At 44.2% G+C, this 135,126-nt stretch overlaps 2 protein-coding genes across 6 annotated transcripts in view; one reads left to right on the top strand and one right to left on the bottom strand.

The window, feature by feature from the left end:
• Window positions 1–637, top strand: part of LOC139242732 (actin-like protein 7B) — a 1,242-nt gene extending 605 nt beyond the window's left edge. Inside the window, exon 1 of the mRNA XM_070870502.1 lies at window positions 1–637. This exon is cut by the window's left edge and continues 605 nt beyond it. Within this exon, the coding sequence (XP_070726603.1) occupies window positions 1–637 (637 nt within the window).
• A 26,602-nt stretch (window positions 638–27,239) lies between these two features.
• elp1 (elongator acetyltransferase complex subunit 1) lies at window positions 27,240–133,733 on the bottom strand. Of its 5 annotated transcripts, none has more exons than XM_070887616.1 (38): window positions 133,701–133,733; window positions 123,286–123,397; window positions 109,379–109,545; window positions 108,047–108,199; window positions 107,156–107,237; window positions 102,158–102,238; window positions 100,842–100,927; window positions 95,878–95,977; window positions 94,029–94,119; window positions 91,521–91,644; window positions 87,097–87,202; window positions 85,950–86,180; window positions 84,872–85,042; window positions 83,451–83,550; window positions 78,838–79,014; window positions 77,528–77,634; window positions 72,251–72,360; window positions 71,305–71,358; window positions 71,102–71,210; window positions 68,264–68,379; window positions 66,435–66,508; window positions 64,912–64,990; window positions 62,786–62,865; window positions 61,693–61,824; window positions 60,815–60,900; window positions 59,184–59,332; window positions 57,758–57,881; window positions 56,667–56,764; window positions 52,847–53,048; window positions 52,076–52,137; window positions 50,826–50,888; window positions 45,280–45,340; window positions 44,869–44,982; window positions 44,645–44,756; window positions 44,116–44,243; window positions 33,576–33,730; window positions 28,756–28,834; window positions 27,240–27,635 (listed from the first exon to the last, which is right to left on the bottom strand). In XM_070887616.1, the coding sequence occupies exons 1-38, from the start codon at window positions 133,731–133,733 to the stop codon at window positions 27,571–27,573; spliced, it is 4,173 nt and encodes a 1,390-aa protein (XP_070743717.1). In that variant the 3' UTR covers window positions 27,240–27,570. The 5 variants fall into 5 exon arrangements, with proteins under 5 accessions (XP_070743717.1, XP_070743725.1, XP_070743744.1 ...); XM_070887624.1 differs by having other exon boundaries at window positions 71,102–71,207; window positions 133,701–133,732; XM_070887643.1 differs by lacking the exon at window positions 133,701–133,733 and having other exon boundaries at window positions 123,293–123,374.
• Window positions 133,734–135,126: the final 1,393 nt, after the last annotated feature.

Genomic DNA, 135,126 nt, shown 5'->3' with positions numbered 1-135,126 from the left:
TCATGTGGTGCCGATCCACGAGGGCTACAACATGCCACACATAACTGGCCGGGCTGACTATGGAGGCTCGGACCTCAATGACTATCTGCTCAAACTCCTCAACGAAGCGGGCAACAGATTCGCGGAGAAAGGTCTCCACATTGTGGAGGACATCAAGAAGAAGTGCTGCTACACGGCCGTCAACTTCGAGCAAGACATGAACCTTGATGTCAACGAGTACTTGGTGGAGTACGAGCTACCGGATGGCCATGTCATCGCCATTGGGAAGGAGAGGTTCAGGTGCCCCGAGGCTCTCTTCAACCCATCTTTGATCGGCTCTAAGGAGCCTGGGATCCATTCCTTGGCTTTGCACAGTCTGGACATGTGCGACAGTAACCTGAAGTATGCCATGTACAGCAATATCCTCCTGTGTGGAGGCTCCTCCATGTTCGATGGGTTCTCTGACCGCCTGCAGAAAGAAATGAACAAGATGGAACGAGGTATGAACCCCACCGTTCACTCCATACCCGAAAGGAAGTATTCCGTTTGGCTTGGAGGCTCCATCATGGCTTCTCTCAAATCCTTCCAGCAACTCTGGGTTCGCAAGAGCGATTATGATGAGCGAGGACCGTTTGTCATTTATCGCAAGTGCTTTTGAATTGAAGCTGGCCATTCGTGGCTTCCTTTTCGTTGCATATTTTAGTTTTTGGCCCGTTTCCGACTTTTAAGTACATCGTCTCATCTAATTTATTAGACCAAACCTCGCCATTACTGTTTTAACATAATAAAGCATGTGCAAACTAAATATTTTGTCTGTTTCCTTAAATCTCAATCACTTCACCTGCATGAGTAGGAAAGATCTTGCAAGTAAGCAGTTATCTTTATAGACTCTTGCTGTGCATTCAGATACACTTTTCATTCGACCAGAGTAGCGACTTGGCAAAGGATTACTTCATCTGCACTGTTGTGGAGTAAGTGCCTCTGTAAGATCTATGGCTTAACCATGTTACAAAACATCTGGAACCATTGGGCTCATCCTTTTAGACAACATTTCAGGTGGCTTGTCTGCCTGTATCTTTCTGTAATTCTACCAGGAATAAGCAATGTCATGTAGAAGATTCAAACTGATTTCAAATTGGACGATTTTTAAAAACCAGATCATTGCCTAACTATCCTAGGATACTTAGTTCTGGCTACAAGTTGAATTATTATCCAGCTGTTCTTTTGTCAGTAATTATAGCACAGAATCTTGTGCTACAAAATATTTTACCAATTAGATGTTGGTGATACTGCCAGAAAATAGAAACACTATCCAGACACATGTATAATTACTGCACAAATATGCACCACTTTTCAGCAGTGCACTGTAATAACTGCATCAATGTGAACCAGTGTACAATTGTTCTCTTAATTGTTTTTGTACTTTGCTAAATCTGTGATTGCTTTCCTGTTTTAATTTACAATGGTTTGCTCAAAGAATAATTCATTAAAAATGCCAGTTATAATTATGATCTGAGTTAATATGTCACTAGTATTACTTTCATATCATAAAATAATATTGTATCTTGGGTCACATATGTAATATTAGGGAATATCAGTAGCAATCGGGTTGAGCTTCCAATAGAGCTTTTCTTGACTGACGCCAGTTTGGCATAGAGGGATTTGGGTGTCCTTGTACATGAATCACAGAAAGTTAACAGCAAGCAATTAGGAAGGCACATTGTATGTTGGCCTTTATTGCAAGGGGGTTGTAGTACAAGAGTAAGGAAGTCTCACTGCAATTATATAGGGCCTTGGTGAGACCACACATGGAGTACCATATATAGTTTTGATCTCCTTACCCAAGGAAGGATATACTTGCCTTAGAGGGGGTGCAATGAAGGTTTAATCAATTGATTCCTGGGATTAGAGGGTTGTCCTATGAGGAGAGATTGAGTAGAATGGATCTATATTTTGCAAAGTTAAGGAGTGATTTGGTCACAGTGGACTGGAAGCAGCTACTTGTGGATAAATCAGTGCCGGAACCAGTGGGAGACATTCAAAGAGCAGATCAGGAAGGCTCAGGGAAAACATGTGCCCTTAAAGAAAAAGGCTGGGAAAAATAATTCTAGAGCCCCCTGGATGTCCTGGGACGTGCAGGGGAGGATTAAGAAAAAAGAACATAAGAACATAAGAATTAGGAACAGGAGTAGGCCATCTAGCCCCTCAAGCCTGCTCCGCCAGTCAACAAGATCATGGCTGATCTGGCCGTGGACTCAGCTCCACTTACCAGCCCACTCCCCGTAACCCTTAATTCCCTTATTGGTTAAAAATCTATCTATCTGTGATTTGAATACATTCAATGAGCTAGCCTCAACTCCTTCCCTGGGCAGAGAATTCCACAGATTCACAACCCTCTGGGAGAAGAAATTCCTTCTCAACTCGGTTTTAAATTGGCACCCCGTATTTTGAGGCTGTGCCCCCTAGTTCTAGTCTCCCCGACCAGTGGAAACAACCTCTCTGCCTCTATCTTGTCTATCCCTTTCATTATTTTAAATGTTTCTATAAGATCACCCTCATCCTTCTGAACTCCAACGAGTAAAGACCCAGTCTACTCAATCTATCATCATAAGGTAACCCCCTCATCTCCGGAATCAGCCTAGTGAATCGTCTCTGTACCCCCTCCAAAGCTTGTATATCCTTCCTTAAGTAAGGTGACCAAAACTGCACGCAGTACTCCAGGTGCGGCCTCACCAATACCCTGTACAGTTGCAGCAGGACGTCCCTGCTTTTGTACTCCATCCCTCTCACAATGAAGGCCAACATTCCATTTGCCTTCCTGATTACCTGCTGCACCTGCAAACTAACTTTTTGGGAAGACCCCCAGGTCCCTCTGCACCGCAGCATGTTGTAATTTCTCCCCATTCAAATAATATTCCCTTTTACTGTTTTTTTTCCCAAGGTGGATGACCTCACATTTTCCGACATTGTATTCCATCTGCCAAACCTTAGCCCATTCGCTTAACCTATCTAAATCTCTTTGCAGCCTCTCTGTGTCCTCTACACAACCCGCTTTCCCACTAATCTTTGTGTCATCTGCAAATTTTGTTACACTACACTCTGTCCCCTCTTCCAGGTCATCTATGTATATTGTAAACAGTTGTGGTCCCAGCACCGATCCCTGTGGCACACCACTAACCACCGATTTCCAACCGGAAAAGGACCCATTTATCCCGACTCTCTGCTTTCTGTTAGCCAGCCAATTCTCTATCCATGCTAATACATTTCCTCTGACTCCGCGTACCTTTATCTTCTGCAGTAACCTTTTGTGTGGCACCTTATCGAATGCCTTTTGAAAATCTAAATACACCACATCCATCGGTACACCTCTATCCACCATGCTCATTATATCCTCAAAGAATTCCAGTAAATTAGTTAAACATGATTTCCCCTTCATGAATCCATGTTGCGTCTGCTTGATTGCACTATTCCTATCTAGATGTCCCGCTATTTCTTCCTTAATGATAGCTTCAAGCATTTTCCCCACCACAGATTTTAAACTAACCAGCCTATAGTTACCTGCCTTTTGTCTGCCCCCTTTTTTTAACCGAGGCGTTACATTAGCTGCTTTCCAATCCGATGGTACATAGAAACATAGAAACATAGAAAATAGGTGCAGGAGTAGACCATTCAGCCCTTCGAGCCTGGACCGCCATTCAACAAGATCATGGCTGATCACCCACCCCAGCACCTCCCCCCCAAGCCCCCTCCACACCTCCCCGACCCCCCCAGCCACAAGGACCCCATCCAACTTCCTCCTGAACACGTCCAATGAACTGGCATCAACAGCTCTCCGCGGCAGGGAACCCCACAGGCCAACAACTCCCCGAGTGAAGAAGTCTCTGCCAATCCCAGCCCCAAACAGCCCACCCCCCATCCCAAGAGCGTGCCACCCCCCGGCTTCGGACCCACCCAACACCGGGAACACTCCCCCCGCACCCAACCTGCCACGTCCCGACAGAATCCTTCGCAAATGCTGAACACCCCCGGATGTCGAGCCCCCAGCCCCGGCCACCACGGAGCCACGTCCCCGCGACACCAACCACACCACATCCACCAACCGCCATCTGCGCAGTCAACCCGTCCACCCCACTCTGAACACTCCCCGCACCGAGGCACAGAGCCCTCAGGCCCACCCCTCCAACATACTTCGCCCCCCCCAGATCCTCGCTGCAATGTGGCCCCTCCTGTCCCCCGCCCTGGGTTTCTCCACCCCCCCACCTCCACCACTCTCCCCTCCATCCCCCGCCCCCGTCTCCCCTCATCTTCCCTCTGCCTCCCCGCACAGGCTCCCATCTTGGGGGCGGTAACCTTCTGGGGCAGGGAATTTTAGCCCCCAGCGTGGAAGTCCTGCTCCCGCCGCAGAATTGGCCTTACCACCCCTCAATGGAAGCGGAGTACAATTTCCCACACTCCACTTCCTTTGGGGGCAGTTACCGGGGTACGACTGGATGCTCCTGTGACAGTTTGAACTGGTGCTCTCTACTCTCTCATCCTGGTACCTCCCCAGAATCCAGAGAATTTTGGTAGATTATAACGAATGCATCAGCTATAACTTCCGCCATCTCTTTTAATACCCTGGGATGCATTTCATCAGGACGAGGGGACTTGTCTACCTTGTGATCTATTAGCCTATCCAGCACTACCCCCCTAGTGACATTGATTGTCTCAAGGTCCTCCCTTCCCACATTTCCGTGACCAGCAGTTTTTGGCATGGTTTTTGTGTCTTCCACTGTGAAGACCGAAGCAAAATAATTGTTTAAGGTCTCAGCCATTTCCACATTTCCCATTATTAAATCCCCCTTCTCATCTTCGAAGGGACCAACATTTACTTTAGTCACTCACTCTTTTCCATTTTATATATCGGTAAAAGCTTTTACGATCTGTTTTTATGTTTTGCGCAAGTTTACTTTTGTAATCTATCTTTCCTTTCTTTATTGCTTTCTTAGTCATTCTTTGCTGTCGTTTAAAATTTTCCCAATCTTCTAATTTCCCACTAACCTTGGCCACCTTATACGCATTGGTTTTTAATTTGATACTCTCCTTTATTTTCTTGGTTATCCACAGCTGGTTATCCCTTCTCTTACCGCCCTACTTTTTCACTGGAATATATTTTTGTCGAACACTATGAAAGATCTCCTTAAAAGTTTTCCACTCCAAAAAAGGAAGTTTATGTCATATACCAATGGCTAAATACTTTAGAATCTTTAGAGCAATAAAGAAAGTTAAGAGGCAAAATTAAGAAGGATATTAGGAATGCTTCGAGAGAGCACGAGAAATTCTTGGCCAATAAAATTAAGGAAAACCGTAAGATGTTCTATAAATATATTAAGAGTAAGAGGGTAACTAAAGAAAGAGTAGGGCCTATTAGAGACCATGAGGGTAATCTTTGTGTGGAGGCGGAAGATGTTGGTAAGGTTCTTAACGAATACTTTGCATCTGTTTTCACAAAGGAAAGGGGTAATGCAGATACTGCTATTGAGGAGGAGTGTGATATTCTGGATGAAATAAATATAGTGAGAGAGGAAGTATTAAGGGTTTTAACAGCTTTGAAAGTAGGTAAGTCCCCAGACCCAGATGAAGTGCATCCCAGGCAGTTGAGCGAAGTAAAGGAGGAAATAGCAGAGGCCTTGACAATCATTTTCCAGTCCTCTTTGGATCTGGGCATGGCGCCAGAGGATTGGAAAACTGCTAATGTAGTACCCTTGTTTAAGAAGGGAAAAAGAGATAGGCCGAGTAATTACACGCCTGTCAACCTAACCTCAGTGGTGGGAAAATTATTGGAAAAAATCCTGAAAGACACGATAAATCTGCATTTGGAAGGGAAGGATTAATTAGGGGCAGTCAGTACGGATTTGTTAAGGGAAGGTTGTGTTTGACTAACCTGATTGAATTTTTTGAGGAGTTAACTAAGAGGGTTGATGAGGGTAGTGCATACGATGTAGTATATATGGACTTTAGCAAGGCTTTTGATAAGGTCCCACATGAAGGTTAAAGCCCATGGGATACAGCGCAAAGTGGCAAGTTGGATCCAAATTGGCTTGTTTTTTGACTGGAAGGATGTTTCCAGTGGGGTTCTGCAGGGCTCAGTACTGGGTCCCTTGCTTTTTGTGGTATATATCAACGATTTAGATTTGAATAGAGGGAGTATGATTAAGAAGTTTGCAGACAACACTAAAATTGGCTGTGTGGTTGATAATGAAGAGGAAAGTCATGGGCTACAGGAGGATATCAATCTATTGGTCAGGTGGGCAGAGCAGTGGCAAATGGAATTTAATTCAGGGAAGTATGAGGTGATGCATTTTGGGAGGGCTAATAAGGAAAGGGTATAAACATTAAATGGTAGGTCACTTAATAGTGTAGATGAACAAAGGGACCTTGGAGTGCTTGTCCACAGATCCCTGAAAGTAGCAGGCCAAGTGGATAAGGTGGTTAAGAAGGCATACGGAATGCTTGCCTTTATTGGCCGAGGCATAGAATATAAGAGCAGGGAGATTATGCTTAAATTATATAATACTTTGGTTACTTCTGTTCGCCGTATTATACGAAGGACATGCTTGCACTAGAGAGGGTGCAGAGGAGATATACTAGGATGCTGCCTGGAATGGAGAATCTTAGTTATGAGGACAGATTGGATAGGCTGGGTTTGTTCTCATTGGAACAGAGGAGGTTGAGAGGAGACCTCATCGAGGTGTACAAAATATTGAAGGGCCTGGACATAATGGATAGTAAGGGTCTATTTCCATTGGTGGAGGGGTCTATTACGAGGGGGCATAGTTTTAAGGTGGTTGGTGGAAAGTTTAGAGGGGATTTGAGGGGGGGCTTCTTTACGCAGAGGATTGTGGGGATCTGGAACTTGCTGTCTGGTTTAAGAGATGGTTGGATAGGTACTTGAAGTGTCATAACCTGCAGGGTTACGGACCTAGAGCTGGTAATTGGGATTAGACTGGATGACCTTTTGTTGGACGGCGCAGGATAATGGTAAGTACTGCAGAGAATAGAATACGGCCAGGGTTATCTCCTGGACTAGTGTCGATCGCCTGGATGGGTCGAAGAGGAATTTTCCCAGATTTTTTCTCTCTAAATTGGCCGGGGTTTTTATCTGGTTTTTGCCTCTCCCAGGAGATCACATGGCACCCAGTTGGGGTGGAGTAAAGGGGTTTTCAATATAAGGGGTGTCGCAGTTGTGTGAGGCGGACTGGTTGGGCTGGGTGCTCTTTGCCTTTCCGTCATTGTTCATAGGTTAATATGTAACCTTTAGGGCTGCTGACCAAGGGCCGTGCGGCTCTTTGTCGGCCAGCGCGGACACGATGGGCCGAAATGTTCTCCTACTGTGCTGTAAATTTCTATGTTTCTATATTCTCTGGACTTTAGAAGAATGAGAGGTGATCTCATTGAAATGTATACGATTCTTAGAGGGCTTGAGAGGGTAGACGCTGAGAGGCTGTTTCCCCTGGCTGGAGAGTCGAGAATGAGGGGGCGTAGTCTCAGAATAAAGGATCAGCCATTTAGGACTGAGATGAGGAGAAATTTCTTCACTCAAAGGGTAACTAATCTTTGGAATTATCTACCTCAGAGGGCTGTGGATGCTCAGTCGTTGAATATATTCAAAACGGAGATCGCTAGATTTTTGGACACTAAGGGAATCGAGGGATACTGCAGGAAAGGGATATTGTAGGAAGGTGGAGATGAGGTCGTAGATTGGCCATGATCTTGTTGAATGGTGAAGCAGGGTCGAAGGGTTGTATGGCCTACTCCTGCTCCTATTTCTTATGTTCTTATAAGTTAACTATTTCTGTTTTGTGTAGGCAAGGGTGGAGGTGGAGGGAAGAAACAATAAGCACGTTTGACAAAGTTTCACCTCTGGAGCTTTCTAAACTCATGGCAAATTACCTACCTCAATTGAAAGTTCAGTTACCAATAAAAAACAGAAGAACTTACCTTCATAAAGTGCCACCAGCAGAGAAAAGAAAATACCAAGGTACTTCACAGGTGTAATCAGACAAAAATGGATGCCAAGCCAAAGAGTTATTAATATGGGGTAGCCAAAAGCTTGGTCGAAGAAGTGGGTTTTAAGGAGAGTTTTAAGGGAGGAGAGGGACGGATCAGTTTAGGAGTGAATTCAGAGCCTAGATGGCTGAAGACATGGTCGCCAATAGTGGGTGAAAGGAGTGTGGTAATGCACAAGAGGCCAAAGTCGGAGGAACAGGGTGGGTTGTAGGGCTGGAGGAAGTTAGAGAGTTCGGGCGGGGCGAGGTGAGGTCATAATGGGTTTAGACACAAAAGATGAGAATTTTAAATTGGAGGCAATGGTGGACCAGGAGCCAATGTGGTCAATAAGGACAGGAGTGTTGGGTGAGCAAGATGTAGTGTAAAATAGGATATGGGTAACAGTTTTGGATGACTTGAAGTTTACAGAGCATCGAAGATGGGAGGCCGACCAGGGGAGAATTGTAGTAGTCGAGTCTGGAGCTGCCACAGGCATCGATGAGAGTTTCAGCAGTAGATGGGTTGAATCATAGGCTGAGCTGGGAGATATTATGGGGACGGAAGAACCCTGGTCTTTGTGAAGAGCAGAATATTGAGTTGGAAGCTCAGCTTGGGGTAGAATATGACACCGAGGTTACCAACAAACAGTCTGATTCAACCTGAAACAGTGGCCAGCGAGGAGGATGGAATTGGTGGCAAGAGTTTTGGCGGGGGGCACAGAACAATGGCTTTGATCTTCAATAGCACTGCTTAACTGGAGGAAATTGCCGCTCATCCAAGCAGTTTGACAACTCCGAGGCAGTGGAGGAGTTGAGAAATTGCAAAGAGGTAGAGCTGGGTGTGGTCAGCGTACATGTTGAAACTGACCCCATGTCTTCGAATGAATTTGTCAAGGGGACAGCATGTAAATGAAGAGGAGGGGGCTAAGGATATACACTTGATAAATGAGCAGGACTCTGTAGGGCAATGACTAGGAGAGTTACACAAGGATCTGTTCTTCAACCATTTCTAAATGGAGAGGGTGTGATAATTGCAGTTAGTGCTCAGTTATCAAGCAGTTAATGGGCTCAATTTTCCCCAAGCCCATTTTCTGGCATATTGCCAGAGTTACGCCTGTTTTTCTAGGCCAGAAATGCGTCAGAAATATTTTGCCAAAGTTTCCCCGATGTATAATTCGAATTTTGGCGCCGCGTGTCCAGTCACCTCGTGGGATGGTGGTTGGGGGGTGGGGGGGGGGGGGTGGGGGGTGGAGGAGCCTGCTCTCTGTGCCAAAAAATGAAGCCGCACTTTCTGCGCATACGCGAAAAAAAAGTTACGTTTTTGATGTCGTTCCAATGGACGAGTATGCTCAGTACAGCTCGGATTTGGCATTTGGCCATTTTTAAAGAGCCAGTTGTGTGTGAGAAGGAGTACTGTGTGAGAGCATTGGAAAAATCGCAACTGCAGCAATACAAGATGTAACGTGGTGCAAGGACCAAGAATTTCTTACAGGATGAAGTGGAGACACTAGTTACTGTGATTGAGAATAGATGGCAGGAGCTGCACACCAGCAGAGGTCACATAAAAGTTCCACCCAAAGAAATTAAGAAATGCTGGAACCAAGTTGCAAAAGATTACTGCGCAGTGGTGAACACCACGAGATCTGGAGGCCAGTATAAAAAGTGGCAGGACCTTGGTCAAGTAGTTAGTACAAGTAATATTTTCATTTATTCAATGGAATTGCAATTGTAAATGTGACTAGCTGTATATGTCCCATCCAGCAGAATGACACCCTCTCTAAAAAGTTAGGTTTTCATCTTTGCAGAGGAAAGTGGCACATAATAAAAGGAAAAGAACTCGAACAGGAGGAGGCCCGGAAAATCTGCACCCACTGACACTCTTGGAAGAGAGGGTCGCTACTTTGATGGGTCCTGCCTGGAAAAAAGCAACCAGCACTGCACAAGCTGGGCCCACATTTGAGGGAGCGGGCAAGTCTTGTAAATTCATCGTGGTCCTTCAAATCAGCTTGCTGCCTGGCCTGTGCTGTGTGAGTCTACTCAATCCCCCTCCTCTGCTGCTAACCATTTGACTGTTCTATTATCTTCTGCAAAACTTGAGGCCAACCCTGATGATGCAGAAGAAGATTCAGACGTGGACGAGCCCGAAGAGGAGAACATCTTCTAATCCAACCCTCCAGACCAAGAACGTGGGGGGGAGGGGAAGGGGATGAAGCTGGATGAAGCCCCCACTGTTGTACTGACTTTGGAGGAGCTGCCGCTCATGGAGGTAACAGCGCCTTCCGTGACTAGTCGTTTGAGTGTTGGTAGGACATCCCATGGTCTCACACCCTCCGAGGTTGTGGGTCCCAGTGGTGTGGTGCACCGAGGCACACCCAGGGCCCCACCGTCCCAGGCTACGGGTTCCAGTGGTGGGGTGCAGCGAGGCACACCCAGGGCCCCACCGTCCCAGGGTTCCAGTGGTGGGGTGCGACCCACACCCATGGGGAGGAGGGGAAGGATAACTCGACCGTGCTCTCCTGAGGTGCAGGATCTAACAGATGTGGTTCAGATGATGTCATTGAGTGCGGAGAGCATTGACCTTACCCGATCACTCCTGGACGCCATCGGTGGGGTGAGTGATGAGGTAGCGGGACTGTCGGGAGAGGTAACAGCAATGACATGAAAATTGGGAACGATATCCGGGACCATCAGTGAAGGAATAGTGGCCATGAGGGAGGGAATGTCAGAGATAGTGCAAACCACATCACTGACCATGAGGGAGTGAATGTTGCAGGTAGTTCAGACAGTTCTGCTCAACATGAGGGAGGAAATGATGCAGGTCGTTGAGGCACTGTCAGGGCACATGAGGGACGGCATGTTGGAATTAGCTGCTGCAATAAGGGAACACGCCCAGACCCCGCGCCCATTGACAGAATCAACTGTCAGACCCACTCCAATCCCCACACAAACCTCTGAAGAGCCCCAAGCCGGGCCCTCCAACTTGCTGCCTGGGTCCTTCAACTTGCCACCTGATGCCCCACCCCCAACCCCCCCCCCCACCCCCTCATGAGGTGCGCAGTACCCAAGATGTTAGAAAGAATAAACTTGGTACCAAGCCCAGAAACAGTGTGCCATCGCCTGCGGGCAGGGATGGTGGAGTGTCCAAGACCGAGCGCAGCGGGCGATGTTAGACTAAGGTGGAGGAGAGATGGGTGCAGCCTTTCTTTGCTGTTGTTCTTATTATTGTTACTGTTCTCAAATTAAAAGTTTTTTGTAAGTTATGTAAATTTACAAGTTTATAAGTGATCTAAAACAGTGATATTAAAATAAAGTTTGATACAAGAATAATTTTATTAAAGTTAATTTAAGTACATTGTAAACTTTTGAATAAAATATATTTTACATTAAAACTGAATCATGTTCCATTAACACAACACAACATTACGGAACAGCTCCAAACATGTCCATGTGGAATAGTTGTCGCTGAGCTCTCAGGCATCAATAAAGCGTTCACGGATGAGCTGCTGGCGCAAGGCTCAAGCAATCGTTAAAGGGGCACGATGGCCCGCCCTCCTTCGCCGTCGTGCTCCGGCCTCAGGCACTTGCATGGTTTCCTCATCCTCATCATCATTCTCCTCTTCCTCCTCCTCTTCCTCTTCCTCCTCCTGCTCGTCATCTGCATCTTCCACATCATTATCATCAGCTACTCTCACCACAGGTGGGTCTTCCACTACCAGCTGCTGCTGCCTCATGAAGGCTAAGCTATGTATCATCATCATAGGCAGTCCCTCGAAATCGAGGACGACTTGCTTCCACTCTAAAAATGAGTTCTTAGGTGACTAAACAGTCCAATACGGGAGTTACAGGTGGTACAGACAGTCATTGAAGGAAAGGGTGGGTGGGGAGTCTGGTTTGCCGCATTCCACACCATTCTGTACATCTTGGAATCCTTCAAAGGTACTCCTTTTGCTGCCTGCGCTTGGTTTCTGCATGCTCTCGGCGATGAGACTTGAGGTGCTCAGTGCCCTCCCGGATGCACTTCCTCCACTAAGTTATGCAGCGTGCAGCACACAACAGTGAATTGACCGACAATCTCAGAGGAGTACAGCAAGTAGCCTCCAGAATGGTCCAGGCATTGTCAACGCTGTTTCAAGATGCCTATGGTCCGCACTATGATACTGCGCGTTGCAATCTGTGACATGTTTTGACGGTCAGCTTCCATCCGGGTTACGCGGAGGGGCATCATGAGCCAGGTGGCGAGGCCGTACCCTTTGTCTCCCAGTAGCCAGCTCTGCCCTTCTGGCTGCTGCTGCTGAAACATGGCAGATATAATGCTATCACGTAGGATGAACGTATCATGGGTGCTGCCAGGATATCTTGCATCGACTGACATGATATGATGCATGTCGTCAGACACGAGCTGCACATTAATGGGAGTGGAAGCCTTTTCTGTTCCTGTACATCTTGAAATCCTTCAAAGGTGCTCGCAAGACAATCTGGGTACAATCAATGCAGCCCTGCACCTTTGGGAAGCCAGTAATCCTGGAGAAGCCACAGCCTTGTCATGGATTGCTTGGACGGTCATGGGGAACTTTATGAAGTCACTCCTATGCGCGAACAGTGCAGCCGTGACCTGGCGAATGGAGACATGTGTTCCATGTTGAGAGATGGTGCACACATTGCCAGTTGTAGCTTGAAACGATCCGGAGACATAGAATGAAAGTGCAGCTGTAATCTTCACTTCAATTGACAAAGCAGTCCTCCTCATGCTTCTAGGTGGCAGATCTGCTTTGACCAACTCACAGATCTCACTTACAACTTCTTTGCAGAAACGCAGCCTTCTGACACAATCTGCATCACTCAGGTAGAGGTATTGTAAGGATTCGGCGACAACATTTGTCGTGTATTCAACGATCATTGTAATCCATGTATAAGCTGGCCTAAGTTGTACACCTTGAGAACATTGACCACAAGGGGGTGAACTTGTGGGAAACACTCCTAACCTGGAATTTCAGGTATAAAAGGGGAAGCTCCAACCACCTTCATCACTTGAGGTCTTGGTAATAAAGGTAACTGGTCACAGAGTGACCTTCTCTCAAGTATGAACCTCGTGTGCATTTATACTGTATAGTAAGGACATATCATTGGCGATGAGAAACTGGGACTTAAACCACGCGAGCATGGCCACTAGCAGCACAGAAGAGAGGTACTGTGTTGGTGATGATTGGGACGACTTTATTGAGAGACTACAGCAAAGCTTTGTCACTAAGGAATGGTTGGGACAGGATTCGGCCGACAAATGCAGGGCTCATCTCCTGATGGTTTGTGGATCCAGAACGTACTCCCTGATGAAAGACCGTCTAGCCGGCGGACAAGATGTTCGAAGAGCTCAGTAAGTTGATCGGGGAACACCTTAAACCAGCGAGCAGCATGCACATGGCGAGACACTGGTTTTACACGCACCGGCAGCGAGAAGGGCAAAGCGTTCCTGACTTCGTGGCAGATCTCCGGCGACTGGCGAGCCTATGTAAGTTCCCAGATGCATGCAGAGCGGAGATGCTGCGAGACTTTTTTATTGAGGGCATCGGGCACGCTAGGGTTTTCAGGAAACTGATTGAGACCAAAGACTTGACCTTGGAAGCGGTGGCTCTGATAGCCCAGACATTTATCTCAGGGGAGGAAGAGACCAGGATGATGTATGACAAAAATCTTGGCTCAAATGCGGCAAACGACCAGGGAGTCAACATTGTTAACGCGGCACACAGTTCTCTAGGCAGACAAGGGCAATTGGACATGCCCCAACATGTAGTCTAACCCAAAGGGGGCTAGCTGAACGGCGATTCATGCCATCGCAATGGACAATGCGGCCAGTAATGGGGCCATCAACACCTGTTAATGGTGCGCTTAAAGACAGTTACAGAGACAGTCAGAGACGATCGACTGGTAATGGACCTTTTGTTTCCAACAACGGGGTCGCCAGCTCATGCTGGAGGTATGGAGGCAAACACCTAGCCAGAGCTTGCAGGTATCAGCAATATACCTGTAGAAACTGCAATGCCAGTGGTCACTTGGCGTGTATGTGCAGGAAGCCTGCAGCCAGGTTGATGTATGAGGAGGACGGGCCCAATGTAAGCCCTACGAGGCCAAATGAATACTGGGGGAAATCGCTGGAAGCTGAAGTTCAGCGGGTTCATGTGGAACACATATACAGTTCATATACCAGGACGCCACCGATAATGATGGAAGTGCTCCTCAATGACATCCCAGTATTAATGGAGCTAGACACGGTGGCCAGCCAGTCCCTGATGAGTATCAAACAGTTTGAAAGGTTGTGGGTGTCCAAGGCCAGGAGGCCAAAATTATTGCTGATTGACGAACAGCTACGGACATATACAAAGGAGATCATTTCGGTGCTAGGCAGCGCCACGGTAGTTGTAGAAACATAGAAACATAGAAAATAGGTGCAGGAGTAGGCCATTCGGCCTTTCGAGCCTGCACCGCCATTCAATAAGTTCATGGCTGAACATGCAACTTCAGTACCCCATTTCTGCTTTCTCGCCATACCCCTTGATCCCCCTAGTAGTAAGGACTACATCTAACTCCTTTTTGAATATATTTAGTGAATTGGCCTCAACAACTTCCTGTGGTAGAGAATTCCACAGGTTCACCACTTTCTGGGTGAAGAAGTTTCTCCTCATCTCGGTCCTAAATGGCTTACCCATTATCCTTAGACTGTGACCCCTGGTTCTGGACTTCCCCAACATTGGGAACATTCTACCTGCATCTAACCTGTCTAATCCCGTCAGAATTTTAAACGTTTCTATGAGATCCCCTCTCATTCTTCTGAACTCCAGTAAATACAAGCCCAGTTGATCCAGTCTTTCTTGATATGTCAGTCCCGCCATCCCGGGAATCAGTCTGGTGAACCTTCGCTGCACTCCCTCAATAGCAAGAAAGTCCTTCCTCAAGTTAGGAGACCAAAACTGTACACAATACTCCAGGTGTGGCCTCACCAAGGCCCTGTACAACTGTAGCAACACCTCCCTGCCCCTGTACTCAAATCCCCTTGCTGTGAAGGTCGTGACCCATAAAGATTCGGAGAACAGGTTGCCACTCTGGATTGTCCCGGGGGACGGTCCCGCACTACTGGGGAGGAGTTGGCTTACTGTCATGAACTGGAAATGGGGCGATGTCAATGCAATTTCTTCTGTTGAGCGAGTATCATGCTCACAGGTCTTGGACAAATTTGACTCATTATTTCAACCCGGCATCGGCACTTTCATGGGGGCCAAGGTAGTGATTCACATAAACCCGGACGCCAGGCCAGTACACCACAAGGCCAGAGCGGTACTGTACGTGATGCGGGAAAAGATAGAGTGCGAATTGGACCGCCTGCTGAGGGAAGGCATCATCTCGCCAGTCGAATTCAGTGACTGGGCGAGCCCGATCATGCCGGTGCTCAAGGCAGATGGGTCAGTCAGGATATGTGGCGAATACAAGGTCACCATCAATTGGATGTCACTCCAAGACCAGTACCCGCCACCGAGAGCAGAGGACGTCTTTGTGATCCTATCCGGTGGTAAACTTTTTTCAAAATTGGACCTGACCTCAGCTTACATGACCCAGGAGCTGGTGAGTGAGTCGAAGAAGCTGACCACCATCATGACACACACGGGTTGTTTGAGTATAATAGATGTCCATTCGGGATTCGTTCGGCCACCGCGATCTTTCAGCGAAATATGGAAAGCCTTCTCAAGTCGATTCCAAGGACGGTGGTTTTTCAGGACGACATCCTCATCACCGGTCATGATACTGAAAAATACCTCCACAACCTGGAGGAGATGCTAGGCAGACTGGACCGGGTAGGGCTACGACTGAAAAAGGCGAAGTGTGTCTTCTTCGCTCCAGAGGTAGAATTCCTGGGGAGGAGGTAGCAGCAGACGGGATCAGACCCACTGCTTCCAAAACAGAAGCAATCCAGAGAGCACCCAGACTCCGTAACACGACAGAGCTGCATTCTTCCTGGGGCTCCTGAACTATTTTGGTAACTTTCTTCCCAAATTGAGCACGCTGTTAGAGCCGCTACACGTGCTCCTACGCAAAGGTCGCAATTGGGTCTGGGGGGACAGTCAGGAAAGGGCAACTTGTTATGCTCCAACAAACTGTTATTATATGACCCATGTAAGAAACTTGTTCTAACGTGCGATGCGTCGTCCTATGGGGTCGGGTGTGTGTTGCAGCATGTGAATGCCAATGGTCAGTTACAGCCAGTAGCTTATGCCTCCAGAAGTCTGTCCCAGGCAGAAAGGGGCTACGGGATGGTAGAAAAGGAAGTGCTAGCATGTGTATATGCAATAAAAAAAATGCACCAGTACCTGTTTGGCAGGAAATTTGAGCTGGAGACAGATCACAAACCCCTAACGTCCCTTTTGGCCGACAACAAGGCCATAAATGCGAATACATCGGCCCACATACAGAGATGGGCACTTACGTTAGCCGCCTATGACTACACAATTCGGCACAGACCGGGCACTGAAAACTGTGCCAATGCACTCAGCAGGCTCCCACTAGCCACCACTGAGGGGGCAACTGAGCATGATGCTGAGATGGTCATGGCTGTTGAAGCTTTTGGAAGCGAAGGCTCACCTGTGACAGCCCGTCAGATTAAAGTCTGGACAAATAAAGACTCGCTTCTGTCTTTAGTTAAGAAATGTGTCCTGAATGGGGACTGGGCAGCCACATAGGGGGCATGCCCTGAGGAATTTAAACCATTTCATAGGCGCAAGGATGAACGCTCAATTCAGGCCGATTACCTACTGTGGGGAAACCGAGTAGTCATGCCCCAGAGGGGCAGAGAGGTGTTTATCAGAGAACTTCACAATGAGCACCCGGGCATTGTCATGATGAAGGCAATTGCCAGGTCACACATTTGGTGGCCAGGGATAGATGCAGACCTGGAACTTTGTGTTCGCAGGTACAACACGTGTGCTCAGCTGGGCAACGCACCAAGGGAAGCCCCCCTTAGCCCTTGGTCGTGGCCCGCCAAGCCATGGTCACGCATCCCTGTGGACTACGCAGGTCCTTTCATGGGAAAAATGTTTTTGTTGTAGTAGACGCCTACTCCAAATGGATTGAGTGTGCCATTTTAAATTCAAGCACATCCTCTGCCATGGTAGAAAGTCTACGTGCAATGTTCGCCGCCCATGGTCTACCGGATGACTTGGTCAGCGACAATGGCCCGTGCTTCATAAGCACTGAATTCCAGGACTTCATGGCAGGCAATGGAAACAACCATGTCAGACCGGCACCGTTCAAGCCGGCCACCAACGACCAGGTGGAACGAGCAGTGCAGATAATCAAACAGGGGATGCTCAGAATCCAAGAGAGTTCTCTACAAAGCTGCTTATCACACCTCCTGTTGGCCAATAAATCCTGACCACACTCGCTCACAGGGGTTCCACCCGCAGAGCTGCTAATGAAAAGGATGCTCAAAACCAGGTTATCCCTTATACACCCTACGATGAAAGAAATTGTTGAGAGCAGGCGTCAGTCACAATGTGACTACCATGACAGGAAAGCGAGGGCGCGATGTATTGATGTCAATGACCCTTTTTTGTCCTTAATTACGTTGCAGGGCCCAAATGGCTTGCAGGCACTGTGATTGCCAAAGAGGGGAATAGGGTTTTGGTAGTTAAACTTACCAATAGACAAATCTGCCGCAAACACGTGGATTAAACTAAAAGGAGGTTCAGAAACCCCATAGAAGAAGCAGAGGAAGAACACGACGTAGTGTTTACCCCACCACAGGTGAACGAACACCGGAACCAAGTGGAAGAGAGCCCAGTCACTGTGGGCAGTCCGGACAGGCCTGAGGCACCGCATCAGCAGACACTCAGGCCAGCGTCCAACAACCGGAGCCCCAACTCAGGCGCTCTACAAGGGAGCGTAAACCACCAGAGAGACTTAACCTGTGATCCCAATAAGATATTGGGGGGGGGGGGGGAGGTGATGTCATGTATTCAACTATCATTGTAACCCATGTATAAGCTGACCGAAGTCGTACACCTTGAGAACATTGACCACAAGGGGGTGAACTTGTGGGAGACACTTCTAACCTGGACTTTCAGGTATAAAAGGGGAAGTTCCACCCACCTTCATGACTTGAGGTCTTGGTAATAAAGGTAACTGGTCACAGAGTGACCCTCTCTCAAGTATGGGCCTCGTGTGCATTTATACTGTATAGTAAGGACATATCAACATTGACAGCAAAAGCATAAACTTTTGGACATTGCTTTTAACTTGGCTGTTACTGATGATGGGCAGAAAGCATGACGTGGAACAAGTCCAAACATGTTCCACAGGAATACACATCAGGTGGGCAGGAATGGATCAATGGTTGAAATGGCAGGAAGATGGTTGATGGGGGGCCCTTTGTCATTTAATGGGAACCCATCAGTGAGAGATCAAGAAAGTTGGTCGGTACTCAAGACACAAATGAAGCTTTTCGACCACCCAGACTTGTTGGAGCCTTGTTCCCAATAACAGCTACTTAACAAAGACACCGAAGAGATGTTTTCATTTTGCTCAGCCGGGAAGGACTAACCTTTGGCATGAGAAGCAGCATTTTTGCAGGTATGAGAGAGGCAGTTTTGGCTGTCATCTCTCTCTCTCTCTCTCCTCTTCTACGCTTGTTTGCTTTGTTCAATGCACTCAAAGACCTGGCACTCCGTCTGGGACGGAGCGAAGAAACACCATCTATGAGCGAAGAAAGCTTCGCTACTTCGACTGGGAAGCTGACCTTGAGACTGGACTTGAAGACCACAGATTGGTACAGAACCAGAAGATACACCTCATCGGGAGAAGCAGCGAGTAAGCCAGAGGGGTTACTGGTGAGCATTTATCCCAGCCCACATATCTTTAAGACCACCGCATAGTGTGAAGGGGTGTCATGTGTCCCAACCAAGCCTTAGGGGTTTAGTGGGGAGGTTTTCTGCACGGATCATAGGCGTACGCACATTCTGTTGGACAGATTCGGTGGTGCCCTATCGAACCAAGCAGGGATGTTTTAGTCATGGGTACTTCGCATTAGGGGCCTGTTCAGACGGGCCAGGATTGGGTGTTGTACTGTGTTTGTTTGTTTTACACCACCAGGGTGTGTTTTACTGGGTGCAGGTGTGTGGTTTAATTTGAATAAAAGCATTGTGACGGTTGAGACCGAAAGATCTGGCTATAATTGTGTATTTCTGTTCACTACTATAATTCCGGTGTTTAGAACTGTTGTAAGGGAGGTGATTCGAAACCACCAAGGGCAAAACCACTTACAGTATGAATGCCTGTCTCGATATAGCCAAGGTGGGTAATGGCCTCCTGCCCAGTGCCCTACGGGCACTGATGTTCCTGATGCGATGAAGTCGAATCAATTTCTCCTACGTAGCACCATGATGCAGAAGGCTCGCACAAGGTATGGCATTGTCAGTATTGCCCCCATACTTAAATTTAACTTTTGAAGTTAGCTCAAAACGGCAGGAAAGCAGGCAGCACAGGTGTGCAGTTCTCTCTCTCCAGGTTTGAATGGATGGCCCCCACCTAAAGGTCTTGTGACTTCTCTTCCCTTCCCCCCTCCCTTTACTAATTGGGAGTCCTGTGACCTCTCTCTCTCTCTCTCCCCCTCCCCTCCCCTGGCTCCAAGCCTCCCAAATCGGCACCTCTCTCTCTCTCTCTCCCTCCCCGGGCTCCAAACCTTCCGATCAGCACCTCGCTCTCTCTGCTGCCCCTGCCCCAGCTTGTTTTGTAGCCGAGCCCCGAGCTCCTGTGTCCAGGTGTGGGGCAGATTCTGCCGGCCAAACTTACGACCCTCCAGCCCTGGTTTAAGATGTTTGCTGGCGGGTGAGTGAGTAAAAAAAGAGAGCTTCTGAAATCCAACAAATTTACATTTCTACGTTGACAGGTTTTAAAAAAAGTTGAACTTTATTACTGATTTTGAGTGTGTTCTTGACTCCCTCCAAAATCTTCGATTTAAAAACAATGGCGTCTTTCAGCGCAGATTTATGAATTTGCGCTAGTTTTCTTAACTCCTCAGAAGGTTTTTCAGGAGTGGCCAGATATGCCGACTTAAGAGAAAAAGAATGTTGGCCAAACTGCGAACAAATGAAAAAAACATGACGTAAAAAAAACTGGCCTAGAAAAATTGTAACTAAGTCAGTTATGCTGGCGCAGATCGCAGGGGGAAACTTTGAAAAAAATAAATACGCCCAAAAACATGGCGTAAGTGAACGGGGAAAATTGAGCCTAAAGTATGTGACACATTTATGGTCGAAACAGTGGTGGGAGGAGGGTCACGTTGAGTATAAACACTGGCCCGGACCAGTTGGGTCATTTCTACACTGTACATTCCATGTAATTAGGTAGATTATTCTCTTTAGGGTATAAACATCACATGGGGGGACCATACATCGGAAAATTAGGTCTGGATGAACATGCCTGTAGAGATCACCTGACTTTCTGTTCTGTTATCTTAAACATTCATTCCCTCCACCACCACCACACCGTGGCTGCAGTGTGTACCATCTACAAGATGCACTGTAACAACTTCTTCGACAGCACCTCTCAAACCTGCAATCTCCATCACCTAAAAGTACAAAGGCAGCAGGCACATGGGAATACCACTACCTGAAAGTTCCCCTCCAAGTCAAATACTATGCTGACTTGGAAATATATTGCCGTTCCTTCATCATTGCTGGGTCAAAATCTTAGAACTCCTTACTCAACAGCACTGTGGGAGGGCCTGCACCACATGGACAGCAGCGGTTCAAGGCGGCTTCGAGGCAATTAGGAAAAGGCATTAAATGCTGGCCTTGGCAGCGATGCCCACATCCCGTGAATGAATTAAAAAAAAGAAATTCATGATTCTGTCTGGAAAGAGTCCATGTGAAGCTTTGAGGAAACAGGATGGGGTTCAGATGTGATGACTGCTCGTCAAGGCATATCCACAATGCCCACTTGGACAACTAAGTGGGAAAAGTTAAATCTTGAAAATTACAAATGTAGGACATAGGACCACATGTTCAATTTATTAAAAGACAAATTTAGGACTGCTATCAAGAAATCCTTCACACAGAGGACTGCCAAATAGAGTAGTGGAAGTGAAAACCTTGGGATTGTTTAAAAAAATTGGGATGCTGCAATGTGGGGCGGGGCGGAGGGGGGAAAAGAGACCTTGGGGTAATTCCAGATAAAGGAAGATAGATTGAATGGTGTGCCTCGTGCTAGTTATCTCGCGATAGTGAAATCAAAAAGGTTAAGCGAGTCCCAGATGCTAGGTAGGTGAGGGATTAGGTTCAATGGTTAAATGGCATTTTCCCATGCTCGACTTTTTTGTGGTTCCTACTGAGGAAGCTGGAGAGAGCATTAGTTAGCCGGCTTTCTCTTGGGTTGTGTTATTATATCAGTATCTGTTGGAATCATTTGTATGCATGCATGCATGAAAAATAAAAGCTGTGAAAAGTTTAAGTAAATGTGCATGGTATAAACTGAATGCCGATACTGTCATCTGAAGACTTAAAATAATTAAATTTGATGTTAGTGCACCTGCAGGTTTCTTACTGGCCATAAAAAGTTTGACAATGCCTGATATGATTTAGAGTAAACTGTGGCTCCAGTAATTCCACATATGTTGAACATGTACTGCATTTAATTTTCGTTTGCAAATTTAAAAAGGCACTGATTTATAATTATGTGTAAATTATACACACAATTATAAAGTGTTCTAATGGAATCAAACTTCAAAAACATTGATGATGCCTTGCAGAAGGACCCAAAGAGCAGTGCAAAATCTCTTCAAGGAATATTTCTAAGTCCCACATTAGCCATATTTTCAAGTACTTAAAAAAAAATGTTTTCCTTGCAAAAGCTGGCCTTTCAATCCCAGTGACCAGATTTGTATAATGTCCAAGGTAGACATTTCAGCACACAGCCTCCCAGTACAATCTGGTGCTCCACTGAAAACAACGGCATGTTAGAGCTATTAGTGGAGCAACGGCAGATGTTGGGAAGCACAATGCTGAAATGGCACACACCTGGAAACATGTGAAAATGGTGACTTCAAATTGAGTCAACCATAATGAAGTGAAAGTTTTTAATCTAATTTACTTCAGGTTTTATACAAGTATATGGTCTCACCCCCAAAAACTGAAAGACAAGACCACCCCAAGGAGTATTCTTTTACCAGTGATGCATTACATTTCTAAGTGTAAAGGGAAACTGCAACGGCAGCAGCACAACACGTTCCAACGAAGAATAAATAGACAAACTGCAGGCTGGGGATTACATTAGTATCAGCCGTGTCACAGTCAGTAGCACCTTGCCTCTGTCTGAAGGCTGTGGGTTCAAGTCCCACTCCAGACTTGAGCGCAAAAAGCTAGGCTGACACTCCAGTGCAGTACTGAGGGAGTGCTGCACAGTCAGAGGTGGTGTCTTTCAGATGAGATGTTAAATCGTGGCCCCGTCTGCTCTCTCAGCTTGACGTAAAAGATCACATGGTACTAGTTTGAGGAAGAACAGGGGAGTTATCGGCACAAATAGTTACAAATGGGTATGATCCGATAGCTATTACAGAGACGTGGTTGCAAGGTGATCAAGACTGGGAACTAAACTTTCAGGGGTACATGACAATTCGGAAGGACAGACAGAAAGGAAAAGGAGGTGGGGTAGCTCTGTTGATAAAGGATGGAATCACTGCAATAGTGAGAAAAGATATTGGCTCAAATGATCAGGATGTTGAAACAGTTTGGGTGGAGATAAGGAATAATGGGAAAAAGTCACTGGTGGGTGTAGTCTATAGGCCCACCCTAACAGTAGCAACTCTGTTGGTCGGAATATAAACCAATAGTGGGGACTTGTAAAAAGGGAACAGCAATAATCATGGGTGATTTTAACCTCCATATTGATTGGACAAATCAAATTGGTCAGGGTAGCCTTGAGGGAGAGTTCATAAAGTGCATAAGGGACGGGTTCCTTGAGCAGTATGTAATGGAACAAACCAGGGAGAAGGCTATCTTAGATCTGGTCCTGTGTAATGGGACAGGATTAATAAACAATCTCCAATAAAGGATCCCCTTGGAATGAGTGACCAAAGCATGGTTGAATTTCAAATTCAGATGGAGGGTGAAAAAGTTGGATCTCAAACCTGTGTACTAAGCTTAAATAAAAGAGACTACAAAGGTATGAGGGCAGAGTTGGCTAAAGTAGATTGGGAAAATAGATGATTGATTAACAGTGGCTTACATTTAAGGAGATATTTCATAACTCCACAAAAATATATCCCAGCAAAGAATGACTAAAAAAATAATTAAGAAAGGGAAGATTGACAATGGGCTCAATTTTCCCCAAAGCTTTTTTTTTTGTGTACTTGAAGAGTTGCACTCGATTTTTTGGGGCCCAAGTACGGCAAAAAAAAAATTCTAAGTTTCCCCGTAGGATTTTTTCATTTTGGCCTGACGTAACCCGACCTTTAGTTTTGGGGGTGGAGCCATGATCTGTGCCAAAAAGATCGGGATGCCATGGTAACGAGGGACACAATGCGAACTGAGGCTGCAAAGTGAAGCATACAGCCATCTCCCAACACATTAAAAGAATTGAAAAACATATAGCAGCAACTTACCTCCAACCCTGCCCGGTCCCATTCTCGGTCCCTGGTTTGGTTCTCTCTCTCGTGTGTGTGTGTGTGTGTAAGTGTGTGTGAGAGAGAGAACCAGGGACTGAGAATGGGACCGGACAGCCCCTCTCATGTGTGAGAGAACCGAGTACTGAGAATGGGACCAGACAGCCTCTTTCGTGTGTGTGAGTGAACCGGGGACCGAGAATGGGACCGGACAGCCTTCAGGTGGTGTTGGAAGTTAAGTTGCTGCTATATATGTCAAATTTGCTGTGCTGATTTCCTTAACTCTCTGCAAGTTTTTTTCTGGAGAGACCACATACGCTGGCCTAAGCAGAACTAGAGTAACTCTTAGCTGGCCAAACTTCCCTAAATGGTCAGAATTGGCGTAGGTGGCTGGTTACACCCTCTTTGGCTGAAAAAAAAACTGACCAAAAAAAATTGTAACTAACTGAGTTACGCTGGTGCAAATTGATTGGGGAAACTGTGGTTTTTCAACTTAGACCAAAAAGAGCAGCTTGCTCAAAAAAAATGCGCAAATCACTGGGGAAAATTGAGCCCTATGATAGTAAACTAGAATGAAATATAAAAACAGATAGCAAGAGTTTCTACAGGTATATAAAAAGGAAAAGAATGGCTAAAGTAAATGTTGGTCCCTTAGAGGACGAGACTGAGGAATTAGTGATGGGGAACATGGAGATGGCAGAAACTCTGAACATATATTTTGTATCAGTCTTTATGGTAGAGGACACTAAAAATATCCCAACAGTGGATAGTCTAGGGGCTATAGAGGGGGAGGAACTTAACAGAATCACAATCACTAAGGAGGTGGTACTCAGTAAGATAGTGGGACTAAAGACGGATAAATCCCCTGGACCTGATGGCTTGCATCCTAGGGTCTTGAGAAGTAGCGGCAGGGATAGTCAATGCATTGGTTGTAATTTACCAAAATTCCCTGGATTCTGGGGAGGTCCCAGCAGATTGCAAAACTGGAAATGTAACGCCCCTATTTAAAAAAGGAGGCAGACAAAAAGCAGGAAACTATCGACCAGTTAGTCTAACATCTGTGGTTGGGAAAATGTTGGAGTCCATTAATAAAGAAGCAGTAGCAAGATATCTGGAAAAGTGTAATTCAGTCAGGCAGAGTCAGAATGGATTTATGAAGGGGAAGTCATATTTGATAAATTTGCTGGAATTCTTTGAGGATGTAACGAACAGAGTGGATAAAGTGGACGTGGTGTATTTGGACTTCCAGAAGGCATTTGATAAGGTGCCACATAAAAGGTTACTGCACAAGATAAAAGTTCACGGGGTTGGGGGTAATATATTAGCATGGATAGAGGATTGGCTAACTAACAGAAAACAGAGAGTCGGGATAAATGGTTCATTCTCGGGTTGGCAATCAGTAACGAGTGGGGTACTGCAGGGATCAGTGCTGGAACGCCAACTATTTACAATCTATATTAACGACTTGGATGAAGGGACCGAGTGTAATGTAGCCAAGTTTGCTGACGATACAAAGATGGGAGGAAAAGCAATGTGTGAGGAGGACAAAAAACCTGCAAAAGGACAGAGGCAGGCTAAGTGAGTAGGCAAAAATTTGGCAGATGGAGTATAATGTTGGAAAGTGTGAGGTTATGCACTTTGGCAGAAAAAAAAATCGAAGAGCAAGTTATTATTTAAATGGAGAAAATTTGCAAAGTGCTGCAGTTCAGCGGGGCCTGGGGACCCTGGTACATGAAATACAAAAGGCTAGTATGCAAGTGATCAGAAAGGCCAATGGAATCTTGGCCTTTATTGCAAAGGGGATGGAGTATAAAAGCAGGGAAATCTTGCTAGTTTTGCAGGGTATTGGTGAGGCCACACCTGGAATACTGTGTACAGTTTTGGTTTCCATATTTAAGACTGGATATACTTGCTTTGGAGGCAGTTCAGAGAAGGTTCACTAGGTTGATTCCGGAGATGAGGGCATTGACTTATGAGGAAAGGTTGAGTAGGTTGGGCCTCTATTAATTGGAATTCAGACGAATCAGAGGTGATCTTATCGAAACATATAAGATTATGAGGGGGCTTGACAAGGTGGACGCAGAGAGGATGTTTCCACTGATAGGGGAGACTAGAACTAGGGGCCATAATCTTAGAATAAGGGGCCACCCATTTAAAACTGAGATGAGGAGGAATTTCTTCTCTCAGAGGATTGTAAATCTGTGGCATTCGCTGCCTCAGAGAACTGTGGAAGCTGGGACATTGAATAAATTTAAGACAGAGATAGACAGTTTCTTAATCGATAAGGGAATAGGGGGTTATGGGGAGCAGGAGGGAAATGGACCCGAGTCCATGATCGGATCAGCCATGATCGTATTAAATGGCGGAGCAGGCTCGAGTGGCCGTATGGCCTACTCCTGCTCCCATTTCTGATGTATGTTCTTATATTATCGCTGGTGTCCTGGCCAATATTTATCCCTTACTCAACATCACAAAAAACAGATGATCTGGTCAATGTCACATTGCTGTTTGTGGAAGCTTGCTGTGTGCAAATTGGCTGCTGCGTTACCTACTTTGCAGCAGTGACTACGTTTGAAAAGTACTTCATTAGCTATAAAGTGCTTTGAAATGTCCTGAGGTTGTGAAAGGAGCTATAGAAATGTAATTCTTTCTTTCTTCAACACTATACCGCCATTTAAACAATTCTTAAACTTTGATTGACTAATGGTGCTCAAAACATGCACATAAGAACATAAGAACATACATCACTTGGATCAGTTTTTCATCTATTCATACCTGATGGCAAAAGTCAGACAAGTTCTTGGATAGAATCAGCTACATATCAAGAGTTATTCATGGATACATGCTGACAAACGTGTGTAGTGAAATATCATCACCGATATCACAGCAGAAACAGTGTCACAAGACATCATGATCACTACCTACAGACTTTATCTTTACCACCAACGTGGCAACTTCATTTCAGAAGTGGTTCTAAATCAAAAAATAAGAAACATGTCAACCTATAAAGAAATGGGTTGCTTACGATTTATCAGTTAACCCACCAATGGGATATAAATGATGTCACATGGGTCTTCACAAGGTATCGGCTATGTATTCTGTGTAGGCACTTTGTCCACTTAAACCTTTGCAACCAAAGCAGCGCCGTGCAGATCTGCTACACCGTACAGACATCTACTATATACACAATATGATAGACATGTCCGAATTTATGCTAAATTCTTAAAACACATTATAAATTAAAGCACTCATAAGGTAGTTGCATTTTCCATTAGCGAGCTCTCTTGATCCAGCTTCACACCTCGCAGTGGAAACTGGAAGCTCCATATTATCTGCTTCCATCACGAATATTTTTCCCATTCAAGTCAGTATCTAATGCTGACACACTACGCTGTACTGTGGGTGACTATCTTCTGTTACTGCTGCCCTTTTGAATGTGCATCTCTTGGGAGCTGCTGATTCACGAATAATTTTCAGCACTCAAGCTTAGCTTTGCATTCAAAAATCATAACACTGTACTGTGACAGAAGTATTTGTAAAACAGAATCATGTGAAAACAAGGGCATTTTTCCAAGGAAGTAACTGATACTTAATAATCAAGATTTTCAACAGGTTCTTTATATTACAGTTAAATTGGTCAAATCATTTTGCACTTGTTTCATTTTGTAACAAAACTATAGCAGACCAACAGGAGCACCTCCTGGCTTCTGGTTACAAAGTCTGTCAGTCATGATTGTCGAAATGACGCCGTCATGTGATAAGTCATATTCTGCAGCTGGGGGAGGGGGGCTAAACCACATTCCCTGATGTGCATCCACCAATGACTATCCATTTCCACGAACTTGCCGTGTCTCTGGATTGCTGCTCTACATTGACAGTGCAGTAATAGACAACCCAGGGATGGCAATGCTGCTCACTGGAGTTGCTTCACAGAATATTTAGCTTCCACTTCACATTCTTATTGAGTTTAGGAGGGACAAAAATGTCTTCATCTGAAAAGAGAAATAAAAGAAATCAGACATTACTAATTGATCTGTATAATGAAGTGTGATAAATGTGTCACTATTATTCCAGGTAAAAAGCCTCCTAACTTGATATTTAGACTTTTTAAATATATTTCAGCCAACTGTAGTAAGCGAGTGCGACTCTACATTTATTTGATTTCCATCGCTTTTTTTTGATGAACAATGAATGTCGACACCTCAGAGAAACTGGTCAGAGCTGCTGTACTGCATTGGTGTGATGGAGCTACATTAACAGCAATCCGTAGGAATTTCAGTGATTATATTATTTCAACACCGCGCATTAATTTAATCCCCTTACGTGGTCAGGTTCACTAGTTCCTCCAGCCAGCTCCTTCACTGTCAGCACTCACTACTTAACCCCGCCCCCCCCCCCCCATTCTCTTGCAAGAAACACAGAATAATATGGATGTCGAAATAAAACCACAAAGCTTCCTAAATGCTCTGATGTTTAGATCGATACTTACAGAAAATCACTCTCTTTATTAACTTCTAGTTGTGATGTTGTATATAGGTAACTGCATCTTTTGCATTCCAAATGTAAACTGAGTTTTCGACTTCAGCACAAAATCCAGACTGACACTTTAATGAAGTACTGAGTGAGTGCTGCACTATTGGATGAGATGTTAAACCGAGGACCCTGTCTGCTCTCTCAGGGGGATGTTAAAGGTCCGACAGTCACTATTCAAAGAAGAGCAGGGGAGTTCTCCCCAGTGTCCTGGCCAATATTTATCCCTCAATCAACATCACAAACAAATTATCTGCTCATTATCACATTGCTGTTTGTGGGACATTGCTGTGCGCAGATTTGGCTGCTGCCTTTTCAACATTCTGACTGTGACGACATTTCAAAAGTACTTCATTGACTGTAAAGCGCTTTGGGATATCTTCAGATTGTGAAAGATGCTGTATACATGCAAGTTTTTTTTTCTTTTTAATTGCTCTTCAGAGCAAAGTGAAGGGCTGGTTTTAAATAAAAAGTCACCGCCTCTTTAGAGAGGTTACAGTACTTTTATCTGAATAGTTGGATATGGAGCTTTAATCCAAGGCTTCAGTATAAACACCACTGGATGGTATACCTCACACTGACCTTGCTGAGTTGTTATTCCATTCCTTGGTTGTTGCAAGGAAGCGGTAATGCTATTCACAGTAGAATCCGGACCAAGAACCTACAACAAAGGGAGAAAAAAAATAATCATATTTTGATAAAGGTATGGCAATCCTTAATTTTGTTCCAACTTAAGTCGGCCTTTAGATATACTGAATACACAAAACAGTACACCCAATCCAATAAAAGAAAAAAAGTTACTTGTAGACATTATTTCTTCTTCTCCCTTCATTTTAGACAAGAGTTTTCCCCTTTTATAAGAACAGGAGTAGGCCAATCAGCCCCTCGAGCCTGTTCCACCTTTCAATTAGCTCATGGCTGCTCTGCATCCTGGTCTCTTGGACCAGCCTGCGGTATTTGTGCAAGACTGGCTCAGGGTGACTCACTGAATCTTTCTTTCCTTTTCCTCCCTGTGGGAAGACTTCTCCAGCATCAACTCACACCATTCCCTCACCTGCACTATCAAGATTGAAAGTTCAATATACTGAGGATTTTAGTCTTCGGCACATTATTAATATCTGCGCTTAATTTCTCCTCCTCTACACATGAAAAAAAATCACTCCCTTACAAAAAAAATGTTCAGTTTTGACAAGTCTGGTGCAATCAGGTTTTACATTTTAGTAAGGTTTATTGTTTACCTACAATTAACAAAATGTAAGAAAAAAGGATCAGGACCTTAATGTTTGCAAATGATTTAGATGAGGGGATTAAATGTAGTATCTCCAAATTTGCGGATGACACTAAGTTGGGTGGCAGTGTGAGCTGCGAGGAGGATGCTGTGAGGCTGCAGAGCGACTTGGATAGGTTAGGTGAGTGGGCAAATGCATGGCAGATGAAGTATAATGTGGATAAATGTGAGGTTATCCACTTTGGTGGTAAAAACAGAGAGACAGACTATTATCTGAATGGTGACAGATTAGGAAAAGGGGAGGTGCAAAGAGACCTGGGTGTCATGGTACATCAGTCATTGAAGGTTGGCATGCAGGTGCAGCAGGCGGTTAAGAAAGCAAATGGCATGTTGGCCTTCATATCAAGGGGATTTGAGTACAGGGGCAGGGAGGTGTTGCTACAGTTGTACAGGGCATTGGTGAGGCCACACCTGGAATATTGTGTACAGTTTTGGTCTCCTAACCTGAGGAAGGACATTCTTGCTATTGAGGGAGTGCAGCGAAGGTTCACCAGACTGATTCCCGGGATGGCGGGACTGACATATCAAGAAAGACTGGATCAACTGGGCTTGTATTCACTGGAGTTCAGAAGAATGAGAGGGGACCTCATAGAAACATTTAAAATTCTGACGGGGTTAGACAGGTTAGATGCAGGAAGAATGTTCCCAATGTTGGGGAAGTCCAGAACTAGAGGTCACAGTCTAAGGATAAGGGGTAAGCCATTTAGGACCGAGATGCGGAGGAACTTCTTCACCCAGAGAGTGGTGAACCTGTGGAATTCTCTACCACAGAAAGTTGTTGAGGCCAATTCACTAAATATATTCAAAAAGGAGTTAGATGAGGTCCTTACTACTAGGGGGATCAAGGGGTATGGCGAGAAAGCAGGAATGGGGTACTGAAGTTGAATGTTCAGCCATGAACTCATTGAATGGCGGTGCAGGCTAGAAGGGCCGAATGGCCTACTCCTGCACCTATTTTCTATGTTTCTATGTTTCTATAAGGGGTCAAAGTCACAAACTGCAACTTGTTTTACTATCTTCCCTTGAATTAAAAGATTAAGGGATGATCTAATTCAATTGGGAATGAGGTTGGTTAAATGGAGCAAGTGTCAGTAGGGGAATATTTAGGATACAGTGATCATCGTATCAGAAGGTTTAGATTAACGATGGAAAAGGACACGGAGCAACCTAGAGCAAAAATATTTAATTGGAGGAAGACCAATTTCAGTGGGTTGAGAATGGATCTGACCCGGGTCAATTGGAATCAAAGATTGGCAGGCAAAAGTGTAATCGAACAATAGACTGCCTTTAAAGAGATGGTTTGGGTACAGTCAAGGTACATTCCCACGAGGGGGAAGATAGGGCAACCAAAGTCAGAGCTCCCCGGATGACGAAAGAGATAGAGAGTAAGATGAAGTAGCAAAAGGGGGAGGTGACAAATGTCGGTTTGAACATACAAGTGAAAACCAAGCTGAATATAGAGGGGAAGTGAAAAAGGAAATAAGAGGGGCAAAGAGAGAGGATGAGAATAGATTGTCAGCTAACATTAAAGGGAATCCAAGTCTTCTTTAGGCATATAAATAGTAAATGGGCAGTAAGAGGGGGGGTGGGGTCGATTCGGGACTAAAATGGAGACGTTTGCATGGAGGCAGAGGGCATGGCTGAGTTACTAAATGAGTACTTTGCATTTGTCTTTACCAAGGAAGATGCTGCTGCGAAAGTCATAGTGAAAGAGGAGGTGGTTGAGATACTGCATCGGATAAAAATTGATAAAGAGGAGGTACTAGAAAGGCTCGCTGTAATTAAAGTAGATAAGTCACCAGGACAGGATGGAATGCAGCAAAATGTGGAAATTGCAGAGGTACTGACCATGATCTTCCAATCCTCCTTAGATACGGAGGTGGTACCAGTCAACTGGAGAATTGCAAATGTTAAACCCTTGTTCAGAAAAAGGTGCAAGGATAAACTCAGGAACTCCAGGCGAGTTAGTTTTACCTCGGTAGTGGGGAAGCTTTTAGAAACGATAATCCGGGGCAAAATTAACAGTCACTTGGACAAGTGTCGATTAATTAAGGAAAGCTAGCACGAATTTGTTAAAAGGCAAATTGTGTTTAACTAACTTGAGTAAGTTCTTTGAAGAGGTAACAGAGAGGGTTGATGAGGGCAATGTGGTTGATGTGGAGTAAATGGACTACCAAAAGGTGTTTGATAAAGTGCCATATAATAGGCTTGCCAGCAAAATTGAAATCCATGGAATAAAAGGGAAAGTAGCAGCACGGATACAAAATTGGATAAATGACAGGAAACAGAGAATAGTGATGAACTATTGTTTTTCAGACCAGAGGAAGGTACACAGTGGTGTTCCCCAGGGTTCGCTATTAGGACCACTGCTTTTCTTGATGTATATGAATGTTTTGGACTTGTGTGTATAGGGAATAATTTCAAAATTTGCAGATGACACAAAACTTGGAAGTATATTGAACAGTGAGGAGGATAGTAATAGACTTGAAGAGGACATAGACAGGCTGGTGGAATGGACAGACAAGTGGCAGATGAAATTTAACGCAGAAAAGTGTGAAGGGATACATTTTAGTAGAAAGAATGAGGAGAGGCAATATAAACTGAAGGATACAATTCTAAAAGGGTGCATGAACAGAGAGACCTGGGGGTATATGTGCACAAATCATTGAAGGTAGCAGGGCAAGTTAAGGGCTAGAACTTCCCCAAAGCTCACCAGTGCCCGATTGCTGCTCAAAAAAATGCTAAGGCTGGGAAGATTATCGCCGGCGAAAACTTCCCAGGAAAAAAACCCACCCAGCAAAAAATATGGGCCTTGCTTGCACCCTCAATCTGGGCGAACAAATGCAATTTTGGCTAGATTGGGCAGTGCCGAAAGAAAATGGGCGATAAATTTAAAAATCTATAAAAATTTACCCCGAGGCTGCGGGTTGGGCCTAACACAACAAAGAATAAAAATAATTTTTCAAAAAACCTAACTAAAAAATTCAAATAAACATTCCCAACACACTTTTAAATTAAATCACCCCAGCAGATTTTGAAAATAAATAGTAAAAAAAAAAATCACGTAACTTTTTCTTGCAGACCTACTTACCTACCGCCCAGCTCTGCTGATCCTCATGGGCATTTACATTTTTTTTATACTTACCTACGGGTCCCCGCTCAGCCAAAGATCGTGCCAGGGCGATCTGTGGATGTTGCTCGCCAGCGGTCTGCTCCCCAGCAGTATTTCGAAACCGCCGCCGTGCCTCAGCTGAGGAATTTTTCACCGACCCAGTTCTTGCCCAAAATGGTCAATACCGCTAAGAAACCGGGCGGTGAAACAGTGCAAATTCTAGCCCTAAGAAAGTGGTTAAAAAAGCATATGCTTCATAAATAGAGGCATAGAGTTTAAAAGCAAGGAAATTATGAACCACCTTTATAAAACACTGGTCTGACCGTAACTGGAGTACTGTGGCCAATTCTGGGCACCACACTTTAGGGTGCAAAAAAGATTTACAAGAATGGTTAAGTGGATAGACTTGAGAAGCTGGGGTGTTCTCCTTAGAGCAGAGAAGATTGAGAGGAGATTTGATAGAGGTGTTCAAAATCATGAGGGGTCTGGACAGAGTAGATAAAGAAAAACTGTTCTCATTGGCAGAAGGATTGAGAACCAGAGGACACAGATTTAAGGTAATTGGCAGAAGAACCAAAGGCGACATAGAAAAACTTTTTAAGCAACGAGTGGTTAGGATCTGGAATTCACTGCCTAAGAAGGTGGTGGAGGCAGATTCAATCATGGCTTTCAAAAGAGGATTGAATAAGTACCTGCAGGAAACAAATTTGCAGGGCTACTAGGAAAGGGCAGGGGACTAGCATGGGTTTGACAGGCCAAATGGCCTCCTTCTGTGCTGTAACCATTCTATGATTCTAAGTGTTTAAGATGATTAAAGGATTTGATACGGTTGATGGAGAGAAACTATGTCCTCTGGTGGTCGAGTCCAGAACAAGATATTTTACTCTATTTTAAGTAGAATGGTAAATAGCAGAGGGCATTTCAGGTCAAGACAAGATCAAACAAATGGAAGAAAATAAATCAGCTTGTATTATTTATTAATAGCATTATTGCATCACTTACTGGACAGACAGCTGCCTTCTTAAGATCAGCCTGCCAGATATCAGGGATTGATTTCTCCACGAGCTGTAGGGCGCCCTCCAGAACTTGTTGCAGCTCCGAAGCCAGGATGTCAAATCCAAAAAGGACCAAAACTTTCAACAATCTGTGCACTTCACCTGGAGATGGAGGACCATACACAGTGACTTCAAAAAATAGGTCCACAGATGTAACATTCTTGAAAATACATTAATCATACTAAAAAAATAGAAGCATGAAAATGGGGAACATAGGAGAATATGAGCTTTGCATCAAAAATGTTAGCATTACTAAAACTAGTACTAAATACAAATATATGTTTAAAATAGGTACAGAACAAAACTCCAGGAGAACCATAGATAACGAATAGCAGGTATCAGCTGTAGCTCAATGGGTATGACTCTCGGCTCGAAGTCAGACGATTGTGGCTTCAAGCCCCACTGCAGAGACTTGAGCACAAAATCCAGGCTGACAATCCCAGTGCAGTACGGAGGAAGCGCTGCACTGTCGGAGGAGCCGTCTGTCAGATGAGATGTTAAATTGAGGCCCCGCCTGCTTTCAGGTGGACATAAAAGATCCCATGGCACCATTTGAAGAAGAGCAGGGGAGTTCTCCCCAACGTCCTGACCAATATTTATCTCAACTAACATCACTAAATATCTGGTCAATTATTACATTGCTGTTTGTGGGATCTTTCGGTGTACAAATTGGTGACTGGGTTCCCTACATTACATCAGTGACAACACTTCAAAAGTGTAAATTGCTTTGGGACGTCCCGAGGTTGTGAAAGGCGTGAAAAAACATTGCTTTCCTCCTTTGTAAGTACCCACTAAACAAGGGAAAATTGGACAATAGCATAATTAAAATCCAGCAACAGAAGAGGCAAGGAGCAAATTTTATCCTTTTAAAGAAAAAAAGGGGCCATTAAAAGCAATGCTAATAACCAAAGCTACACATCTGCACCCATCCCTTTAAAAGGATTCTGAACAACACATTCCAAATGTCTTTCAAATTTCCATCTTGATCAAAGGCAAGAGAACGTGCTACCCAGAGTGATTCATTCGAACACTTCACTGTCAATCTCTAATTAAGAACATCGTTCCATGGAAAAACAAGTTCAATCTTTTATCAGGAGTGGTCTTCAATATACAAATATAATGCATCACTGCTGACTGGACTTTTTCCTCAGAATCAGCATGCGAGCTGCATTCTATGGAAATTGAACATATAGCTACTGATGACCGTGAATTCCTGCAGTTCTTATGTATTGTGATCATCTCACAAATCAGAAGTGCTTCAAGCTCACAGATTACTGGCCCTCAATTTTCTGGAGTGTAAACTGTTGCTTTTTTCACCATTTATTGTTTTGACAACAAGGATCAGTCTTAAAGCATTGAAGAGCAGGGAGATAAAATTTCATGCCAGCACACCTTGTCTCTAAGAGAAATCTACAGTCTTATTTTTAGATGGAAAAAAATGATCAAAGTGGGAATAGTGGGTCTTAAAAGAAGTAGCTGCAGAGATAGTGGATGCATTGGTTGTAATCTACCAAAATTCCCTGGATTCTGGAGAGGTCCCAGAGGACTGAAAAACCGCAAATGTAATATCCCTATTTAAAAAAGGAGAGACAGAAAGCAGGAAACTGTAGACCAGTTAGCCTAACATCGGTCGTTGGGAAAATGCTGGAGTCCATTATTAAAGAAACAGTAGCAGGACATTTGGAAAAGCATAATGTCGTCAAGCAGAGTCAGCATGGTTTTATGAAAGGGAAATCATGTTTGACAAATTTGGTGGAGTTCTTAAAGGATGTAATGAGCAGAGTGGATAAGGCGGAGCCAGTGGATGTGGTGTGTTTGGATTTCCAGAAGGCATTCGATAAGGTGCCACATAAAAGGTTACTGCACAAGATAAGAGCTCACAGGGTTATGGGTAATATATTTGTGTGGATAGCGGATTGGCTAACTAACAGAAAACAGAGAGTTGGGATAAATGGTTCATTTTCCAGTTGGCAAATGATAATGAGTGGGGTGTCACAGGGATCGGTGCTGGGGCCTCAACTATTTACAATCTATATTAATGACTTGGATGAAGGGACTGAATATAATGTAACCAAGTTTGCTGATGATACAAAGATGGGTGGAAAAGCAAGTTGTGAGGAGGACACAACAAATCTGCAAAGAGTTTTAGACAGGCTAAGTGAGTGGGTAAACATTTGGCAGATGGGAGTAAAATGTGGGAAATGTGGAAAGTATTTTTATCTAAGCTGATACCATACGGTATTTGTGTGCCTTTTGATTAAAATGGAGTCCTGGCCCTTCCAGAACTTTCTGCATTTTAGCAGTCAGCTTGCATAAACAGCTAAACCTGCTGTTAGATGGCTGATGGCCATCAGACAGCTAGGAGACAAGTCATGCTAAGACAAGTAACCCCCCATGGTGCTCTCCTATTGTCTACACTACAGGAGTTCCATGTCACCCCACCCTTATCTTCTAGCCATTATCTCTTTCCGAGACCTCATCCATTTGATGCAAACAGATAAACTGACCAGGAAATTGAAACAATCCTGACACAATACAAGACAGGTGATAGCCCATTACCTATGACTCATGGAGTAATGGCCGTTTGGCTTCCTGATTACCCTGACAAAAGGAAATATCTGTAAACCATGTCAGGACCAGGATATAGTAATTAACTCTTTATCTGTATTCACTGACTGTGAGACAGAGCAGTACACAGGGAGAGGCCAGAACTTTGGTTTTACTGTATAAATATCTTGTTAAACTAACCATTTCGGAGGTGTTCACTTAGCCCTTGACTGAGTGTGACCTACCCCTTGCGAGCAAGTAAATTAAAAAGGAAACTTCTACCGGAGCTGTAAGTGTCGGAGTCATTCTTTTCGGAGGTCGAGATTTCGACACTTATTGGAGGTTCCACCGAGATGCATACTCTCTGTCCTGTGAGTAAAACGGATACGGGCATAGTGCCTCTCCAGTGAAAGGCTTCAGTGGCCAAACAAGGTGAGCCTTTTGCTCACAAGAGGTTTCTTCACTGTTGAATCGCAGATGTAATCTGTTGTCCACAGCGGAGGTACTGCATCTACAAGACTCGGCATTTAAAAGTTAAAGGTATTTTTTTTATAACCATTTCTTTCTCAGCTCGCCAGCAGAAGAGAACAGGTTCTGGAAAAAATCTCAAGACAGCCCGGGGAAGGTTTCAGTAGGTAAGGGAGCGCTAGTCGATCGAAAAGGGTTCCAGGTTCTTATGTGATAAGATTTTTATTGTTTTTAATTCGGAAGGGGTTCTTATGTGATAAGACTATTTAAAAAAAAAGAAAAAAGCGCTAATCGTCGAAGGTTCTTATGTGATAAGATTTTTATTGTTTTTAATTCGGAAGGGGTTCTTATGTGATAAGACTATATAAAAAAAAAAGAAAGCGCAATCGATCAAAGAGTTTGGGTACGGAACCTTAAGTTTTATCAGTTTTTTATTAGGATAAGTTAAGGACTCGGTCTGTAGTGGCGTACAACGCAGACTGAGAATTTGTTTAGAGGTTATGATTTGTGTACTCACGGGAATATTGTTTGTTGTCCTTGTATTACTGTTGTGTGCAATACCTTTGTGAGTCATTGCCATTAGAGAAACGGGAAGAGTCACTCGGGAAAGTTGTGATTCGAAAAAAAAACACAAGGATTGATTAAGAAAAGAAACAGTAACTGATTGATCAACTACGGTTGGTTCGTGCCAACATATCTCACACACCCAGACTGAGCCCGAATTAAGAGCCTTTTCAGGCCACGTAACGGCCAGGAGAAGTGGGCGTAGAGAACTCAGTTGGCCGAAAGGATTGTGAGATCAGAAACTGTGGAAAATCTTAATCATCCAGAATAGGTGCTGGAGCAAGTAAACCACCACCAAAAGGCACACCAGCCTATGTCATGTTCCAGAATTGTGGTCAGTCTTCAATTGACCAAAGAAACAAAAACGGTAAAGTGGACTAAGGGTGAAAACAGGCCATTTCCACCCGATGGTTCATTTAATTTAGAGAGAACAACATGTCTAGAGGAGTGTCTTATAAACAGAGATCCAGGTAAAAAAAAAAAGGAAAGTAATAGAAAAGGCCTGGGTTCCGATTCTTCAAGCCCATGTAAAATTAACAGAGGAAGTAAATCAAATGTAAAAAAAAAAGAGAACCTGATAGTGACTTATGGATTAAAAAAAAATGAAGCTAGCAAAAGAAAAAGCTTTATTGAATGGAGAGAGACTTGTGAATGTCTTGTCTTTGAATGAGAGTGCGTGAATGTCTTGTCTTTGAATGAGAGTGCTTCTGTCTTTTTTTCCTTGTGTCTGGAAACCTGTTTGGAAAGGTTGTGGAGCTGCCTGTTTGTTTTAGCTCCACCCACTTTTTCAAACAAAGTGAAGTTTTTTAACCCTTCATAGTGTTGTCCTGTATGTGGGAAGTTTAAGACATTTTAAGTTAGAAGCGCAGGTGTGGATTTATTCGGATGAGAAGTTACGGAGCTAGGAAATGCACAAAGGATAGGTTTGTTGAGACATGGTCCCGGTGGTTAAAAGTTGTAATGACTTTTTTTTTAAAGCCTTTGTGGGTCTCTCGAGGTGCAGGCTGGGGGAGTACACTTTCATTGTCCTTGGTGGAAAAATTCTTGGTACAAAAGCTTCTAGCTCAGTAAGAGGATTTTTTTTGATAAAGAGTGACAGTATTGGGATTTTGAGATATTTCAGGTGATCTCTTGATCAACATTTTGGGTGTATTGGAAAAATCTTGGGTTTGGAAGCCTTTTAATAAAATTAGAAAACAAGTACTTTACATTCTGTGATCTGGGAATCACTATAAGCATAAATGAGAAGTCCGTGTAACACACAGATTCGTCCAGTTCAGAAGCCCACACAAATGGAGGTGTGTCCAAGACCTATGAGCTGTGAATGAATCTACTATATTCTCACAATGCTTAAAGGATGTGGAATGAAGTATCCCGGAATGCTTTCCAGAGTCTTAAGCAGTCCCTCACTTCAGCACCAGCCTTGGGATTACCAGATTACACTAAGCTATTCAACTTATTTGTGCATCACAAGTCGGGTTTTGCACAATCTGTTTTGACTCAGTTACATGGGGACAGGCAGCGACCGGTAGCATATTTCAGTACCCAACTAGACCCAGTAACACGCGGACTACCAGGATGTCTTCCTTCGTTGGCAGCAGCTTATTATGCTATGCAACAGGCTCAGACAATAACTCTAAATCATCAGACCATTTTGTATATCCCACACTCTGTCGAGATTTTACTTACTAAATGTGCTACCCAACACCTAACCTCCGCAAGAACCACTAAATACGAGGTCGAACTGTTATCAAATCCGAACCTTATCAAAAGATGTACTACCTTAAATCCAGCCACTCTACTCCCCACGGAAGACGACGGCGAACTCCATTCATGTGAAATGGTAACCGAATTAGTGACTAAACCACGTATCAATTTAACAGATGTACCAATGTGTAACCCTGATCTAATGTATTATGTTGACGGATCAGCCTTACGAAATGATAGGGGCCAACCTAGAGCGGCTTATGCAATTGTAACTCAGTTTAATGTTGTCGAAACAGCCTCTCTTCCAGACTCCTTTTCAGCCCAACAAGCCGAATTGTTTGCGTTAACTCGAGCCTGTATTCTGGCTGAAGGACACACAGTTAATATCTACACTGACTCCAGGTATGCTTTTGGGGTATCACATGACTATGGACAAATTTGGAAGATTCGCGGGTACCTAACTTCTTCAGGAACCCCTATCAAAAATGCAGAACAAGTGGAAAATCTCCTGCGAGCCATTCAATGCCCCTTAAAACTTGCCATTATCAAATGCCAAGCACATACAGGCCAGTCGAATGAGGTGGCACTTGGGAATGCCAGAGCTGATAATGCAGCTAAGTCAGCAGCTCTGTCGAAAGGGGGGATGCAGGTGTCATTGTTCCCACTAAGGAAAAATAATTGCTCAGACCCGCCACCCACTATTAATGACGTGCTGGCCTTTCAGACACAGGCCAGTACGGAGGAGATGGTGACCTGGACGAAGGATCAATGTTATAAAAATCCAGAAGGAATATGGGTTCACCATGACGGCCGCGTGGTGGCCCCTAGATCCTTACTTCCATGGATTGCCCGATGTGTTCATACATTCACACATGCAGGCAAAGGGGGACTGGCAGATTATATTTTGGCAACTTGGTATGCACCAGGTATTTCGGCAATTGCAAAACAAATCTGTGAAAATTGTGTTACCTGTCAGACAATGAATCCGGGTAAGACGGAAAAAGTAGAATCTGCCTCCCACCCAAATCCAGTCGGGCCTTTTGTACATTTACAAATGGATTTTATTGAATTACCTATGTGTATGGGATTCAAGTATGTATTAGTTATTGTAGATGTGTTCTCTAGATGGATTGAAGCCTTTCCATGTAAAAAGGCCGATGCCACCACTGTTGTTAAATGTTTGTTAAAATAAATCGTACCGCGCTTCGGAATCCCTGTTAAGCTTTCTAGTGATAACGGGTCACATTTCATGGGAACTGTTATAAGAGAAATGTATAAAGCTTTACAGATTAATCAACGTTTTCATTGCAGTTATCATCCACAATCAGCTGGACTTGTTGAAAGATATAATGGAATGCTTAAAAATAAGCTGGCAAAACTATGCAATGACACTGGACTGAAATGGACAGAACTGCTGCCCTTAGCTTTGATGGTAATGCGATCTGCAACCAACAGAACAACAGGCCTGTCACCGCATGAGATAGTTATGGGACATCCCCAACGACTACCTTTTACAGCACCATTTACTGCAAAACAAATGGACATCCACAAAATGGAGGGAAATATGTTGAATTATTGTATTGTACTAACCAAATGTATTTCCAGCTTTCATTCACAGGTAAAGGAAGCCCAAGTCAAGCCAGCGGAAGGGAAGTGTCATAACCTGGAGCCAGGGGAATTCGTTTACATCAGGATTTTTAAAAGAAAAAGCAGTCTACAGCCAAGATTCGAAGGACCATACCAGGTCTTGCTGGCGACCAATACTGCAATCAAGGTAAAGGAAAGACCAACATGGATCCACGCATCCCATTGCAAACGGGCACCCGACCAGGAGGAAGGGACGAAGGAATCAGAGGAACAGAAAAGGGAAGACTGAATAAGGAACTGTATGGACTATGGGGACTGATGGTGCTGGGCTTGACAAGGTTTTACTTCACATTATTGATTACACCAGGGGTACAGACCCGCCACCGAAGGGAATTGCACGTAAACGTATTTATGGCACTGAGTCATAGGTATGCTCAAGAAAGAAACTTGTCGAGTTGTTGGATATGTTCCCATGTACCTGTCCACTCCAGGGAGGGTATTCCCCTGAGATCTGTCCCCTTTAACGAATCAGAAATGGTGGTAGAATGGTTGACAGTGCAAAACAGGACAAAACTAACTAAGGGGCCAGAAATGAAGGAGCAAACAGAATGGAGGTCGGCAGGGTATAAACTTACAGCCTTCCAGGGATGGTACCAGCCCAATTATGATAATAACCATCAGCCTCCTTTCCTAAGCATTACTCCCAGAATAAGAAATCCTGAAGGTATAATATGCCTAGTGAGTAATGAAACGAAAGGACCAGAAATGGGACGCAGCAAGTGTTCCCAAATGACTAAATGGCAAGCCACAACTAATCCCACTGAGAGAAAGATAGCAACCGTTGGCTGGACAACGGTCCATAACAAAGCCCCGGGTGAAGGGTGGGAAGGTGAGACCACTCGAGTAGGGATAGACTAAAGGACCAGGAGCTGACGCCCTATAATTGCACCTACTTTATTTGTGGCCATAAAGCCTACCCATGGTTACCAGCCAACTGGACAGGGTCCTGTTACTTAGGATATGTGGTACCCCTTATCAGTTCAGTAAGGACTCTAAGGGAGGCCTATGGAAGCCACAGATTTAAACGGGATTTGACGTGGCTAAACGGAATATTCAAGGTAATGGTGCCACCCTATGGAATAGCATCGACCGAATGGCAGTTACGGGAACTGGCTAACTTAGTAGAATCAGTAGCCAACGCAACTTCCAAAGCCTTTGAAGGGATAAATGACGAAATGGTAGCTATTCGAACAGTGGCTCTCCAAAATCGTATGGCCTTAGATTATCTCCTAGCCAAGGAGGGAGGAACATGCGCATTAATAGGTGAAGAATGCTGTACGTATATCCCAGATAAATCAGAAGATATCGGCAGTCTAGCTGAAAACATCGGGATGGTTGTGAGCCCTGGGGAAATCTGTGGTACAGGGTTTGATCATATTCCTGCTGATAGTCTTCGCCCTGTATCTATTATTTGTCATCGTTAAGTGTTGCTGTGCCAGGGTGGGAGAAACTATGTTACCTACCGAGACCACGGCTAGAGTTATGGTAGCAACAACTGCTGAAGGCTCTTGTGTGGAAATGGAAATGGAGAGACTGTACAAGATCAGAATGGATTGAGTTGTCCTTGTGAAGGACAAAATGGGGGAATGTGGAAAGTATTTTTATCTAAGCTGATACCATACGGTATTTGTGTGCCTTTTGATTAAAATGGAGTCCTGGCCCTTCCAGAACTTTCTGCATTTTAGCAGTCAGCTTGCATAAACAGCTAAACCTGCTGTTAGATGGCTGATGGCCATCAGACAGCTAGGAGACAAGTCATGCTGAGACAAGTAACCCCCCATGGTGCTCTCCTATTGTCTACACTACAGGAGTTCCATGTCACCCCACTCTTTCCGAGACCTCATCCATTTGATGCAAACAGATAAACTGACCAGGAAATTGAAACAATCCTGACACAATACAAGACAGGTGATAGCCCATTACCTATGACTCATGGAGTAATGGCCGTTTGGCTTCCTGATTACCCTGACAAAAGGAAATATCTGTAAACCATGTCAGGACCAGGATATAGTAATTAACTCTTTATCTGTATTCACTGACTGTGAGACAGAGCAGTACACAGGGAGAGGCCAGAACTTTGGTTTTACTGTATAAATATCTTGTTAAACTGAACCATTTCGGAGGTGTTCACTTAGCCCTTGACTGAGTGTGACCTACCCCTTGCGAGCAAGTAAATTAAAAAGGAAACTTCTACCGGAGCTGTAAGTGTCGGAGTCATTCTTTTCGGAGGTCGAGATTTCGACAGAAAGGAGGTTATCCACTTTGGCAGGAAATAAAAAAGCAAATTATTATTTAAATGGAGAGGCCACAGCTGGAGTACTGCGTGCAGTTCTGGTCATGCATTACAGGAGGGTCGTGATTGCACTAGAGAGGGTAGAGAGGAGATTTACGAGGAGTGGAGAATCTTAGCTATGAGGACAGATTGGATAGGCTGGATTTGTTTTCGTGGAACAGGAGGCTGAGGGGTCACCTCATTGAGGTGTATAAAATGATGAGGGGCCGAGATATAGTGGATTGAAAGGGGTCAACAACCAGGGGACAAAATTTTGAAGTAATTGGTAGAAGGTTTAGAGGGGATTTGAGGGGAAATTTCTTCGCACAGAGGGTTATGGGGGTCTGGAACACACTACCCAAAAGGGTGGTGGAAGCAGAAACCCTCACCACATTTAAAAAGTACTTGGATGTGCACTTGAAGTGCTGTAACCTGCAGGGTTGCGGACCTAGAGCTGGAAAGTAGCTAGATAGCCTCTTGTTGGCCGACACGGACATGATGGGCCGAAATGGTCTTCTTCCATGCTGTAAACTTCCATGATTCTATGAAAATGCTGCAGTACAGAGGGACCTGGGCGTCTTTGTGCATGAAACACAAAAAGTTAGTATGCAGGTACAGCAAGTAATCAGGAAGGCAAATGGAATGTTGGCCTTTATTGCAAGGGGATGGAATATAAAAGCACGGAAGTCCTGCTGCAACTGTACAGGGTATTGGTGAGGGCACACTTAGAGTAGTGCGTACAGTTTTGGTCTCCTTATTTAAACTTGCATTGGAGGCAGTTCAGAGAAGGTTCACTAGGTTGATTCCTAAGATGAAAGAGTTGACTTATGAAGAAAGGTTGAGCAGGTTGGGCCTATACTCATTGGAGTTTATAAGAATGAGGGGTGATCTTATTGAAACATAAGATAGTGAGGGGGCTCGACAGGATAGATGCAGAGGGGATATTTCCACTCGTGGGGGAATCTAGAACAAGGGGGCATAGTTTAAGAATAAGGGGTCGCCCATTTAGAACTGAGATGAGGAGAAATTTCTTCAGAGGGTCGTAAATCTGTGGAATTCTCTGCCCCAGAGAGCTGTGGAGGCTGGGTCATTGAATATATTTAAGGTGGAGATAGACAGATTTTTGAATGATAGGGAGTGAAAGTTTATGGGGAGTGGGCAGGGAAGTGGAGCTGAGCCCAAGATTAGATCAGCTATGATCTTATTAAATGGTGGAGCAGACTCGAGGGTATGAATGGCCTACTCCTGCTCCTATTTCTTATGTTCTTATGAATAGGAATACCGGTCAATTTGTCCACGGTGCATATAATTTCTCCCAATGCTTCCAACAACGCAATGTCTTCCAATGGACTTCCCTCCTTCAAGCTGTGCCTTTTCCGCTCTGCCTTGCGGCGGTTTTTTGAACTGCGCCTGTGAAATTAACATGCACAAATTGGTTGCACGATAGCTCATAGACTCACATTGTTACTGCTGTGTTAATACGGGCTTACAGTCACAAAGAATCAAAGATTAGTACAGCATAGGAAGCCATTCGGCCCACTGAATCTGTGCTGGCTCTTTCGAAATGCAATCAAGTTAGTCCCACTCCCCCATTCTTTCCCCATATCCCTGGAATTTTTTCAAGTCGGGAGCCATGTTCCCTTTAATCTTTGCATCCATGCAACGCTCTAGACCTCCCACGTACCTGGCTCACTGGTTTTCAATACGGCATGCGCGGTATTTTGAATAGGCCGTGAAGCCCCTTAAAAGGGGCCGCGCACCCAAAAGAAATTAATGGGAGCATTGGTCGGGAATATTAATTTCAAACTTACGCCGAGACCCTGGAGTTACTGTGCGAGTATTTGGAGCTCATTCCACTTGCTGACCGCAAACTGCTAGCTTCTGAATAGAGATCAGTGTCTGGCCCATCAGCCACCTCCTCATCTAAAAAATATTCAAACACAGAAGTCACAATTTCTATCTCTTTTTAAGTTTTTTTTTACTGGATCGTGTTTGCAAGTCGCATACTTAAGTGAGGTATTTTTGCCATAGTTACCTAAAAATCCTTCCTGTGCCTTTTCTTTAATTTCCCGAACAACTGCCAGACGGGATTTATGTCGAATAAATAAGGTTTTCTGAGAATCTAGGAATGTCATGTGGTTACTATGAGCTGGAGGGGAAAAAATTAGACAGAACAAAGCTAAACATTTGTACAATTTTCCCTTTTCCACTAGATGCAGTTTTGCAATATAACCTCGATTTAACAATTAAAACATTGATGTACAAGCGCTTTAGGATCATCTCCACTTCAAATTCCGCAAAGCAATCGACTACCATTGAGAAATAATATTCAGGAAAAATTACATTAATCTGATACGGAAATCACCCGTTAATGCACTTCATTCAGGATTGTACTGCAAGTTCACCAGCGGAGCATTTCGCAAAAGATAGAGAACTCATCACCTACCTTCCAATATGGAAGGCTTCAGGTTAGTTTCCAAAATATCAGTCCTGTTGTACTTGTAAATCTAGGAAAATTAGACAAATTTGTTTCATCAATTTTTTTTTATTACTCGGGATAATATTTATCCCTCAACCAACATCACTAGAACAGATGATCTGGTCATTATCTCATTGGTGTTTGTGGGAGCTTGCTGTGCGCAAATTAGCTGCCGCATTTCCTACATTACAGCAGTGACTACACTTCAAAAGTATTTAATTGGCTGTAAAGCCCTTTGGAACGTCCTGATGTTGTGAAAGGCGCTATAGAAATGCAAGTTCCTTTTCTCTTATATACAATACAGCTAATGCAAGCATTGTCTACCGTATACATCTGTGTCACGCAATGATCTCCTGGCACTGACCACTAAGAATTAAAAAAAAATTATTTTCCTGCAAGTGTCTGTTTCACTCTCCAATTATTTCTGTATCTATTAGTTTGCCACTCTTCCTTTCCGACTTTCACATTCTCTCATTGTCATCTCTGTATTAGTTTATCTCCCACTTTTGTTTCACTTGGTACACTTTTTCCTATTTGTTTGTTACTAATTCTACCCGATTCCTTCAGTGAAAGAAGGACAGAGAGGATGAATGCATGGTTGGAGAGTTGGTGCAGGAGGGAGGGTTTTACATTCTTGAGGCATTGGGACCGCTTCAGGGGGAGATGGGACCTATACAAACCGGACGGGTTGCACCTCAACAGCGCGGGGATCAATATCCTCGTGGGGAGTTTTGCTAGTGCTGTAGGGGAGATTTAAACTAGCTTGGCAGGGGAATAGGAATCTGAGAACAAATTCAATAGTGAAGGAAGTAAAGCAGAAATTGGATAGCAAGAATTTAGAAAGTAAATCTGTAAGACAGAGGAAACAAGGGTTAGTAAGTAGTAATCAAGGAGGTCTTCTTGTGCTAAATGGTATATACTTTAATACAAGGAGTATAGTGAATAAGGCGGATGAGCTAAGAGCACACTTGAGAGTATGACATTATAGCCATTACAGAGACATGGCTGAAAGAGGGGCAGGTTTGGCAGATCAATATTCCTGGTTATAAGATTTTTAAGACAAGGCGGAGGGGCGTCGCGGTATTGATTAAATAAACTATTACAGTGGTGAGGAGGGATGATGTGTTAGGGGGGTCAAATGAGGCCATATGGGTCGAATTGAAAAATAAAAAGGGACGATCACATTGCTGGGCGTGTATTATAGACCCCCAAACAGTGGGAATGAGATAAAGGAGCAAATATGTAGGTAAATTGCTGTGAAGTCCAAAAACCATAGGGCAGTAATAGTAGGGGATTGTAACTACCCTAATATTGATTGGGACAAATATAGCGTGAAGGGTATAGAGGGTGCAGAATTCTTAAAATGCACTCGAGAACTTTTTTAGTCAGTATGTAGCAAGCCCAACATGAGAGGGAGCGGTTTTGGATTTAGTTTTGGGGAATGAAGCTGGGCAGGTTGAAGGGGTATTAGTGGGAGAGCACTTGGGTGCTAGTGATCATTATTCAGTCAGATTCAAGTTAGTTATGGATAAGGACAAGGATAGACGTGGAATAAAAGTCCCAAATTGGGGAAAAGCTAGTTTTGCTAAGTTGAGTGATTTGGCCACAGTGGACTGGAAACAGCTACTTGTGAGTAAATCAGTGTCAGAACAGTAGGAGGCAGTCAAGGAGGATATCTGGAAGGCTCAAGTCAAACCATGTGCCCTTAAAGAAAAAGGGTGGGAATAACAATTCTAGAGCCCCTAGATGTCTAGGGACTTACAGGGGAGGATAAAGAAAAAAAGGGAAGCTTATGTCATGTACCGACAGCTAAATACTATAGAATCTTTAGAGGAATATAGAAAGTTCAGAGGTAAAATTAAAAAGGATATTAGGAATGCTAAGAGAGCATGAAAGATTCTTGGCTAGTAAAATTAAGGAAAACCCAAAGATGTTCTATAAATATATTAAGAGCAAGAAGGTAACTAAAGAAAGGGTATTAGAGATCATGAAGGTAATCTTTGTGTGGAGACGGAAGATGTTGGGATGGTTCTTAATGAATACTTTGTATTTGTTTTCACAAAGGAAAGGGGCAATGCAGATACTGCTATTGAGGAGGAGTGTGATATTCTGGATGAACTAAACATAGAAGAGGAGGTATTAAGGGGTTTAGCAGCTTTGAAAGTAGATAAGTCCCCAGGCCTGGATGAAATGCATCCCAGGCTATTGAATGAAGTAAAAGAGGAAATAGCAGAGGCCTTGACCATCATTTTCCAGTCCTCTTTGGATTTTGGCATGTCGCCAAAGGACTGCTAAGAAGGGAGAAAGGGATAGGCCGAGTAATTACAGGCCTGTCAGCTTAACCTCAGTGGTGGGAAAATTATTGGAAAAAATCCTGCAAGACAGGATAAATCTACATTTGGAAAGGCAAGGATTAATTAGGGACAATCAACATGGATTTGTTATGGGAAGATCGTGTTTGACTAACCTGATTGAATTTTTTGAGGAGGTAACCAGAAGGATCAATTAGGGTAGTGCATATGGACTTTAGCAAAGCTTTTGATAAGGTCCCACATGGTAGACTGGTCACGAAGGTTAAAGCCCAGGGCAAAAGTGGCAAGTTGGATCCAAAATTGGCTTAGAGGTAGGAAGCAAAGGATAATGGTTGATGGATGTTTTTGTGACTGGAAGGATATTTCCAGTGGGGTTCCGCAGGGCTCAGTACTGGGTCCCTTACTTTTTGTGGTATATATCAATGATCTAGATTTGAATACAGGGAGTATGATTAGTAAGTTTGCAGATGATACTAAAATTGGCTTGTGTGATTGATAATGAAGAGGAAAGTCATGGACTGCAGGAGGATATCAATCTACTGGTCACGTGGGCAGAGCAGTGGCAAATGGAATTTAATTCAGAGAAGTGTGAGGTAATGCACTTTGGAGGGGCTAATAAGGAAAGGGTATACACATTAAGCGGTAGGCCATTTAAAAGTGTAGATGAACAAAGGGACCTTGGAGTGCTTATCCACAGATCCCTGAAAGTAGCAGGCCAGGTGGACAAGGTGGTTAAGAAGGCAAACGGAATGCTTGCCTTTATTGGCCGAGGCACAGAATACAAAAGCAGGGAGGTTATGCTTAAATTGTATAATACTCTGGTTAGGCCACAGCTGGAGGAATACTGCATGCAGTTCTGGTCGCTGTATTATAGGAAGGATGTGATCGCACTAGAGAGGGTGCAGAGGAGATTTACTAGGATGCTGCCTGGAATGGAGAATCTTAGCTAGGAGGACAGATTGGATAGGCTGGGTTTGTTCTCATTGGAACAGAGGAGGTTGAGGAGACCTCATTGAGGTAGACAACATTTTGAGGGGCCTGGATATAGTGGATAGTAAGGGCAGGGGTCAATTACAAAGGGGCATAGTTTTAAGGTGGTTGGTGGAAGGTTCAGAAGGAATTTGAGGGGAGGCTTCTTCACACAGAGGGCTGTGGGGGTCTGGAACTCACTGCCTGGAAGGGTGGTGGATGCAGAAACCCTCACCACATTTAAAAGGTGCTTGGAAGGGCACTTAAAGTGCCGAAAGCTGCAGGGTTACAGACCTAAAGCTGATAAATGGGATTAGACTGGATAACCTCTTGTTGGCTGGCGCAGATACGATCGTAAGGACTGTAGGGAACTGAATACGGCCAAGGTGATTTCCTGGACTAGTTTTGATCACCTGGATGGGTCGGAGAGGAATTTTCCCAGATTTTTTCTCCCCAAGTGGCTTGGGTTTTTAAACTGGTTTTTGCCTCTCCCTTGTTGGGGTGGTGTGTAGAATGTTTTGGTGCAAGGGGTGTCGCAGTTGTGTGGGGCGGACTGGTTGGCCTGGGTGCTCTTTACCTTTCCGCCATTGTTCATAGGTTTATATGTAACCTTCAGGGATGCTGACCGAGGGCCGTGTGGCTCTTTGTCAGCCAGCACGGACACGACGGGCCGAAATAGCCTACTTCTGTGCTGTCGATTTCTACATTTCTATTTGTTGAATTTGTATCTTTTACATTTTTTTGTTAAGAGGCATGAGGACCTCAGCAAGATAAACCTGATCAATGGTAGGCATCTGAGCCAGGCAGGCTGAGAGTGATCAGGAGATTCGGTTACATGCTCGAGTGTGAGAAACTGGGGTTGGGCTGGGGGAGGGCATATGCGGATTCAGGCATGTGGTGGAAGGGAATTAGAAATAAAAACAGAAAATGCTGGAAATACTCAGCAGCATCTGTGGAGAGAGAAACAGAGTTAACGTTTCAGGTCAGTGACCTTTCATCAGAACGAGAAGAAGTTAGAGATGTAATAGGTTTTAAGCTAGTACAGAGGCAGGGAAAGGGAGAGGGGGGAGGAACAAAAGGGAAGATCAGTGATAGGGTGGAGGGCAGTGGAGATTCAATGACAAATGCGATGATGGGCAAGGCATAAAGGGGTGGTAATGAGACAAGTATGGGTCTCGAGGAGCCTTAAATGGCAACAGCAGAATCATTACCAACTGTTCAGGATAATATGAGCAGTGGTTATATTCTGAAATTATTGAATTCAATGTTGAGTCCAGAAGGCTGTAAAGGGAATTAGAAGTGACGGAGTTCCAGGGAGGAAAGGGATGCAGGGAGTCAGCCCTGAGAGAGCATTGGCTCTGGAAATGTGCCCTTATCCCCCAGCTTGGATGGTCTTCTTGTTGATGTTCCAGTGCATCTGAAATCACAGCCTTAATTGGTATCCTGCAGACCTACACTAGTTGCTTCAGAGATGCATTTTTAAATTAATGGACAGTCAAAGGGTGCAATAGTCAGGACAGAGTCAAGGTAAACAGTCTTTTAGCCAAGCTGATGTGAGACACACGAGAGATTAGAGTGCTACGCAAACCCCTTATTCTGCAGATGGAATTATAATAATGTTATGTATTTACATCCAGCACAAGTCTGCACCAATGTCTGATTAATCCAATCTTAAAATTCAAACATGTTCAATTATAGCAGTTCTGACTATACATACTGTAAACAATGATTAAAAAATGTTTTTTTGAGTGAGTAGATGTGCATGCTGATGCACGGATGACAACGACCAACAGGTGTACAGTTGTGTGTTCTGCAGGCAGAGATTTTAATGTGTTTATAAAATGTTACAAAGGCCTTGTTCAATGGGGAACAATGGATTACCCAGTTTACTTCACGAGAGTATAACAGTCTTGGATAAACTTGCTGTTCCTGACTGAGGCGTTGGGATGTCAAACAACAAGAGATTCCCGGAGGGTGGGTCACACCAGTGGGATGTATCCCAGCATGATGGGGGTTGGGGGGGTGGGGAACACAAAATTGGAGCAGGGATTTATTTATTTTAAAAAGATACTCCTTGTGTAAACTCTTAACAACTTGTAAATATGCAAATTGTACTTTTTTGCCTTGATATAGTAAAAAAGAACGAAGGAAATAGTAATTGAAAATTACAAATTTGTGAACTCCTCTTTATGAACAAGCCACCTTAAATGATGTGTTATTTAAAAACATTACCAGTCTTAGTGATTCTTCCCAGGCAGCACCTTCCAAAAGTGACGTAATGGCTTCCTCATAGTCCTGTTGCAAAATAAGGACAAAGTTCTCAAAAGAATCCATCGCAATAACCACACACAGCAGTGGACACTTATTGTGCTTTAGTATCCTAAGCTCTGGAATTCCCTCCCGAAACCTCTTTCTCCTTTAAGATGCTCCTTAAAACTTACCTCTATGATCAAGCTTTTTGTCATCTGCCCTAACATCTCCTTTTGTGGCTCGGTGTCAAATTTTGTTTAATAACGTTCTTGTGAAGCACCTTGGGACATTTTATTACGTTAAAGGAACTAAGTAAGTTGTTGGTGCTTAGGCAAGAATGATAAACAGCTGAACTCGAATAGGATATTTCCCAAATGTGTATTACTTTCGAGTGAATATTACATATTTATTCAGGATTAGAGTTAAAGTATACTTTTCTAAAACAGTCACATGAAATGAAAAAAGGGAAGGTTACCTTCACTGTATGGCCTTCCTCATTCTCAGAGAAGGCATTCTCCACACATCACTGGAATTGAGCCAGGTCTGGAACATGTCCCAGGAAAACTAACCAAGGGGTTTCCTCAGGATCTAGACCCGGCCTGACTAAAGTATGAAAATCAGCATAGCATTACTGAATGAACTCCCTGCAAGGCTCGAGGAGAACCAGGTGGAAGTGTATAGAATCTTACAGCACAGAAGGAGGCTATTCAGCCCATCGGGCCTGTGCCAGCTCTTTGTTAGAGCTATCCAATTAGTCCCACTCCTCTGCTCTTTTCCCATAGCGCTGCAAATTTTCCAACTTCCAAGTATTTATCTAATTTCCCGGTAAAAGTTATTATTAAATCTGCTTCCACCACCCTTTCAGGCAGTGCATTCCAAATCATAACTCACTGCGTAATATTTTTGCTCTCATCGCCCCTGTTTGTTTGGCCAACTACCTTAAATCTGTGTCCTCTGGTTGCTGACCCTCTTGCCACTGGAAACAGTTTCTCCTTATTTACTCTATCAAAACCCTTCAAAATGTTATTGCAATGTAACTGCGGAGGCGATGAGCCTTAAATATCGGCCGCCCGCCTATCCTGGAAGAAGTCTTGATAGAAATTTTAATATTTAAGGTTCATCGCCTCCTCAGTTACATTGCAACAACATTTTGAACAGGCTAGTTTGCTGGCGGCTGCTGAAATTGAGGCCACCTCTTTCAATTTGCCAAAGAAACACAGAAGTAAATTTACCTTAGCGTACTGCTCCAGGATCAAGGCAGCCTCAGAATATCTCCGCTGCTCCATCAATCTCCCTGGAAAACAACACAGACACACATCTCATTCACTTCACACAGCTTGTGGATTTCTTTTGTTATTAAAACATTACTTTTGGGCTCATCAAGGTGTTTTTTTTGATGGAATAGTATCCCACTTTTTTAAATAATCACTGCCAGCAATCTTAGTTATGTCAGTCGCAGAATAAAAGTCCCTCATGCAGTCTCAGAACTGACCCAGTGTGACATCTTGCGCTGACCCACATTGTAAAAGGCAGGCAGAATTGGCTGGGTAGTTAGCTGCAGTGATATAACGACTGGGAAGTGACTGATATTTAGGAGCTAGGCTGGTCAGGGGTGATGTCAGGAAGCACTTCTTCAAACAAAGGGTATTGGAAATCTGGAACTCTTTTCTTTTCCTATCTCCCACCTTAAAAAATTCAAAACTATGATTGGTAGATTTTTGTTATGCAAGGGTATTATGGGATATGGAACTAAGGCGGGTAGATGAAGTTAAGGTACAGATCAGCCATAATCTAATTGAATGGCAGAGCAGGCACGAGGGTCGGAATGGCCTCCTTGTTCCTTTGACACTCTCTAAGCTCACTTCACACAAGAAAAACAAGCCAGAGAGGACACCTCCATCCCATCAGTTCAACCCAGGCTCCAAAGACAAAAAGGAAGTATGCAGACCCAATGCACCCTTTAAGACAAGCTTCAGAGTATTTCTACATATCCCAGTCCTTACCAGAGATAGTCCGTGCCATGCTAACCAGTTTGTCCTCAGTGTAATTGAGCCGTGCGATCATACAGAAAGCCTGCTGCCAACTGTTGCATAGCAGGAAGGCTTCCAATGCCTTTTCGCATTCTCCGCATCTTGCAAAGATTAGCCCCGCCTGCTCATAGTACTGCTTCTCACTGAGGTACTCGCCGTATGCAATACTGATGTTCTGCAATGAAAAGGGAACCAAAAGCAGGCTCATAGCTGACACTCTGGATTATTGACTTCCTCACTAAAATTGGAGGCATTTTCTATACCTTCATTAATCGAGTGTTACATAGAATTAACAGCTCAGTCAAACTAACTAGCCTGTGCAGTGTTTATGTTCCACACGTGTCTCCTCCCATTCCACCTACCTCATCTCAGCCTTTCAGCATATCTTTCTATTCCCTTCACTCTCAAGTACTCGTCCAGTATCCTGTTGAAAGCATCTCAGCTATTTGCCTTAACCACTTCTAACCACTCTGAGTAAACAAATTTCTCCTTATTTTCCTTATTAGATTTATTAGTAACTATCTTGTATTTATGGCCCCTAGTTTTGGATTTTCCCACAGGTGGAAACATTCCCTCCACTCTGTCCAACCCTTTCATAATTTGAAAGACCTCCATCGGATCTCCTCTAAGTCTTTTCTTTTCTAAATAAAGCTCCAAGCTGTTCAATCTTTTCCGATAGTTGTAATTTCTCAGTTCTTGTACCATGTTAAAGACTCATAACTGAGCTTTCACAGAAGGTTACTGATAACTGTTAAGTATAGACTTAGAAGACACCATGCTCGCCCATTCTCCATCCGTAAATGTTATTTATTCTTGTATTTGAGAATTGTACTCGCACCACTATATACCACATTACGCACTCAGCAATTTTGCAAATAAGGTTCATCTAAAAAATCGTATTCCTTTTCAGTAACAAATATCATTTACAACCCTTATACAGGATCCATCCACTAACTTTTTTGCCATTACTTTACCACCGAGCTCTGACCACTGTCTCATAATTAACCCGTCGCAGAAAATTCCTAAAGTAGGGGGGGGGGGGGGGGAAGAGAGAGAAAGGGGGGGGGAACAGAGAGAAAGGAGGGGGGGCAGGGGAGAGAGAAAGGGGGGGAGAGAGAGAAAGGGGGGGAGAGAGAGAAAGGGGGGGGGAGAGAGAGAAAGGGGGGGAGAGAGAGAAAGGGGGGGGGAGAGAGAAAGGGGGGGGGGAGAGAGAAAGGGGGGGGGAGAGAGAAAGGGGGGGGAGAGAGAAAGGGGGGGGAGAGAGAAAGGGGGGGAGAGAGAGAAAGGGGGGGAGAGAGAGAAAGGGGGGGAGAGAGAGAAAGGGGGGGGAGAGAGAGAAAGGGGGGAGGGGAAGAGAAAGGGGGGGGAGGGGAAGAGAAAGGGGGGGAGGGGAAGAGAAAGGGGGGGAGGGGAAGAGAAAGGGGGGGAGGGGAAGAGAAAGGGGGGGAGGGGAAGAGAAAGGGGGGGAGGGGAAGAGAAAGGGGGGGAGGGGAAGAGAAAGGGGGGGAGGGGAAGAGAAAGGGGGGGAGGGGAAGAGAAAGGGGGGGAGGGGAAGAGAAAGGGGGGAGGGGAAGAGAAAGGGGGGAGGGGAAGAGAAAGGGGGAGGGAAGAGAAAGGGGGGAGGGGAAGAGAAAGGGGGGGAGGGAAAGAGAAAGGGGGGGAGGGGAAGAGAAAGGGGGGGAGGGGAAGAGAAAGGGGGGAGGGGGAAGAGAAAGGGGGGAGGGGAAGAGAAAGGGGGGGAGGGGAAGAGAAAGGGGGGGAGGGGAAGAGAAAGGGGGGAGGGGAAGAGAAAGGGGGGGAGGGGAAGAGAAAGGGGGAGGGGAAGAGAAAGGGGGGGAGGGGAAGAGAAAGGGGGGGGAGGGGAAGAGAAAGGGGGGAGGGAAGAGAAAGGGGGGAGGGGAAGAGAAGGGGGGGGGAGGGGAAGAGAAAGGGGGGGGAGGGGAAGAGAAAGGGGGGGAGGGGAAGAGAAAGGGGGGGAGGGGAAGAGAAAGGGGGGGAGGGGAAGAGGAAAGGGGGGGAGGGGAAGAGAAAGGGGGGGAGGGGGAAGAGAAAGGGGGGGAGGGGAAGAGAAAGGGGGGGAGGGGAAGAGAAAGGGGGGGAGGGGAAGAGAAAGGGGGGGAGGGGAAAGAGAAAGGGGGGGAGGGGAAGAGAAAGGGGGGAGGGGAAGAGAAAGGGGGGAGGGGAAGAGAAAGGGGGAGGGGAGAGAAAGGGGGAGGGGAAGAGAAAGGGGGAGGGGAAGAGAAAGGGGGAGGGGAAGAGAAAGGGGGAGGGGAAGAGAAAGGGGGAGGGGAAGAGAAAGGGGGAGGGGAAGGAAAGGGGGAGGGGAAGAGAAAGGGGGAGGGGAAGAGGAAAGGGGGAGGGGAAGAGAAAGGGGGAGGGGAAGAGAAAGGGGAGGGGAAGAGAAAGGGGGAGGGGAAGAGAAAGGGGGAGGGGAAGAGAAATGGGGAGGAAAGAGAAAGGGGGGGAAGAGAAAGGGGGGGGAAGAGAAAGGGGGGGGAAGAGAAAGGGGGGGGAAAGAGAAAGGGGGGGGAAGAGAAAGGGGGGGAAGAGAAAGGGGGGGAAGAGGAAAGGGGGGGGAAAGAGAAAGGGGGGGAAGAGAAAGGGGGGGGAAAGAGAGAGAGAAAGAGAGAGAGAGAGGGGGGGGAGAGAGAGAGGGGGGAGAGAGAGAGGGGGGAAGAGAGAGGGGGGAGAGAGAGAGGGGGGGAAGAGAGAGAGGGGGGGGAAGAGAGAGGGGGGGAAAGAGAGAGGGGGGGAAAGAGAGAGGGGGGAAAGAGAGAGGGGGGGGGAAAGAGAGGGGGGGGGAAAGAGAGAGGGGGGAGAGGGGGGGGAAAGAGAGGGGGGGGAGAAAGAGAGGGGGGGGGGGAAAGAGAGGGGCGGGGGGGAGAAAGAGAGGGGGGGGGGAAAGAGAGGGGGGGGGGGAGGGAAGAGAGGGGGGGGAAAGAGAGGGGGGGGAAAGAGAGGGAGGGGGGGAAAGAGAGAGGGGGGGAAGAGAGAGGGGGGGAAAGAGAGAGGGGGGGGGAAAGAGAGAGGGGGGGAAGAGAGAGGGGGGGAAAAAGAGAGAGGGGGGGGAAGAGAGAGAGGGGGGGGAAAGAGAGAGGGGGGGGGAAAGAGAGAGGGGGGGAAAGAGAGAGGGGGGGGGAAAGAGAGAGGGGGGGGAAAGAGAGAGGGGGGGGAAGAGAGAGGGGGGGGGGAAAAGAGAGGGGGGGGGGGGAGAGAGGGGGGGGGGGGGGAAAAGAGAGAGAGGGAGGGAAAGAGAGCGAGCGATTGCACCCAGGAAGGGATTTAAACAGGAGGATGAGAATTTGAAAGCTTTTTTAGCAGTGGGGGACTGGGAGCCAATATAGGTCAGCGAGGATAGGGATGATAGGGGATGATGGATGAGCTGGATAGGATATGGGCAGCAAAGTTTTGAATGTGCTGAAGTTTACAGAGGGTGGAAAATGCGAGGCCGGCGAGCAGATCACTGGAATTGTTGAGTCTGGAACTGGGTGAAAGTTTCAGACATTGAGGTAGGAGCGGAGATAGGCGATGTCATGGAGGTTGAAGTTAACGGTCTTTGTTTTGGAGAGGATACAGGGTTGGAAGCCCAGCTTAAGGCCGATTAGGACGCTGAGGTTATGAACAGTTTTGTTCAGTCTGGCCAGGAAAGGATATGGAATTGGTGCCAAGGGCTGAAGACGACGGCTCCTAAGTAAACTTCGATACAGTTTGGCTAAAGTTGCGTTTGTTTAACAAGTCCCTGAACTTCAATAAACCTCAGTGGTTTCAGTTGGAGACAAATTTTTCATCATACCTTGTATTCTTGACTGTTTACCAGGAATAACTTCAAGGCTTCATTGTACATCTGTTGGTCCTTTACCAAGTTTAGAAGCTCAGTGAAGTGCTGAGGACCTGAAAGAAAACGACACCAGGCTAGTGGAACAATACTGTGCTGCGCAAGCTTATTACAACATGCAAAAGCATACAGATGAGGAATAAATTGTGGGTTATAGTGTTTTTCACAACCTGCGGACGTTCCAAAGCACTTTACAGCCAAATAATTACTTTAGAAGTGTAGACGCTAATGTCGGAAACACGGCAGCCAATTTGCGCACAGTAAAGTCCCTCAAACAGCAATATGATAATGACCAGATAATCTGTTTCAGTGACGTTGATTGGGGCGTAAGTATTGGCCAGGAGATGGAGGATAACTCCTCTGCTCTTCTTCAAAATAGTGCCATGGGATCTATACCTCACCTGAGAGAGCAGGTGGGGCCTTGGTTTAAAGTCTCAACTGAAAAACGGCACCTTTGATGGCGCTAATATCTCTTTATGTGGCTTGGTCTCAAATTTTGTCCGATATCGCTCTTGTGAAGCACCCTGGGATGTTTTACCACGTTAAAAGGCGCTATGTAAATGCAATTTGTTACATTTAGGAATGTAAATCAGTGCCAGGAAGCCATTACTCCATACAACACAATAAAATATATTAACCAGCCTGACAATGATTCATAATATTGGCAACTTGCAGTAGACTTAGATCATGTGGAATTCATGAAGTTAGTTACATAATTCTAGCAAAAACAGGTTTTGATTGATCAAGACTTGATTAATCATGCAAGTCAAGCCCACATACATTCTCATTTCCAAAAAAACAATTGATCTGTTGAACAAAGTTCAAAAGAATTTCCTTGCAATGCCAAACATGGTCACATGTCGAAAAATGGATTTCAAAGCCAATGCTCCCTTCCTCCTACATATACGTTCAAACATGTACTGGGTGACACATTCCTTCAATTAAGTCTGCACACCACTCTCCCTTCACCCTTTGAATATCTTCATTTCTGAATCGAGCAGATTAAACTTCAAATCCTGATGCACTCAATGTTCTGAAGCGGCACTTACCACATTTACTGAGGTGATTGACAGCCGTTGTGTACCGCTTCAAATATTTATCTATGGTGTATCGCTGGTAATTGGTCTCCATTTTCTTCAATTTGTTCAAAAATGGTAGATATTCCTTAGGATCCTAAAACAAGAAAATAGCATTCACGTATATATGAACCAGCTCATGCTCGAGGTCAATTTCAAAGCTTTATTTGATTTGATGCTATTAAAGGTTTTCTTGTTGGTGTCCTGTCCTCCTCCTGCCGAGCCACTGCATTCCCTAATCCTACTAACAGGAATGTCGAGACCCCGGCTTGGAGGTCTCTGCTGCTGGTTCCCATTTCTCTCCCTGCAAGGAAGCGTCTTATCTTTGCTTTGTGCCTCACCAGCTGAGGTCAGGAAATCCATTCCTGGAGAGCAGCAGGCAGGAAACCATGCCTACAATTTTCAGCAATGGAAAAGGGTTTTGACCTAAAATAGTTTAACTATTTTTCATAAGAACACAAGAAATATAGGAGCAGGAGTAGGCCATTTGGTCCTTCAAGCCAATTCAATAAGATCATGGCTGATTTACTTCAACTCTACCTTGCTGCATTATCCCCATATTTCTCAATCGCCTTAGTATCCAAATATCTATCAATCTGTCTTGAATATACTCAACGACAGAGCATCCACCGTCCTCTGAGGTAGAGAACTCCTAAGATTTACCACCCTCGAGTGAAGAAATTTCTCCTCATCTCAGTCCTAAATGACCCCTTATTTGGAGACTGTGAACCCCTGGTTCTCGACTCCCCAAGCCAGGGGAAACATCCAGTATCTACCCTGTCAAGCCCTGTAAGAATTTTATATATTTCAATGAGATCACCTCTCATTCTTCTAAACTCTAGAGAATATTGGCTTAGTCTACTCAATCTCTCCTCATAGGACAATCCCCACCCCTCCAGGAATCAGTCTAGTGAACTTTCGTTGCACTCCCTCTGAGGCAAGTATATCTTTCCTTAGATAAGGAGACTAAAACTGTACACAGTGCTCCAGATGTGGTCTCACCAAAGCCCTATATAATTGCAGTAAGACTTCTTTATTCTTGTACTCCAATAACTTTGTAATAAAAGCTAACATATCATTTGCTTTTCTAATTGCTTGCTGTACCTGCATGTTAACTTTGTGATTTTCAAAGCTGTGATCTCTGCCATGTATTTACAGCTTTCTTCTTACCTCAGATTTGAACATTTGCAGTTATTTTCTTTTCACTTTTAATAGTCTACAACCTTTCCAATTTTAATATTTTAAACTGTGTGTAACCGCTAACATTTTGATTGATTTTGCCGTCTCTCCTATTTTATTCACCGTTGGTGGCATCTGCTCGAGAGATTGGCAAAAGATGACCGACCTTCCCTAAAAAAAAATAAGAGTTTAAAAATAAAATACAAGAAAACACGCCAACCTTTTGCGATTTCTCTGCCACCATCATCACAAGATCAAAGTCATATGTGCCCACTGCATAGTCGTATAGTTCGTTAACATCCACCAGGAAGAGGAGGTGTTTCAGGGCCTCCTCGGCGCTGACTGCCTCAGGGTCAGATGGAGGATTCACTGCAACAGGGAGAGTTATAATAAGAAACGAGGGAGGGAAAAGCATTCTTATTTTAATTTACAAGTGAATCATCCTGTGGCATTTCTCATGGTTAGTCAAGAGGTGTACATATTCATAATCAGCATAGGAGGAGGCCATTTGGCCCATCGTGTTTGTGCTGGCTGCGTTTGTTACAAGAGGCTGAGAAGGGCATCTCTTGAGCAAGAAGAAAAATAAGTTCTTGTCATCTTGTTTTAGGAATACCAGCATCATCAATACAAGATAGTAACTACTAAATCCAATAGTGGATTTAGGAGAAACTTCTTTATCCAGAGAGTGGTGAGAATGTAGAACTCGCTACCACATGGAGTGGCTAATGCGAATAGCATAGATGCATTAGAGAGAAAAGAAGGATATGCAGTTGGGGTCAGATGAAGAGGGGTGGGAGGAGGCTCGTGAACATAAACACCGGTTGGGTTTAGGGGTTACAGTGCCAACTCTGGAGGAGGCAAGAATAGCAGGTGTTCTAATAATGGGCCTGAATTTGCAGCCCCCATGGGCAAGTCCGAACTGTGCACGCGCCTGTAGAGGTTGCACAAGTTCTGGGTTTAGGTGTACGAAGCGCATGCGCCTAAAGCTGGAACTTGTGATCTGTCAAGAATCCTCTTGACAGATCGCACGCATCCAGAGGAAAAGGGCCTTCGTGGGCGAAGAGTTGGACTATTTGCCCAACTTCTGCCCAGCGAAAGTCCTAAGGCCTGCTTTTACTAGCATAAGAGTTTTAAAAAATAGAAAAATAAAATGTTATCATTTATGTATTAAAAACCCTGTCCATTAAGGTATGTTTATTTTTAGCCCTGTTAAAATATATTAAAAACATTTTTTTTGTGTAAAATATTTAATTAAATTGCATTTTAATTAATTTTAAATAGGTAATGTATTTTTTTAAATGTATTTATTTAATGTGTTTGTGTGGGTATTTCCATTCATACTTATAGCAGCTCTGTAGAAACTGAACTTACCATAAGTATGAATGGGAATACCCCCATTTTGATTGGTTGGGCTGGCCTAAGTGATCCCAGGGACGTGTACGAAGCGCATACGCTCCTGGAATACCTGGGTCTCTACACAGGCCTTCATGTAGAGGCCCAGGACCACAAGTCTTCGAACCTCCAGGACCACCAGGTACTTTCGTAGAAATTTTTGCAATCCGAGGCATCTGCCCGTGGGAAATCTCCGAGCGCAAATTCTGGCCGTTATAAGAGGTAACAAAGCCATGCTATGGAGGAAGAGGAACAGGCATTTAGAAACATAGTGACAGGAGTAGGCCATGCAGCCCCTCGAGCCTGTTTCGCCATTAAATATGAGATCGGTATCTTAACTCCTTCTGTTATTGATTTCAATGGACTGGCTCCCTCTGGCGTAATATTATGAACTCGCGATCTGCATTAGAAAAGCACTGGGATAGATCTGAATTTTTGTTTGAATGATTTAAATGTTACCTCTTAGCTCATGGACTTTCTGAAGAGCTGTTTCCAGTTCAGGAATACGTTTTCGCACGTGGCAAGTCAGTATTGACAAACTGTATCTACATAAAATAGGTAAGAGAAGTACATTTTGAAAGGAATGATTTACAGTTTTGAGTGCAGAATGACGAGTAAATGTAATTAAAAAAAAAAATCACAATCCCTTTCGAAGGAATGGCCATTCTAAAGTATGTAAAGTGTGGATAATTGGGTGAATTCAATGACCTTAGGATCTCACTGGGGATCTGTGCTCAAAGGGAGTGCGAGTCAGCAATAGGGCTACAACAATGCAGTGCTGATTTTCCGACTTATGCTCCCTTCAGGTGCAGCACCTTGTTCGGTAGGCGGAATTAAATAATTATCCCAGTTACACCGAACACAACCATTACCATTAGTATCGCCATGGCTCAGTGGGTAGCACCCTCGCCTGAGTCAGAAGGTTGTGGATTGAAGTCCTAAGCCAGAGACTCAAGCACAAAACCTAGGCTGACACCTCAGTGCAGTATTGAGGGAGTGCTGCACTGTCGCAAGTGCCGTCTTTCAGATGAGATGTTAAACCGATGCCCCGTATGTCCTATAATAGATAGACGTAAAAGATCCCATGGCACTATTTTGAAGAACAACAGGGGAGTTCTCACCAGTGTCCTTGACAACATTTATCCCTCAATTACCATCACTAAAAAAAAACAGATGATATGGTCATTATCTCATTGCTGTTTATGAGAGCTTACTGTGTGCAAATTGGCTGCCGCATTTTCTACATTACAACAGTCATTTCACTTCAAAAGTAGTTCATTGGCATTGGGACGTAATGAGGATGTGAAAGGTGCTATATAAATGCAAGTCTTTCTCACTTGTGAGGGTTTATTCTCTCCATAGTATTTCGCAGCGCATCACAGACTATGTCCACTTTATTCCCAATCTCGGGTGCTGAAATTGATGAATTAAGGAGATACGGGTACATTGTTTTCGTGACATCTTCCTCTCTGGAAAAGAACAGAGGTACATGTAGAAGAAATGCTGTCATTAGCATTAAGAATATTTTGTCTTTGATTCATATTTTAAACAAATATTGGGCTAAAAACTAGTCTGCACCCGAATAACACAATGACGGGATGAGTGCCGAAACTAATGCGCAAAGGGACCACGCAAAATTGGTCCTCATGTGTTATCAGGGCACACCTGGCGGCACCCGTCAGGCAGTGTGCCCGTCACGAAGAGAGGAAAGTCGGACGGTAGAGACACCAGCAGTGGAGCAATGCCAAGTTAGGGGGAGGGGAAGGAGGGAGGAAGATGGGGGTGGGAGGATATATTTAGGTAGATTATGAGGGGAGAGGGGTGGGGGTGGGGTGGTGGGAAAAAAAAAAAAGAGATGTTTGGAGTGGGGGTCAAGAGGCAGATCGAGAGGGGGAGGAGCCTGCATTTTCAACGTGCTACTCAGAGCACTCTTGATTCAGTTCAGCCACAATCCTGACAAGGACAAAGTTCAAGTCTCGAATCTGAACGCAATACTTTTGACAGTAACTTCTGACTCCAGAGATTTGAGCACGAAATCTGGGCTGAATCTCCCAGTGCAGTACCAAGGGAACGTTGTACTGTTGGAGGTGCCGTCTTGCAAATGAGACATTAAATCGAGAACTCGTCTGCCCTCTCGGATGGACGTAAAAGATCCCATGGCTAATATTTTGAAGAGCAGGGGAATTCTCGGTGTTCTGGGCCAATATTTATCCCTCAATCAACATAATTAAAACAGATTATCTGGCCATTATCTCATTGCTGTTTGTGGAACCTTGCTGTGTGCAAATTGGTTGCTGTGTTTCCTACATTACAGCAGTGACTACACTTTAAATGTAATGCAAAGTGCTCTGGGATGTCCTGTGGTCGTGAAAGGCATTATATAAATACCATGTTCTTTTTCGATTTATTTCTACTTTTAATACCACTTACTTCAATTCAGTCAGGAACAAGTTGATGTAATTTATGGAATTGATCTGCTTCAAGAAGTTCTCTACATTTTCTAAAAATACCTGAAGACAAACAGATGTATTGGTAAATGTATATTTACACAACAAATAAATGCAACTCTAGCCAACTTCCTGAACAATGTACATCATTTGCATGAATCCATTTTTATCCTTGTGTTAATCAGTCATGGAGCAGTGCAGTGCACTGTGTCAATTTGTGGATCAATTAAACATTTTTCTCCGCCATGAACAGGACTCTTTTCACATTCTGAACATGGCTGATTCTGATTAAAGCCACACTTCATTGGCTGCACAGCGCTTTGGGACATCCTGAGGGTGTGAAAGGAGCTCTATAAATCCAAGTCTTTCATTTTTTCCCTACCCAGTCTATAGCATATTTACAACACTGAAGGATCACAACACTAAAGCCATTAAAAATTGTGATGGAAAAAAAAAGTTACCTCCCCAAAAAAGGGAATCTAAGCAAATATCTCTGGCTGTCTAGAAATTATTTCATTAAAGGTGTGTTCAGCAGGAGAAATTTAAATGTTAAAGACTCCCTTTCCTTATATGTAATGTTACCTCCTTTAATTTTGACATTGAAATAAGGAGTAATCCCACATTATATTGTACCCTCACTCACATCACCACCACTAAAGGAGCAGTGTAACATTTCCAATGTCTTCCCTATTATGAAAATGGTACTGATACTTAAGACTGACTGAAAGGCCAGTCTGACACACTTAGTGCTATCCAATGACAATAACATAAGTGTAGCCAACATCAATGGTGAGGATTTGAGCCGCAGAATACCGAACATCACAGGTTCACGGCAAACATAATATTTCTTTAACATGTACACTGCAGCAAGCACATTCACAATTCAAAGTCTCCCTAAAAATCTTCCCAGACACAATGGAAACGAGAGCGTTAAATGTTGCACTCTCTAATCAGCTTCAAAAAAAATTATTGGTTACTGCACCAATATAAAGGCGGCAAAAGATACATATTCTGCAGGGTAAATCAAACATTAACTGTAGATTGTCACTTCAGTTTCTGGACTTTTCTCTTTTGGTGAGTGGAGACATTGAGAACCACAATGACATGTACTGAAGTTGCTTGGATGGCCCAGATATCTTAATCATGAGTTTCAAGTCTCTCAAAAATGTAATCAGGAGTTTTTTTCCCCCCGAAGTCAGCCAGAAATCTAATGTGCAAAAACTCATCACTTTGTTTTTATTTTAAAAAGTCTTCAAACCACACGATTTAAAATTCTACATTTGTAGAATTTCTCTTTGCCAATATAGGGAACTCTCTCTCCCCATAGGGACACACCCCAATTAACCAAGTCCCAATGGCTGATACATGTGATTGAGTTCATAGAGCACAGAGGGAAGCCATTCAGGCCATCGAGTCTGCACCGGCTCTTTCGAAGACCAATCCATAGTCCCACTGCCTTGCTTTTTCCCCATATCCCTGCAAATTTGTTCTCCTTCTAGTATTTATCCAATTCCCTTTTGAAGGCTACTATTAAATCTGTATCTACTACCCTATCAGGCAATGCATTCCAAATCCACTCGCTGCATAAAAAAGTTTTTTCTCATTTCGCCTCTGGTCCTTTTTCCAATCACCTTAAACCTGTGTCCTCTGGTTAGTGACCATTCAGCCATTGGAAACAATTTCTCTTTATTTACTCTATCTGAACTCTTAATGATTATAAACACCTCTATCAAATCTATTATTGTTTAAGAGGCATGGCTTCGTTCTGAACTTCCATCGCCAACCGCATCATTTCCGAGCCACTTCAACCACAAAGAGACTCTGCCTCGCTCCCCCTCTCACATATCAGCAAATGACTTGAATCTCCATGCTAGAGTAGCATTTATACAGTTCCCAGGTGCATGACCAGGCACAGATCTACGTGAGTGCTACATTTGTCTTCTATGGGAAAGAAGAGGACAAACAGAGAACTGAACTGCCAAAACACATCAGTTACTGGGTGGAAAGTACTACATTGATAGCTTGGGGATCAAAATCCTCCCCTCAGCGGTATTAAGGTAAAAAGTATGAAAGCTCAGATATTTAAAAAGATTTGATGAAAGTACTCACCTTCGGGTTGTGATCATAAATGAGATTGAGATTTATTCTCAGCTTTCTCATACATTCAAAGGCTTCCTTGAACTTTAGGCTAAAGAAAAGTTAATGAACAGGTTGGATCTACATTCACTAGTTCATACTGCAATGATTGCCTTACTAGAACTTTCAATATTTTCTTCTGTCTTTTAAAAAATAAATACAGTGAAACCTGTATAAACAAACACTCCGAGAAAACAGACACCTGTAAAAAGCAAATACCTAATGAGACCCCCAAATAACTTGGTAAAAAAACGAGAGGCAACCTGAAACCAGGCACTTGCAAATTCTGAACGACCTCAGATTGAATGTTTGCACGGTTCCTTCCCAAGGATAGAGCAGTTTCTCTGACACTGTGCATGCTGGGTAATCTGCTGATTTTTAAAAAAGTACATACAATAGCCATTTTGAAAATAAGGACATGTGCAAAAAAGGACAGCTGATGCCTGTCCCCAAGGTGTCCATAATTTAAAGGTTTCACTGTACTAATTTTACATTTTTCTATTCTATAGGTCTCTCTGTGCAGGACACCATCCTTGAGAGATTGTTCCCAGACTGCTTGTCAATGGCATTCTACAACTGGCGAGAGAAGAGCTCAATGATTTCTCTCCTCCTTGCAATAGTGCGATAGATTAGGAAACCATTGTAAATCCTAAGATTTTTACCACCCTATAACTTTTCCTATTCTCTCACAAATGTTTCGAAGTTGAATAGAACTTCAATATACTGTACTCAGCAGTGACACTTTTCTTACTCGCCTGTTACTCTAATCAAATCTTATACCACAGAAAGAGGCCATTCTGCTCATCGGCAGCTCCTTAAAAGAGCAATCCAATTAGTCCCACTCCCCTGCTCTTTCCCCACAGCCCTGCAAATATTTCCTTTTCAAGTATTTATCCAATTCCCCTTTTGAGTTATTATTGAATCTGCTTCCACCACCCTTTCAGGCAGTGCATTCCAGATCACAACTCACTGTGTAAAAACATTCTCATCTCCCCTCTGGTTCTTTTGCCAATTATCTTAAATCTGTGTCCTCTGGCGAGTGGAAACAATTTCTCTTTAGCTACTCTATCAAAATCCTTCATAATTTTGTACACCTCTATTAAATCTCCTCTTAACTTTTTCTGCTCTGAGGAGAACAATTACAGCTTCCCAGAAGGATGCAGAAACTGCAACAGAGTCAATCATTGTAGTACAGGTTGGACCTCCCTTATCCAGGACTCCCTTATCTGGTACCACCCCTCGTCCGGCATGATTCTGGCGGCTGGGGTCGCATGCGCAGAACGTGACCGAACACCATTCCGACTTCGGGCCCGCCCGGGGTGCCGACCTCCTCCACCCCCACCTCGGGCCGCCTCCCCCCCCCACCCTCATCCGTCAAAATCCTTTTTTCGGCACAGGCCAGGAACCGAGGGTGCCGGATAAGGGAGGTTCAACCTGTACTCAAAATTTGCTTACAACTCTCATTCTGATTTTAGTTGGTGTTAATGTTTACAAACCTGTCCAGATATTTTCTGACCTGGGCCAGTAGCAACGCTCTGTGGTGAACAACTTCCAGATTCCCACGTGGCATCTGCATAATGAACATAAAACTCTCAATTCATTCCAAATAAGGTCCTCCAGCCATACAACCCTCAGAGATCTCTCCGCGTCCCTGATTTTCATCGCTCCACCATTGGCAGCTGTGCCTGCAGCTGCCTAGGCCCCAAGCTCTGGAATTCCGTCCCTACCTCTCTCTCTCCTCCTTTAAGATGATCCTTAAAAACCAACTTTTTGACCAAGCTTAGGGTCACCTCCCCATATATCTCCTAACGAGGCTTGGTGTCAAATTTTATTTAATAACACTCCCATGAAGCACCATGGGACATTATACTACATTAAAGGTGTTGTTGTTGTTGTAGTATATGTTGTTTTCAACCAGTAAAACAGGAAATGGAAAAGCAGGGGGGGGGGGGGGGGGGGGGGAAAGAGGGGAAATTAAATTCTTCACTCCTCACATCTCCCCATCACCATTCTCCTCTGGTCTCATTCATTGATTCTGGTCAAACAGGCCCCTGAACACAGTGCTCCATGAACTACGAGGATTTCCACTCCATCAGTATACATGCAGTTAGCGAAAAGCTAGCACAGGATCATGAAGATTAAGGTCAGCTTCCTAGACAGCACTAACAATTATTTTTGAGGCAATCCTTTGTGCTTAGTTTATTTGATGATAATGAAATGAAGAATGGCTTCTCGGAAACCAAAGCCACCCAATGCAGCCCTGGCTAAAGACCCTGATCAAAGCACTTTATATAGCTGCAGCACCATCAGATTTCCTACCCCGAGCAACCTTCTTTAAAAAAAACAACTTTCCTTTATGAATACCTTGTAATACTTGAAAGAGAAACATTTTGCAGGGCTATGGGGAAAGAGCAGGGGAGTGGAACTAATGGGATAGCTCTTTCAGAGCACTGACACAGGCACGATGGGCGGCATGGCAATTCTGTGCTGTATTTTTATATGATTCTTTAAAGCTTTCCAACAATTCTGTTGAAAGTAGTGATATGTTGGGGCAACACTCTATGGGTACCAACAGCCCTGCTGCATTTAAGGACCATAGGAAGGAAAAGAAGAAAAGGAGACCATTCAGCCACTGCCCCCCCACCCCCACCTCCTGATGTTCCGCCATTCAATTATGGAGGTGCTGTTGATGAGCTGGCCAATAACTGGCAGAAAATTCCTATTTTTGTGCACTAAGTAGAGAATCAAGTTAATCATAGTGCCATATTTAGGCACCGCAAGTTAAAATCATAGAATGATACAGCACAGAAGGACACCATTCAGCCCATCGTGCCTGTATCAGCAAGTTGAGGGACATCGGCACAAGAGTAGACCATTCAGCCCTGTGAGCCTGTTCCGCTATTCAATTAGATCAAGGCTAATTTGTAGCTGAACTCCATCGACACGCCTTGGTTCCATAACCCTCAATAATCTTGGCTCACAAAAAAATCCATCAAGTTCAGTTTTGAAATTTTTCAAAATTTTTGGGGGAGAGTTTTCCATTTTTCCACTACCCTAAAAGATAGATTTTTCTGTGATGTGCGCAGGTGCGGGTTTTGTGGTCACCCGAGTAGCACACAGCCCCTCTTAACGAATCTTCCGTTCATCACTAGTTAGATATTCAGTGTTAGAGCTGAATCCCAATTTCAAAGGAAAGTTGTTTCTTTCTTTTAAAAATAAAGGTTGCTGTTTTGTTTTCACCACCAATTACTACACCTCTTCTCCTAGCTATTGCACTGTCGATAAGAAAAAGGACAGCAACTCATTCAGTAAAGACACTGCTAACCTGAAGGAGAAGTTTGGTGTCCTGAGGTACAACGGTCACTATGCGAGATCCTCTCTCCACTCTACGAACTGTTTCGTCATTCGGCTGGGAAACGCTACTTGAAAGCTGCGACAAAGCTGATTGTGAAGACAGTGAATTCAATCAATCTCAGACTGTCAAAGTGCAACTTAAAAAATGATAAGCAAGTTAGCAACTGGCATGTGCAAAACAGCAAGACCTACAACTTCCTGGTTAAGAGGGGGCAGTTGAGTGATTTAGTATTAGATGTAAAGATTGTTTAAATGGATTCAAGCAGATACTTGAACTTTCATCACGATAGGTGGCACAAACATAATGGCTCAGAAATTCCTGTCTCCCGTGTCTACGGACCTGGAAAGGCATCGGAAAAGCTGGTTTTCACCGCGCAATGCGCATGCGCTGAAAACCGGCTTTTCTGATCGGTCAAGCTGGAGCTTGACAGATGATCCGCAGATCGGGAGCAAGGACATTTGATTGGGCAAGATTGCGGGATTTACGCATATCTTGCCCAGCAAATGTCCTCAAAATTCTTGCGCCTGATAAAAGCAGGCGCATAGCCTACTTTTACAGGTGCAAGTGTTTAAAAATACATTATTTTAAAATAAAGTTATAAAAACACATTTTATTGTTTAAAAACCCTCCCCACTACGGTCAGTTTATTTTAAAAGCATAATTTTTAAAACTTTTTTTAAAATCGGGAAAATATATGTATTTTTTAAAATACATTAATAACTAATTTAAATTAATAAAAATATGTTGTGCATTTTTCTATCTTTTATTAGTGTTTTTGGGGTGTTTCTCATTCATAATAATAGAAGTTTCGTAAGTCTGAAACTCCTATTACTATGAATGAGAATATACTGTACCTGACTGGCTGCCCAGAGCCATGTGACTCCAGCTCCAGGCCTGCACACGTCCCGACGTGCACACGCAGTCAGGAGAGGCCTCCGGACCGAGATCTCGCATGGCTGCAGCAGTTTCAGGTAGGTGGGCATCTTTTTTCTAAAATCTAGTCGAATGCCCACAGGAAGGAGAAACCGGGATTTCTATGCCTATACTACTTGAAATAAAAAGGCAGTTCATTCTTTCAGATTTTTAATGCTGAATACTGTAACAATAGAAGCCATGGATTCACAGTCATTTAGTGGAAATCCAAATCTTAATGTCAACTATCATTTAACTTCAGTCCCCCACAGGCAGTAGAATTTTCTCCTGGTTAAACCACAAAACCGGATGATCACTTTGCGACACCATCATGTTACACCTCTTTGGAGGTGATGGGAATTACCATTTGGACCTAAAGGTGGAAGGCTGCCACAAGTGAACACATACATATATTTTTGAAGTTAATGGGAGATAAATGTTTTCAGTAAAGTGGACAGCACTGGACAATCGCATTCAGAGGACAGCAAATTACTTTAGCAATCACGCATTTGTACATTATGTCTGATGGTATTACAGTGTACTTACAACACTGATTAATCATCAAAAGCAAATAATCTATAATCTGATTTATGACCAACAGTGCTTACAAAAGTGGCTTTGTTTCACTGGGAGTGTTGGTGGCTGAATCACTGATATTAGGAACATATACAGCAGTTTAAAACCAAGCCATGCATTACCATTCCAAAGCCACTGTTTTACACATGGTTATACCAAGGAGACTGCAGCAGTGCACTTTTAACAGCCTTGCCACCAATTCCATCTCACTCCACAGCCACTGTCCCTAATTAAACCAAACTGTTCGCAACTTTGGCATCCTATTCGAACCTAAACAGGGCTTCCAACCACGTATCCTGTTCCATCACAATAACCGCCTACTTCCAGCTGCACAACATCGCCCATCTTCACTCTTGCCTCAGCTCATCTGCTGCTGAAACCCTCATCCCTGCTTCTATCACCTCCAGCCTCGTCTATTGTAATGCTCTTCTAGATGGCCATCTAACTTCCACTGTTGGTAAATATCAGCTAATCCAAAACTTTGTTGCTCATCTCCTATTGCCAGGCTCCGCTCACCCATATCATCCCTGTACTCACTGATCTTCAGTGGTTCCTGGTCCCTCCAACGCTTTCATCTTTAAAATTTGCATCCTTATTTTCATCACCTTTCTGCTTTTAATTGGGTAGATGTCACATTGTTGAGCTGCTGCTTTCTATTTCATGCTACAGGAACTTTCTTGCTTCCTTTGCAAAAATGTGAATGGTTCTTTGTTTGGCGAGGTTTAAATCTCTTCACGGCTCCACCCCTCCCTATCTAGGTAACCTCTTTCAGCCCTACATCCCCCTCAAAACCCTTGGTTCCCAGACCTTAGCTTCTTGTGTATTCTCCTCCCTTTGCTCTACCATTGGAGGTTGTGCCTTCATCCGTGTAGGCTGCATGCTCTAGAATTCCCTGCCCAAACCCGACCGCCTCGTCTCTCGGTCATCTTCTCCTCCTTTAAGAATCTCCTTAAAACCCTCCTCTTGGACCAAGTTTTTGGTCATTCCTACTGATATTTAGTAATGTGGCTCGATGTTAAATTTTGTCTGTGAAGTGCCTTGGGATGTTTTTCTCTACGTTAAAAGTGCTACATAATTGCAAATTGATGTTGTTGCAGGCTAATCCCAATTCAAAGGAAGCCCACATGATATCAATCACTCTGGCTGATCAGGAGAGACAGAAGCAGCGGAGTTAATACCATGTTTGAAAAGTGGAGAGCGGCAAGAGAAATTCCCTCTTCTTTTAACAAACAACACTCCTTCAAGAAGTCTATCTAATACTGATCTTTGACCATCTTATTCCAGGTTACACAAGTCACTGCGTGCACTTCACACACTCACCTTTTAATGAAGTAGTCTTAAGACTGAGACAGCGACAGGTGTGTGAATGGTCCGTGAACAGCAGGAACTCTTCATACATTATGAATGAAGTAATGTTGGAGGCTATCTGCTTGGAACAAAAACAACCCCAAAATAATTCTAAAGATGACATCAGTTTGCAAAGAAAAAAAATTAAATGCTTTAAAAGAAAACACACGACTTACCTCCAAGTCATTAATAAAAAAGCGAGATCTTTCAGTCAGGCCCAGGACCATTTCCTGGAGGACAGAGAAGATAGGAGCTAGTAAACTAAATTTTAGGTACAGATGCTTAAAGCACTAAATTAACCCACCCAGTACCTCTGTTGCTTAACAAAATGAGTAGCTGAGCCATAAAAATTAGGAAGGTCTAATGTTTGACATCCGATCTGTCATGAGTTTTGGATATCTTGACAGGCAGTAATGGGGGCCCTATATCTAACCCTTAATTTAGGAAGGCTAAATTGCCAAAGGTTCGCTATGTTCAACGCTGATCAGCACTCCCTGCTGGAAGCACAGTGTATGTTGGATGGGGATAGAATCATGTTTCACTCTTGGCACTATGTCAAATAGCCCACTGGCACACTTATCTAGACTCGCGCATTTAATAACATTTAGGTGCAGGAGTAGGCCATTCAGGCTTTCAAGCCTGCTCCACCATTCAGTAAGATCATGGCTGATCTCCTACCTTAATTTCATATTCCCACACTATCCCCCATATCCCTTAATTCCCTTAATATTCAAAAATCTATTGATCTCTGTCTTGAATATACACAGCACCAGCCCTCTGGCGTAGAGAATTCCAAAGATTCACAACCTTTTAAGGGAAGAAATTTCTCTTCATCTGAGTCCTAAATGACCGACCCCTTATTCGGAGACTGTGACCCCCTAGTTCTAGACTCCTCAGCCAGGGGAAACATCCTCCCAGCATCCACCTGGTCAAGCCCTGTAAGAATTCTGTGTTTCAATTAGATCACCTCTCAGTCTTCTAAATTCTAGGGAATATAGACTTTAATCGGCATTAGGAATGGCCTTCTGCATAAGGATCCAGATTGCATTTGGCAATCTCCAGCAAGGCATTGCTTTCAGGAGGAAAATGCAAGAAAAACTAGATGATGAAGAACCTGGTTACCTCGCCGTCAATAGTACAGAGAGCTGTCTGTATACAAGGTTGAGAAAATTGTACTAAACACCCAGTAGTTGACCTCCATGGTTTCACACATGCATCAGAGGAGTCTGTGGCTGAAACAGAGACATTGAAATCTTATTACATAACAGCAACGTGTATTTATAAAGCATCTTCAACTCAGTAAAACATCCCAAGGCACTTCACGGGTGCGATCAAACAAAATATTACACTGAGCCACATAAGGAGATATTCGGGAGGGGTGACCAAAAGCTTGGTCAAAGAGGTAGGTTTTGCATAGAAACATAGAAATTAGGTGCAGGAGCAGGCCATTCGGCCCTTTGAGCCTGCACCGTCATTCAATAAGATCATGGCTGATCATTCAACCTCAGTACCCCTTTCCTGCTTTCTCTCCATACCCCTTGATCTATTTGGCCGTAAGGGCCATATCTAACTCCCTTTTGAATATATCGAATGAACTGGCCTCAACAACTCTCTGCTGTAGGAAATTCCACAGGTTAACTACTCTGAGTGAAGAAGTTTCTCCTCATCTCGGTCCTAAATATCTTACCCCTTATTCTTAGACTGTGACCCCTGGTTCTGGAACTCCCCAGCAATGGGAACATTCTTCCTGCCTCTAACCTGTCCAATCCCGTCAGAATTTTATATGTTTCTATGAGATCTCCTCTCATTCTTCTAAACTCCAATGGATACAAGCCTACTTGATCCAGTCCCTCCTCATATGTCAGTCCTGCCATCCCGTGAATCAGTCCGGTGAACCTTCGCTGTACTCCCTCAATAGCAAGAACGTCCTTTCTTAGATTAGGAGACCAAAACGGAGCACAATATTCCAGGTGTGGCCTCACCAAGGCTCTGTACAACTGCAATAAGACTTGCCTAGTCCTATACTCAAATCCTCTAGCTATGAAGACCAACATGCCATTTGCCTTCTTCGCCGCCTACTGTACCTGCATGCCAACCTTCAATGACTGATGTACCATGATACCCAGGTCTCGTTGCACCTCCCCTTTTCCGAATCTGTCACCATTCAGATAATATTCTGTCTTCCTGTTTTTGCCACCAAAGTGGATAACCTCACATTTATCCACATTATATTGCATCTGTCATGCATTTGCCCACTCACCTAATCTGTCCAAGTCACCCTGTAGCCTCTTGGCATCCTCCTCGCAGCTTGTAGTGCCACCCAGTTTAGTGTCATCTGCAAACTTGGAGATATTACATTCAATTCCTTCATCTAAATCATTGATGTATATTGTAAATAGCTGGGGACCCAACACTGAACCCTGCGGCACCCCACTGGTCACTGTCTGCCATTCTGAAAAGGACCCATTTATCTCAACTCTCTGCTTCCTGTCTGCCAACCAGTTCTCTATCCACGTCAATTACCCCCAATACCATGTGCTTTAATTTTGCACACTAATCTCTTGTGTGGGACCTTGTCAAAAGTCTTTTGAAAGTCCAGATGCACCACATCCACTGGTTCTCCCTTGTCCACTCTACTAGTTACATCCTCAAAAAATTCTAGAAGATTTGTCAAGCATGATTTCCCTTTCATAAATCCATGCTGACTTGGACCGATCCTGTCACTGCTTTCCAAATGCGCTGCTATTTAATCTTTAGTAATTGATTCCAACATTTTCCCCACCACCGTCAGGCTAACCGGTCTATAAATCCATGTTTTTTCTCTCCCTCCTTTTTAAAAAAGTGATGTTACATTAGCTACCCTCCAGTCCATAGGAACTGATCCAGAGTCAATAGAATGTTGGAAAATGATCACCAATGCATCCACTATTTCTAGGGCCACCTCCTCAAGTACTCTTGGAGGCCCTGGGGATTTATCGGCCCTCAATCCCATCAATTTCCCTAACACAATTTCCTGACTAATAAGGATTTCCTTCAAGTTCTTCCTTTTCGCTAGACCCTCGAACCCCTAGTATTTCCGGAAGGTTATTTGTGACTTCCTTAGTGAAGACAGATCCAAAGTATTTGTTCAATTGGTCCGCCATTTCTTTGTTTCCCATTATAAATTCACCTGATTCTGACTGCAAGGGACCTACGTTGGTCTTCACTAATCTTTTTCTCTTTACATAGCTATAGAATCTTTTGCAGTCAGTTTTTATGTTCCCTGCAAGCTTCCTCTCATACTCTATTTTCCCCCTCCTAATTAGACCCTTTGTCCTCCTCTGCTGAATTCTAAATTTCTCTCAGTCCTCAGGTTTGCTGCTTTTTCTGGCCAATTTATATGCCTCTTCCTTGGATTTAACACTATCCCTAATTTCCCTCGTTAGCCACAGTTGAGCTACCTTCCCTGCTTTATTTTTACTCCAGATAGGGATGTACAATTGTTGAAGTTCATCCATGTAATCTATAAATGTCTGCCATTGCCTATCCACTGTCAACCCTTTAAGTATCATTTGCCACTCTATCCTAGCCAATTCACGTCTCATACCATCGAAGTTACCTTTCCTTAAGTTCAGGACCCTAGTCTCTGAATTAATAGTGTCACTCTCAATCTTAATAAAGAATTCTACCATATTATGGTCACTCTTCCCCAGGGGACCTCGCACAACAAGATTGCTAATTAGTCCTCTCTCATTACACAACATTCAGTCTAGGGTGGCCAGCTCTCTAGTTGGTTCCTCGACATATTGGTCTAGAAAGCCATCCCTAATACACTCCAGGAAATCCTCCTCCACTGCATTGCTATCAGCTTGGTTAGCCCAATCTATATGTAGATTAAAGTCGCCCATGATAACTGCTGTACCTTTATTGCACGCATCCCTAATTTCTTGTTTGATGCCATCCCCAACCTCACTACTACTGTTTGGTGGTCTGTACACAACTCCCACTAGCGTTTTCTGCCCTTTGGCATTCCGCAGCTCTACCCATACAGATTCCACATCATCCAAGCTAATGTCTTTTCTTACTATTGCGTTAATTTCCTCTTCAACCAGCAATGCTACTCCATCTCCTTTTCCTTTTTGTCTATCCTTCCTAAATGTTGAATACCCCTGGATGTTGAGTTCCCAGCCTTGGTCACCCTGGAGCCATGTCTCCGTAATCCCAATTATATCATAATCGTTAATAGCTGCCTGCGCAGTTAATTCATCCACCTTATTACGAATACTCCTCGCATTGAGGCACAGAGCTTTCAGGCTTGTCTTTTTAACACTCTTTGTCCCTTTAGAATGTTGCTGTAATGTGGCCCTTTTTGATTTTTGCCTTGGGTTCCTCTGCCCTCCACTTTTACTATTCTTCTTTCTATCTTTTGCTTCTGACTCTCCACCTCTCTACCTCGCTCTCCTCCCTTAAGGAGCGTCTTAAGGGAGGAGAGCGAGGTGGAGAGCTTTAGAGAGGAAATTCCAGAACTTAGAGCCTAGGTAACTGAAGGATCGGCTGTCAAAATGGAGCGATGAAAATCTACGGTTGACTCAATATACACAAGTAGGCTTTTAGCACCATCCTCTCTTTCCATATCTGTAGGTTTATAATTCTTTAAACTAGATATAAAAGGTAACTAACAATAAGTTACTCATTACATCAATGTTTCAATGATGATGAAACAATAATTCAGCAGCCAATTCATAGAATCAGAGAATGGTTACAGCACAGAAGGTGGTCATTCAGCCCATCGAACTCGAACCAGCTCTCTGCAAGAGCACTAGTCCCAATCTCCCATCCTTTCCCTGTAGTCCTGCAAATATTTTTCTTTCAGGTGCTTATCCAACTCCCTTTTGAAAATGATCGAGTCTGCCTCCACCACCCTTTCAGGCAGTGCATTCCAGATCCTAACCACTCGCTGCGTGAAAAAAGTTTTTCCTCGTGTTGCCTTTGGTTCTTCTGGCAATCACCCTAAATCTGTATTCTCTGGTTCTCGACTCTTCTGCCAATGGGAACAGTTTCTATCTGCTCTGTTCAGACCCCTTATGATTTTGAATACCTCTATCAAATCTCCTCTCAACCTTCTCTACTCTAAGGAGAACAACCCCAGCTTCTCCACTCTATCCATGTAACTGAATCCTCTTATCCCTGGAATCATTCTTGTAAATCTGTAAATTAATATGCTTTACTGGCCATTACTATTTGAATGCATTTGGTACCAAGAACTGTTGGACAAAACAAACTCATTTTTAAAAAAAAAGTACATTTAGGCATCTCCCCAACAGTGTTGTAACCTTGGAATTAACAGTGATAACTGCACAACAAGATGATGATGAAACCTACTTTGATTGGTCAGACAAAAAAAGCATTACTGGAATTAAGCTTGTTATGTAGACACAAATTAGGAAAAAGGGCATATTGAAATGTCTTTATCACAAACTGAATTGAAGATAAAAGCTTGGCGGGAGGCAGGGGCAGAAAACGAAAACTTTTAAAATTGTTTGCAAAGATAATACATAGAATTTACAGCACAGAAACAGGCTATTCGGCCCAACCAGTCCATGCCAGCGTTAATGCTCTACTCAAGCTCCTCCCACCCAACTCGATCTGCATAACCCTCAATTTTCTTCTCGCTCGTATGTTTATCTAGCTACCCCTTAAATGCATCTATACTATTCACCTCAACGACTCCCTGTGGTAGCAAGTTCCACATTCTCACCACTCTCTGGGTGAAGAAGTTTCTTCTGAATTCCCTATTTGAATTTTTGGTGACTATCTTATATTGATGGCCTCTAGTTTTGCTCTTCCCCCACAAGTGGAAACACTCCGTGTCTACTCTATCAAAATCTTTCATAATTTTAAAGACCTCAATTAGGTCACCCCTCAGCCTTCTTTTTTTCCCCCAAGAAAAGAGACCCAGCCTGTTCATCCTTTCCTGATATGTATACCCTCGCATTTCTGGTACCATCCTTGTAAATCTTCTCTGCACACTCGCCAGTGCCTCTATATCTTGATATGGCAACCAGAACTGTACGCAGTAGTAAGTATAGTAGTAGTCCAAGTGTGGTCCAACCAGAGACCCAAGCCTGTTCATCCTTTCGAAAGAGGCTGATATAATGAAATTGTTCTGCTGGTGGGTGAGTGTCTTGCCTGCTGGAAGCCCACATCAGGGAATGGAGGTCCATTCTCCCCGTGAGAAATTTCAGCCCAGTAAAAATCAATCATTGGAGAAGGGCAGGGAGCAATCCTGAAATTTCTCGCTATGCGCTCCTGGAGGATAAGGCTCCCTACCAGAAGTGCACATTCCTAAGAATTGGTCACAGGCAAATGATACAACATTGACCAAGTTCAACTTAAGTACTGAATTAGAAATACACAAACCCCACAGGTATCTTAGAATCTGCCCACTGGCGAGCTCCAAGGCTACAGTCTTTGTCTTCTGGTTGTGACACAGGCTGATCACATGACCATCCACAGTTACAGGAGACCTGGAACAATTAAGAATGGCAAAATTGTAAAAAAAAAAAGAAATATAACATAAAGCAACAAACTGTTATGGCCCTCAGGGGATAGGACTAGAATTTAAGGACAGCATTTGATACAGCAACACAAAAGGCAAAATACTGCAGATGCTAGAAATCTGAAATATAAACAGAAAATGCTGGAAATACTCAGATCAGGCAGCATTCCCCCACAGATGCTGTCTGACCTCTGAAATATTTCCAGCGTTTTCTGTTTGTATTGGATGCAGCAATTTGAATATTAAGACTCTGTTTAGACAGATAAAACATGAAGTTCTGAAGAGTAATGTTGTACATATGGAGAGGCATTTGTTGAGTAAAAGAATCAATGACACGTTCTAATTATATGGATTAAGCTTAAGGGAGCACAGATTTAAATTGGTGCACAGCATGGTAAAGTAAGTGGGCTTACTATGCAAGGGCGTGGGTAGATCAGGAGTAAAACAATGGAGACTAAAAAAAAATGGCATGTATTTCAATACTCCAATATACACTGAATTTTATTAAAAAACCCACAATAATCACTGCAATCATTAGAAAGAAAGACTTGCATTTATACAGTGCCTTTCATGACCTCAGGATGTCCCAAAGTGGTTTACAGCCAATGAAGCAATTTTGAAGTGTAGTCACTGTTTTAATGTAAGAAACGCAGCAACCAATTTGTACACAGCAAGCTCCCACAAACAGCAATGTGATAATGATCAGATATTCTGTTTTTGTGGTGTTGATTGAGGGACACTGGTGAGAATGGTCCTGCTCTTCTTTGAAATAGTGCCATGGGATCTTTTACATCCATCTGACAGAGCAGACATCTTATCCGAAAGACGGCACCTCCAACAGTGCAGCACTCCTTCAGTACTGCACTGGAGTGTCAGCCTAGATTTTGTGCTCAAGTCTCTGGAGTGGGACTTGATCCCACAACTTTCTGACTCAAAAGCCGAGAGCGCTACCCCTGAGTCACGGCTTAAAACAAAATCACCCCATCCTAACTATCCTAAGATTAAAGCCTTTGTAAATATTATAAACTTAGCATTTCCATGAACTGCTCCTGGCATGCTGCAAACGCATGAACTCTGCACTTAGAGAATTCCTGGATAATTACAATTGATAATTTGAGTTCTGTCACTCTCTAAAACCAATGGTCCTTCCAAGAAGGGTCAGATTTCTTACCTGATCCGGATCGCTCCCTCCTGAGTTTCCTCCGATAAGATTACCAGCTGACAGACAACAGTCTGTGACGTCCTCGGACCTTGACTCAGACCCAGAAATGTATTTTCTTTTACCCAGGTTATCATACGCAACTGCAATGGCTTTGAGAATTCACCCTTTCCTTCTTCAAAATTAATTCTGTCATTTTCACAAAAACCATTTGAACAATAATTAATATTTTATGTCAAATAATTCATCCAAAATTAATACTTTGAGCACCAATGATTTAAAAATTGATATTTGTGACGAAATGGTTTGGAAAACTGCAGTGATGTTAATATTTCAAAATTTATCTTCTATTTCAATTGCTTGTTTGGTTATTATGCATATCCTGTTACATGCATAATGCATAGTATACAATTTTCAGTGTATGTGCTCCAGTGTGACAACATGCTGAGCAAATCTTGCAGTGTGGCTTGGCTTGTGAACTAGCTCTGGAATGTGTTGGCAGTGTTAGATTGCGCTTCTGCACTTGCCTGCAATGGTCATTATTTGGTGGGCTCTGGTTTATAAGTTACTATATTCGGGTGTAGTGGACTGTGTCTTGCCTGAATTATGTAGGTGTTGTTGCTGATGTGCTGGCCAATAGCTGGCAGACAGTTGGTATTTTGTGCAATAAGTAGAGATTCAAGTTATTTAGTCATAGTGCCACCATTTAGACATCACATAGAAACATAGAAAATAGGTGCAGGAGTAGGCCATTCGGCCCTTCGAGCCTGCACCACCATTCAATAAGATCATGGCTGATCATTCACCTCAGTACCCCTTTTCTGCTTTCTCTCCATACCCCTTGATCCCTTTAGTCGTAAGGGCCATATCTAACTCCCTCTTGAATATATTTAACGAACTGGCATCAACAACTTTCTGCGGTAGAGAATTCCACAGGTTAACAACTCTGAGTGAAGACGTTTCTCCTCATCTCGGTCCTAAATGGCTTACCCCTTATCCTTAGACCCCTGGTTCTGGACTTCCCCAACATCGGGAACATTCTTCCTGCATCTAACCTGTCCAGTCCCATCAGAATTTTATATGTTTCTATGAGATCCCCTCTCATTCTTCTAAACCCCAGTGAATACAGGCCCAGTCGATCCAGTCTCTTCTCATCTGTCAGTCCTGCCATTCCGGGAATCAGTCTGGTGAACCTTCGCTGCATTCCCTCAATAGCAAGAACATCCTTCCTCAGATTAGGAGACCAAAACTGAACACAATATTCCAGGTGAGGCCTCACCAAGGCCCTGTACAACTGCAGTAAGACCCCCCTGCTCCTATACTCAAATCCCCTAGCTATGAAGGTCAACATGCCATTTGCCTTCTTCACCGCCTGCTGTACCTGCATGCTAACTTTCAATGATGTACCATGATGCCCAGGTCTCGTTGCACCTCCCCTTTTCCTAATTGGCCGCCATTCAGATAATATTCTGCCTTTATGTTTTTGCCATCAAAGTGGATAAGCTCACATTTATCCACATTATACTACATCTGCCATGCATTTGCCCACTCACCTAACCTGTCCAAGTCACTCTGCAGCCTCTTAGCATCCTCCTCACAGCTCACATCGCCACCCAGCTGAGTGTCATCTGCAAACTTGGGAGATATTACACTCAATTCCTTCATCTAAATCATTGATGTATATTGTAAATAGCTGGGGTCCCAGCACTGAGCCCTGCGGCACCCCACGAGTCACTGCCTGCCATTCTGAAAAGGACCCGTTTATCTCGACTCTCTGTTTCCTGTCTGACAACTAGTTCTCTATCCATGTCAATACATTACCCCCAATACCATGTGCTTTAATTTTGCACAACAATCTCTTGTGTGGGACCTCGTCAAAAGCTTTTTGAAAGTCCAAATACACTATATCCACTGGTTCTCCCTTGTCCACTCTACTAATTACATCCTCAAAAAATTCTAGAAGATTTGTCAAGCATGATTTCCCTTTCATAAATCCATGCTGACTTGGACCAATCCTGTTACTGCTTTCCAAATGCGCCACAAGTTAGAATCATAGGATAACACAGCACAAGAGGAGGCCATTTGGCCCATTGTGCCTGTACCAGCAAGCTGAGGAACATAAGAACAGGAGTAGACGGTTTAGCTCCTCCAGCCTGTTCCGCCATTCAATTAGATCATGGCTGATCTGTTTTTTAACTCCATCTACCCACCTCGGTTCTGAAACCCTTAATTCCCTTTCCTACCAAAAAGCTTGCAATCTCAGTTTTGACATTTTCAATTGACCCTCAACAGCTTTTGCGGGAGAGTTGCAGATGTCCACTACACTTTGTGTGAAGAAGTGCTTCCTGACATCGCCCCTGAACGGCCTAGCTCTAATTTTAAAGTTATGCTCCCCCTTGTTCGGGAGAAATAGTTTCTCTAATTTACCCTGTCAAATCCTTTATTAAATACCTTGATTAGATCACCGCTTAATCTTCTATACTCGAGGGAATTAGTGCAGAAGATAGAGGTACGTGGAGTCAGAGGAAATGTATTAGCATGGATAGAGAATTGGCTGGCGAACAGAAAGCAGAGAGTCGGGATAAATGGGTCCTTTTCGGGTTGGAAATCGGTGGTTAGTGGTGTGCCACAGGGATCGGTGCTGGGACCACAACTGTTTACAATATACATAGATGACCTGGAAGAGGGGACAGAGTGTAGTGTAACAAAATTTGCAGATGACACAAAGATTAGTGGGAAAGCGGGTTGTGTAGAGGACAGAAAGAGGCTGCAAAGAGATTTGGATAGGTTCAGCGAATGGGCTAAGGTTTGGCAGATGGAATACAAAATGTCGGAAAGTGTGAGGTCATCCACCTTGGGAAAAAAAACAGTAAAAGGGAATATTATTTGAATGGGGAGAAATTACAACATGCTGAGGTGCAGAGGGACCTGAGGGTCTTTGTGCATGAATCCCAAAAAGTTAGTTTACAGGTAATCAGGAAGGCGAATGGAATGTTGGCCTTCATTGCGAGAGGGATGGAGTACAAAAGCAGGGAGGTCCTGCTGCAACTGTATAAGGTATTGGTGAGGCCGCACCTGGAGTACTGCGTGCAGTTTTGGTCACCTTACTTAAGGAAGGATATACTAGCTTTGGAGGGGGTACAGAGACGATTCACTAGGCTGATTCCGGAGATGAGGGGGTTACCTTATGATGATAGATTGAGTAGACTGGGTCTTTACTCGTTGGAGTTCAGAAGGATGAGGGGTGATCTTATAGGAACATTTAAAATAATGAAAGGGATAGACAAGAATGAGGCAGAGAGGTTGTTTCCACTGGTCGGGGAGACTAGAACTAGGGGGCACAGCCTCAAAATACAGGGGAGACAATTTAAAACCGAGTTGAGAAGGAATTTCTTCTCCCAGAGGGTTGTGAATCTGTGGAACTCTTTGCCCAAGGAAGCAGTTGAGGCTAGCTCATTGAACGCATTCAAGTCACAGATAGATAGGTTTTTAACCAATAAGGGAATTAAGGGTTACGGGGAGTGGGCGGGTAAGTGGAGCTGAGTCCACGGCCAGATCAGCCATGATCTTGTTGAATGGCGGAGCAGGCTCGAGGGGCTAGATGGCCTACTCCTGTTCCTAATTCTTATGTTCTTATGAATACAAGCCTAGTCTTAATTTAATGCTTTCAATCCCAGTATCATTCTGGCAGGAATAGTTTCTGGAAAAGTGCAGTTTAGTGGGACCTTTCCTATCTTATGGATAGCAAGAAGAAACAACTTGCGTTTATTAGTGCCTTTAATGTAGTAAAACATGCCAAGGCGCTTCACAGCAGTGTTATCGTACAAAGTTTGACACCGAGCCACATAAGGAGGCTTTGTCAAAGAGCTGCGTTTCAAGGAACGTCTTAAAGAAGCAGAGGAGTAGAAAGGCGGAGAGGTTTAGGGAGGGAATTCCAGAGCTTAAGGCGTCGGCAGCTGACAGCATGGCCGCCAATGGCAGTGCAATTAAAATCGGGTATGAGCATTATCATTAGACATCTAAAAAACAAACTGGGGTGGTATAAAATTAATGACCCACACAGACCAGATAGTCCACATCCAGTAAAGGAAAGCTATCTCTGAGCCATCCTCCCACACATACTCGTGCTCATTTTCACAGCAGCATGTGTGAAGTCTGGGAACAAGCCACCTGCCCATTTGGAAAGAAAGACTTGCGTTTGTATAGCGCCGTTCACGACCAGTGGATGTCCCAACGTGCTTTACAGGCAATGAAGTACTTTTTGGAACAGTAATTTGATAATGATCAGGTTTTAGTGAAGAGGTTGACGGATAAATATTGGCCAGGACACCGTGGATAGCACCCCTGCTCGTCAAAATAGCGCCATGGGATCTTTTATGTCCACTTTTAAGAGCAGATGGGGTCTCGGTTTAATTTCTCATCTGAAAGATGGCACACCCTCAGCACTGCATTGGAATGATGACCTAGATTTATGTTCAAGTCTCTCGAGTGGGACTTGAACTCACAGCCTTCTGACTCAGAGGCGAGAGTGCTATTCACTGAGCCATAGCCGGCACATTTGGCCATGTGTATGGCATGAGGAAATCATGAAAGATTAGGTAAGAAAAATACCGAAGTAAACCAACCTGTACGCTTTCACCAATTTGGGAGTTGTAATGCGCATCTTCGATCCTCTTCCACCAACAGCATCAATTTTAACTGTGGAGTCCTGATTCACACCATCACCTGCCCAAAAATAGTGAAAATATAAAGCTAGTTGAAATTTCTTTTTAACTAATTCTAAAAAAAAAGTTTTTTCTGTTAATCAAGAAGAATGTGCACTTAATATAGTGTCTTTCACAATTTCAGGATTTCCCAAATCGCTTGTAATGTAGGAAACACAGCAGCCCATTTGTCCACAAACAGCAATGAGATAAACGACTAGATAATCTGTTTTAGTGAAGTTGATTGAGCGGTAAATATCACGAGGAGAGCTCCGCTGCCCTTCGTTGAATAGTGCCATGGGATCTTTTAAGTCCATTTGAGAGGGCAGACTTAGTTTCAAATCTCATTTAAATGACGGCACCTCTAACAGTGCAGCACTCCCTCAGTATGACACTGAAATGTCAGGTTAGTGTATCTGCTCAGGTTTCTGGAATGAGACTTGAACTCGTAACGTTTTGAGTCCGATGAGAATGCTACTGATTGAGCCATGGCGAACATACATCAAATATGGTCATTTTTGGTTAAATTATGGAGAGAGATAGTTGTATGTTCTGTGGAAATTGTTGGTTAATGAGCAACTGTAGCCAATAAAACAAAACCATTAAACCATAATACAGGACTTATGGATCGACAGATATAGAAGTACTGGAGAAAGTGCAAAAACGATTTAGAAGGATGATATCAGAACTGAGAGCTTATAGCCACCAAGAAAGACTGATCAGGCTGGGGCTCTTATCCCTAGAAAAGTGAAGGCTGAGGGGCGATCCAATGGGGCCTTTAAAATTAACGATGTGTCTGATAGGCTAGATGTAGAGATGTTTCCACCTGTGGGGGAGACCAGGACTAGGGCCCATAAATATAAGATAGTCACTAATAAATTCAATACGGAATTCAGGAGAAACTTTTTTAGTCAGAGTGGTGAGAAGCTGGAATGGTTGAGGCAAATAGCATATTTTAAGGGAGGCTGCATAAATACGTATGGGAGAAAAGAATAGAAATTTATGTTGATAGGGTGAGAAGAGTGAGAGGAGGCTTGTGTGGTGCATAAACCAGTTTCTGTACTGTACATTCTAATCTGAATTTTTGCTCAATTTAGTTGAGGGGGTGGGTGGGGTGTTGCAAGGCAAAATCTTGGACAGCCTTTCTTCAGAAGATTCAATAGATTGCGCTATGGTCCCTGATGGGGTGGACTGCACTTAATCTGAGGAAGCAACAAGTTTGATAGGATGAATGGCCTTTTATGCATTATCAGTTTATGTATCACCAGAAAATCGTGACATTCTTTTCGCTTGTTTAAAAATTCTTGTAATAAGGCAGTTGGCCACTAACCATGCACACTCACCAGCCTGGTAGACTGAAATCCGGTTGTCTGTCGTCAGGACTGCAAAATCATTGCTCCTTTGTGGATCTGAAGAGAACATAATCTGATTCACAGCACAGGGCAGCTGCAACTGATATGCACACATTGGAGGAGGCACCACTACTTGGCGAAAAGGTGTCACTAGTACTTTATCTGTCAGTGTCAAGAAAAAGAAAATAAATATGAATGTTGGAAACACTCAGCAGCTCAAGCAGCATCTGTGGAGAGAGAAACAGAGTTAAAGTTTCAGGTCGATGACCTTTCTTGAGAAGATGACAGGTCACCAACCTGAAACGATAACTCTGTTTCTCACTCATATAACAAGTGCAAGTACTTTCAAGTCTTAATCTGAAACCCGTCAAGAAACTCAACTTGTCAAGAAAAATATATCTTGCTTCATCAGGTCTTGTGTTACTAACTGATCCTAGATTTAATCCACAGCCATAAATTGTTTCTAAAAGGTTTGTTATGAAACCTATAAATCACTGCATAGTATAGCCAATTTATAAAGAAAAGGACTTCCATTTATACACCGCCATTCATGACCCCAGGACATCACAAAGCACTTTACATCCAACAAAGTACTTTTGAAGTTTAGTCACTGTTGTAAAGAAATGTGGCAGCCAATTTGCGCACAGCAAGGTCCCACAAACAGCAATGAGAAGTAGACAGCAGATAGCATCTCAGCAGATGATTATGGATTCCCTGCTCTTTAAAATTCCACAATCCAGTTTTCTCTTCTCCTTTCCTGAAGATGCCGATTCATGCTAGGGCATTGTTCCACCCTTAGCACCCCGTGAGTCCTTATCCAAATGACCGCTCCTCATGCACGAGCAAATACAGTGAACATCAATGGGATATTTAGCTGTGATAACATCACAGTGAAGTGGAACAGACTGTATTGTGACAGTGTGAAGGGGATAAAGAGACGTTTTCAGTTCAAGTGGCTCGACAATTTAAAACTGTAGAGTTAGAATAGACATTTAAAAACATCATTGCGAGCAGTCACTGGCACTGATGCAACCAAGCAACAAGTCTCAGGCTCAAACAGAATTTTTACCTCCATTAATCACAGCTACATTAGCAAAGTCACTGCTGTCTTCTCCTGTACTTCGATCGGTGGTCCAATGCCAGTTATAGGACAGGTAACGCCACCCACTGCAGAGGATATGCAGTCGATATGGGCTCTCAGGATCCCACATTAGGGATACGATCCGTCCCGCCCGATCACAACCAAAATGTAGACTCTGCTTCAGGTACCAATGGTAGTTCCCTACTGTCCACAACTGAACTGCAAGATGACAAAAATATAAACAGCAAGCATTGCTTAATTGCTGTGACCAAGGATATAATTGCAATAATCTTCAATCAGAAAGTGTAGCATTCTTTTTACTTAAAACAATGATATTCGACCTATGTGGTTGCTTGCTACCCAATAAGGGCCAGCATTTTCAACGCGGGCAGCTGAAGAGAGCGGTGACGTTATAAGGCAATGTAACAAAGCAGGTTCACTATCGCCTATCGCATCTTTTGTTGCACCTGACTTAAGGAGACAGGGCTGAATAGGTTACAGATTTGAGAGAGCAAGATGTGTTCTCCCACCGTTTCTTTTCCCCCCCTCCCCCCACCCTCCTTCGGCCCACTGGATCACACCAATCGATCCAACACAAGGTGTTCAAAATTATGAGGGGTTTTGATGGAATAAATAAGGAGAAACTGGCAGGAGGGTTGGCAACCAGAGGACACAGATTTAAGACAATTGCAAAAGAGCCAGAGGGGAGATGAGGGGAGATTTTTTTTTTTTACGCAGCGAGTTGTGATGGTCTGGAATGTACTTCCTGAAAGGGTGGTGGAAGCAGATTTAATAATAACTTTCAAAAAGGAATTGTATACTTTAAAAAAGGAGAACATTTTCAGGGTTTTGGGTAAAGAGCAGGGGAGTAGGACTAATTGGATAGCTCTTTTCAAGAATCAACACAGGCACGATGGGCCGAATGGCCTCCTCCTCTGCTGTATGATTCTAAGCCACACACCACATTTATTTTAACGTCAGAACTTTGCAGTCGAAGTAATTTTGAGACAGCCAATTTTTTGACATATCACAAAGAGCAAAAGTATATGTCAAAATCAAGTTGAATATTCGGTTTGGATGCAGATGAGGAACAAAACAAAATGAACTCCAGATAGTCTGGAAGATAACTTATTACCGTATGTATTTTGTTGGACATCCTTGGCCTCGTCATCTGCTGATCTCAAATCCTCCAGCCAAACTGCCAGCACAGTAGAATCACTGTTCCAGAACAGCTCCTTTACCTAATTAGCAATAAAAACCAAGCCAGTCAGTACCATACAGAATACTGCAGGTAAAGTATTTTCAACAAAACATAGAAAATCTACAGCTAAGAAATACAACTACACTTTCAATCCACCTGCTTTAATCTGATCAAGTACGTCTTCCAGTCCAGTCAGAAACTGAGGGCAGGTTAAATAAAGGGAGTCAACCACTGACGTAACAACCTGCTGCACAAAGCAATTAAAAAAATGCCACTGAAGAAATCCAAAGTTTTTTTTTGCTTAACTTGGGTAAATTTTACATAGAATTTACAGCACAGAAAGAGGCCCACTGTGCTCCATACGAGCCTCATCATGCTCTATTTACTTCATCTCACCCCATCAGCATAGCCCTCTATTCCTTTCTCCTTCATGTACTTATTTAGCTTTTCCTTAAATGCATCTATACTATTCGCCTCAACCATTCCATGTGGCAGCGAGTTCCACATTCTTTGGGTAAAGAAGTTTCTCCTGAATTCCTTACTGGATTTATTAGCAGCTCTCTTATATTTATGGCCTCTAGTTTTGGATAACCCCACAAGTGGAAACATTTTCCCTACATCTATCCTATCGAACCCCTTCATAATTTTAGAGAGGTCACCTGTCAGTCTTCTCTTTTCTAGAGACAAGAGCCCCACAGTCTGTTCACTCTTTCCTGATAGTTGTACTCTCTCACTTTTGGTATCATCAGTGTAATTTTTTTGCACTTTCTCCAGTGCTTCTATATCCTTTTTATATTATGGAGACCAGAAATGTGCACAGCGACATTCCCGCAAAGCTGCACTGCCGCACAGCAATCTGGAAGTGCCACACAGCCCACTCACTGGTGCATGGAAGAAACCGTGCATGCGCAAAATTCTGAATGGGCCCGCAGCCAGTTAATGGGATCGCACATGAAAAAAAGTTAGAGGGAACATTGGGGCACAGTAGTCGAAGTGTGGTCTAACCAAGGTTCTATGTAAGTTTACCATAACTTCTCTGCTTTTGAATTCTAGTCCTCTAGACATGAACCCCAGTGCTTTGTTTGTACTTTTTCTGGATTAGTTAACCCGCGTGACTACTTTTAATCATTTGTGTATCTATACATCTAGATCCCTTTGCACCTCTACTCCATTTAGACTCATAATTCCCATTGAGTAAATGGCCTCTTTATTGCTCCCATCAAATTACACCATCTCACACTTATCTATGTTGAAATTAATTTGGCATTTACACGCCCATTCTACAAGTCTGTTAACGTCATCTTGTAAGTTGTTGCAGTCCTCCTCAGTATTAACTATATGCGTACATGGGCTAGAAATTCGGTTCTCAGCGATAATTGTATTTTTTCGCCCAAATTATTGTTATGGCAACGCTATCGCTATGAGGCAGTAAATTTGAGCTTCAATTTGTGCAGTGGTAAAAAAACGGCGTTGCACGAGGATTCGTGGCGCAAACCGCAAATTTTCTGCAACTTTACTCAGAGGCCGATACCGCTGAGAGTTGGGCCGAGGGAGGGGGAAAACACCAAAAAAAAATTGCAAAAAACTAAAAAATCACAAAGCATTCACAAGACACTTAACTAACGAATCACCGCAAAAGAATTAAAAAATAAAAATTTTAACTTACCTTTTTTGCAGGTCTTCATATTTACTGCTGATCCAAGGCAGCTTTTTCCTTGGCACTTTTTTTCGTCCTAAATACGGGTGCCCTCAGAGCCAAATTTTTGGCGCAAGTGATTATTTCGAGTCTTGTACGGTGGCGCTCCTCTCTCTAGCAGTATTTAAAAACCGCCGGTGCAAGACTTCTCCGAATTTCCCGGTTCACTGTTTTTTGCCAAAAACGGCACAATAGCGCCAAAAAACCGGTCACTAGGTTGGCGAATTTTTAGCCCTTAGTTTGTTAATGCTTTTCCATATAATCTATTCTACATCAATATAGTTGTCTCATTGTGTTTTATTAAGAGTTCTATTGAACATAAACGTGAATTAGCAAAACACTTCAACGTATAATCTGATCTGATGTGATGTACAAATCTCAATCAGCCTGTGTGGGACCTCGCAATATGTGCACGGTTGCGCACCTTAGGGGAAACATTGGTCTGGAACCAACTCTCACAAAAAACAGCAGATGCTAGCTCAATTAATCATTTTTAAAATCTGATAGATACATTTTTGCTAGCAAGGATATTGAGGGATATGGAGCCAATAAATCGAATAAGGCATTCAGGATGAACTTATTTACGCAGAAAATGGTTAAAATGTGTAACTCGCTACCACATGGAGCAGATGCATTTAAGGGGAAGCTAGATAAACACAAAGGGCGAAAGGAATAAAAGGATACACTGACAGGGTGAAATGAAGTAGGGTGGGAGGAGGCTCTTGTGGAGCATAAACACGGCACAGACCTGTTGGGCCAAATTGCCTGTTTCTGTGTTGTATATTCTATGTGATATCTTATTACAGGATCTGTCCAATGTAAACCAAAATGTTGTAACACATAGAATATGTAAACCCAGTAACAAGGGACAATGAGGCTGCGATTCTTTGGCAGCCAAAAAAGAGAGAAGGAAAAAGGGGCTGGACAACTCTCATCTGAACAATTTCACAAACAAAACTCAAGAAAACATCATCATCATAGGCGGTCCCTCAAAACGAGGATGACTTGCTTCCACACCAAAAAAAAAAGATGAGTTCACAGGTGTTTTGAAAGAAGAACCCAAACTACATCCTCAAGGGTGGAAGATGCCTGTGCGTGGAATTTTTTAACGTGTGGTGGCCGTTGCACACCAGCCACCACACGGGTTTAACAGAGCTAGGTCTTGGTCCAGTGGTAAGGATTACCCAAGACATCTGGAGACCAGCTCTGCAACACGGACCCAGTGCGCACACATATCGCAGTGTGGGCTGGTCCGTACTGCCCCTGGGACCCTGGCCCCGAACTCATGCCTCCACTGGATCCCGATCACATCCCTCCACAATCTCTCGCAGCTTCTTCGCCCCGATCTCATCGCTCCTGCTGCACCTGCCCAAGCACCAATCACCGACCTGGACCTTGCTGACGTCAAGCTTCGCTGCCACTGCCCTCCTGCACCAGCTCGTGCTGCTCCCTGGAGTTGCATGCCTCCACACTGCTCCATGGCCGACGCTCGCCACCCCTTCTATGGCCCCGACCTGCTGCTGATGGTCTCAGCGGCAGGTCGGGGCCATAAAAGGAATGGCGAGCGGCGGCCATGGAACAGTGTGGAGACCCCGACCTGCGAGAGACCATCAGTGGCAGGTCGGGGCTATAAAAGGAGCGGCGGCCATGGAGCAGCGTGGAGGCCCCGACCTGCGAGATACCATCAAGAAAACAGCAATACATATAAAGAACACCAGTGAACGACTAAACAGATATGGCCAATTTTCTAACGAACCAATTTCTTAAATGAAAAGCAGCAATAGAAAATGTTCCATAATTAAAGCCAAAGCAAGGTAAATGGGTATTTTCATTTGCAAGAAGCTGATTTCTCAAAAATCTTTTAAAATTCTTCAAATTACAAATATTGGATCAGACGAATCCACAATTCAAAGTCTATTCAACAAATTAACCAGGCACCAAGGACATTGCATTTTGAATATTTGAATGTTACAAATCTAATACCACATTGTTTCAAATGTTCTACAAGATAATGTATTAAAAGGCTTCAGAACACAGATATGGCTCAGTGGACTATTCAACAGCATGGTGCACTACCGAGACATGTTCATTCTTCATCTGTGCTTGGTTGGTTGCAGAGAGTGACACCACTGTTCCTGTCCAGAATGGAGATGATTAGGTAATTCGCTAGTCAATCACACCTGGACACGGCGTGGCTGTAAGCGAGTGGGATTGATTTTATACACAATTTATATGCAACTATCTTCTACTCACTAATTTTCGCTGGAGAAATCACCCTGCTTTTATCGGGAGACTCTGTAGGCTGTTTGCTGTGGTGCACTGTTAAAATAGACTGAGTTTGCTGAGTAAGTAGGGTTTGTTTACTGGGAGTCCTGTCGTAAGCCTAATTCATTGGCTGACACAGTGATGTCAATAGACACTCTGCTTATTTTGCCGAACTCAGTAGGGTGTTGGGGGAAATACAGTAGGTCTTAATGTCTCTGGGCGAGGGAAGGAAACACTGGTTTGGGGTCCTTACTCTGATAGGTGGTTGGGTTACCCTCCCTGGGTGTGGGTTTCGGATGAGGAAAGGCCCACAGTCAAATCTGAAGAATGACCATCTGGGCAAAGTACCCATGGAAAGGAGAAAATTGGAAAGGGGGAAAAAACCTTCAGTACTTGCCTTAACTTGGTCTTTGTCAAAAGGAAGTGAAAACTCTCCATGTAGTAAACCATTCTGTTCGAAGAACACAACACTGTGTTTGTTAAGCTTTTGCTGTGTGGATGCAATCAGGCTCCCTGATGGTCTAGAAGTGGGATATTGTGGCAAAAAGCATATGCAGATTACAATGGATTCTCACACAACTTACATTCCATTCTGACTTAATATTATGACCATGGAAAATTTAGGCTGCTGCTCATGGGTAAATAACTTTTTTTATTGTCATCAAAAGTAGCCTGCGTGCACCAAATAAAGCACCCTTTCAATCTAACCACAGTATGGTAGCAATGTGCAGCTCTGAGTATGGAATTTGTGTAACTCTGATCACCAGCTCGGATATCTGTAAGGAATGGATGTTGATTGTACTATACAGGTACTCGACATGTCAGACTTGTATCGAGTTCAGAACATGGAGGTCACTGTTCACTAGTATATACAAGACTTCAACTTTTTTCACCCAGAGGGTGGTGGGGTCTGGAACTCACTGCCTGAGAGGGTGGTAGAGTCAGAAAGCCTCCACATTTAAAAAGTACTTGGATATACACTTGAAGTATTGTAACCTACAAGGCTACCCACCAAGAGCTGGAAAGTGGGATTAGGCTAGATAACTCTTTTTCAGCCGGCACAGACACGATGGGTCAAATGGCATCCTTCTGTGCCGTAAATTATTATTCTACTAATGTCAGTCAAATAATGCACCAATATTTGAGACTTGAACCAACAATCTTCTGACTTAGAGGCAATAGTTCTACCACTGAGCCACAGCTGACACCCATTAGTGAGAAATCTTAAAAAAAATTTTGTTATTCAATTGCAGCAAACATATTTAATTTCAAAACTCAGAAGGTTTAAAAGTAAGGATTTGAGAAATTCATTGTGGTGCAGTGCACTGGAAATCTAAGACATTGTAGCCAAAAGATAGGTTGCAAGGCTATTCACATAACTAACTTCACACAAGGCAAGCTGCTGATCTCAGTAAAAAGACTTGTATTTATAGAGCACTTTTCGTGGCCTCAGGATGTCTCAAGGTGTTTTATAGACAATTAAGTACTATTTTGAGGTGTGGTCACTGCTGTAATGCAGGAAAAGCTGCAGCTAATTTGTGCACAGCGGTCTCCCACAAACAACAATGTGATGACGACCAGATAATCTGTTTTTAGTGATGTTGGCTGAGGGATAAATATTGGCCAGGACATGGAGGAGAACTCCCCTGCTTTTGTTCGAAATAGTGTTACGAGATCTTTTATGTCCACTTGAGAGGCCTTGGTTTAATGTCTCATCTTAAAGACGGCATCTCCGACAGTGCGGCCCTCCCTCAGTACTGCATTGGAAGTGTCAGCCTAGATTATGTGCTCAAATAATTGGAGTGGGACTTGAACCCACAATCTTCTGACTTGGAGGCGAGAGTGCTACCCACTGAGCCACAGCTGACACTGCAGTATCAGGGGAGGCTGTGTACTTACCCAGCTTGGAGGGACGGTGACGAAGAGAAGAAAAGGAAGGCAAGCCAAGCCACCTCCATCTTTTGTTTGCCCTTACATTGCCAGGGAACCGGGAGAAAGTTGAACAACACTTTCAGTAGCACTACGATTCAAAGACACACAAAAGATGACAGAGGTAAAAATATAACAACTTGGCCTGACAAACTTAATGAGCTGGAATTTGCTGGAAAGAAGCATCTCACGGTGTGCCCGGTTAGACTTTTTCCTGCAGCCTTCAGCTTTAAAAATGTTTGCGCTGTAACGTGCTGGAAGTGAGAGGATAACGGGGCATCAGTGAACAACAGGACCAACAGTTTATCTTCTTAACTAATGAGATGTAAGGACTGAGAAATAAACAGAGGATTGAGAGAGAAGGAAATGGGGTGAATTAAAGTCAAATCAGGTACAGAAAGAAAAATAGAAAGAGAATGAAAGATTGGATTGAGAGAGAGAAAAGCAAGAATAATTTAGTTTTGAAAATTTGGCATCTTTAAAATCTCTAACAATAATTTACTCCCTGAAGGAATGAGACTCTACTGTTTAAAATGTTCAGAGGTTGATTGGCAGTCATTGACAGTTATCACGTTAAGATTACTTGCACGATAAATTACTAGACTTAACTTTCTGTGGTGAGTTTAATGGGCAATTAATGTGCAAAGTTCTTAACAATCGCAGGGAGGTTTAGGGTGAATTAATGTGCAAATCCAGCAAGTTCTTAAAAATAATGGAGAGGCTAAGGGCGAGATGCCATTTGTACAAAGCGATCAACAGAGTGGCGTATATCGACCAGCAACTCACACCTATCTCTTCATCCCTTGAACCCACTGGGCGATTTTCACATTAATAACGGCGTGCGCTATTAACACACTGTTATATCAGCAAGTTCCAGCCCATTGTGTTAGTCAAGTGACAGTAAGTATACCCACACAAAGCAATACCTATAAACTTCCAGAGGGACATCAGGGTGCAAATTATTTAAATTACTCACTTCCAGCACAGGGCTTGTTCAAGTCCACTAACAGTCTCACTGGTCGACTGAAGTACACATTCTCTACTCCATATTCTCAGCTTTCTGGATCCTATGTGAAAAAATTTAATTTGAACTGAACTCATATGTATAAATTATGAAAATACAAGACTTCTCCAGTATATAATTTTTTGATGAAAAATTAGGAGATGAAAAACATTAAAGACAAAATAATTTTGTTATCAGTATCCAGAAGGGTACATAAATAAAAACCTATTAATGAGGAGTGCAGCGCTACGTTAAATTCATTCTCCCTTCTTTCCCACCAAGAAAAGCAAAATGTGCCTAAATATTGCACTTTTGTGAGTGCTTGCCAAAGTTCACAACCTAACTGAACAAAATTACTTAAGGACAAGGATACCGACTCGGAGATTGCGCCACAATACTAAATTCTGAAATTTGTCTCCAGGGGCATTGTGAGTAGTGAATTCGACCCACAGCACACAGATTCCCAAATTATCAGCTCCCTCTAGAAACAGCTATCAAGTGTAAAATGTTTTTTGTTTGACCAGCCAGATGTCTCATACAGAAAACCAACATTCTGTTTGGGAGTTGCCAATTCAAATTACTGACAGTGGGCTTTCTATTTGCCCAATATGAAGTGCACATTCTTTCCTTGTAGGAACACATCCTATTTAACTAATTCCAACAAGTTTTGATGCAAGTTAGCAGAGCTAATACTTAGGGATTCTCAAGTGTGCACAGGGGTACTGCTGCAGTTTAACCAGCTTACACTATGCCAGATAAATCATTGAATGGTTTCTCATTACTTCTCAGCTAGGACCACTCTACCCATTCCTACTTTGGATTGGAAAGTTATCTGGAGCTGCATGGAAAGGAATTCCAGCCCTAGAGACAGGTCTATCACTCCGGTTTCCAATAGTGAGTCAGGCTGGCGAGTCAATCGTCAACAGTTGCCGGGAGCTGCCGACCTTCCTGTCTCAGGCATTGGATTACCCAGTCTGCTATGTTGAATTGACTTTGTTCTGAATTTCCATCATCGGGTATCTAATCTTGGATCTAATCCAACCCCATGTAAGTAGGATAGACACTGGTTTGTCTTCGGACAACCGATGAGGGTTTGAGCCCACGTTCGGTGAACAACAGATATTAGAATTTACTCATATGTGACAGTTACTGCAAAATGTGTGCGCATTGTCATAGCATGGACACACATCATATCCCACTGAATGATGGGTCCAATAGTTAAAGATGCAAAGCAACAACAACAATGTGCCTCTAAATCATGGCAGGCACCAATCCCTGGGATGTACAAGGCCACGATCCCATGCCTGGCCTTCAGGTAGCACGATCCAACAGCTGTCATCATCAGCTATAGGATACCTTCAGCATTGGTGGAAGGGCCTACATGGGTAGCTTGTGTTGTACCAGCCATTTTGATGTTCTAGACATCAAGTGCATGCCATGTACTAGGCTTATTCATCACCAACTGATTAATCCATTCCCTCACATGAGGGACTGTGACAGAGACACACTCGCTATAGGACGACTTTCCCTCCAGGGAACCGAGAGGTTGGTGTAGATCAGAGCCAACCCTTTCTGCAACCATTCCCCCCTTTTTTTTTTTTATATACACACACCCATCTCACAGCTTGATCCTGAATCTCTCAGATGGGCTGGAAGAAACCCATCTATTGCACAAAACAAGTAACTGGAAGAAACCAATATAAGTGCACAGGCATGAGGTGTTATAATATAGATAGAATTGTTGGTAGCTCAGAAAGAGTACAAATGATATATTTCCTTTTAAGAGCATGTTTAAATGTAAAAGTTGAAGTCAGGTACATACCAGTCACTGGACAAATGGCACTAATTGCAAACAATTGCCCATCCCCTCGCCAGGTCACACGTGACTTCTGATCATCCCAAGGAAGTGCTGGTTCAATTTCCTATCAAACAGAATAAGAAATTGCATTATCAAATTCTGATATATTTGGGAAGGTAGTATGTACTATTTCGAAACACCATGAAGGATAAACTGGTCTAGAATTCCCCTAAATAGTTCAGTGAGTAGCTGAACCAACAGAACAATAAAGATCCCAGGGTTGATTCCTGGTCTGTGCTAAGTTGAGCTCAGGGCGAAGGCACCTCAGTGCCTCTGGGATAAGGAGGGAGATGAAAAGGAAAAACAGAATAGGCAAGTTCCTACTTCGGAACATTGGAAAAGCAGGTGTGGACCAGAGGCGAGAACAGAATCAAACCCAGCCGTGAAAACTCTGCAATGGAGTGATCCGCCAACAATTACTATATATGCTCACGGATGTTTAATGGCCATTTGGGCAAAGTACTGGAGGGATCCCGTGGAGCTCCTGTGCCATCAAGGAATCAATGGAGAGATGGGGAGGGGAGAAAATTGGTAAGTAACTAAGAGGAGAAAGGAAAAAAACTTGATCCATCTTTTCTTTAAATATAAAATTTCCTTCCCCAACACCAACCTTCTTCCAGCCAGGAAGATACAATACACCAAATGAATTGCACTACACTATGATAAATAAGATTCTTATTTCTTTCTCCTCTCCCCCTTCCTTGGTGAGTGTTATTCTTCATATTAGTTATAGAGCAGCTTTATATGTTGTTTGCTTATCAAAGAAAAATAATCATTTGTTAAATGCCTGTACCTTTTCGTTGTATTACGTGCTATTGTTTTCAAGACGAATGTGCCTTGAATTTGATGTTTGTGCTTGAATTTGTTGAAATTTGTTGTGAGGATGAGAGACACTAAGATTACAGTTATTGTAGATTCCTTGTGGTCCTGAGGATGTGGTGGTGGAGGGCCTTCTCCTTCAACTATTACAATCCCTGTGGTGATGGTGCTAGGCAGGGAATTCCAGGACGTTGACCCAGCAACTATGAAGGAACTGTGATTAATGTCCAAGTCGGGATGGTGTGCGACTTGAGGTGAACTTGATGGACGATGCCAATAAATCCATACAATTTTTCCCTTATTATTAAACTTTGCAGGCTTGCTAGGCCACATCAGAGGCAAATAAGAATCAACTACGGCATGTGGGACTGCAGTCAGGTGTAGGCCAGACTGGGTAGGATCCCTTCCCTGAAAGATATTGGTGAACCAGAAGTTCATGGTTATTTGTCTGGTGCGAGCTCCCAAATGACAGATTTACTGAATTCAATTTCACAATTTGACAAGGTGAGATTTGAACTCAATCTCTGGGTGGCTGTACCCGTTTTAGATGTGTTTGTTTTATAAATTGTTTTATGTGGTACCCAGATTCCTCGATAAGCACCTGAATGGCCCATGAAGAGAAAGAATTCAGATACCCTCATCTACGATTCCTTCATATGACTCAAGTAAGCAAATTCTAACAATAGACACCTTTAAGCACTGGGGTTTCGACAAGAAGTTTATGACTCCTTGCACTACCACAACAACTTAAATGAGTCCTTTATCTCTGCACCTTAAGAGCTCAATGGAGATATTACAAAGTATTTACAGCACAGAAACAGGCCATTTGGCCCAACAGGTCCATGGCGGTGTTTATTCTCCCCACCAGCTTCCTCCCACCCTTCTTCATCTAACCCCATCAACATATCCTTCTACAGGTACATTTGAATAATCTGCTTAAATGTCTGCTGGATCCAACAGGAAATGAGCTTGGGCAGGTTCAATTTAATTCTTATGCTCACAGCAAAAAATCGTCGCTAATTTGGTAATTTCACTCAAGACTGGAGCAGGATGGCTGTTCTGATGAAAGATCATCGATCTGAAATCTTGGGCCTGAATATGCGGTCGGAGGCTTCCTGCGAGTGGATGCCACCGAATCGCAATCAAACTACGAACCTACCGGATGGTCCTGGATCGACGGAGACCCTCGGTCCTGGGCCTCTATGCGTACGCTTGCGTAAAGGCCCACATATCCCAGCGGTGCATCCAGTTTGCAGGCGTCCCATGGATCACGTGGGCCGGCCCAATCAATCAGAAAGGGGATTCCCATTATGCTTATGGAGATTCTAATTACGTACAGAATCCCCATAAGTTTAATAGGACTCGCCCAAAAAATACATTTTAACACTGAAATTTTAACATATCATTACATGTTTAAAATTCATTAAAATACAATTTAATTAAACATTTAAAACAAAAATTTAAATTTTTGAAAATAAAAAACATTTTTCAAGGGGACAAAAATAACAAACTTATCTTACAGGTTTTTGAATGTTAAAATTATTTTAAGTGTATTTTAATATTTATTTAAACCCATACACTGGTTAAAGGCAGCCTTATGCCTGCTTTTAACAGGTATGAGAGTTTCATGGACAGTAGCAGGGCAGTGGCTGGACAAATAGCCCAACTTTCTGTCAGTGAATATCCATTTCTTGGGAATGCAGATGATCTGCCAAGAGGATTCTTGACAGATTGCAAGTTCCGGGCTTTTGCGTATATGCATCACATGCGAAAACCTGGAACCTGTGCGACGCGATGCGTACGCGGTCATAGGCCCTGGAAAATCTGTTAACTCTGTTTTTCTCTCTTTCCACAGATGCTGCCTGACCTGATTTCCAGCATTTTTTGTTTGTGTTCCAGATTTCCAGGATCTGGCGTATTTTGCTTTTGTGCAATATGTGTTGTGGAAATTGGAAAAATATCACACTGGGTGTTAAAAGGGGGAACTTTCCTAAGGTTGCAACTAAAACACATTGGCATAGCAGACTAAATTATATTTCAGGGTTCTACTGAGAGTGGATATGTGCCATGGGACTGGAGAGTGCTTTATGTAACACCCGTTTTCAAAAATAAGAGTGACGGAGCTAACCCAGGTAGTTATGGGCCAGTTAGTTGAACTTCTATGGTGGGGGAAATGTTAGAATCTTACATTAAAAAAATGAAATGACTAATTATCTGGATGAAGAGAAAAGGAGTACAAGCAGTCAACAGGGATTTCAGCGAGGACAATAGTCTGCAACAAAGCTGGTAGAATTTTTGGGGGAGTTGATTGATGAGGAAAATTCAGTAGATGTGGCGTACGTACATGGACTCTCAAAGTCTCATACAAGTTACCACACAGGAAACGACTGGAGAAGAGTAAGGGGTATGGAATTTGGGGACATGTAATAAACTGGAGTAAAAATTTATTACAAGGGAGGAGAGAGAGCGGGCGTTATGGACAGTTTCTCAGTGTGGCTGAAGATGGGCATCAGTGTCCCACAGGTTTCGGTTCTGGCAGGTAAAAATAGAATGAGAGACTGCAGGTCGAGTCACCTGCCGAGCTGGCCTCATTACTCCACTGCACTACCAACAGAATCTTTTTTTGGGGGCCTGCTTGATAATGTTCAATCACATTTCCTCCCACAGGCCTTATGACCTCCTTGAGCAATTGTGCCAAACTGTAGGTCAAAATAAGTGGAGAACTCTCAAAATCATTTCACATGGGACTTCACACGTCACAAAGAAAAATGTTAAGCTTCGCTGGGTTCAAACACAGGTCTTAGAAATGGAAGGATTCTCTTGCATAGAATTTACAACACAGAAACAGGCCATTCAGTCCAACTGGTCTGCGACGGTGTTAAGCCCCCGCCCACCCTGCTTCATCTAACCCGACCTGCATATTCTTCTATTCCTTTCTACCTCATGTACTTATCTAGCTTCCCCTTATATGCATCTTTGCTAGTCACCTCAACTACCACATGTGGTGGCAAGTTCCACATTCTAACCACTCTCTGGATAAACAAGTTTCTCCTGAAATCCCTATTGGATTTATTAGTGCCTATCTTATATTTATGACCCCTAGTTTTGGTCTCGCCCACAAGTGGAAACATCTTCTCTACATCTACCCTATCAAACCCTTTCAGAATTTCTTTATAATTTTAACCATGATCTTTAAACAATAACTGTAGAATACTCTCTCTCCAATTCCTCCAACAATCTTTGCAGCTATTAGCAAAACTCGACTAACACTGAACTCACTGTCCATACTTTCATCAAGTGTCTAAATCTGGAGGGAGCCACCTCCAGGCAATCACTTGGCTGAATTCAAAGCAACATCCTAGGAGCAAAGATGGCTTTACACCTTAATCACCAAAATCCTGTGCAAATCCATTGCACGACCCAGTCCTGACATTTGTTTCTCTTAGCCGTGAGGTTGCATTTCATAAGGAAATGAGTGTGTATGGTCAAGACAGTAAACCACTAACTACATAAAAGAAATAGTTAACAGCAATCAACTATCAACTTCATTGAACAAAGGAGAGTAAAGCAAGGAAAGAGGAAGGAAAGGAAGGAAGGAAAGACTTGTATTTTTATCGCGCCTTTCACGACCTCAGGACGCCGCAAAGTGCTTTACAGCCAATGAAGTACTTTTGAATTGTAGTCACTGTTGGAATGTAGGAAACGTAGCAGCCAATTTGCACACAGCAAGCTCCAAAAACAGCAATTTGTTAATGACCAGATAATCTGTTTGTGATGTTGGTTGAGGGATAAATATTGACCAGGACACCGGGGATAACGCCCGTTCTTCTTCAAAATAGTGCCTTGGGATCTTTTACATCCACCATAGAAAGCAGACAAGGCCTCAGTTTAATGTCTCATCTGAAAGACGGCACCTCTGACAGTGCAGCAATCCCTCAGTAATGTACTGGAGTGTCAGCCGAGATTTTTGTGCTCAAGTCTCTGGATTGGGACTTGAACCCACAACCTTGTGACTCAGAAGCGAGAGTGCTACCCACTGAGCCACGGCTGAATCATAGGAGGGACAAACAATTCGATCTTTGATGTTAAGCATTCAACACAATACTCACCACTGGCTTATGATGAGCTGCTGCTTTACCTTCTGTTCCATGGAACTGGGTCTCCTTCTTACCCCAACCAACAGTGATGAATTTTCCTGAAGGAAGACACCAATTTAATGCACATAATATATAAAACTGCTTGTTCAAACAAGCCACTTAAAAAAAAAATGAAGATATTTATCTTCTCCTTCTGTTACTTTCATTTGGTATATTTGTGCCAGGCACCACCATCTTTCAGAAGGGAAGGTAGAGTGAGCAGTCGAGCCTTTGCTAATATCATCAAGAGCCATGTGGAGGTGCAGCCCAGTAATCAGGGATGATTTCCCCTCCTGGCTTTCGGCTGTAGAGAAGATACAAAGAAGGGCAACAAGGATGAATCCCGGCATTAGTGCATTGAACTGTTAAAGAATCGTATAGCATAGAAGGAGGCCACTGAGCCCATCGTGCCTATGCTGCAAAAACGATAGAGATGCAAACTGCGTCTTGGGTTTGGTTTGCTGGAGCAGCCTAAACTTAGAGGATCAGTTTCAGGTCTTTAATACTATTAAGGACATCGAGAGCATACAAATGGATAGATTGTTCTTAGGTAATGAGGCTGAGGAGAACTTGGGGCCATCCATTTGAAACTGAGAAAGCAAGGACTAATGGGCAGATGTTTTATTTTTCTCTGATCGACCTGAGGTGGTAGCAAGGACTGACTCCTTTCCTTGCAAGCTATTCACGAAGAGGTTAGACACCATTTGTAGAGAACTATGAAATCATGACAGGAGGAAGCGAAGATTCTGGGTAATAAGCAACAGAGCGGGAACTTGTCTGGTCGCCTTTAAGGGATCAGAGGGGAATTTTTGACTGATGTTACTTGAAATGGCATAAGTCTCCTTTTTGCCTCTCCCAGGAGGTGGGAAAGGAAGAATAGAAGGGTGAGGACATGGGGGATGTGTTCAGTAAGATAGGGGGTGGATCATATTGGCCTGATGGCCTTTTCTCATCCTGAATACATAGCAAGGGTGGGATCTCACTATGCAGAGAATCAGGGCACACCAAAACCACTACTGTGTATAAATGTAACTGCAAAACAGTGACATCGGAATATTATTTTGTAAATTACAGTGTGCATGACAGGTTATAGAATACATTCTGAACAAGTTAGTGCAAATCTCCTTCTAACAAAACAGTTTTAAAGTAGTTTTGTATTATTCTGTCAGAAATATGTTCATTAAATCTTAGCAGGGGTACTTGCAAATGACTGGCAGCCTGTGGTGGAAATGTACAGAAAAAACACATAGGTATTAAAGTATACTTATTAAACAAGACAGCACACTCACCTACACCAAAGTCATCCTGGTGGATTCTGACTTCAGTGATTGGATCAAAGTCCTTGGTCATCATTATGATGGTCTCCTGTCCTACAAAACAATAAATTTAATTTGTTCTAAATGTCTTTTGCCAAAATAAGATGGTGCACGATTAAAGCAATGATCCAGCTTCACTTGCTGCTTTGTAGCAGAAATATACAATACACCGTAAACATTCATCCACCACCAGCGCACAGTGTCTGCAGTGTGTACCATCTAAAAGATGCTCTGCAGCAACTCGCCAAGGCTTCTTCGGCAATACTTCCCAAAATCTGCGACCTCTACTGCCAAGATGTACAAGGGCAGCAGGTGCATGGGAACACCACCACCTCACAAGTTCCCCTCCAAGTCACACACACCATCCTGACTTGGAAATAGATTGATATTCTTCACCGTTGCTGGGTCAAAATCCTGGAACTCCCTCCCTAACAGCACAAGGACTGCAGCGGTTCAAGAAGGCGGCTCACCACCACCTTCTCAAGGGCAATTAGGGATGGGCAATAAATGCTGGCCTTGTCAGCGACGCCCACAACCCATGAATGAAATTTTTTAAGTGGCACCTTCTGAAGATTGAGTTTTAGTTTGGAAGAACTGACAGAGCTAGATTTGAAAAAGCTGCCTAATATGTTTGTGTTTTTGCTACCACTGTAATGGAAGTACTTCCCTCTATAAATCACTATTTCACACAGCCTACGGCAATGTTATTAACTGCAAAGCATTTTTAAGTGCGTAAAGAATGACTGCTAGTTAAAGGGTGTCATCTATTGTTTCATTCAATTAGGATGCATCTGCGATAACATGTTTTTTTTTTAAAAAGCGTCCACAATTAAAACATACCCTCATGATTTCTCCCCTAAACAATGTTCTCCCCATTCTCTCCTCATGCATGACTTCATGATCCCCAGTGTCCCTTTAGAACCTAATCCTTCCAATACACAACTGAGTCATTCTAATGTGGCAGGCTGTCTGACTGTGGGAGGCATCGCAACCACGACTAATTTTGTCAAACGAACAATGATGGACAGGAAAAGGCCCTCTGCTCCATTGAGCCTGTCTCTCACAATTGCAATATCTTGTGGATCACAATATATACTTCTCCACTCCACCCGAAACCATTCTCTTTGCCCGACATTCTATCACACACACACACGCATGCACGCACGCAATTTCCAGGAGATCGGGTCGTAGGATTGGGAACCTTGCTGAAATGTTCCTTTCCCCAGCCCTAGGAAGGTTGAAGTCAATTACAGCGCTGCAAATATTTTTTTAATCAACTGGTGCGTCTTCTGTGACATTACTTGCAGTGTTAGTATTGGGGGTGACGGGAATGAATGGGAGGGGGGTCAAGATCAGTCTCTGCCGGTCCCGAGATATTGAGTGAGCCTGTTAAGGGTGCTCAAGGTCTCCGCTCCCCACCTGCAGCAGTGGGTTGCTATGGTGTCGAGGAGCTGGGAATGTTCCATTGGCCACATAGCAGAAATAGGGGTTAAGCTTGCGGAAGTAAGGAAGTAGTGAGACCAGATGGTTACAGCCGCAAAGTATGCATACAGGGCCGGCAAAGAGAGGCATTTTGTCGCATTTGCTTCTGGAACTGGCTGTCGAGATAAAGTTGGCTGATTTCTGTTTCTTTTGAAATCCGTGCTGACTAATATACATAAATAACAAGACATTAGTTAGCATAGATTGGTCAGCAATGTTAGAGGAACTGTACCATTCTACATTCTTCCAGCCACAAAACCTTTCACAGTGCAGATTAGACTTTAGAATCAACTGAAGTAGCATACCTCAACCTAGTTGGTCTTGCCTCCCCACATCACCATCCTCCTGAACCAGAGTTAGGGTCACATGGCCAAGTACGTTGCAGAACCAACCAGGGAGCAGGCTATCTTAGATCTAGTACTTTGTAATGAGGCAGGATTAATAAATGATCTTGTAGTAAAAGATCCTCTCGAAATGAGTGACCATAATATGGTTGAATTTCAAATTCAGTTGGAGGGAGCGAAAGTTGGTTCTCAAACCAGTGTCCTAAGCTTAAATAAAGGTATGAGGGCAGAGTTGGCTAAAGTAGACTGGGAAAATAGACTAAAGTATGGGACGGTTGAAGAGCAGTGGCAGACGTGAAAGGAGATATTTCAGAACTCACAACAAAAATATATCCCAATGTGAAGGAAAGACTGTAAGAGAAGGGTATCAAATTGAAAACAAAGGCATACAATGTGGCCAAGACTAGTGGGAGGACAGAGGATTGGGAAATTTTTAAAAACCAACAAAGAATAACTAAAAAAAATGAGAGGGGAAGATAGATTATGAAAGTAAACTAGCACGAAATATAAAAACAGATAGTAAGGATTTCTACAGGTACATAAAAAGAAAAAGAGTGGTTAAAGTAAATGTTGGTCCCTTGGAGAATGAGACTGGGGAATTAATAATGGAGAGCAGGGAAATGGCAGAGACGTTGAACAAATATTTTGTATCTGTCTTCACAGTAGAAGACACTAAAAACATCCCAATAGTGGATAATCAAGGGGCTAAAGGTTGGGAAGAACTTAATACAATCACTGTCACTAATGAGGTAGTACTAGGTAAAATAATGGGACCAAAGACATAAAAGTACCCTGGACCTGATGCCTTAAACCTTAATTGAAGTGGCTGCAGAGATAGTGGATGCATTGGTTGTAATCGACCAAAATTCCATGGATTCTGGGGCGGTCCCAGCAGATTGGAAAACGCGAATGTAACGCCCCGATTTAAAAAAAGGAGACAGACAAAAAGCAGGAAACTATAGAACAGTTAGCCTAACATCTGTCGTTGGGAAAATGCTGGAGTCCATTATTAAGGACGCAGTAGCAGGACATTTGGAAAAGCATGATTCAATCAAGCAGAGTCAGCATGGTTTTATGAAAGGGAAATCATATTTGACAAATTTGGAGTTCTTAAAGGATATAACGAGTAGGGTAGATAAGGGAGAACCAGTGGATGTGGTATATTTGGATTTCCAGAAGGCATTCGATAAGGTGCCACATAAAAGGTTACTGCACAAGATAAAAGCCTACAGGGTTGGGGTAATATATTAGCATGGATAGAGGATTGGCTAACCAACAGAAAACAGAGTCGGGATAAATGGGTCTTTTTCCGATTGGCAAACAGTGACGAGTGAGGTGCCGCAGGGATCGATGCTGGGTCCTCAACTATTTACAATCTATATTAATGACTTGGATGAAGGGACCGAATGTAATGTAGCTCAGTTTGCTGATGATACAAAGGTGAGTGGGAAAGCAAATTGTGAGGAGGACACAAATAATCTGCAAAGGGATATAGACAGGCTAAATGAGTGGGCAAAAATTTGGCAGGTGGAGTATAATGTGGGAAAATGTGAGGTTATCCACTTTGGTAGAAAAAATAGAAAAGCAAATTATAATTTAAATGGAGAAAAATTGCCAAGTGGTGCAATCCAGAGAGACCTGGGGGTCCTTGTGCATGAAACACAAAAAGTTAGTATGCAGGTTCAATAAATAATCAGGAAGGCAAATGGAATGCTGGTCTTTATTGCAAGGGGGATAGAGTATAAAAGCAGAGAAGTCCTGCTACAACTGTACAGGGTATTGGTGAGGCCATACCTGGAGTACTAAGTACAGTTTTGGTCTCCGTATTTAAGGAAGGATATACTTGCATTGGAGGCTGTTCAGAGAAGGTTTACTAGGTTGATTCCGGAGATGAGGGAGTTGACTTATAAGGATAGGTTGAGAAGGTTGGGCCTATACACATTGGAGTTCAGAAGAATGAGAGGTGATCTTATTGAAACTTATAAGATAATGAGGAGGCTAGACAAGGTGGATGCAAAGAGGATATTTCCACTCATAGGAGAAACTAAAACTAGGGGACATAGAATAAGGGGCTGCCCATTTATAACTGAGGTGAGGAGAAATTTCTTCTCACAGAGGGTTGTAAATCTATCGAATTCTCTGCCCCAGAGAGCTTTAGAGGCTGGGTCATTGAATATATTTAAGGTGGAGATAGACAGATTTTTGAGCGATAAGGGAATAAAGGGTTATGGGGAGCGGGCAGGGAAGTGAAGCTGAGTCCATGATCAGATCAGCCATGATCTTATTGAATGGCAGAGCTGGCGCGAGGGGCCAAATGGCCTACCTCTACTCCTATTTCTTATGTTCTTGTAAGCCATTGTGTCTGTATCTTCACCACTCCCCGCCCTTTCCTATCTCTGTAGCCTCCTTCAGCCCTCCAAGATCTCTGCGCTCCTCCGATCGTGGCCTCTTGCACATCCCCGATTTTCATCGCTCCACCATTGGTGGCCATGCGCACAGCTGCCTAGTCCCTAAACTCTGGAATTCCCTCCCAAAACCTCTCCGCCTCTCTCTCCTCCTATCTTTGACCAACCATTTGGTCACCTGTCCTAATATCTCCTTACGTGGCTCGGTGTGAAATTTTGTTTGATAAAGCTTCTGTGAAGCACCTTGGGATGTTTTACAGTGTTAAAGGCACTATATAAATGCAAGTTGTTGCTGTTGCATTGCTTAGGAAACTGGGTGAAACTGCAGAGGGGCAGAGGCAGACACAAGAGGCCACAGTGAGGTAGCAAGAGCACACGTTTGCTCTTTATGACATTTTAAAAGCAAAATGAGAGCAGCACAATCATTGCAACTGTTTCTCCATAGCTTGATCCATTAGGGCTTAGATGAAAGAATTAAATATAGACAAATCTTGATTGTATATACACAATTTATTGCAAAGGCCAGCCATGAAACAAATTCTGGGGTTGAGAGGAGGCTCAACAGACAGGATGGACTTTTATTAAACTGAATGGATACCGATATCCTTACAGAAAGGGAAAATGGGGGCGGATTTCATAGAATTGTACAGTGCAGAAAGGGGGCCATTCAGCCCATGCACCTGCACGGTCTGCAAAGGAACTATTCGTTTAGTCCCATTCCCTTTCAGATTTACACATACCTGTGGTGAGCACAACCAATTCCTGGTCAGGACTCCAGCTCATCCCAGTCAGTCCACTGTCGACACTGCCAACGCATTCCAGCTGGAAGAAATTGACAGTTTTGTTAATACTACACTCTTAAGCATATTATTTATTTTTCTCTCCCTCTTTAAAATCCCCAGTTCCACTCACCAACGCAAAGTCCTGAGCATGGCAAGCCACCTGTTTCTTGACCTCTTAAGTTATGAGCTCACACAAAACTCTGCTGCCCGTATCCTGATTCACACCAAATCCTGTTCACCCATCACCCGTGTTGGCTTCCAGTCTGGCGACACCTCAATTTTAAAATTTTCATCCTAGTTTTCGAATCCCTCCGTGGCCTCGCCCCTCCCTATCTCTGTCAGCTCCTCCAGCTCCACAATCGTCGAAGATCTCTGCACTCCAATTCTGGCCTCTTGCCCATCCCTGATTTTAATTGCTCCTCCATTGGTGGCCGTGCCTTCAACTGACTAGGCCCTAAGCCGTGGAATTCCCTCACTAAACCTCTCTACCTCTCTCTCCTCCTTTAAGACGTTCCTAAAACCTACATCTTTGGCCAAGCTTTTGGTCATCTGCCCTAATATCTCCTTATGTGGCTCAGTGTTAAATTTTGTCTGATAACACTCCTGTGAAGCGCCTTGGGGGACGTTTTACTACGCTAAAGGCATAAAAATAAATGCAAGTTGTTGTTGTTGTTGATTCTTTATGCTCGCTTACTGCTGACGAGGCACCTTGGCTCCTAAAGCAAGCCGTCATCTGAGCAGTATTATGATAATAAGCACACATGAAAAGTGTGTTTAGTAAATTAAGTATATTCCTCAGGTAATAGTTTATTCCCCTATAAAATAAGAACATCACAGCACATGTTTTACCTGATTTGAGGTTAGATTATAAAGTATAACATCTCCGGATGCAGTGGCGACACAAAAGGATTCTTGATCCGGCAGGTCCTCGATACCAACAATACACCCGGTGCCATCTTCAGGGAGAAATGCTTCTTCAACCAGGGATACCTTACTGACCACCTGTGAGTAGAGGATGAAGAGAGCCTGAATCAAAGTCTTTGTGAATAAACTTGTCAATTCATTCTGTATTGGATTAAGGTGGCTCACTTATTGAGAGCCAAAGGCCAGTACAGTGAAACCTGTAAATTACAGACACCTTAGGGTCTGACATCAGCTGTCTTTTTTTGCAGGTGTCCTTATTTTCAAAATGGCCATTGTATGCACTGTTAAAAAATAAATTCAGCAGAATGGGGAATTCTTTACCCAGTGTGCACTGCAGCAGAGAAACCGCTCTATCTCTGGGATGGAGCCGTCCAAACATTCAATCCAAGAGATAAAGCGGTTTCTCTGCCGCTGTGCATGCTGGGTAAATAGCTTTCTATGCCACAAGAGCCCTTTCTTTCACAAAACCCGCTCACTGGCACACAGTGACCTCAAGAATTTGGGGGCAGAAAGGAAGCAAGCTGTGAGGGGGGGAATGCCCAGTGATCCCGACTCCATAAATGTTCCAGATACCCCAGCTTTGTCCCTTATTTTAAGTTGTAAAAGGGACTTGGTGCATTGAAGGCTGTTGTAGTTCACAATTGCTGACTATCTGTGGCTTCAGAGTGCCTCTTGTGTACTTTATCATGCAAGTTATTTGGGCCAATCAGTGTCCGCATTTTGCAGGTGTCTTTTTTTGGGGAGTATCCGTATATACAGGCTTCACTGTATTATTGAATGAGTGAATCAGTACCTCAAAAAAAATCAAGATAAGCAATAATAAATCTTTTTTTAAAATGATGTTAACAGATTCTGATGCTTTCTGGGTTCTCCTTACAGATTTGGCGCTCTGTTGTGTTTCCTTAATTACTTTTTTCCTTTATATTTTTGCCTGTCTGAGGTTACAGAGGAGACACACTGTCGGACCAGAGTAGAGACAGCTTTATTCCCCATCTGGTGATATGTGATTTGGGAGGACACCTTAAATCTACCAACGTCTGTACAATTAGATTCTTCCAATTATTGTCAATAATGCCAACATTTAGTGCTGTAAATAGTAACACTTCCATCCATGGGCCAGAGGGCTAGAGCTGAGACAGACAGTGATCACCCTTTGCATTACAAAGTATCCCAAAGTGCCTTTTTCTTATAAGGATTGGTACTAAAAGGTAGCGAATCGTCACGTAGAAATCTATGAGCAATAAAACAAGTCCGTACCTGCTCAGTATGTGGGTCGAGTTCTGTGATTCCGAGGTCTGATCCCACAAGCACTGTCCCTGTATCCGCGCGTACAGCCAGACACAGAGGAGTTCCCAGACCCTGCCATCCGCTGCAGTGCAGGCTGTGCTGCAATCTCAGATTACGCATAGCAAGTGCTGTGAAGGCTTTCCAAAACAAGCAGAGAGAAATGTGAACTCATGCAACAAATCAGTGATACGATTCAGAAACATACACTGTAGACACAGTAGAACGTGTATCCAATGATCAACCAGACTGATTCCCGGGATGGCGGGACTGACATATCAAGAAAGACTGGGTCAACTGGGCTTGTATTCACTGGAGTTCAGAAGAATGAGAGGGGATGTCATAGAAACGTTTAAAATTCTGACGGGTTTAGACAGGTTAGATGCAGGAAAAATGTTCCCAATGTTGGGGAAGTCCAGAACTAGGGGTCACAGTCCAAGGATAAGGGGTAAGCCATTTAGGACCGAGATGAGGAGAAACTTCTTCACCCAGAGAGTGGTGAACCTGTGGAATTCTCTACCATAGAAAGTTGTTGAGGCCAATTCACTAAATATATTCAAAAAGGAGTTAGATGTAGTCCTTACTACTAGGGGGATCAAGAGGTATGGCGAGAAAGCAGGAATGGGGTACTGAAGTTGCATGTTCGGCCATGAACTCATTGAATGGTGGTGCAGGCTCGAAGGGCCGATGGCCTGCTCCTGCACCTATTTTCTATGTTTCTATGTAACTCATAAGAACATAGTACGGACAAAAAGTGGGGATGTGGGACTAAGCACGACTGCGCTTTCAAAGAGCAGAGGCACGAAGGGCCAAATGGCCTTCTTTTCTGCTGTGATTCTCGAATCTTACAGCCCAGAAGGAGGCAATTCGGCCCATCTTGCCTGTGCCGGCTCTTTGAAAGCTATCAAAATTAGTTTCACTTTCCTGCTCCTTCCCCATAGCCCCTGCAAATTTTCTCCCCTTCAAGTATTTATTCAATTCCCTTTTGAAAGTTATTGTTTAATCTGCTTCCACCATCCTTTCAGGCAGCGCATTCCAGAATAACTCATAGATAGGTGTTTTACAATCATATATCTTAGCTTTTAAAAAAAACCTGAAATTTTCTATCCCCTGCCCTCCAGGCTGCTGATGGGACGGAGCCACCTAATACAGATACAGCATCGAGAATGCGTAGTTCCGGAATCCGTACCGTTCCGGAATCCGGACATCGGGACGATCCGTGGCGGAGTCATGCGAAATCCGGAAAATCCCTCAACCTGCCTCGGGCTATTGCCGACCCCGCTCCCGCCTCCACTGACCTCGCCTCTGCCTGCCACCTCGGGCCGACAACCCCCCACCCCATGCCCGCCGCCTTCGCTCAGCCGCCCGAACCCCCAACCTCTCCACTCCCTCGGTATTGTGAGTATGCTCCTGTTCTCCGTCTACTTTACTTTCTGTGTTTCGATGTGTCTTTTAAAGTTTTGGAGCGTTCTGCTTGTGCTGCTTTCGCTATTGACATTGGAGGTATCTAGGCCAATCCGCTGCTTGGCCCAAGCATTTCCAGACTCGGGATGTCAGAAAGACATTCCAATCTGGAAATACGCGAACCTGGGCTTGGGCGTTTCCGGATTCGGGGCGTCATAAAGACATTCCGAAGTCTGGAAATATACAAAATCCAGAGCGGCCTCGGTCCCAAGGCTTCCAGATTCTCGACGCTGTATCTATAGTATAAACAGAATCACGGGGCACAACGCTGATAACATAGCAGAAATGTTATAAATGAGACGGGTATTTCAAAACTATCTTAAAAGCTTTAGCAATAGATCTTGGCTGACTGGCTGAAAGCTACAGCTTAATAAAGGCACAATAGCACAAAACTGGTTTGCAGTAACAATCATACTGTTCTAACCTAAAGTAATTTATCAAAAGTTTATTAAAATATTAAAGGTTAAACAAAAATCCCAATGCCGTAATAGGTAAAGGCACTGACTGGTGTTGAACTAGTGTCCTGGGCCAATATTTATCCCTCAACCAACATCACATTAAAAAAAAATTATCCGGTCATCAAAGTCCCCTCTAATTTTTGGGGGGATGCACAAACCCTTTAACGGGCTGTGCAGCCCATTCAAATTTCTATGCACGTGCAGTTTTTCCCCATTGTAAAGCCAGCAAGCAGCCTGCGCGGGACCGCCAGGTGGCTGCACAGCTTAAGAGGATCATTGCTGGTCATTATAGCATTGCTATTTGTGAGAGCTTGCTGTGTGCAAATGGCTGCCGCATTTCCTACATTACTACTAAAGTGGGGCTTTCGAGCTCTGCTATAATTAAAGGGTTAAGAATGGGTCTCGGGATTAAAAAGAGCTAAATAGGCTTTTGTAGTGGTCAGCTTTCTAAGTTGCTTAAAGGGCAGAAGAGATAACTCTAAGATTAACATATCAGAATGATTAACTGTTGCAAGCTGTGTAACCTGAAGACGATTACAAATAGCCAAACTGTTGAACCACAAGAGGCCCAGAGAGGCAGTTAAACAGAGCAAAGGATCAGAAGTAACATGTTGGAGAAACTCCATCTGATATGAGGCCTAAGCGAATGAATGTGTGATGCGAAAGGAAATTAGTCAATCAGCAATTGTGCACGCGGGCTTTGGGCTTATTAAATGGCATGGGGGGCCATGCACGAGGCTGACATGCATCATTAAGCGTATAAAAGATTGCTTGGAACTTTGTATCATCAGAGAAGCTTGGCTACAGACAAACGAACAGGTGGTCTCCCCACCGGTGCAAATAAATACTTGAATCTTCGAACCCACACCTGGTGTTGAATGTTTATTTTAAATACTCCACTACAATTGGCTTAATCGGCAGTATCTCAAGCAGACGGCAGACACCGGCAGATAGAAGCCATGTAAGTTTTAATTACCACGCATAGTTAGGACAAGGGCAGAAATCTGTCTGGTGTCAGCTGCCTGAGAGATCCAAATCTGCGTAGTCAGCGGAAGATCCCAGGTGAAACAATTACGATCGGTTATATAGAAGTGTGTCTGTGTAATGTTGCGATTGACAATTGGTATCGGTTGCAAGTAACGGTCTCACTCGTGAGGAGTAAGTAAGGGACATACCACTGACAACCAATATGTTGCGAGTATCGGTCTCACTCATGAGGAGTAAGGGACGTGCCGCTGACAACCAATAGCCATGGGAAGTGAGAAACACGAGTGGAGACCAGAGGGGTCTCTGACACGGTACCTAGCAGACAAAAATTGAAAACTAATTGAAATAATGATTAAACAAAATTGGAAACCAGACGATCCAGCCGCTGAACAAAGAAAATGGTGGGAGTTGGAAAAGAAACAAAAGGAGAAGCCCTCGTTTTAGTCACTCGCAATAAATTATGAATTAAGTAGACGGACTAGACTATTGACTGAAAAGCGACAAAATAGCAATAAACCGACAGTAAGTGTGATGGTGACAGCACCCCTCAGGACACACGAAAAGGACGACGATATAGACTGGGGGTCTTAGGCAGAAAGGCAGCCGAGTACAATCAAGACCACGAGAGGGTCAGACCACCCCCCTATGAGATGGTGGCTGGTGTGCAATGGCCACCACACGTTAAAAAAAATCCAAGCACAGGCACCTTCCATCCTTCAAGATTAAGTTCGGGACCTGGAATTTTAGGTCCTTCATTGAAATACCCGTGAACTTTTTGACGTGGAAGCAAGTCATCCTCGATTCGAGGGACTGCCTATGATGATGGTGATGAGAAAGAACTGTCAGCGGCCCCCATTAAAGTAGAGTTCATACCAGGAGCTCGCGCAGTCCCAGCCCAGGGACAGACAGTAGCTCTCCCAGCAATAGCAGACCAGTTCAAAACTACTTATGTGTCATTCTTCCCGGGTGACAAATTACTACAGATACTGCCAGATTTAAAACCCAAAGTAACGGAGTGTTTTGGCAAAAAATGAGGGAAATACGAAAATGTCATAACTTTCATAATCGTGATGTGGGAGGATTAGTCAGAGCAAAAATAAGTGAAGATATGTGGCAACGACTGGCCCAAAATTTCAGGGACGGGATGTGGTGCACCCACAGCTGCCCAACAGGCGGCGGACTACGATCTGTTTAAAGCTGATGTTACACGGGTCATGGGAGTAGTACCCGTAAACTGGAGAATAATAATGGGGGTCACACAAAATAAAGGAGAATCATCGCATGAAACTGGAGGCATATAGCAGAGAAAAGTGCTAAAACCTACAGGGGATATAGGTTTAAAGTAATTGGGAGGGGGAGGTTTAGAGAAGATCTCTTCACCCAGAGGGCGGTGGGGGTCTGGAACTCACTGCCCAAAAGGGTGGTAGAGGCAGAAACCCTCACCACATTTAAAAGATACTTGGTTGTGCACTTAAGAGTGTACAGGAATTAGAAATTGAAACTGGTTTAAGGAATAATGGATAGTTATGACTCAATAAAAAGGAGAAAAGGGAAGATCATGTTTATTTCTTACTGTTCTGGTGTTTTTCTTTGGCGTTTAAAGTTTTTGGGAAGGCATATTCCTTTGTGTGGCCATGGCTCCTCCCCTTTTCCAAATGGCATTGGGAAGTTTAAGATTGGAATTACTGAGGTTAATTAACCTATTAAAAATCAGACTTTCATTATGGCCATGATAAAATTCTGGTTGGTGTAAATTGTGTGGAGAGCTTTTAGTTCTAGACACAAGGCATTTCACATCAATAATTGGTATGGTTTATAAAAAAAGATTCTGACCAATGTGTAACTGGGGAGAAAAGGATGAAATGCTATTGTGTGCGAAGTTGTTTTTCTGAATGTTTATTTTAAAGAGTAAAAGCACAGAGACTTCACAAAAGTAAATTTTTTTTTACTGGAAAGTTAAACTGAAAAGGCTGCAAGCTGTGAGACTGAAGTTGACATTGATTGATGGTGTCTGTGTTTGTCGGCTTTCGAAACAAAGGAAGTTAACTCTTTCACAGGCAGTTGTGAACTCTGTTTTAATTCAGTGGAATGGCTGCGTTAGACTGTGCAGTCAGGGTCTGCGAACCAGTGGTGATGTCCGGACAGATAGTGCTACACACGCAACATACCCTAGTAGAGTTATTGAATACTGGTAAACTACGTTCCATTTCAGACAGCCAAAGAGATGCGTGGGAAGCGGTCCTCATACCCAAGGACCGGTCAGTACAGATAGTGAGGGCTGGCCGAGTGAATCCGGCAGACGGTATACTATCCGAGGGAGAGGCACATGAATGTCAACTAACAATAGATGATGACATACAGGGAAACATGTTAGATGAACCCATGGAGAACCTGGACCAAACCTTAAATGTAGATGGATCACGCAGGTATATAAATGTTGAACCCCATACAGGTTGGGCTGTAGTTAATCAAGACAGAAAAATTGTAGCAAAAGATTGGAGGGAACCTTATCAGCACAAGTTGCAGAATTGGTGGCCCTCACTGAGGCGTTAAAATTAGTTCAGGGAAAAAGGATGAATATTTATACCGACAGCCGGTATGCGCTTGGAGTAGTATATGACTATATGACAGCATGGAGTAGGAGGGGGTACATATCCTCGGGAGGAGGACACATAAAACACGAGAATATTGTTAGATGATTAGTAGAAGCTGCCCAGGAACCTGCGGAAGCAGCAGTGATGAAGATAAAAGCCCACAGGAAGGTAGAAGAAGCCCAGCAAAGAGGCAATGAGTAAGCAGCTGAGGCTGCCAAAGAAGCTACAGGCACAGAACCAGTTCCTATGATCACAGCAGCCGCCGTAGGACCTGGGGAAATGAATATACACAAGCTACAGGAGGACATGAGCATAGAAGAACAAGAATTATGGACTAGGAAAGAAGCTGTAAAAGGAGGGGATGGAATATGGAGGAAGGATCTACGGGTGGTAGTGCCTGACTGTGTTCATTCGCAACAGCTGAATATATATCATGGACCCGACCATGGAGGGCGCAATGGCATGATTGACAGGCTGAGTAGAGACTGGTGGTGGAGCGGGCTAAGAAGAGATGTAGCCAAGCATTGCCAACGATGCATCGTGTATGGTCAATATAATCCGGGAAGACCAATAAGGGTCAAGATGGCACACCAGCCACGACCCAAAGGCCCGTGGGAGAATTTACAGATAGACTTTACAGGATCATTACCCCAAAGCTGAGGAAAGATATATTGTCTGGTAGTGATAGATCAATTCATCCGATGGGTGGAGGCATTCCCCACCCGAGATTGTAGCGCTAGAACCGTGGCCCAGATCTTCGCGTACAACATAATTCCCCGGTGGAGAGTTCCCCTTCAGATAGATTCTGATCAGGGTACACACCTCATGGGAAAGGTCAGAAGGAAGCCTGCCAATTGTTAGGGGTTCAGCAGCGATTCCACATCCCGTACCACCCTCAGAGCTTGGGAATGGTAGAACGAATGAATCGTACATTAAAAACAGCCATAGGCAAGGCCATTACAGAAACAGGACAGGTGTGGGTAGACATCCTCCCATGTATACTAACGCGCCTTCGGGCAACACCAAATCAGACAACTGGACTGACCCCGTATGAACTTATGACTGGATAGGCCATGCGCCTACCGGAAGGGGTATCTACCGTCATGAGGACTTGGGTCCGCATTCGAAACTATGTGCGGCTCTTAGACGAGCTGTTACGCGACTTACGACAGGAGGTGAAGGAACAGCAGACTATTAAGGACCAGGAAGCTCAGAGTAAGGGACCAGTAGGATCTGTATCAGGGGTGGGTGAACGAGTGTTCGTTCAGGTAGGACCCGGGCAAGCAGGGTTCGCCCCCAGATGGACTGGACCGTATGAGGCAATCCTGACCAGTGATACATGTGCCTGTGTGGACATGAAGGGTAAGGGTAGATGAAAACACTGGACCCAATTAAAAAGGTATAAGGCCGAGGAGGCAGTCGAAGTTAAATCAAACCGCAGGTAGACGACTAGATGTCTTAACTATTTTGTTTCAGAGGCACCCGCAGAGCACTGGCAGATATAGTCTTGGATGACAACAGGATATGGGTCTGCTGGATCACTGATAGATCCCGGCAGGACTGGTTAGAAAGGGGAGAGTTAGGATAGGATAAGAAGAAATAATAACCCCTGGTGATGACCAGAGTATGCTTTAATCCACAGGTTCATGGATATGGCAATAACCCAATGGATGATTCTCACAACCCTCACTCTCGCCAGCGGGGATAGGTCCCTATATTATATGCCAAGCCATCTGGAGGGGTGTGACCGTGATGGGCACCTGTACGTGAATGACGGGATTGAACTCCAAGTGCAATGTGGGGACGGCGGAAGCTTTGAAGATGGCACCGAGATCATGTTCCAACCGCCGGTGGGGGCGGGGAATATAGGATTTAGGGCGGTAGTAAAATGCAATTCCGCGGGATATGTCTATTGGTATTTAGATGGGGGCTACACGCCAGGCTCGTCCAAAATAAGACACTATGAGTAGATACGGCGACCCTTAAATGCCTAGACTTGACGCCTGATGACAGCAGTGTATGTGAGCAAAGAAATGGAAAGTACTGAATATTGGGCCCAAATTTCCCCAGGAGTTGCTCCTTTTTTTTTGGAGCAACTTGATTTTTCTGGAGTATCTTTTTAGTTACATTTCTGGCCATTTAATTTGCGCCAGTGTAAGTGAGTTAGTTAGGTTTTTTTAGTTCCGTTTTTTTTCCAAAAGGGGGCGTTCCCAGCTACTTTAGGTGTTTGGCCAGCAAATAGTTGCTCCAAACTAACTTAGGCCAGCGTATGTTGCCACTTCTGTCCGCACAGAAAAACTTTACCCAGAGTTAAGGAATCGGCGCAAGTAACTACATTTAAAGCACCACCAAGCACAAAAAGTAATAAGCATTCAATAAAAAATAAAGAACTGAAATAAATAATTAAATTAACAAATAAAGAACTGAAGTAAATCCTACCTTCAACTAAACTCGGCAGCGGCTGGCCGTGCGGGAGTCCCTTCGGCCTGGGATATGGGAGGGACTCCCGCACGACCGCCGCCCCACTGACTTTCAACTCTTTTCGGGAGGTAATTTTTTGCCCTTTTTGCCTATTTTTCGGGTTTTTGGTCGGGCTTTAAAAACAGCAGCCTGAAACCTGGCAGAGGCATGGGGCTTCGGCTCCCTCGCGTGAGGGACTGCAGATGACTCCAATTAGCCCCAAAAGGAGTTCAGAGATCGTCCGACACACCCGAGTTCAGCCCTGGGGTCATAGGTCATAGGCAGAAAGGTATTTTGTCGGTGCCAGTCGGCATCTCCAGCACAACAACACGCACACCGCTGTCCTCAAGACCAACCCGGGTGGGCTCGTACAGGCGGACGGACGGAGAGTGGGTGCACAAGTGCGCTGGAGCCCAGGCTCGGCTCACACCATTCTGGAATCCCAATTCAGAGAGTGAGCGAGAAAGAGAGAGCGAGAGAGAAAGAGAGCGCGCACCAGAGGGACAGGCGACATCGGAGCAAGAGAGAGAGATAGAAAGGCCAGAAGTAGTGGCTGGGCAGCGCAGAGTGTCGGAGGATAAAAGCAGGTAGCAGCGACGGTGGCGAGATGTACGGGGACTGACTTGGGCACACGCTCAGCGGTCGGCAAGTGTGTTCGAGCCAGACGGGCCATGTGTGGAAGGACACCGAGGTTCAGCGCAATACACGGCACTGCAGAGACTCTTTGGCAAACCGCCACCCAACCAAACGAACGCAAAGCCAGCCCAGAATGGCAAGTGACGTCACTACACGACAAGCTATCCTCGATCCAAACCACTAAACTGCAGCCAAAGACGACCAACCTCTCCCCCTCTCTCTCGCCCCGATCAAAACTCAGTCACACCAACCTGTTGCTTGCAGCCCTCAGCGGCCGGCCTGTGCGGCAGGCCATTTGGCCTGGGATAGGGGCAGGACGCGTTCTGAAGGCATCATTATCACAATCATGGGAAGGAGCTACTGCGCATGCGCGACCGCTCTACTGTGCATGCGCGCAGCTGCTGGCACTGTTTTCGGCACAGGGCTGTAGCTCCGCCCCCCCATGAAGAGCGCCGCGCCAGGACCCAGGACACAGCAGAGTGACAGAATCGTGAGTAAGTTTTTCGGCGCCATTTCCAGCGCACAAAGTTGCCGCATCTTGGGAGAGTGCGCCGAAAAAAGGGGTTGGGGAAATTTGGGCCCAAAGAGAGGACGGGGACCAGCCCCACCCGCTCCTCTGCCTTGTCCTGAAGTAATAGAAGGAGCCTAGGGAGGCCTGGTGATGAAACAAACCAGGAAATTGGAGTATTTTGAAGTGTCCCACGGAATTGTTAAAATTGCCCTCAATATTAGCAGGATAACTTTACCTAAGCGATGAGATAGCCACACCAAGGGATTATGGGAAAATTTGTTGGAGCAACAATTACAGGGACCACAGGGCGGTTAAACAGAAAAAGGAAAAGAGTAGAGATGGCAGGAGCAGGGTATGCGGCAGGGGTAGCAGCCGTCAACACAATTGACATAGCCAGTATAGATCAAGAAGTCCAAGACTTAGTCCAACGCTTAAGAACCCTCTTACTAAGGGGAACCGGTTTGACTTCTCAGTTGTCAGAAACAGGGGACGAGGTCGCCAGACAAATGCTGCAAGTCGAGGAAACCCGAGAGCCCCATGCCCAGACCATCAATAACATTAGTACATGACTACATGCCTTAGCCCAAGAAATGCATAAAGAACTCGTATATGCAATGTATGGCACGTGGTTACTTGGGAATATCCGATACAATGTAAACCAGATGAAACAGGGAAAAATACCCGATTGGATAAGTAATGAGCAGTTGTCCAAATGGACTAAGGACGGTACTACCCTCTGCAATGTTCGCAAGACAACACAAGTGTACTTGTCCCCAAGTAAGTGTATTACCAGAGAAGTGAAATTCATACGTATAGTCCTAGCTATCCCACAGATAGAGGGCATGGAGGCCGAACCTCTGTGGGGAGTATAGAATATAGGCGAGATACAAGGTCAATCCCGGGTTTTACTCCACGGTGTGCCCCCCATGCGGTGAAACTAAGTGGCCCATTCCAAGGGGTGCACATCGACGGCTGCACACAATTATTTGGATGTGATAGTGTGCACACACCCCATCAATCATATATCATATCATACATATCAATAGGCAGTCCCTCGAAATCGAGGAAGACTTGCTTCCAATCTAAAAGGGAGTTCTCACGTGACTCTACAGTCCAATACGGGAATTACAGTCTCTGTCACAGGTGGGATAAACAGCGGTTGAAGGAAAGGGTGAGTGGGGAGTCTGGTTTGCCGCACATTCCTTCCGCTGCCTGTGCCTGGTTTCTGCATGCTCACGAGAAACATGGAATTCACGGACATTGGGAAGCTCGCCTGTGAAGGGGAGGCGGGAGGGAACTCAGAGGCCATTGAGAGAGTCCATTAAGGGGCAGCTGGAAAAAAACACAAATACTTCTACGTTACACTGCTTCCTTGGCTAAGGGAAAGACTTGCTGACAAATGGGTACTTTTCAGAATGGCAGGCAGTGACTAGTGGGGTACCGCAAGGTTCTGTGCTGGGGCCCCAGCTGTTTACACTGTACATTAATGATTTAGACGAGGGGATTAAATGTAGTATCTCCAAATTTGCGGATGACACTAAGTTGGGTGGCAGTGTGAGCTGCGAGGAGGATGCTATAAGGCTGCAGAGTGACTTGGATAGGTTAGGTGAGTGGGCAAATGCATGGCAGATGAAGTATAATGTGGATAAATGTGAGGTTATCCACTTTGATTGTAAAAACAGAGAGACAGACTATTATCTGAACGGTGACAGATTAGGAAAAGGGGAGGTGCAACGAGACCTGGGTGTCATGGTACATCAGTCATTGAAGGTTGGCATGCAGGTAAAGCAGGCGGTTAAGAAAGCAAATGGCATGTTGGCCTTCATAGCGAGGGGATTTGAGTACAGGGGCAGGGAGGTGTTACTACAGTTGTACAGGGCCTTGGTGAGGCCACACCTGGAGTATTGTGTACAGTTTTGGTCTCCTAACTTGAGGAAGGACATTCTTGCTATTGAGGGAGTGCAGCGAAGGTTCACCAGACTGATTCCCGGGATGACGGGACTGATATATCAAGAAAGACTGGATCAACTGGGCTTGTATTTACTGGAGTTCAGAAGAATGAGAGGGAATCTCATAGAAACGTTTAAAATTCTGACGGGTTTAGACAGGTTAGATGCAGGAAGAATGTTCCCAATGCTGGGGAAGTCCAGAACCAGGGGTCACAGTCCAAGGATAAGGGGTAAGCCATTTAGGACCGAGATGAGGAGAAACTTCTTCACCCAGAGAGTGGTGAACCTGTGGAATTCTCTACCACAGGAAGTTGTTGAGGCCAATTCACTAAATATATTAAAAAAGGAGTTAAATGTAGTCCTTACTACTAAGGGGATCAAGGGGTATGGCGAGAAAGCAGGAATGGGGTACTGAAGTTGCATGTTCAGCCATGAACTCATTGAATGGCGGTGCAGGCTCGAAGGGCCAAATGGCCTACTCCTGCACCTATTTTCTATGTTTCTACTCCATAGGAGGGGGGCAACGTATAGTGTGCAGGTTCATTCAGACGGTTAATTGCATGTTGGAAATCAGCCCCCTTAGTCAGGGAGGGATTGAGGTGGAGCCCGGGATGATGGGACGTACCATCTACCAAGGAAAATTGAATACAAGCATGGTAATGTCATATGTGCGATCCCACAACTTAATTTCTGTTTTACATCTAAAGCTGTGGTCAAAATAGGCCATCGATACCTATTCCCAAGAAGAGAGGAACGCAGAGAGAACATCACTTTAAACAACCTGAGATGGGATGATGAAATGGAACAATATGAGATACCAAGTTGGCAAGACATTCCCTGTCTCCAAGAACATTTGAGATTTTGGAAGATACCATACAGCATTCGATGGACATTGAGGAAACCCTGAAGGACACTCAATGGTGGGAATATATATGGAATTGGGGAATGAATGTGAATATCCAGCTGTGGATTTGTATATGCATACAGTTAGGGCTAGCTGTTTAATGGGAAATTGGGTTATGCATGGCATGCAGAAAGAGGCAATGGAGAAGGAAAGCAAAAGCTTTAATTATGGAACAGCGAAAGTTGTTAGCCGAGTACCCTGAAATACTTTGAGACATAGGTCATGTCCCGAGTCCCCCAAACTGCGTGGCTGATCACCACAGAACAGAGCAGGGGACATAGGATGAAGTAGAATTGGGTTGGTAATCTTGGGCTGGGTGGCCAAGTACCAAAAGGGGGGACTGAAGTGGGGCTTTCGAACGCTGCTATTATTAAAGGGTTAAGAATGGGTCTCAGGACTAAAAAGAGCTAAACAGGCTTTTGTAGTGGTCAGCTTTCTAAGTTGCTTAAAGGGCAGAAGAGATAACGCTAAGATTAACATGTCAGAATGATTAACTGTTGCAAGCTGTGTAACCTGAGGACAATTACAAATAGCCAAACTGTTGAACCACAAGATGACCAGAGGGGCAGTTAAACAGAGCAAGGGGTCAGAAGTAACACGTTGGAGAAACTCCATTTGACATGAGAAATAGGCGAATGATTGACCAATTCACAATCAGCAATTGTGCACGCGGGCTTTGGGCCTATTAAACAGCATGGGGGGGCGACCATGCACGAGGCTGACATACATCAGTAAGTGTATAAAAGATTGCTTGGAACTTTGTATCATTGGAGAAGTCTGGCCACAAATGAGCAGACGGGTCTCCCCACCGGTGCAAAATAAAGACTGCTTGAATCTTCAAACCCAGACCTGGTGTTGAATGTTTATTTTAAATACTCCAATGCACTAGTGATGACACTTCAAAAAAATACTTCATTGGTTGTAAAGCACTTTGGGACATCCTGAAGTCATGAAAGGTGCTATAGAAATGCAAGATCTTGCTTCTTTCTTATAGTATGTTGACCAAGTTTTGATGCCAGTCTGTGCTAATTAGGATCATTTAGATCAGCCTCAATGCCCCAGAGTAGAAAAAAATACAGCAGAGGCAGTTGGACAAGATGAACTAATCAAGTCTGTTGAACACCACAGAGAGGTCAAGGAGAAACAGCACACTGGGTTCATGGTCACAAACAATGTCATTGGTGACTTTAACCAAGGTGGCTTTGGTTCCCCAGAAGATCAGAAACCAAACTATAAGGATTTAAACAGGGAATGACAGGAGAGGTCAGAGTGCAACTGGGTGATGATGACATGTTCAAAAGCCCTAGACAGGAAAAAGAGTTGAGGTAGCCCATGGAAGGTAATGGGTCCAAGAGGATGGAGGGATCAAGGCTAGATTTGTTGAGCAGGGGTGATGGTGGCTGTTTTGAAGGGCAGGGGATTAGAGTCCAAGGGAATGGAGCTGTTGGTATCCTCAAGCATTGCACAAATGGATAAATACGTGGGAGAAAAAATTGCAGGGTGTCAAATGTTGTTTGATAACGCTCCTGTGAGGGGCCTTGGGACGTTTTAGTGCTCGATAAATGCAAGTAAATTGGTACTGATGGTGCCCTTGCCGGGTACAATTACACGCCCAGAGACTAAACAGGAAACAACTCGAAATCACATTGACTCAGATGCAAGTGGACGGTCCGGGCATCGCCCGCCCGGCTCTGGGCCCTGGGCCCTGGGCCCCGGGCCCCGGGCCCCGGGTCCCCTCCACCTCCACCCCCACCCCTGGGCCCTCTCCTCCCCGACCCCTGGGCCCTCCTCTCACACACCCGAGCCCGGAGGGAAAGGTCAGGCACCTATCTCGGTGCCGAATTCGCGGAAACGTTCACTCACTCACCGATCAAACCTCCCTCCCCTCGACAGCACGCAGGCCCGGCTCACTCTCACCTCTCACCTCTGACCGCCACACAGCTGCCTCACTCCCGCCTGCCGCCCCCTGCCGCAGTGGAGGACTCACGTCACTGCTCCCTTCAGACAGCGCACTGGGAATGCTGGACATCTGAAATTAATTGTTGGAAACCTACAATGAATGTTAGAAATGTTGGATATCTGAAATTAATGCCGGAAATGCTGTATTCCGTTTATAAAATAATCCATAATGAGACACTGGGTTGACCCAGTGTCACCAATTAAAAAACAAAAACAAGTGCCCCCCTTTTAAAGAGGATTAATTAATAAAGAACTTTACTACACACAAACCAAAGGAAACTTATAAAACTTAAATAATAATGTTAGTACTATGATCCACTACACACTCCAGTCCCTGTGATGCCCACCGGTCACGTACCAGCGGACACCGCATGGTCCCTCCTCAGGGACACCAAGGTGCGGCCAAGACCGCAAAAGAGAAGCAGACAGCTCAAGCAACCATCCCACCCACCCATGGGCTGCGTCTGAAGTGAACCTGTGGATGGGGAAATGCAGTAACAGTGTCTGGGACAGTTAGGCAAAGAGAAGATGCAGTTTCAAGCTAGTAAACGGCAAAGTAAGAACTGATTTTAAGGAAGTTCTTCACACAGATATTGATTAAACACAGAATAAGGTTGTGGGTTCAAGTGCCACTCCAGAGACTTGAACACAAAATCAAGACTGACACTTCCAGTGCAGTGCTGAGGGAGTGCTGCACTGTTAGATGTACCTCTCCCAGGAGATTACATGGCTGCGAGGGGAGGTGGGAGTGGGGGGGTTGGGTTGAATATGAGGTGATGGTGATGGGGAAGTGTTTAGACATGATGTCTGGCCATCATGGTGTGGGACATGCTTGATGGACCAGCTGGTCTTTTCCTGCCCATCAATTTTGTATGTTTGTATGTTAGTCACTTGAGGCATCAGCTGTGATTTACTGGGTAGCACTCTTACCTCTGCGCCAGAAGGTTGTCAGTTCAAATCCCACTCCAGAGACTTGAGCACAATAAGCTAGGCTGGCACGCCAGTGCTGTACTAAGGGAGTGCTGCACTGTCAGAGGGGCCATCTTTTAGATGAGATGTTAAACCGAGGCCCCGTCTGCTCTCTCAGGCTAAAAACAGCTGGTCTGGTCTTTATACCATTGCTGTTTGTAGGTACTTGCTTTGCACAAATTGGCTGCTGTGTTTCCTATGTTGCAATAGTGACTATGACGGTAAACTGGGTTTTACCTGCCACCAGAGGGCGTAACTGTCAGAGTCCTAATGGTCACTGGCAGACACGTGCAAGCCGTGTATATAATGTTGGAAGCCATGTTGAATCCTCACTTTGAGAATAAATAAACTGGAGTAAGGTTATGCCTGAACTAGCTCACCGTACTTAGCCTCGTGGAGTTATTCGATACGTAACAATTGGCGACGAGTTAAAAATACGAACTTTCACGCAACCATGTCTGTTGAAATTTTGGAGAGATTCGTGGAAGGGGAAGACTGGGAGGATTTCACTGACCGTATCGACCAGTACTTCGTAGCCAACAGATTGGAAGGAACTGATAACGCAATTAAGTGCAGGGCGGTTCTCCTCACCGTTTGTGGGTCAAAAATTTATGGCTTTATCAAGAATCTACACTCATTGACTCGATCAATGGATAAGACTTACGATGAATTGTGTACGCTGGTTCGGAACCACTTTAAACCGAAGGAAAGCATCATCATGGTGAGGTATCGTTTCTATACGCACAATCGCTCTGAGGGCCAGGACGTGACGGAATTTGTTGCCGACCTGAGACATCTCGCTGGGCCGTGCAACTTCGGAACTGCGTTGGAGGAAATGCTGCGGGACTTTTTCGTGCTTGGCATGGGCCACGAGGTCATCCTTCGAAAGCTGCTGGCTGCTGAATCTCGAGACCTGAGCAGGGCCATCACGATCGCCCAGGCATGCATGTCCACAGACGAAAACTCGAAACAGATACCCTCCCAGCATCGAAACTCACCGGCAAGTACTGTACATAAAATAATATTGTCGGCAGGCAGAGCTGCACATGGCTGGGCCTACTCGTCCGCGTTCGTACAACCTGCAACTGCTCAAAGTCCGCCATCAGGGGTGAATCAAATCTCACCTTGTTGGCATTGCGGGGGCTATCATTGGGCCCATCAATGCCGATTCAAGCAATACGTGTGCAAAGACTGTGCAACAATGGGGCACCTTTAGCGAATGTGTCTGCAACCGAACAAGCATGCTGCGACACACCACGTGGCTGAGGAAGATTGATCCAGCGTGGATCAAGCAGCACAGGCAACTCAACCCGAGGTACAGGACAAATAAGTGTATGGGGTACATTATTTTACCAAAAGTCCTCCGATAATGCTGGAAGTTAAATTAAATGGGGTTCCAGCATCCATGGAATTGGACACGGGTACAAGTCAGTCAATAATGAGTCAGCGGGCTTTCGGAAAGCTGTGGAATACGAAGGCAAAAAGACTCAAACTGAGCCCAATCAATGCGAAGCTGCGTACCTACACCAAAGAGCTCATATCAGTCATTGGCAATGCGGCAGTAAAGGTATCGTACGATGGAGCTGTGTATGATTTATCATTGTGGATCGTTCCAGGCAATGGCCCAACGCTGTTTGGTAGGAGTTGGCTTGAGAAAATTAAATGGAAGTGGAACAATATTAAAGCCTTATCATCAGTGGATGACACTTCGTGTGCTCAAGTGCTGAGCAAGTTTCCCTCGTTGTTCGAACCAGGCATTGGCAACTTCACGGGAGCCAAAGTGCAGATACACCTAGGCCCGGAAGCAAGACCCGTCCATCACAAGGCTTGGGCGGTTCCGTACATGATGAGGGAGAAGATCGAGATTGAACTGGACAGACTTCAACAGGAAGGAGTCATATCACCAGTCGAGTTCAGCGAATGGGCCAGTCCAATTGTCACAGTGTTGAAAAGTGATGGCACGGTCAGGATCTGCGGCGACTACAAGGTAACGATCAACCGAGTCTTGAGACAGGATCAGTACCCGTTACCCAAGGCTGACGACCTGTTTGCAACGCTAGTGGTGGGGAAGTCATTCACCTATTGGACCTGACCTCCGCTTACATGACACAGGAGCTGGTCAAATATTTGAAAAAACTGACGTGCCTCAACATGCACAAAGGACTGTTTATACACCACGGATGCCCTTTTGGAATTCACTCAGCAGCAGCCATATTTCAGAGAAACAGGGAGAGTTTTCTGAAGTCCGTCCCGAGAACCGTCGTGTTCCAAGATGACATCCTGATCACTGATCGCGATGCCACCGAACACCTGCACAACCTGGAAGAGGTTCTACGTCATCTGGACAGAGTGAGACTCAGGCTAAAATGCTCCAAGTGCATTTTCATGGCACCAGAAGTCGAACTCCTGGGGAGAAAAATTGCAGCAGACGGCATCAGGCCTACAGACTCGAAGACAGAGGACATCAAGAATGCACCCCGACCCCAGAATGTGACGGAGCTGCGATTGTTCCTGGGTCTTCTCAACTATTTCGGTAACTTTCTATCTAGTTTAAGCACATTGCTAGAGCCCTTGCACATGTTGCTGAGAAAGGGTAATGACTGGGTTTGGGGAAAATCTCAAGACAGAGCCTTTGAGAAGGCCAGGAACCTGCTATGTTCCAATAAATTACTGGTACACTATGACCCATCTAAGCGGTTAGTGCTGGCCTGCGACGCCTCATTATATGGGGTTGGTTGTATTCTCCAGCAAGCCAATGTATCAGGCAAACTCCAACCAGTTGCATACATGTCCAGAAGTCTGTCTAAGGCTGAAAGAGCCTATAGTATGGTAGAAAAAGAGGTTTTAGCATGCGTATATGGGGTTAGGAAAATGCACCAATACCTGTTTGGGCTTCGGTTTGAGCTTGAAACAGACCACAAGCCGCTCATTTCATTGTTTGCTGAGAGCAAAGGTATAAATACCAATGCCTCGTCCCGCATCCAAAGATGGGCACTGACATTATCCGCTTATGGTTATGTCATCCGCCACAGACCAGGCACTGAAAACTGTGCTGATGCGCTTAGCCGGCTACCATTGTCCACAACCGGGGTGGAAATGCCGCAGCCCGCAGACTTGCTGCTGGTCATGGATGCCTTCGAGAGCAAGAGGTCACTCGTCACGGCTCGCCAAATTAGGACCTAGACCAGCCAGGATCCTGTATTGTCAAGTGTAAAAAGGTATGTCCTAAATGGAAATTGGTCTGCCATTCCCAGGGAAATGCAGGATGAAATTAAGCCTTATAGCCGCTGCAAAGATGAATTGTCTATTCAGTCTGATTGTCTGTTATGGGGTAATCGTGTTGTTATGCCAAAAAAAGGCAGAGAAACTTTTGTGCAAGATTTACACAATACCCACCCAGGCATTGTCATGATGAAGGCCATTGCCAGGTGTCACATTTGGTGGCCTGGCATTGACTTGGACTTGGAGTCATGCGAGCATCAGCGCAACACTTGTATGCAACTGAGTAACGCACCTGTGGAGGCTCCGCTGAGTCTGTGGTCATGGCCATCCAAACCGTGGTCAAGGATCCACATAGACTTTGCCAGCCCCTTTCTCGGCAAAATGTTTTTAGTGGTAGTGGACACTTACTCCAAATGGAGTGAATGCGTAATCATGTCATCCAGCATGTCCACAGCCATTATTGAAAGCTTCCGGACCATGTTCGCCACCCATGGCCTGCCCGACGTCCTTGTCAGCGACAACGGGCCGTGTTTCACCAGTTCGGAGTTCCACAAGTTTATAACCCGTAATGGCATCAAGCATGTCAGGTCTACCCCTTTCAAACCTGTATCTAACGTTCAAGTGGAGCAGGCTGTCCAAACCATTAAGCAGAGCCTAAAACGCGTGACTCACGGCTCCCTACAGACCCGCTTGTCCTGCAATCTGTTCAATTACCGGACGAGACCCCACTCGCTCACCGGGGTCCCTCCTGCCAAGCTGTTAATGAAGAGACTCTCCCTTGTACACCCGGATCTCAATGATCATGTCGAAACCAGAAGGCAACGGCAGCAATGGTACCACGATCACGCGGCTGTATAACATGACATTGCTGCTCATGACCGTGTTCTGAATTATGGTCATGGTCCAAAGTGGGTTGCTGGCACGATTTTGGCCAAGGAGGGGAACAGGGTGTTTGTAGTCAAACTGTTAAATGGCCAAATGTGCAAGAGGCACATTGACCAAACCAAACTGCAATTTACAGACAACCCAGAACAAATTGAAGATGACATCATCATCGACGAACCAACACATATCCAATCTCAGTTGACCCTTGTGTCATTCACGAAGACGAACCTACCATCCCCAACAGTTCTGACAGACCGACTGCTCCGCAATGCAGCAATGGTCCTACTAACTCACCCAAGCTTGGGTTCAAAATGAGAAGATCAACCAGGGAGCGGAAGGCCCCGGACAGTCTCAACTTGTAAATACAGCCTGTACCAAGGACTTTGGGGGGAATGATGTTATGTGTGTTAACTGGGTTTTACCTGCCACCGGAGGGCGCGACTGTCGGACTCCTAATGGTCACTGGCAGACACGTGCAAGCCGTGTATATAATGTTGGCAGCCATGTTGAATCCTCACTTTGAGAATAAATAAACTGGAGTAAGGTCATGCCAGAACTAGCTTACCGTACAAGCCTCGTGGAGTTATTCGATACTTAACAATGACAAAGTACTTCATTGACAGTAAAGCGCTTTGTAGCATCCTGTGGTTGTGAAAGGTGCTGGATATGTGGCTCGGTGTCAGATTTTGTCTGATAAAACCCCTGTAAAGTGCCTTGGGACACTTTACTACATTAAAGACACTATATAAATGCAAGTTGTTGCTGCTGAGGTTCTTCACAAGTGGAAACTAAGTCAGTTCTTTTTTGCCTGGTTGCAGTTTTCTGTTCTTCGCCAATGTTAAGCTTATTCCTGTTCTTCAAAAATGCTACAAAAGCTTTTTTAAATAACAAGTTGTAGCTATGTTTTTTATTTCACCCAATATAACTACAGCATGCTGATTGGCACATGTGATGGTTATGTTGCCATTGATTGCTGGAAGCTACAGGGACTTTTTTTTAATATTGAGCAAGAGCTGTTGGTAATGCTATCAGGTTCCTCAAGTTCAGTTTTGTACAGCTGACTACAAGCCAAGTGTAAAACTCTGGGCATTGCTAATGCCAGGAAGACCTATTATTAGCAGATGATTCGGGCTGTCAGTCTCAGCAAGTCTCAATGGTTTTATATTTATCTTGAAGGCAGCATTAATGCAATGTAAAAGTGACAATATAGTCCTTTCTACCTGCTCTTTACTATGATGAAACTAAAACAGTCCAACTTTTATGATCACCGATTGGTGTTTTGTTTGATTAGTGTTTAACCATATTGTAATATATGTATGCCTGGATTTACCTGCCACCAGGGGGAGCGACCGTCGGAGGTCATTGGGCCACAGGCACACATGTGCAGCCCTTGTATATAAAGAAAGCCTCCATGTTTAATCCTCACTTTGAGAGCTAATAAAGTACTCAGGTTGCATCTGATTGAGTTCACGGTACTAAGCCGATTGAGTTATTGCATACGCAACATTTGGCGACGAGGCACAATACGATCTTTCACGCACAAAAAAAAATGAGTACCGTTGGAATCCTGGAGCGATTCGTGGAGGGAGAAGACTGGGAGGATTTTACAGATCGCCTCGACCAGTTCTTCGTGGCCAACAAGATGGATGAAGACGCTGACGCAATTAAGCGCAGGGCGGTTTTCCTCACGGTTGTTGGTCCGAAAATCTACAGCCTCATAAAGAATCTGCTCTCACCTGCACATCCAACGGAAAAGACCGATGAGGAATTGTGTGCTCTGATTCGGGATCATTTCAAACCTAAAGAAGGCATCATTATCTCGAGATATCGCTTTTACAAACATGTTCGTTCTGAGGGCCAGGACGAGGCGGAATTTGTTGCCGACCTGAGACGTCTCACTGTGCCGTGTAAGTTTGGAACCACGTTGGAAGACATGCTGTGCGACATTTTTGTAATAGGCATAAACCACGAGATGATCCTGCGGAAGCTGCTGTCTGCAGAGACGCTGGATCTGAGCAGGGCCATCACGATCGCCCAGGCTTGCCTGACCACGGTCGATAGTACAAAGCAGATATCCTCGCAGAGTCGGAACTCCACGGCAAGTACTGTGCACCAGATTGTGTCGTCGGTTGGCAGAGCTGCACCTGGCAGGGCCTACCTGACTGTGTTTGCGAAACCTGTAGCTGCTCGAAGTCCGCCATTGGGCATGAATCCGATTTCACCCTGTTGGCGTTGTGGGAGCAATCGTCGGCCTCATCAGTGCCATTTCAGACAGTATATTTGTAGAGGCTGTGCGAAAATGGGGCACCTTCAGCGGATGTGTCCACAGCTCAGCAAACGTGCTGCGACACACCACGTGGATGATGATGACCGATCCGGAGCGGATCCAGCAATGCAACCCGAGATACCTGAGGAGGAAGTGTATAGTGTACATTCATTCCTGACAAAGAGCCAACCGATAATGATTGAAGTAAAATGGAACGGCGTGCCGGTATCTATGGAATTAGACACGGGTGCGAGTCAGTCAATTATGAGCCAGAGGACTTTCAAAAAGCTGTGGGACACCAAGGCCGTGAAACCCAAGCTGAGTCCAGTAAATGCAAAACTGCGTACCTACACCAAAGAGCTCATACCAATGATTGGCAGTGCAGCAGTCAAGGTGTCGTACGATGGGACGGTTCATGATTTATCCCTGTGGATCGTTCCATGCAATGGTCCAACGCTGTTTGGCAGGAGTTGGCTTGAAAAGATAAAGTGGAACTGGAACGATATTAAAGCTTTGTCATCGGTGGATTACAGTTCATGTGCTCAAGTGCTAAGCAAATTTCCCTTGCTATTTAAACCGGGCATCAGCAACTTCACGGGAGCCAAGGTGCAGATCCACCTGGAATACAAGGTTATGATCAACCGAGTTTCGAAATAGGATCAGTACCCTTTACCAAAGGCTGATGACCTGTTTGCAATGCTAGCCGGGGGAAAGTTGTTCACCAAATTGGATCTGACGTCGGTCTATATGACATAGGAGCTTGTCCAATTGTCGAAGAAAATTACGTGCATCAATACGCATAAAGGGCTGTTCATTTACAACAGGTGTCCTTTCAGAGAAACATGGAGAGTTTATTGAAGTCCGTCCCTAGAACCGTGGTGTTCCAAGACAACATTCTGGTCACAGGTCGTGACACTACCGAACACCTGCACAACCTGGAAGAGGTTCTACGTCGTCTGGACAAAGTGGGGCTCAGGCTGAAAAGATCAAAGTGTGTCTTTATAGCGCTGGAAGTCGAATTTCTGGGACGGAAGATTGCTGCAGACAGCATCAGGCCTACGGACTCGAAAACAGAAGCCATCAAAAATACACCCAGACCGCAGAGTGTGACGGAGCTGCATTCGTTCCTTGGTCTTCTCAACTACTTTGGTAATTTCTTACCTAAATTGAGCACATTATTAGAGCCACTGCACATGCTGCTCAGCAAAGGCGACAACTGAGTTTGGGGTGTATTTCAAGACAGGACCTTCGAGAAGGCTAGAAATCTGCATTGTTCCAACAAATTGCTGGTACATTATGACCCGTGTAAGCGTTTAGTATTGCCTGTGACGCTTCATCACATATGGTTGGTTGTGTGCTCCAACAATCCTGTAGGTCGGGCAAACTACAACCTGTTGCATATGCATCCAGAAGCACGTCTAAAGCAGAAAGAGCCCATGGCATGGTAGAGAAAGAAGCTTTAGCCTGCGTACATGGAGTTAAAAAGATGCACCAGTATCTGTTTGGGCTTAGTTTCGAGCATGAAAACAATCACAGGTTGCTCATATCTTTGTTTTCAGAGCATAGAGGTATCAATACCAACACGTCGTCCCGCATCCAGGGGTGGGCGCTGACATTATCTGCCTACGATTATGTCATTCGCCATAGACCTGGCACCGAGAATTGTGCTGATGCATTGAGCCATTTACCATTGCCCACGCCGGAGGTGGAAACATCACAACCCGCAGACCTACTGTTGGTCATGGATGCCTTTGAGAGTGAAGGGTCGCCTGTCACTGCTCCAGCCAGGATCCGATCTTATCAGTTGTAAAACATTGTGTCCTTAGTGGTGATTGGTCGGCCATTCCCAGGGAAGTGTGTGATGAGATCAAACCTTACAACCGTGGCAAAGATGAACTATCCATTCAATCTGATTGTTTGTTATGGGATAATCGTGTTGTTATGCCCAAGAAAGGCAGGGAGAGATTTGTCCGGGATTTACACAGTACCCATCCCGGTATTGTGATGATGAAGGCCATTGCCAGGTCTCACGTTTGGTGGTCTGGCATTGACTCTGATTTGGAGTCATGTGTGCATCAGTGCAACACTTGCATGCAGTTAAGCAATGCACCAGTGGAATCTCCGCCAAGCCTATGGTCGTGGCCATCCAAACCATGGTCGAGGATCCACATCGACTATGCGGGTCCTTTCCTGGGCAAAATGTTTTTGGTGATGGTGGATACGTATTCCAAATGGATAGAATGTGTAATCATGCCATCAAGCACATCCACAGCCACCATTGAGAGTCTTCGTGCCATGTTCGCCACTCATGGTCTGCCCGACATCGTTGTGAGCGACAACGGATCGTGCTTCACGAGTTCTGATTTTCAAGAGTTTATGAGACTCAATGGTATCAAGTATGTAAGGTCAGCACCATTCAAATCCGTGTCCAATGGTCAAGTGGAGCGGGCCGTCCAAACCATCAAGCAGAGCCTGAAACGCGTAACTTACGGTTCTTTGCAGACTTGCTTGTCACGCATATTGCTTAGTTATAGGACGAGACCCCAAACGTTAACCGGGGTCCCCTCTGCTGAACTGTTGATGAAGAGAAGTCTCAAGACCAGGCTCTCGCTTGTCCACCCTGATCTTAATGATCACGTTGAAAACAGATGTCAACATCAGCAGTGGTATCATGATCGCACTGCCGTGTCACGTGACATCTCTATTAATGATCCTGTGTATGTGCTAAATTATGGTCAAGGCCCTAAGTGGGTCACTGGCACTCTTATGGCCGAGGAGGGTAACAGGGTGCTTATTGTCAGGCTCACTAATGGGCAAACACGCGGGAGGCTCATTGATCAGACGAAATTGCGGCACACAGACGAACCGGAACAGCTTGAAGAAGACACCATCAATGACCAACTGATTCATATTCAGCCATCAGAAATGTCATGTATGTAACCACAATGTAACATCACTATATTACTGTATACACTCAACCTAGATGCACACCTTGACCACAAGGGGTGAACTTGTGGGAGACACTCCTTACCTGATCACACAAGTATAAAAAGGGAGGTCCCATGCAGGGTCATCGTCTTTGGAGTCCTGTGAATAAAGAGTTAAAGTCACAGAGTGACCTTGTCCCCAGAATGTGCCTCATGTGGTTTCATACTGTAGAGTAAGGACTTTACAAGAAGACCCTGCTGTTGTCAATGAATCTGGACCTTCAATCCCCGACATGGACACTGCCACTCCCATTAGATTGGCTACCCAGCCTCAAGTCATGAATGACTCGGAGAGCTCACCCAGATCTGGAATTGAACTGAAACGATCAACTAAAGAGCGGAAAGCCCCGGACCGTCTCAATTTGTAAATAGGACTGATACCAAGATCTTGGGGGGGAATGATGTAATATATGTATGCCTGGGTTTACCTGGTGGCAGGGGGAGCGACCGTCGGAGGTCATTGGGCCACTGACACACACGTGCAGCCCTTGTATATAAAGAAAGCCTCCATGTTTAATTCTCACTTTGAGAACTAATAAAGTAGGGTCAGGTCGCACCTGATTGAGTTCATGGTACTAAGCCTATTGAGTTATTGCATACGCAACACATATGCTCTGCTTTATCTTAGTATGTACACTTAAAATGCAGTCCTTTTTATTTGTTCAACTGAACTTTGAACATACTCAAGTATTGTCTTTCTTCCTTCTCGCACAGATATTACCACTGCATTACTAAGAATCTACAATTATTAAATCTTTCATGGGATGTGGGCATCACTGACAAGGCCAGCATTTCTTGCCCATCGTTAATTGCCCTTGAAAACATGGTGGTGAGCTGCCTTCTTGAACCGTTGCAGTCCGTGTGGTGAAGGTGCTCCCAAAGTGCTGTTAGGGAGGGAGTTCCAGGATTTTGACCCAGCGAAGCTGAAGGAACGCCGATATATTTCCAAGTCAGGATAGTGTGTAACTTAGAGGGGAACTTGGAGGTGGTGGTGTTCCCATGCACCTGCTGTCCTTGCCCTTCTAGGTGCAGAGGTCGCGGGATTGTCGAAGAAGTTTCGGGAAGTTGCTGAAGTGCATCTTTTAGATGCCATTATTTTATGCTCCAAGATTCATTCTATATATAAATTTGGATTTTTTACTACATTAAAAAGTACTAAAACATTGAGCGATTTGCTTTGCTATATAACCAGGGCCACTGATTTGCGGTTTACACAGGACAAATAGACAAAATTATGGAATGTGATGCCCAAATACCCTAATGCGCGTAGGGCTAGAAATTCATTAGCATTCCGCTCATTTACCGCTGAGAAGCATTTTATTGCCCCAATGAGTGTAAAAGTGGAAATTACCGCCTATTTACCGCCGACGCTAAATTCGGAGTCAATTACTGCCGGCGGTAAATGAAACCGCCTGCCCATTTAAAAAAATTATGGCGTAATTTATCATGCACCACCCAAAATGATGCTCA

The sequence above is a fragment of the Pristiophorus japonicus genome, chromosome 1, assembly GCF_044704955.1.
Source record: "Pristiophorus japonicus isolate sPriJap1 chromosome 1, sPriJap1.hap1, whole genome shotgun sequence".
Classification (NCBI taxonomy): Eukaryota; Metazoa; Chordata; class Chondrichthyes; family Pristiophoridae; genus Pristiophorus; species Pristiophorus japonicus.
Note: the sequence above shows the minus strand (reverse complement) of the source record. Positions and strands in the feature narration are given on the sequence as shown.

Excerpts from the sequence above, each read along its gene's own strand:
- elp1 (XM_070887616.1), bottom strand. The coding sequence starts at position 133,733 with ATGGGACCTCCCTTTTTATACTTGTGTGATCAG. Across the intron at positions 79,015-83,450 it reads AAATTGGTGAAAGCGTACAG|AATTAATTTTGAAGAAGGAA; the intron begins GTTGGTTTACTT and ends TGAAAATGACAG. Across the intron at positions 68,380-71,101 it reads TAAGACTACTTCATTAAAAG|CTTTGTCGCAGCTTTCAAGT; the intron begins GTGAGTGTGTGA and ends CTTCACAATCAG.